Source organism: Phragmites australis, chromosome 6, assembly GCF_958298935.1.
Source record: "Phragmites australis chromosome 6, lpPhrAust1.1, whole genome shotgun sequence".
In the NCBI taxonomy this organism is placed as follows: Eukaryota; Viridiplantae; Streptophyta; class Magnoliopsida; order Poales; family Poaceae; genus Phragmites; species Phragmites australis.
Genome location: NC_084926.1, coordinates 10,185,074 through 10,329,252, shown reverse-complemented (window position 1 = coordinate 10,329,252; position 144,179 = coordinate 10,185,074). Strand labels below are relative to the sequence as shown.

The following is a 144,179-nucleotide window of genomic DNA, read 5'->3' as shown; positions in this document are numbered from 1 at the left end:
CTCCGGCCCCGCGCTGCAGGCGCCCTTCTCGATCCGCCTCACCTCCGGCTCCGGCAAGACGCTCGTCGCCAGCAACGTCATCCCCGCCGGATGGACGCCCGGCGGCACGTACCGCTCGGTCGTGAACTACTGATGTTTACTCTAAAATGAATATGCGTAGATGCGCGCGCGCGCCTGCCAGTATGAAGGCGCGGCTATAGCTCTGTTTAAGTTTCAAGCTATGCGTGCCGTGATGTGCATGCGTGTGAATCCGCGCAGTCGTAGAGCCGCCGGAATGATGTGCTTGTGTCAGTTTGGGTATGAATAAATGTTTCGAAGGCAGAAGATAGAGGAGTCGCATGCATCGATTACTCCTCACCGTGCGCCTTCTTATTGCAGTTGCTTGTTCAAAATTACGACTCCATTTCCTGTCCATGCATCATGTGACATTTCCACCCGACCATACTCGATAAGTACTACGAGCTCCGTTCGAAACGATCCGAGTTTGCTTGGTATAGGTGCTCTCGCTTTCAGGCGTGCGCAAGAAGTGCGGCAAGAACGTGGAGTTGTCAACACGCCCTACACTACATGCATCTTTCGAGGAAGAGTCCACATGATTCAGAGATCATCCCATTGTCCGAGCCCGTTTCAATGCCAACCGACCGCCCACCACCCTTAGCAGAAGCGGCGGAGAGTAGTACAGTTCGCGTCACTCGTGTATGCGGCGGATCGCGACGACCCTTCCCAGCAAGGCAGCGGCAGTACGTGGCGCGGTGGCAACAGAAGTTCCCCATGCCGAGCACCACGTGCACACCCAAAGGCCGCCGCTTGCGCGCCTCGCCCGCGAGCACCAGCCGTGGCGCGTCGCCGAGGCCATCCTTGCGCTGGGCCGTCACGACAAAACGGCTTACCGCGGTAGGCTCAATTTGCTCATGATCAGTCGATCAGACTGCTTATTTATCCGTCATTGGCTTCTGGGACGTCTTACGAAGTTTGGTGCGCCTTGGCAGGTTGCGCTACGTGCGCCATGATCGAAGATGGGTAACTTCACACAACAGAGCCAGCGCCCAACGATCACCCGGTTCCTGACCTCTGCGTTGGAGATGGGCCTGGATGGCGCGCGCCGATTATTCTAGGCCCATATATTTGTTGTTGAAAACGACCACGAGTGAAAGCATCCACACGACTTAGACTTGGAACCGAACACGTCACGGCATCGCACGAACATACGCGGGGACGGTTGGCCCTTGACAGGTCTCACATCCGATAGCCAAGTAACACACATGATTTATGCTGGTTGAGAGCCATGAGGCAACTTATGTCCGGTTGGTAAGCCTCTCGAGCCTCTAAAGTCGAAATACTCCCTAGAAGTTGTCTTTGTGAATGTGTAATATATTATGGCCATACATTGAGTATTTATAGGCCAGGAGTGTGGCCATTTATAGATGACGGTCATGCCTCTCAAATCAACGAGCACTATTAAAAAAACAGTCATATATATCGATCCATCACTATCGGTATTTAATAGACCGACAGTGATAAGACATCACTACCGTTTCAAAAGCCACGCGAGAAGAATCAACCAATATAGCTTATAAACTGGTAGTGATGAAGGGTATCACTGCCGGCTGAAGGCTTAAGCCGACAGTAATATTGCACTACTGGGTGAGGACACAAACCACCAGTAATACTGAAACATTAATGTCGGTTCTAGCAATGAATTATTAGTGATAGTTCGTTAAGTATTACTACTGGTTCGTGTTATGAACCGACAGTGATAATGGGTATCACTAACAGCTTGTATGACGAGTCAACAATGATAATGGATGATAGCACACTTTAAAAAACTTATAACTTTTTTTATACGAAGTCGGATGGAGAAAACTTTATATGAAAATTATAGTCCTCGATGAAGGAAGTTTTAGAGTCGACAGTGTTAAGAGTTTCTACGGTAATAGATATAGAATGAGGGAAATATCTTCTATTGTACTATTTACGATTATCCCTAACATCTACAATCTTGGCTTCACCAGGTATTGCTAGATGTGGGCCCATGTCCTTTCAGACCCACCTTCAAGTCTTTAAAGCCCCCTCCCGTTGCACTTCACGATTTTAGACGTTAAAAATCTTGTCACGTAATTTTTCTATAAGCTAGACAAATTTTGACTTAATTTTCTAAGCAAAAACCAAACAACCCCAGGCCGTGCCTTGATTCCTCAACAAGCCCGTAGGGAGCAAGTCCTGGGACCCTCGGTTGGGGCAGGTCGCCGGGGATCCCTTCGAGTTCGGGGCAAGAGTTTCGAGTTTTTTTTTATATATTTTTTTATTAAAAAATTAAATAAATAGATTTTTGATAAAAATAATTATAAAACTAGACATCTACCGCTCTTTCAGAGGATGATAAGAACCTTACCGCCCCTAATAGGATGGTAAGCAGTACTCTTACGGTAAGCACAGTATATAAACAGTAATAGGCGATGAACAGTATTTTGAAGTTCAATTTTCATTTCTGCCTTCTCTATTCAAAACAGTAATGTTCTGTTGCTCCAAAAATTCTAAAACTTTTCGTACGTGTTCCATAATTCACGTGCAACCCATTTTAATTGAATTCACCAAAAAATCTTGTGTGGAATTTAAACTAAAATTCTCCAAAAAAAACTACTTTTATAACTTCTAGAAATTGTTAGTGCCTCAAATAAATTTCTAAAAAACTGGTAAAATTCACTAATATTCTTCTTATGTGATGAGATAATTTCTAAAATTATTTTTAGCAATAGGTTTATATATGTTTGAATTCAAATTAAGTTAAAAGAAGAATATCACATGAAATTATAAAAATACATATAAATGGTGCATTATAAAGGAATCCACTTTTTTACCATATAATATAGGGCTGAAAATAATTTTAGAAATTATCACATCATATAAGAAGGATATTAGTGAATTGTACCAGATTTTTAAAAATTTATTTGAGCCCTAACAATTGCTAGAAGTTATAAAAGTAGTTTTTTTGAGAATTTTAGTTTAAATTATATACAAGATTTTTTGGTGAATTCAATTAAAATGGGTTGCACAAGATTTTTTAGCCTATGTGACTGCTTACCGCCCTCTCAGGAAGCGGTGGCACCGCTTCCTGAGAGGGCGGTAGACGTCTAGTTTTGCAATTGTTTTCGTCAGAAATCTATTTATTTAATTTTTTAATCAAAAAAATATAAAATAAAAAAACTCGATCCTGGCTTGAATCCATGTAGGAGATACCACCAACAATATTTTTTTCCTATTTTTATTGGGTTCGACGGTTCTCGTTCTAAGCCTGCTAGCGGCGCGTTCGGCCTGGTAACAAGCCCGCTAAACTTTGTTCACCTGGCTAGGATTTGGGCCGTTGGTTTGGAGTCAGGCTTTGTTGTTCTGGGTCATTACGTGAGGGATGCTGGGCTCCACCCAATATGAATTGATCTCTCTTGAACGACACATTTGAGCCCTTCTACTACTTTGATACAAACGGTTGTTGTGGTGATGGTACTTGGTACAACCGATTGTTGTACATAGAACTTACGCATATCCAGGGGAATATAACAGAAAGTGATATTTTTTCGAAAGAACCGGTAGAGTATGGGCATGTTATATTAATTAGAAGAGATTATGGTAAGAAAAGAGGAGAAAAAAAATGTCCAACACGGCAAATGCCTGCTCTCTCTAATAAAGTGCCCTAGGTGCCACGTCCCAACTGAGCACCAGAAGTCAGCCTCTTCTTTAATACAATGTGCGATTTGGAGCGACAAGGGTTCCTCCTTTTCAAAATCAATGCATTGCGCTCATTCCAAATCTTCCAACAGGCTAATACAGTGAGGGATTTCAAACCCTTCCTTGGAACAGTTCTGCTGTTCACTCGGGCTGTCCACTCGTAAAGTAATTTTATAATAATATATTTTGCTATCTTTTATAAATATATTTTATTAAAAAATAGTAGTTAAAGATGTGTTTTGAGAGCAGTACCGATATCCTAATTATTTATTTTTGAGGGGAGAGAGTAAATTGTAGAATCAAAAGACCTATAACCTAGGGAGGAGGAAATCTGCTACTGAACCCTGATTTGCAAATGCAACACCTCTTTCGTATATGATGAACTGATCATACTATGCATCAACTGTGTGGCTACTGGGTAATGGCGGCGTAGTACTACTGTAGTATCTAGTTCCAAACAAGCACATGCTCTTTTTTCCCTAAGAAATTTAAATGCCCTGATCATTAAAATAAACTTAAATACATTGTGTCTGGAATTGATTCGTCAATGCCCCGATGCCTTTCACACTTTCTATCTCACTTCTAATCTCCATACTATCTCTGTTTCACAATATTTATTAATGTCTACCATTACGTACAAATTAAAAAATACTAAAATCGAGTGAAAAAATACAGTGAGATGACCATGCTACCTCTAATCAATGCAAAGATAAGAGCAAGTAATTCATCAGCGTTGGAGTAAATACATACATGCACTCAAAGACATAACAGGAAAATAGACTATAAAACATCATTGATTACCGTAATAGACAAATAATTTAAGACAAATACTTCTGAAGTCATGAATAAATATTACGAAATGAAGAAGGTAATTAATTAACTCTCAACAATTCAGACCACCAATTAAGAAAAGCGGTAAGTCTGCCACGAATCGGAATTCAGAAGCATATCAACTTGCACGTTGCACGTGTCGACGCTCAACAATATTTCAGGACAGAATTTCGACAAACAAAGCCATCGGCAGGGAACCATATGATGCACGTACAGCTCGCCAATCTTGCAGTTCGTTGGTTGTACTCGTTCATTATTGCGAAAAACTGCGGGGAACATGCACCCACCGGCAGGAAGTCGGACGGATGTGAGGTTTTTGTCCGCAGCGGAGAACGCTAGCTCCAGCCTCCCAGGCAAGATGACGATGCGAGAAAAACTTGAAGGACGGGTGCTGCTGGTGAGTACGGCGGCGACCGGCAAGGCGTGAAGCCACGACGGGGGGAAACTTTCGGCCCGGATTTCGGCTGCCGCGCGCGGACGAACGGGCGAGTCTGCAGTCAAAGAGCCGTCTGACGCTGTCGGTGTGGAGTTACAAGTGCTTCCTGAATCCTGTCCCGGCACCGGTGCCGAGATCGATGGGACGTGGGAGCCCTGATTCCTCGATTCACGGCTTGGACACGGCGACCACAGGACGCCGGAGGTCGGAGGATGGATGCATCGTTCGCACCGGTTTTAACTTTCAACTACTTACTACTCCACATGTGCTCCACGAAGCTATCAATCCAGGGAAACTGGATCGCTGATGGCTTCGCCTAATTTGGTCGTCTGACAAGACTTGTTAGCGCTTATATATTTGCTGCGGCGGTAATGTCTGGTCATGCTAGAATTCATGGGGGAAATAATCTATCAATGTCCAGATGATGGTGAGTTCGAGGGCAAGATATGTACCGATACATCAGAATCGCCGTTTTAGGATTTGCGAAAGGTAGCTGAAAACTGAAACGAGTCAATCAAATACGAAATGTGCTATCTTAATCCATGTTGATCAAATGCGCACTAACTGTCTGGAATGCTGCCTACAGCATTACAATCCATGTGCCACCAGTACTAGTGGAGTATACTGCTGGCCGTTGTTTCGCCCTCGCCGATTATGGCGTCGGGTCCTGTCTGCTGGCCGCCAGCGCTGCTGTCTGATATTTGCGGCCGTTGGGAGGCGCGGTACTCGGTGTTCAGTCGAGAGGATTCTGCAGAGACAATGGCTAACCAGAGTTTGAGCCAGGAGGGATCAATGCAGTCGACCTTGGCAGTTGGAAGGGTGGACGTTGTTGGTACTAATCTGTATATGCCGGTTTGTGACAAGGAAGAAAAGGCTTCAGAGTTGCTGCCGCCTATCAAGCTCTCTGAAGATGCAGTGTTGACGGCTAAGAAGCTGCTGCTTCGAGCATCTTCTTTGATGGTGACGGATGAGGCTTCTTTAGCACTGGATGTAAAGCTGCTATGCAAGGTAGGAGCTCCTGGGAACTCTCAATGTTCAGAGCCTCTCTCTTCTCAAGGCAGCAAGGACTAATTGAGGTTGATGTGATCAGTCCAACTGGGCGAATATCTCAAGTGTTTTTCATGGCCTTACCAGACATATATTACAAAACCTCTCCAAACATAATGATATATGTGCCAATATATCTAATATGACAATTTCTCAAATATTCCTCTTTTATTTATAAATATTGACCACATATAATATTAATTCTATTTTTAACGGTACACATACAATTGTATTCGAGAAAAGATGTCTTCTTTTCTGATAGTGTAATTTCAATTTTGCACATGACCCCTATATACTGCGGTACGGTCCTGTGTGTATGTGCTAGAAAAGGCAAAGATATTGGCAGCAAAGAGGAACCTAGATAATGGTATGTCTAATAACTCATTTGTTTCTATGCTTTTAGACAATATTAGATCTAATATATCAAACCTAGTTGTATCTATAGGTAGAAATAATAGTGATACCATGAATCTGTTATTTTTATTAAAAATATAGAGGTAGATCGGCTTATAGTTGCTGAAAAAAAAATCTAATTCTATAGGTAATAACCATTATGCTAAGTTTCACACTTGCTATGTTGATGTTGAGGATGACGATGAGATGGATGGTCTAGATGCGCACCTCAGTCACATGCTATGTTGGATCAAATATGCTATGATCTAAATGCAATTCTAAGGAAGGAAGAGATTAATTCTTCAAAAAATAAGGTAAGATAAACCGCAATTCCAAAAACCCAAACACCCAATCAAAATTAGTTCTTTCATGAAAAGAATCTTATGTTCCCTTATTTTTCATAAACAGCGACCCTTGTGAATCCAATCCGTTGCAATTGGTACAGTTTCTACTCTCAGGGGCTTTCAAACTATCAGTGTTCAGTGATTGTCTCCAGAAAGATTCTAGAGTCATTTGTCGTACCCTCCCAACCAACCATCACATATGTGAAAGAATAACAGAGGTCTTGGTGACTTGGCTAAACACAGCTTCCTTTCGAATACCGTTAAAGAATAACACAAAGACTTCCTTGCTATTATGGAGATAGGTAGAAGTGATTTTCATGCTTCAACCCTCAGACACCTATATGGTGGTCTTGAGTACTTGTGGCATATAATGCCCTTAAGAGGTAGATCTGGTGGTATGCTAGTTGGAGTCAGCGCAATAATATTTGACACTGGCTCCATTGTAGAAGGTGATTTTTATACTAAGTTTCTTCTAAAGAACAAAGAGGACGGTTTTACATGGGCTTTATTAGTGGTTTATGGACTGGCCCAAGATAACCTTAAGTCTGTCTTTCTAACAGAAATGGCTCATGTTTGTAGTGCTAAAACTCACCCAATATTAATTGTGTGTGTGTGGGGGGGGGGGGTTCAATATTATGTGGAAACTGGGGGATAAGAATAATGATCATTACGGTCTACGCTGGTCTGGTTTATTCAATGCTATAATTTAAACAATTGATCTAAGAGAGATTGTAATGATAAGATGACAATATACATAGACAAATGATCTTGATCCTCCAACATATGAAAAACTTGATAGGATACTAATGAGCATGGAATGGGATGGTTAATTTGTGATGGTTTCTATGAGATGGTTGCTAACATTCGGCTAAGTGAGCATCGGGGAACTAATGTCATTGAAAAATGGCAAAATAAAATCCAATCCCTTAGACAATATTTGAGGGGTTGAGCCAAGCATACCGTTGAAATTTTAAAAAAAGAAAAGAAACAGTTGACCAATAAAATAGATAAGGTCGATAAAAAAGGCGGAAATCAATCCATTAACACATAATGAGGTGGCCTTTAAACATTACCTCAATGAGAGGCTCGCACATTTACTACGAGAAGAAGAGCTTAAATGGTACCAACGTGCCAAGGTAAAAGAGCTACTAGAGGATGCTAATAATACTAAATACTTCCAACTAGTAGCCAACGGTAAGCACCGAAAGCAACGGGTATACAAACTAGAAGACGAGAATGACAACTTTATTAGGGAAGCTGATCTCAAAAAGTATATCACAAAATATTACAAGGGGTTATTTGGCAAGCTGAAGCATAATAATTTTGTGATGGACGAGTCATGCATAAATGATATACTCCAAGTAAGTGAAGAAGAAAATGACATCCTTACAACACCTTTTGATGAAGAAGAGGTGAGGTATGCGATATCTCAGATGGAGACAATAAAGCCCTAGGCCCGGATGGCTTCCCTGCTGAACTTTATTAGGTATTTTGGGAAGTAATCAAACGTGACCTTATGGCATTGTTCTCTGATTTTCACTAGGGATAACTGGCCATATATAGTCTTAATTTTAGGGTTATAACACTTGTCCCAAAAATAAATGAGACTTTGAAGATTCAAAAGTACCATCCTATATGTTGGCTAAATGTCTACTTTAATATATTCACCAAAGTGGGTACTAACAGGATTGGTGTCGTGGTGGAGAAGATAATAAAACCTACACAAACCGTCTTCATGGTAGGATGAAACATTCTGGAGGGTGTAATACTTTTACATGAAATCATCCATGAATTATATAGGAAGAAACAAAATAGTGTGATATTGAAACTTGATTTTGAGAAGGCTTATGATAAAGTGAAATAGTCATTTCTTCAACAAACTTTGTGAATGAAAGGATTTTCCACACAATGGTGTGAGTGGATTCAAAGCTTTGTGTTGGGAGGACATGTAGGAGTTAGGATCAATGATGAAGTTGACCCCTATTTTCAAACGCACAAAGGATTAAGGTAGAGTGACCTTCTATCACCCGTTCTTTTTAATATTGTAGCAGATATGCTTGTAATATTAATATTAAGAGCTAAAAGGGATGGACAAATAACAGCTTTAGTTCCATATTTGGTAGATGATGGTCTATCTATTTTGCAATATGCGGATGGTACCATCATTTTCATGGACCATAGTTTAGAACAAGCTAAGAATACGAAACTCATCCTTAGTGTGTTTGAGTAGCTCTCGTGGTTGAAAATAAACTTCCACAAAAACGAGTTGTTCTGCTATGGTGAGGCAAAGCAGTGTGAAGATCAATATACACATTTATTTGGGTGTAATACTAACACATACCCTTTTAAATACCTTGGCATTCTAATGCATCATCAAAAATTAAGAAATAGTGATTGCAAAGGGGTTGAAAATAGATTCGAATGAAAATTGAGCAGTTGGAAAGGGAAAATAATGTCTGTTGAAGGCTAATTAGTGCTTCTTAATTCGGTACTTAGTAGTCTTCCTTTTTTTATGTATTTCTTTGAGATCCCACAGGAAGTCCTTAATAGGTTGGATTATCTACGATCTAGGTTCTTCTGTCAAGAAGAAAATCACAGGAAAAAAATATAGACTAGCACGTTGGGATATTCTTTGCCTACCTAAGGACTCAGGGGGTTTGGGAATTACCAATCTTTTGGTCAAAAATATATGCCTCCTAAGCAAATGACTTTTTAAGCTGCTTAATGAGGATGAGGTTTGGCAACAACTGCCCATTCTATCCAAAGAGCTCACACAAGTCCAATGACAGCCAAGAGATTCATACTTCTGGACTGGTCTTATGAAAATTAAAAATGAAGTCCTCAAATGGGGGTCTTTTTAAGTACATAATGAAAAGCAAACTCGCTTCTGAAATGATATTTGGCTGGGTAAATGCCCACTAAGCCAACTTTTTCCCTTGCTGTACCAAGTGATGAGACATAAACAAGCCACGATAGCGGAAGTAATGAGAAGCATACATCTTAATTTATCCTTCCGTCGACCGATCACTGAGAACAAATTAATTGAATAGCAACAATTGACGTTGCAACTTGTTCATATCCAGCTCTATAATGACAGAGGCATTTACAAATAGGAACTGAATGGGAAAGGACAATTTACTGTCTAATCGATGTACAAACAAATGCTAAACAAACCTATCAACATCCTAAACAAGTGGCTTTGACAACTCAAGCTCCCGTTAAAAATAAAAGTTTTCTTATGGTATATAGGATGTTAGGTGATTTTGACAAAGATAACTTGGCTAAAAGAAATTAGAAGGACAACCTCAAGTGCTCTTTTTATAATCATAATAAAACTATCTAACATATTTTCTTTGAATGTTCATTAACTAAGACTATCTGGTATATAATCAGAATAGTCTTAGAAATTAAGAGACCCATATGATAGATACTTGGTTACGAAAGATTGAAGCTAAGAAAAAGAGAAGAATCTTAGTTAGGATATCGGCAATATTTTGGGCTATTTAGCTCTGTCGTAATGATATAGTGTTTTATAAAAAATAATAATTATATCTTTCATGCATGCATTTTTTAAGGTACTTACTGACTAAGGTTCTAAAGACTACTACACAGAGATGATCAAAAGGAAGAGTTTCCGACGGTTTGTCATATGTTAGATGTGGTGGTAATATAGCTTTTTGCCAAGCACACATGATTATGTAATTATAGATTGCAAGCTTTATGATACTTTATCTTTTTATATTTTTTCCTCTATATATGATGTTAACTACTTATGTCATAATATTATAATAATCAACTATTAGCTGCATGCATCTTATAGAATAAAAAAGACAGATGCTTATACCTTTTCTAAAAATACTTGGGAACAAATGCCCCTACTTATTGGTGTCTTGGATCGAGCACCAGCTGACAACCCCGGATCCCACACAAACAGCAGGATTTGCCCTCGAGTCGAGCCTACGCGTGGGACCGATCCCAACGACCAACTAACGGCCGATTCGCCGGTCTTTACTATACGGCCAGTCGGCCACCACTTTTGCTCTTCCTTTTCGAACTAAAGGTCGCATGTTCAACTTGTAGTGTTAGACAAACAGAGGCTAGTTCAGGTATGTTGCACTGTTGGATAAACATAGAGTAAGTTTGGATTATGGGTTAACATAATGCTAACCTTGCTTACCAACGATAGCTGCTTCATTGTAGAAAAAGGTAGCCCTCAAATTGAAGCCTTTGTACGTACGGATTCTGGAAGTAATATCAAAGCGAGAGTTGCTCAGCATTACCAGCCACTAATCAAAAGTAGAAGCTTGATGTGCAGTGCAGGGCTCGAGATACTTTCCGTTCTGAACTGTACAACTCTACATCTTCATGCATGCAGGCATGCTCTCTGAACACCACGGTAGCTCTCTGTAACTACAGATTATGCATGATATGATAAGCTTAGTTGCAGTTCCTTTTGCCTCGACAAAGGGGTTCTTCGCATCGACCGATCACATGGCGCAGGACCAAATTATTCAGCTCCGATTAGTTATAAAACGTCAGAGGAGAGCAGAGTTGCAGACGCAGAAAGCTACAAACATTCTCGATCCTTGCTGTCGCAAGAATGGTCGGTACATTTTGGCTGGCGCATCTCTCGTGCATGACAGGAAATCTTCGGTGGTACCGATAGCTCGATCGAATGATCAGTGTAGCTTTAGAACTGATAAAAGGATGAGAGAATGATCAACTAGCCAACTGCGCATTTGAGGAAGGAACGGATTTCAAATTTGGATGCCCAGAAATTCTTAACTAATCTGTGCTTCCCTAACTAACTGGTGACAAAGTGTACCTCGTGTGATTTTATTTGCTTATCCAAATATTGGGCGTCAGACAACATGATCACCTCCATCGTCCAAGGGTTGGTCCCCCTTCAACTTCGTGTCAGTTAGCGACAATCAAGCGATCATCTTCGTCAAAATCGTCCTCAAATCACGCTGTGACCAACTGCTAGTTCATTGCTTTATTTTGATTTAACATTTGACCTGCCATTTCTATGGTATCAGCAATCTTTGTACATAGATAGTCTCACAATTTCTTCAGTTAACACTTTGTAAGTTGCTTACACACTGATTCCGCTGTTTGGAGAGGATAAATGATACAGTTTCGTACTCTCATTACTTGAGGATACACCAACATGAAAGTATTTGAATGGCCCTAAATTAGTTGCACTAGTTGTAGGACCGAGAACAACGATATCTTTCGGTGCTCACACTGAAACGTCGAACTATTCGGTGTTTGCTTCAATTTCTGCTTCGGCACTGAAAATGCTCTGGTGCTCACTTCACTTTACCATCGGACTATTTGGTGTGATTAAGAACCCACACACTGGATGTTTCAGCGATGCATTTTTTCTAGACTCTGAAACAGTATGCTACAATTCAGGCTTTGGTTAGTCATAAACAAGATTACGCACAAACAAGCTCACGCCAACCAAAATCATCTCAAATCCAACGTTGTCAATAACTCATCATATACAAACCAATACATATTTCAACTTGGTATCCCAATCTCCCCCTTGATGAGTGCATTGACAACACTCAAAACACAAAGATTTTAGTTTGAAGATATGAAGCACATCCAACTGATCAAAAACTCAATAAAGAGCAAAACGCATCACTTGGCATAAGAAGGATTGCAAAAAGCTGAAGAGAGGCAAAGACAAGCCAAAACCTCAAAAGAGCAAGAAAAATTCAAAAATACAAAAACAAAAGCTCTCCCTTGATGAATGCACATTTTTCATTTTTCTTTAAGGTTTGTTGCAAATGTTCTCATTTCTCCCCCTTTGAAGCATATTTATGTATATTCTCATCTTTGTGCATATGCTCCTCCTTTGGTAATGCAAACATCATGGATAAAATATTATGCAATACATGAACATACAAATCTAATGAGCTTTCACAAGTATATCACAAAATATTTGTAAAAGCTAGAAACGTCAAAGAGCTATGGGAAGTAGAATGTGGAGCTCACAAGCACACAAAGGCTCAAAAAATACAATCTCACAAGAACATGAAGCTATACAAGCTAAATTGAAGAATTATTAGTGCATTTAAGTTCACATAGCCGAATCATGTTAAAAGTGACTACCACATAAGCATCTACTCGTGTCGAGACAATACAAGCATTAAGAACAAGCTAACTTCAATCTCAAACTAGGCAAACAAGTATTCAAGACATAAGTCTTTGCAAACGCTCACATATGAAACCAAGACTTAGATTGATCAAATAATTAAAAAGAATTAACATTTAGGCACATTTATATCATTTTCATCTTATCCTCAAGTTGCCTCTTATCTAAGCAAAGTGCCACGCGACTAGGTACGACAAACACTTTGAGGCTTCAAGACAACCTTATTGGATTTTATTTTAGCATAGAAGACTTGATTTCTTAAAAGAATTCAATTTGCACAAGTTATCAAGTTTTTCACAAGATCAAGTTAAGTAGTGCCTTTGCGACACAAGGAACACATATTCCCCCAAGGTTTTATCATGAGCTAAACATTTGACCAGGACATAAAATATAGTGCAATATTCCCCAATCCACTATTTTGAACCAAGAAATTCTACAACAAAATATTCATCAAACTAGCCTTAACACTAGTATTGACTAAGCCAAAGCAATTACGAACATGGTGATTAATAGTGTAGCATTTCATAACCTACATGATTCATAAAATTGTCAAATTTTATCTTAAAGGAAAATTAGCTTGCTTGAAATATTTCATATCAAAGCATAAAAAAGAATCTAAGATTAAGAGATTGCTCCGCACAACTACTCAATTTAGTCCAAATTCATGTCTAGCAAGTGAAAATGTTAAAGACATATAAGTCAAAGCTCAACTACCATGATTATCTTACATAATAAGATGAAATGCAAATGCAACAAAAGTAGGATCGAATATGTACAAAAGAATCTCCTCCTCACACAATATCATAGGGATAGCACACACCAAGCTCTCCCCTCAAATAGGCAAATCTGGTATCATCTAGAGGTTTGGTGAAAATATCGGTTAACTAGTGTTGGGTACCAATGCATGTCAAGTTTATGACTCTCTTCTCATTGCAGTCTCTCAAAAAGTAGAATCTTACATCCATGTGTTTGGTTCTAGAGTGTTGAACTGGATTGTTGGCTAAGTTGAAAGCACTGGTGTTGTCTCACAAAAGTGGCACACTCCTAAAATCTAACCCAAAATCTCTCAAGGTAGCAACCATCCATAAAATCTATGAGAAATAGATAGCGGTAGCTACATATTCAGCTTCAGTAGTAGACTACGTAATGCTAGACTGTTTGCGAGAAGACTAACAAATAAGAGAGGTACCCAAACAATGACAAGTACCAGAGGTACTCTTCTTGTCAATTTTACAGTCAGCAAAATCTGCATCCGAAAAGCCACGAAGAGAAAATGAAGAGTAAGCAGAAAACCAAAGTCCATACTCGAGAGTGTGCTTGAGGTACCTCAGAATGCGTTTCACCGGTTGGCGGTGAGACGTCCTTGGTGAAGCTTGGATGTGCGCGCAGAGGCAGTCGACGAATTGGATGTCCGGTCTTGTATCCATCAAGTACAAGAGGGAGTCAATCATGTTCCTGAACTCCCATTGGTGCATCATTTCACCATATTCATCCGGATCAAGCACAGTCGAGGTAGCCATTGGTGTCGCCAAGGGCTTTACGTTGCTCATGTCGAACTTCTTTAGTATCTCCGTGGTGTATTTTATCTGGTGGACGAATGTACCATGCTTGCATTACTTGATTTAAAGTCCAAGGAAGAAGTTGAGTTCTCCCATCATCGACATCTCGAATTCATTGCTCATAGTTTCTGCAAACTTGGTCACAAGTGTATGAGAAGAGCCACAAAAAATGATATCATCCACTTAAATCTAAATAAGTAGGAAATCTTGGCCATGTCTGAGAGTGAATAAAGCTTTATCAACCGACCCCATAACATACCCATACTCTAGCAAGAAGAACTTAAGTCTATCATACAAAGTTGTAGGAGCCTGCTTGAGCCCATACAAAGCTTTCTAAAGCTTGTAAACTCTATGAGGGTATTTGGGGTGCTCAAAGCCTATAGATTGCTTGACATAGACATCTTCCTCTATGAAACTATTTAGGAAAATACTCTTAATATTTATTTGATACAGCTTGAAACCATGGAATGCCGCAAAAGCTAGGAGGATCCTAATAGCTTCTAGCCTAGCTACCGGTGCAAAGGTTTCACTAAAGTTTATCCCTTCAATTTGAGTGGAACCTTAGGCTACAAGTCTACCTTTGTTACTTACTACAGACCCATCCTCCTCCTATTTATTTTTGAAAATCTATTTTGTGCCTATGGTGTGAATATTAGGGGTGGCTCTACAAGGATCCAAACTTGGTTTCTCTTAAAATTTTCAAGCTCTTCAAGCATAGCATTGACCCAATTTGAATCTGATAAAGCATGTCCAACATCATAGGGCTCAAAGGAAGCAACGAATGTAGAATCGGTAAAATGGATATGGTGAGTGGACTTGGAGGGTGTTGCTGCTCATCGAGATCACCGATCATCATGTGTGGAGAGTGTTTGTTGAGGAGCCTCATGCCTTGAGAGAACCTCCCCCTCAAACATGGCTGGTACAGGCTCGAGAGCAGCTAAAGTTGAAGTAGAGGTTGTAGGACCCTCTGCTGGAGTAGAAGAAGCAGGAGCTAGCTTTAGAGCAGGTGGGATCGAGGGAAGTAGTGGATCATTCTCGTCATCACCAAGAGCTAGAAGATTCTCTATCTACAAAAAGGCTCTCGCTCATCTCTTGATCACCAACACACTCAAAGACATAACTAGCACAGGGGTTGATTCATCAAAAGTCACATCAGAGGATTTCATGATGGTGTTAGTGTCAAGATTGTAAACCCTGTAAGCATGACTATGAAGAGAATACCCCAAGAAAATACCATCAAAAGAGTGTGACTCGAACTTATCAAGATTGCCACGCTTTAGGATGAAGCAACGACAACCAAAGACTCACAAATGCAAAACCTTCGACTTCCTCCCAAAGCACAACTCATAAGAAGCCAAATTCAAGATCAAGCGTAAGAAAATCCGATTGGAGATGTAGCACGCTGTGCTTATGGCCTCTACCCAAAACTTCCTAGAAGTCCTATGCTCATCGAGCATCGTCCTAGCCATCTTCACCAAAGTGTGATTCTTTCTCTCAACCACGTCATTCTGCTGAGAAACGCGTGGAGTAGAAAATTGTGAATTGCTTTCAATGCATCAGGAAGGTCTTTGAACAATATCAAAGCCAAAATCTGAAAGTGTGAGAATATTTCATCCTTGCCCACAAGAAAGAATACCCAAGAGTAGAGAGAGTAATCATCAACAATAACAAATACATACCACTTTCTACCCGTCGAACAAACCTGTCGGTGAATCAGGAACCGGGGGTCCCCGAATCCCGAGGCCAGGCTAGCAATCCGCCATGTGGCGCCATCCCGCGGGGTCGCCTCCGCAAGGCAAAAAAGATTAAGTCCCGGGAGAGGGCGCTCGGGGCCACAGTCAGTGGTCCCCGAGTACCCAGGTTCCCCGATGATCTGCGAAGTCTAAGTGCCGGGAAGAAAGTGCTCGGGGAGGTATACGGTGACCCCCGAGCACCCGAGTCCCCCGACGACCAGGAAAGCTAAGTACCGAGAGAAGTGTGCCCGGGGCCGCGAGCGGTGGCCTCCCGGGCACCCAAGTATCCCGAGGACCCACTGAAGGAAGTTCCGGGAGAGAGTGCTCGGGGCTGCGTGCAGCGGCCCCCGAGCACTCGGTCCCCCCGAGGATCCGTAGAAGCATGCCCGGGAGAGAGTGCTCGGGGAGGTGAACAGTAGCCCCCGAGCACTCGGTTCCTCGAGGACCGAGGAAGGGCGTTCTCGGGAGAGAGTGCTCGGGGAGGTGAACGGTGACCCCCGAGCACTCGGTTCCCCGATGACCTAGGAAGCCCCTCTGTCAGTGGCCCCTGTCAGTGGCCCCCACAGGGGCCACTGATGAGGTGTCAGCCAGTCAAAGGCCCGAGGCCGCATTTAAGAGCGCGCGTGGCCTGTCACCTCCAACTGCTCCCGCCACGCTCGGTGTCAGTTCCTGCCACATTCTGGCAGAAGGGCGTGGGGACATTAAATGCACGGGTCCCATCCCGTGCCATCCGGCACATCTTGGGATAACATCGTGAGGGCCGAGGTGTTCTGTCTGCCGCGCTGCTGTGGCAGGAGAACAAGACAGAGCGTGCATGCCTGGCTGCTCTGCGGCTGCCCGGTGGGCCCTCTCCACGGCGCCTGTTGCCAGTGCATTTATGGTGATGGATGACCAGGCGTGGGGCGCATTTTCCACTCCCGGTCACTTCGCACAGAGGCTATGATGACGCCCTTTCTATTTATGATGCCTTGGAACTCGTGCCCTCCCATTCGGGGCACGCTACTGCCGACGGGTATTTAATGCAGCTGGCAACACGGACAAAGACAGGTGGTTCTGGCTCAGGAAATGCTGAAGCAGTTAAGGAAGTAGAGAAGATCGAGAAGCCCAAGAGCACCCAAAGCCAACAGATACACACAGACCGAAAAACAAGGAGCCTCAGGCTCTAGGATAGACAAATATTCTTGTAACCAGCAACATCCTTGAGGGACATTCTCAGGGCATTTATAGTATCCATACAGGAGTAGGGTGTTACACCTCCGTGCGACCCGAACCTATCTAAACCCCAGTGCATTTACTTCGTTCCGCACTAGATCATTCCACCTCGTCAGCCATCGCATTTATACCCATTTATTTCTTCGGCAAACATATTCAGGATCATCCCCCCGGCCGAATCTCTAAAAAGGGGTCCCTCAGGATCCCTGCGACAGGAGTTAACCCTCCGACAGAACCCAAGAAGGACTAACAATGTCCATATGGAGAAGTTCTCTTGATTATTTAGTCATCACCAGATTAATTGGTGGGTGAGGAGTAGCAACCATCTTACAATCACGACAAGGAACACAAACATCGGGCAATCCTCAGATCAACCCTAGGGCACTCAAACAAGTAAGCAAATCAAAGCTTATGTGCCATAGTCTCCTATGCCACATCCAAAGCTCAGAAAAAAGTTAGGCAAGTAAATACTGAGAAGAACGAGAAAACTTAAAAAAATTAGCTCCAAAACTCTTCTAACTCAAGAAATCTTGCAAATTAAAATGCCAGAAGAATCGAGAACTCAAGAAGTATTGCGTTTGAAACGCACTTCCAAGTCCTCATCTAACAACTGAAATACAGAGAGAAGGTTTTATCCCAGATGCTCCACCAAAACCACATCCTTGAGAGTGAAACTCTCATTCACCCTTACCATACCTTTGGCTTTTACACTTTCTTTTTTATCATCCCCGAATGTGATGTACTCATGTCGTTTCATGGGAGTGAGGCTGGAGAACCACGATGAATCTCTGGTCATGTGGCACGAACAACCGGAGTCAATAAGACACTTATTCTCTAGGCCTCCGCTTATCACCTATATTTGAGAAGAATAATAGGCGGATGACTCAGTACTACGGTTAGTCATAAACCTCTTGGGAATCTAGTACTAGGTCATCTGCCCTAAAGTGGTAAAAATAGGTGCAGATAAAACAGGTCTCGTACGCTGAGGGCGAGTCTCAAGATGAGGAAAACGTGGTCCACCAAAGCGTTGGGACTCAAAGCCTCTTACACGTGGGCCAAAACCATATGAGTCATGGCAAAATCTATGTCGAGTATCGCCTCTAGGAAGAGATTGAAAATCGTTAGACTCGTGAGTAGGAGCGAGAAAAAGACTCATGTACATCAACAAAGGGCAAGTACGTGTTCTGGGTACTCCACTCTCACTCACGTCTCTCATCTCTTCTACGACGAAAGCAAAACCCAATAAGGTGACCGTTTCTTTGGCAGTAGGTGCAGTGATAGCTTCTCTCGGGAACTCGACTGCTAGTCACTCTAGGCTCTCTCACATGTGCCCTCATCTTAGGCTATGGAGCTCTCTTGGGTGTGAGTTTCTTCTTTGTAGGTTGACGTGTAGGCTTATTCTTTTTTTGCATGGATTATGAAGCATTGATCTTGTCTTTCTCCTACTCTAGGGTAGTTGGTGGGGTGAATACAGTCTTGCCAGAACTTGTGTAAGCAACTCTCTCAAAGCTCAAACCCAAGAGAAAGAAGGTACAATCTTATCAGCACACATCTTGGTCTTAGCCAAGATCAAATCCATTTTCCCCTTACGTTCTGAGCACTTCTCCATAACAGAAAGAAGGTACTCATTTTCAGCCATGAACTTTTCAACTTTTCCTCTAACTCAGCTGAGCTTGTCCTTAAGGATTATGCAGGTGGGACACTTAGGTTGCACATCCGTAGAATTCTCAACACTCTCCAATCTAGACTCTAGCTCATTTACACACTTGTCTTTCACTTCAGCATCCTTTGAAAGCAAAGGGCAATTCTTACAAGCGCCTAAGAGAGTAAGTCTAGACTCCTCCTCAAGGAGCTTCTTCTCGGTAGTCTCAAGTCGACTGGCAACTTGAGCATGGACAGTTTGAAGCTTGGCAAGCTCACTCATGATAACCAAACAACTCTCACAATCCTCATCCTCAACCTTGACCCTAGACCTAAGCAACTCAAGCTTAGAAGAAACCGACTCATACTTATGCCTAAGCTCCTTCAACTCACGCACAACTTTCTTAAGTAACATATCCTGGCTAACGAGAGCATGATTCAAGGTAGCAACTTGGATGAAAAGCTGATCGTAGGAGGGTAATACCTCGGAGGGATCAAGCTTGGGATCGCTGTCGTTGTTGTTGTCCGCCATGAAGCAGAGGCTGGTGAACTCTTTGGCCTTTTTCTTATTCTTTACTTGCGGTTCCTCCTCCTCCGAGCTCTCCTCCTTGCTTGATGAAGTGTCAAAGTCGCTGAGAGCTGCCACGAACACCCTAGAAGCTGTCTTAGCCGCTTTCTTGGCCATCTTGTTGCGGTTCTTCTTGAAGAAGGGCTTCTTGTTCTTCTTATGCTTGTCGTAGTCATGGTCACGGTCTTCCCCCTTCTTGAGATTAGGGCAGTCCACTTTGAAGTGGGTGGTGTCACCACACTCAAAGCAGACACGGGAACCGTCCCTCCTCCAGTCTCGGCGGTTATTATAGAAGCGGGTGAACTTCTTCATGTTCAGTGCAAGATCTTCATCATCGAGCACATCTACCTGCTCCTCTGTGATAAAGACCAAAGAGGACAACGTAAAACCACCAGATAAAGTGTTAGCACATAGAACACCAGCTCCAGTTTGATTGTCACCACTAGATCCGGAAACTAACGCCATGTTCTGAGACAAGGGGTTTTCGAGAACTATTTGAGCCACATTGGCTATCTCAGTGGATTTGAATTTGCTGAAGAGTTTATCAAAAGTCAATGTATCGTAACTTGATGACTCTTCAATGTTCAGGATCTTCACTTCCTATATGCTACGTTCAAGAGTATAGAGAAGCATGATCGCTCTTTCGTGGACAGAATAAGGCAGAACACTAGTTGATCGAAGATTACTAACAATTCTATTAAAGCGAGCAAACATGACATACAAAGACTCTCCAGGATCTTGCACAAACATTTGATATTCTTAATTGTATGTGTTTTGGCGTCTGACCTTAATCTGATTAGTGCTTTCATGAAAGATACTCATAATAGTCCAGATCTCCTGGGCAGTACGGAGGTGCTGGACCCTATCAAACTCATTCCAACTCAGGCTTGTGAACAAAATATTTCTAGCCTTATTGTTGGTCTCATACTGTTCAATTTGAACCTGAGTCGTACGAGCAGCAGGGATCTCATAGTTGAAATCAACTACCTCTCAAATTGCACTTCTTTAGCTTAAGAGATAAGTCTCCATGCACATCTTCCAATACAAAAAATCAAGTCCATCAAACAAAGGAATCTTCCCACTTCTCTCCAATTACCTACGTTTCACAAAGCCAATTAAAATCAACAAGTGATCAAACTAGCTCTGATATCGATTGTAGGACCGAGAGTGACGACTAGAGGGGGGTGAATAGGCGCCTTACAAATATCTTGCGAAATAGATGACCCACTCCTTATTCACCTAACGGTCATCAAAACAGCACAAACAAAAGCATAAACTTTAAAGAGAAAAAGGAGAAAGAAAGTTCCAAGAAAACATAACTTCACAGATAAAATATGAATCATAGATTTTATTTAAGACTATTTTATGTGTCTTTGAGCATAAAAGAACTAATGCTCCGTGCAAGTATTAACAAGCTTGATACTACGTGCAAGTACCATAGGCTCTAATCATAGACTAGAACTAATGCTAGTATTAACAAGCTTGATACTACTAGAGCAACGTGCGCTTACAAGCCCATGCTTCCGGATTATATTTCCCAATTGTACTTGAAAAATCCATTTTTACATTTTTTTAGCTCGTAGAATCATTTTGTAGGCACTGCAGAAGTGCAGATCAGTAATGGTTGGTCTGGCCTTTTCTGCTAACAACAACCCGTCACGTTCCCCACAATAATTTAGCGGGCAGAATCCCCAAATTTCTTGCCACGGACGTCTGCATCCCCACCAAAGTGGCTATAAATAGCCCCTCGTGGTCACTCTGGAAACTCACCAAGGTTCACTCGAGCTAAGCTCATCTAGTAGTTCCTAGTGTTAGCTTAGAAGAAGAAGAACCAACAACTAAGCTGCTGCGGCAATGGCGAAGTCTTACAAACTGCTGTTCGGCGCACTGGTCGTGCTCGCACTTCTGGTGAGCCCCATTGCTTCCTCCCGCAAGCTCGCCAAGCCCAACAAGCACAAGCCGGCAGCCAGGTCCCACAGCAACTACACTGCGACCCCCTCGGCGTCCGACGCCTACGGCTCCGGCGGCTGGTTGTCTGCCGGCGCGACGTACTACGGCGCTCCCAACGGTGACGGAAGCGACGGTTAGTGCGGTCCCTACCTTACTCCACTGTCTGTAGGTTCGTTATCATGTACTGTGCATTGCACGGCGTGCTGACATGGAACGGGTACAAACTTGTGTGCAGGAGGCGCGTGCGGCTACCAGACGGCCGTCGGGCAGCGACCGTTCTCGTCGATGATCGCCGCCGGGAGCCCGGCGCTGTTCAAGGGAGGCAAGGGCTGCGGCGCGTGTTACGAGGTCAGCATAACGCATTGCCACAGAGTTTGTGTGGTCACACACTCACGGTCTCACGCTGCACGGCCTACCGACTGTAGCAGTGTAGCTCCATTAATGGTGCAAAGTGGTCGGTGCTGGTGCTAACTAACTGCGCTCATGTGGCGCGCGTAACGCAGGTTAAATGCACGAGCAACCCGGCCTGCTCCGGCCAGCCGGCGACCGTGGTAATTACCGACGAGTGCCCCGGCGGGGTCTGCCTCGCCGAGGCGGCCCACTTCGACATGAGCGGCACCTCCATGGGCTCCATGGCGAAGCCCGGCATGGCCGACAGGCTTCGCGCCGCCGGTATCCTCAAGATTCAATACAAGAGGTATGTGACTGCTCTTTATTCTCTACTGATGAGAAGTTCAGAGTTTCCGCTCAGCATGTGAAGTTCATAATTTCCGTTCGTGTCAGGGTGCCTTGCAAGTACAGCGGCGTCAATATCGCCTTCAGGGTGGACCAGGGCTCTAACCCGTTCTACTTCGAGGTTCTCGTCGAGTTCGAGGACGATGACGGCGACCTCAGCTCTGTCGAGCTCATGGAGGCCGGCTGCGGCACCTGGACCCCGATGGTGCAGAACTGGGGAGCGCTGTGGCGCTTCAACTCCAACACCGGCAAGGCACTGAAGGCGCCCTTCTCGCTCCGGCTCACCTCCGACTCTGGCAAGGTCCTCGTCGCCACCAACGTCATCCCCGCTGGCTGGAAGGCCGGGGCGACGTACCGCTCCTTGGTGAACTACTCCTAAATTAACCTCGAGATTACGTTGTGCCTGGGGAAATGTGCGAGAGGCGGTGTCAGAAGAGGAGGTGGTGGCTAAAGAAGCGTGCTCTTCCCTCCCTCCACGGTCGCTGCGGTCCCCAAGTGATATGTGTCGTCGTGTCGATTTCACTGTAATTCCATTTCTTCTTCTCTTGTGTTTTTGAGGAGAGAAGCTTGAGCTGCGAGCCTGCGACTTATGCTGCACTCCGATGTACTAGTAGTCTAGTATCAACTTGTGTGTGTTTTTCGTACCACGCAATCCTTTCAGAGAAATGAATTACTGCTTCCTCATGAGTACTGAAATCAGCATTCAGCAACACAATGTCAAGTTCAATACTCGCTTTACTAAGCAGACCGTAGTCTGTCTGTCCGTCTGTGAACTATGAAGTGTGTACAACTTGCAACCGGAAATCCCCTGGATTATGCTATACTTTGCATTAGAGACAGCATAATGTATAAGGAGACATGGACTGCAATGCTTTGGATAATCTGATACACTAGGGGAAAGAGCTCTGTCCCTCGTGAAGGCCAATTCTCAAGGAAATCACTGAAGGTGGCAGTGCAAATTACCTGCACTCTGTTTTTACTCAAAGGTTACTTAAAATTACAGTATTTAATTTCACTACCTAAACTAATTTTCCTCCCCTGTTATGCTGCCTTCCGGCCGACGATGACACATGCTGCTCTTAAAAAAGCAGGCCAAAGTACACATGCTCTAATGTCACAAAAACTGATTGTCTGATTGAACTCAATTATTCATAGAACTGTTTCCGAAAGGAATTAAGGATATTAAGGAAAAATTGGTTGTATAGCATCCAAAAATCCAGTTCTAGGAAAATAGCACTCAAACGCTACGGTGCACTTTAATAGTACTGAAAGAACGAAACGTTAACTATTTTAACACTCTGTCAACTTTTTCATCCATTCTCACCATTTTTCTTTTTCTCCCCTGAATCCTCAATTAGAAATATCACAAATGCCCCACCCCTATTTGCTCACAATGGGCCTTGTTTCTCTACTCTTTCGTTCTATCTTCTTCACATTGCTTAGCCGTTTGGCCTTGTCAAAGCAGGGTAGAACAAGGGTGAGGTAGCCTAGACAGAGGGAGATTAGCTTGGCCTTGTCAAAGCAGGGCAGGTCGACGTCGCCCCCGGTGCCTCCGGCCTTGTTGAAGCAGAGGGAGATCTGCTCGGCCTCCTGCTTTGCCACACTGTGGAAGGAGAGCTTCGCCACCATGGCCGCATCGCCTATGTCGGCGTTGGCGGCGTCGACATGCAACAGGTGAAGCTCGTAGCATCGACATGCAGCAGGCAGAGCAAGCGTAGTCTTCCATAGGGTCCCGGCGACCACAGCTGGTGCTCGTCCCACAGCAAGTCACGATGCCCACAAGAGCTCATCCCGACGCTTGCACCTCGTCTCATAACTCCGGACAGCACAGGTAATCAATCCCCTTCATTGACCCCTCACAATTTTGTTGGATTTAGTGGGATTTGAAGATGAACCCTAAAATTTGGTGAAAATCAGAGAGCCTGTAACTCTAAAATTGGTCGCCATTCTTATTACAGTTGGACATTGGAGTAGGAATTAGAACTAAATCATGGACCCTGCTGAGATTCCCCACGAGTAAGAAAATGAAGCTATCGTCTCTTGCAAACCTAATTCCTTTTGCTTCATTACTTTGATGTGGTTTGAAAATTACACCTCAGACCAAAATATGATGGCTATTAGGATGTGGAAGATGGCAGATAGTGATGAGTTTAACTCTCCTAGTGCTATTTTTAGGGTCAATGCAAAGACAACATGTAGATTTGTAGTGACATTGAGTTCATATGTGCATGTCCATGATGGTGTAAGGGGATACTGCAAGGGGAATACTATAGATTGCTTGTAGGACTCGGAGGAGTACACAACCATTCATATGGAGAAAGAAATTGCTAAGCATTATAGTTGGGACAACGACCACGAGGCCAACTTCTGGTATGATGGTAAGGATGGGCACTCCGTAAGGCTAGCCACATATGCTGAATTTCTTGGCTTGATGAGGGCTTCAAGAAAGGTGAAGTTTATCATGACCGTAGATATATGTAAGCATGTGCTTGACACATAGATTAAAGATGTAAGTCAAGATTAGCAAACCGAAGTGATCAAGAGCCACATTGCCATTGCAAATGAAGAGGATATAAGAGCAGTCAAAAACACTGTACTACGAGAACTTGATTGGGCTGAGGAACCCCAGTATGGCGACACTGTTGTAGGTCTAGCCATACCATAAGAGTTAGAAAAGCAACATTATATGCTGTGCACATGGTCTTTGGTGACACAGCAGAACACAGAGAGTGTTTTCAACACTTGATGGCAAATTTCAGGAAGAAATTCCAAGGGGATGTGTTGAAGTACATGTGACCATATGCTTGGGCTTGTACACCGATGAGGCATCAAATGATATTGGAGAACATTGCTGCAACATGTCAGGTGCAATCACTTACCTACAAACCTACCACAATCACATTTGGTCTAGAGCTGAATTTTTAAGGGCACGCAAGGTGAACTACATAAACAATAATATATCAGAATGCTTCAACAAATGGATAAATAATTTTAAGGAGCTACCACTAGTTGATTTTTGGACAAGATCAGGGAGAAGATCATGGAGAAAATAGCTATGAGGCAACTAATAGCCAGTAGACTTCAAGGAGAAATTCTGCAAAGTGTGATCCATGAGTTGCATATTAAGAATAGAGGGCTGCACTACACTATCACTAAAAGTGTGGGAGGACATGGGGAAGGAAAGCAGAGGTCTCTGGAACAACAAGGGAAGGTAAAACTTAGAGGAATGCAGCGGACTTTGAAAAGCGCACTTGTAGTTGTGGACAATGGGAGGTCTCTGGCAAATCGTGCATATACATTCTATAGCTTTGATTGGATCAATGAGAGGAGCCAAAGTGGAGTCATATGTGCATGACTACTATTCAATGCAGGAGTTCATATTGACATACCCTTTGAGGTTATCCTATGGGTGATAAAACTCAATGGCCAAGAGTGGACCCTGGTGTAGACATGAGACCTCCAAAGCTTGAAAGATCCGTATGTAGACCTCCAAAACTCGTAAAGAAGGCTAGTGGTGAGCTAGGGAAAAGGGGCTCATACTAGTGCAAAAATTGCTTTATGTTCGAGCACATTGAGAAGTAATGTCCCAACCTACCTACTGAATTAGAAGAGGAACTTCCTCCTACAGTCCCAAAACTCACAAGAGGTGCATTATACTTCACTTTAGCTTCTTTCACAAAAGAATTTTGAAATCTTAAACTTATCTAGCTTACTCTCAGAAAAAGGACACCAAATAATGGTTCTTCAAGCCTTTCCAATGTTGTTGTACCAGCAAACCAAAAATGATGATGGCAATACATTAGCACATATGGCAAAAATATTTCTTTTAGTATTCTTTCTCTAAAGAGTTTAACGTTTCAGGAGGAAAAACATGGCATCTACCTCTACGTCTCAAGTCAATCAAGTTAGCCTGATCCCTAGAACTTCAGGAAGCCCAAGACCTACCACTAGGAGCATGACAACTACACATGCTTTACTAGGTGGAAGCTCAAGACCTACAACTAGGAGCATGGCTGATGCACAAATATCACAAGGGGGAATCAACAGGAGGTTAATAATCACTAATTAGCATAACACATTTGAGACTTGTTTGAATCTATTTTCTATGCACTGTCCCTTTTGGTATGGATGTTTAACTTACTGATATGTGCTACATGTTGTTAGTTACATTACTTTTGCTATGGATATGTACTATTTGTTATGCATATGTAGTTGCTTGAGGGTAGTTTGGTCATATATAATTGCATTGGATGGGGAATGGATGGAAAAGTTGACAGAGTGCTAAAAATCTTAACATTCCATTTTGTCGGTGCTATTAAAGTGTATCAGAATCTTTTGGTGCTATTTTTTTTAAAACGGGGATCTTTGGATGCTATAGAAACAATTTGTCCAATTATTAATGGCCTTCGTCTGTACTACTACTCTACATACAAGAGCTTCCTGAATCGGATATCGGTTAAGCTCAGTCGGAACATGCAAGGACAATATGTCCCGGAGATTATACCAAAATAAACCCATGCTGCACGAGCTCATTTGTATCTGATTTTCCTTCATGTATCTAGTTATAAAAAATATATTCGTATCATTCGTAATTCATATTAGTTAGTGTTTGGTTCCCTATACATTGTGTATATGTATGGGATGATGCAAGATATGATGTCATGCTCATATTTGGTTGAATGAAGGGTACTAACTTGTTTAGTATAGGGTGATATATATTCTAAGATCAAGTATGGTTGAGGTAGCGATCGGTGTCACTAAGGGCTTCACATCACTCATGTGAAACTTCTTTAGCAAGTCCTTGTTGTATTTCGTTTGGTAGACGAATATACCTTACTTGCATTGCTTGATTTGCAGCCCAAAGAAGAAGTTGAGCTTACCCATCATCGACATCTCGAATTTCCTACTCATAGTTTCTACAAACTTGGCCACAAGTAATGAGAAGAGCCACTAAAAATGATATCATCCACATATATCTAAACAAGTAAGAAATCATTGTCATGCGTGAGAGTGAACAAATTTTTATCGGCTGACCCCATCACATACCAATGCTCTAGCAAGAAAGAACTAAGCCTATTATACTAAGCTCTAGGTGTCTACTTAAGCCCATACAAAATCTTTCTAAGCTTGTAAACTCTATGTGGATATTTGAGGTACTCAAAGCTTGGGGTTACCTAACATAGACCTCTTCCTGAATAAAACCATTTAAAAAAGCACTCTTAACATCCATTTGATATAACTTAAAACCTTTGGGTGCCACGAATGCAAGAAGGATCCTAATGGCTTCTAACATAGCTACGGGTGCAAAGGTCTCTCCAAAATCTATCCCCTCAACCTGAGTGAAACCTTGAGCCACTAGTCTAACCTTGTTTCTTATTACAGATCTATTCTCCCCTTGTTTGTTTTTGAAAACCCATTTGGTTCTTATGGTGTGAACATTAGGGGGTGGCTCTACAAGGATCTAAAATTGGTTTCTTTCAAAGTTTTCAAGCTCTTCATGCATGGTATTGACCCAACTCGAATCAGATAAAGCACGTCTAACATCATAGGGCTCAAAAGAAGCAACGAATGCAGAATCAGTAAAATGAGCATGAGAAGCATATTTGGACCTCCTTACCCTCTCATTGATGTCACTGATCATCGTCTGTGGATGGTGTTGTCGCTGAATGTGTTGAGGGGCCTCACGCTGTGAGTGTACCTCCCCTCAAACACTGCTGGTGTAGACTCAAAACAGCTGAAGTGGAAGTAGTGGCTGCAGGATCCTCTGCTGGAGTAGAAGAAGCATGAGCCAACTCTGGAGCAGGTGTGATCGAGGGAAGTAGTGGATCATCCTCGTCATCACCAAGAGCTGGAAGGTCACCATCTACAAAGATGCTCTCGCTCATCTCCTGATCACCTGCACACTCAAGGACAGAATTAGCATAAGGGGTTGACTTATTAAAAGTCATATCACAGCATTTCATGATGGTGTTAGTGTCAAGATTGTAAACCCTGTAAGCATGACTGTTAAGAGAATACCCTAAGAAAACGCTATCGGAAGAATGCTACTCGAATTTGTCAAGATTATCACACTTTAGGATGAAGCACCGACACCCAAAAACTCTCAAATACGAAACCTTCGGTTTCCTCCCAAAACGTAACTCATAAGAAGTCAAATTCAAGATCGAGCGCAAGGAAATCCGATTTGAGATGTAGCATGTTGTGCTAATGGCTTCAGCCCAAAACTTTCTAGTAGTCCTATGCTCATCGAGCATCATCCTAGCCATCTCAACCAAAGTCATGTTCTTTCTCTCAACTACACCATTCTGCTGAGGAACGCATGGGGCAGAAAATTGATGCTCAATGTCATGCTCAAGACAAAAAGCATCAAAGAGATAGTTCTTGAACTCGGTGTCATTATCACTGCAGAATGCTTTCAATGCACCAGAGAGTTCCCAATTTCAAAGCTAATCTCCGAAAGTGTAGGAATATTTCATCCTTGCTCACAAGAAAAAAGACCCAAGAGTAGTGGGAGAAATTATCAACAATCATAAGAACATACCACTTTTCACTAGCCGAATGAACTCGAGAAGGACCAACAGTGTCCATATGGAGAAGTTTTCTCGGTCGTTCAGTCATCACCAGATTGACTGGTGGGTGAGAGGCAACAACCATCTTACCATACCGACAAGGAGCACAAACAAGATTCTTCTTAAACTTAAGCTTAGGCAATCTTCGGATCAAGCCTAGAGCACTTAAACGAGTAAGCAAATCAAAGCTCATATGCCCTAGTCTCCTATGTCACATTCAAAGCTCAGAAGAAATTTGAGCAATCAAACAACAAGAAGAACTAGGAGACTCAGAAAAAATAGCTCTAAAAACTCTCATAACTCAAGAGATCTTACAAATCAAAGTGCTAGAAGAATCAAGAACTTGAGAAGTATCGCGTTTGAAACACCGTAACATCGGACTATCCGATGTGGTTAAAAACTCACACACCGGATATTCCGGTGTGACATAATTTTTAGACTCTGAGACAATTTGTTCTAATTCAAACTTGGTTAATCATAAACAAGATAAAAAAAACTCATGCTAATCAAAATCATTTAAAATTTAATATTGTCAATAACTCATCACATGTAAAATAAGACATATTCAAACTTACTTTCTCATATGATACACTATTGGGATCCCGATCAACCATGTGCTACGGACACGAGTACGAGCTAATCATTCTAAAATGACACCATGCGAAAAACCTAGTCACTGAGCACATGTTCGAGAGGTGACTTCTGAGCGTCCGGTTGGTCTGTACATGTCACTAAGCAGCAGCTAGTGCGCAGCCACTAACCGAGCAGCCGGCGTGAGCAGCATGGCGCTTGCTGCGTCAGTCGTCCATTCTCGCCGCGCATGTGAGGGCAGATTCCGGCGGATGCGAGGCCAAAAGCGATTCCGCACATGCACAGTGGTCACGCGCATGCGGCCCCGCCTCTGGTTAACTATTCGAACGGTCAAAGTGCTTAACATGTCACTTTGGCTGCATCTAATCTATCCACTTGCCTATCGAGTAGAGTCACAAATCCTGACCTTTCCGGCGGCTAGAAAATTGGCCTGTGAGAGTTCTTTTCGATCGTCTTCTCAACAGCGGTGGCATGTCGGAGTGATTCGCGTCGTCCAATCCGCGTAACCTGACAAGCTTGGCAGTAGATATGGCACTAACAAATCCCAGAGCTTCCAAACCTCACATGCCGGTGTGATTCCCATGCAGTCACACTTGTGCATTTGACTGGCCTGCGAGTGTCGGCATCGGCGTGTCTGTACATACACGTCAATGGCGCACGACCAAATCGATTACTTTACTCGCGGATACTGCGTGGATTCTGGTCGATCTCTCCAATATCCCGGTGCAGTCAGCAGTGCCCGTGGGCCTCCGTGGACGATTACAACTGTGTGCAGGAGTGGTGAGTGAGCGAATTGGCTTCGTGATGGGACCATCCATAACTGTAACGACACTCGAAGCTACCAGACAGCTCCTTTCGGCTTTGTCCTTTGGCTCCTGGTCCTACCATGGCGGTGACCCCATGTGAGGCGAGTAAACTAGCGGACAAGTGGAGAGATTTGGGCCGCAGCAGCGACGTCAGGACGCCAGCGTTAGTTTGCAACCGAAGGGCCGCTCTCTCGACGACTCGACACCTCCCCCCGGGAGCGAGAGGTGTGGAACAGTAGCACCGGTAGATCTGTTGCTCTACACTGTACTCTGTACTGCAAGCTTCTTCTACAAGATGCGGGGGTTTAACATTTTGGAAGTTTTTTTAAACGAAGATCTGTATATTATATAAAAAAAGTTAAACTGAGTAATACACTATCCCGAAGAGAATGACAATAACAGAATACCAAAATAATAAGCATGACAACAACCACCATCATGAGCTAAAACAACATCAGAACTACCACGGCCAATTGGAGAGAGCATAACACTACCAACGACAACACCACCTACCAAAGCACCCCTGCATGTAGAGCATCGGTTAGGCCACTCCCACACAAAACGGCCATTGCCATACGAGACCAACCGCGTAGAGAGGAATTTGACCACCAACGCGTTGCGTCAACCACTACCTCTGAGACCGTCTCGTCGCCTTAGAGAACCAAGCTACCCCCATGCTGAACTTGTCGCCGCTAAGCCGGACCGGCCGCTGTAGGATCGAGCTAGGCTGCCGCCCGCTTCCATGTCACCACAATGTCTATGGCCGCCGCACCGAGCTAACCACTGTCATGCAGGGCTAGCCGCCTCATCACACCACCTGCCTCTTGCCACCGTCTTGGCCCCACGCTGAACTAGCCGCTACAAACCATGACATGTCGTCTTGCTGCCAGGCCGTCTTTGGCCTTCACACCGAACTAGCCACTGCCATGCAGGGTTAGCCGCCGTCCGCTGCCACCAACACAACTTTTGTGGGCCACCTCCCCTACATCGCCATCGTACGCTACCGCCATCGCAACTTGTGGGTCAATGCCCAAACATCACGCACACAAGTTGTATAAGTTTGGATGGCACACTAATCGATGAAGAGCATCACCATCGCGCCCCATAGGGCCACCACCACCGCATCGAGGTCGAGGTCGAGCACGGCTATCCAAAGCTGAAACGAGCCGCCATCGAGTCGTCACTCCCTGTAGGCCACTACCAGCGGACGAGGAATGCTCTCTCCTCCACAAAGCTGAGCACGACCACCCTTCGCCGAAATCGGCTGCCACCATGCAGGATCAGTTGCCGTTGAGCCATCGCCACTAAGCCACCAACCCAGCCTCTCGCAGCACCCTACCAGCACCACGGCGCCACCGCACACGCCGCATTGTCACTATGATCCACACCACCACCGGTGTCATCCACACCTCACCACCAGCGTCACCCACACACCACCACTGGCCACCGCGCGTAACTGAACCTCTGCACCACATACCTTGACCACGCCCATCGCCTCGAGCCTCCGCACGTGAGCCTGCATTACCACCGGCCGTCGCACCCATAGCCACTATGATCCGCACCGCCTTATGTCTGATACGGCCACCACCACGACATTTCGGAAGTTACCGCAAGGATTCATGTGAACTACCAGTAGTTTTTTTAATGTAACTCCGTATGCTTTTACGTACGCATGGTCTATATCGGCCATCCATTCCTCCTACCTGATGATTCCCTCATCTACCTTATGATTTTTTTCACATATCCTCTAATTTGAATCTCAACACAAATAAATCATTCTAATAAATTCTATTACGTATGTCTTAGTGGAATTTTTGTGTTCGTAGTTTTTTTAGAGCGTTCCTTTTCGAAAGGGAGGGAGTAAGGCAGAGCGAAGAACGTATATGCATGCGCTCTGTACAGTGTCATTTAGAATGATTGGCTTTTACTCGTTCGTGTTCGTCGTCTTTGTAGCACATGGCGGATCAGGACCCCGACAGTGACTAGGTAGCATACGTCTTTCGATGTCAATCGCCATGCCGGTGCAGAGTGTCACGCTTCAGGGAGGAAGATGGTCTCTTTTGGATCACCGACGGCACGTCGCATGCATATGCGTGGGAGCTCCATGGAAGGTGAAAGGAACGTCCACGGAGCATGCGTGCTCGGCGAGGCGAAGGCCCACCTCCCGGAGCTCGTCGTGGGCGCCAGTGCCGGTGATGCGGTGCCATGTGCGGGTGCGCCGGGAATAATCTTCGTGAGTGCAGCAACAGTGGCGGATCCAGATAAGCAAAGCAGGCAGGGCGAACGTTAAGATAAGATTAAAAAATACCTTAATTAAGATAATAATTAAGCAAAACAAAAGGTCCCCAACATAAACCGATAAAACCATATAAACCTGCAAAATGGAAACGAACCGAAGGTAAACATATATGCAATTATGCAAATATACAATTAAGCAAAGTAACCAAATGTAACCAAAAACAATAGAAGTAATTAAGTATAGAAACTTACGGAACCACAACCACTAATTATGCCAACTAGAAGGCTTAGGCAAATTCATCTTCCTTGTTTTCATGTTTTGAAACCGGTTCTTAATAGCATTAGAATCTAGTCATCTGAATAAATCCCGCTCAATATAACATAACATCAAGTCATTGAGCCAATCATCGCATATCTTGATGATGTTCATGGTCGAGAAGACTCTTTCAACAGATGCTGTTGCAACCGGCAGTACCAATGCTAACTCAATAAGGTGGTACACCAATGGAAACATAATATGTCTTTGGGTTTCTACCATCTTTATTGCTAGACTTGCAAGATCGTGACAACTAATAAAATCTTCAACTCTTCGAACATGAAGAATGAATGTTTTAAGTTGATCTTTTATAACGGCACAATCACTGATAGAGAAATCTATGTCATATATTTCCGTAAGTCTAGCAATCTTGTGCACATCAAACTTAGAGAATCTGTCTCTTGGATCAAGACAAGAAAAACATATAAGCAACTCTGAAGACAGCTCACTGAAATGATGAGTCGTCTCTGTGTTTATAGCATCAAGAGCTGCATCCCATATGGATTCAATACGGATGAAAGTTTTGTAATGAGAATCCCATCTAGTATCTCTAGGTCTGGCCAAGTTAGTTTCTTGATGTTCCCCTCTTCCAAAAAAATATCACCGCTATCTAACTTGGCCAATAAGTTCTCACAGTGCTTGCTAGACAATAAATCCTTCCTCCTGCAAGATGCACTAGTGGTGGTCACAATCATATTAAAATATTCAAAGAACTCATGAATAGATGTGCAACTACCTACGACAGAAACGACTGCCAATTGCAATTGATGTGCACAACAATGGACATAGAAAGCATATGGGTTCTCATCTATAATGAGTTTCTGAAGACCATTGAATTCACCTCTCATATTTGAAGCTCCATCATATCCCTGCCCTCGAACTCTAGCAATGTCCAAACCGTGTATAGAAAGCAACTCAAATAAAGCTCCTTTCAATGCATTTGATGTTGTTTCTGTGACATGCTTAAGACCCAAAAATCTTTCCATAACCTTTCCTTCCTTATTCACGAACCTGCGCAACACCACAAACAATTACTACAACATCAGTACATCACACACCTCACAATATCATAATTTAACAAATAAATAAGATCACTAACCTCACAATCACGGCCATCTACTCCTTGATTGATATATCGCGAGATTTATCGATAAGAATAGAGAAAGAATCATCACCAATCTCTTTCTTTATCTCTTTGGTTATCTCCTGTGCACAACTCTTTGCCAGGTCCTTTTGAACTGATGGTGCAAGCATACGAATATTTTTTAGGACACTACTCCTCAAATGCAATCCTCACTTCCTCGTTTCTTTTTTTTTACTAATCAATCATCTCTAGAAAATTGCCCTTGTTCGATAAAGAAGAAGATTCATCGTGTCCACGGAATGCATGACCTTACATTAGGAGATAGCTTGTACAATCTAAAGATGCAGTCAAACGGATTTCATATTTGGCTTCTGATTCCTTGCTATGAGTTGTCACCTTATATGACACACTAGCCTTTTGATTTTTGAAATCTTCGCATGCTGTTCTTGCTTTATTGTGGGCACTATTAGGCCCACCAATATGTTCAGGTAATGATTTATATGCATTCTTCCAATTTCTAAATCCTACTTTTGAAAATACATCATATCCAAAATGAGACTCTGAGGTATCATTTCTAAAAAGATAGCAATAAAAACAATAAGTTGCATCCTTCTCCACAGTATATTCTAGCCAATCATATTTAGTAAACCATGCTGCACAAAAAATCCTTAAATCTTTACCAAACTGTTTTTTTGGAAAAGTATGTCCAATTGGTTGAGTCAAACCAATCAACACATAAGCTCTTCTAACTTCATCTCTAATATCATGATCAAATTCATCTATTGGAATACGAAGTCCCAGATTGACAATAATAAACTCTTGCCTAAATTCCTTAATACCTTTGTATTCTATCCGAGTAGTTTCAGGAGCAGGAGAGAGAACTACTATTTCATTTTCTGATCACAGCCTTCACCAACTCTACGCTCCCTCGTACTTTGGGTATTCAAAGATGTTGGTTTGAAAAATCTCCTCATTATTAATGTCTTGATGATCTAATAATTGATATTCTGCGAAAGAAATGCTGATGTTATTGGAGGTTTTCTTGATGTTTGCAAGATGCGGAACAAAATGAAATTCACCTCAATGTCTCAATCTCAAAATCTCAATTCACCTCAATGGCTCTGTGTTGCCGCCTGCCGCCTAGTCCTGGTGAGCCGTGAGTGGTGACGCAAGGCAGTTCGGCATCCGCCGACGCAACCACACGCGAATATGCCCACACAGTGACGCAAAGAGCCGGACACGCTGACGGATCCTCGACCACTGGTCAGAATTTGCTTGGATTAGGAGAGAAGTACTAATTATTGCTTATTCCACCTGACTTATCTTTTTTATTGCAGATTCCAGACTTCCACCAAGAGGCCCTCATCAACAACACAATGAAAATCATCGATGGTAATTCCAAATACTAAGAAAAGATCAAAAATGACACGAAGACAGCGAGAGCTAAACAAAAGGCCATGGCTACCGAACAAGATGTTGTTGTTACTGAGCGAAATGCTGATGCTGCCAAGCGAGAAGCTGCGATCTCAGCACTCCAGACGCTGAAGAAGCATACCCTCGACCATATGAACCAAGTGACCTCCATAAGCATTGAAACAATACTTGGTATCCTCAAGAGCTACAGCCCTGCACTCAATACATCAATAGTGACAGAGGGATTTGGCTGCACCATAGAGGAAGCAACAGAATTTATTCTCAGCATCAAGCTTGTAGTTCCTACCTTTGTTGAGTGTTCAGGGCTCAGCCTACCTTTGTTGATGATAACAGTGAGGGAAGTTCCTCAAGCTGATGGTTCGTTTCACTCGAAACATTCAAAACTAGTTTCATGGTCTGGGAATGTTTGTAACAATATTGATATTTTACCTATCTATTATGTTATTACCTGCTATTCCTTTGTTGACGATCATAAACTGCAATTTCAATAATTTCAATCATAAACAACATTTTTTAAGCCTCAACACAATATAAGATGTAGTATTTGAACATACGCCCAAACGCACACCACACCCTACACACCTATACTCATACACAGCCTAAAACGCACACTAGACCTATAACTCATACACACACGCTACTAAAGAGATTCACAAAATCTTAACTCCACAGGCAATAAGCATGTTGCGCTTCCTTTATGATCCACAGACGTTCGAGACTTACAGGAGCAAGCCTCGGTGAGACACGACCATCAAGCCTGGGGCTCAAACGCTCGTGGGTAGGAACCAATCAATCGTTATTCTTGCATGAAACTGTATTATTCTTGCTCTCCAAACTGGATCAATGTCTGGATTTCAATAAGTTTGATAAATGTCTCATAATTGTTGCTAGTTAACACAAAGTTGACGGAGGCGGACCCTTGGATAATGGAGGTGATCAAGTTCTCCAACGCCCAGGATATGGATAAAGAAAAGAAATCTCACGAGGAAGCTACCATCAGTTAGTTAGGATAGCTCAGGTTAGTTTATTAAGAATTTCTGGCCATTTTAATCTGGTCCACTCCGTTCTTAAACGCGTGGTTGGCTAGTTCATCGTTCTCTCAGCCTGTAATCGGTTCCAAAGCTGCAGTGATCATACCATCCATCGAGCTATCTTTACCACCACACATTACCTGTCATGCACGAGCGATGCGTCGGCTGAAATGCACCGACCATTCTTGCGCCAGCAAGGAGAATGTTCGTAGCTTGCTGCGTCTGCAACTCTGCTCTCTGTTCATCCCGTTCTATAACTTTCTGAAAGTTGCTGACGTTTTAATAATCATGCATAAATCAAGTCTGAGTAATAATTTGATCCTGTACTATGTGAGCGATCGATGCGATGGACCTCTCTTTGTCGAGGCAAATTAAAGGAAACGCAAAGAGCATAATCATACCGTGCTTTACAATCACAGAGCTTGCGGTGTTCAGGGCGGAATGCAGGACCGTGTTGTGTCTCGAGCCCTGCGCTGCACATCGAACATCCGCTTTTGAGTAGTGGCTGGTAGCGCTTCGCATGCAACTCTTGCAATGTTATATCCTCTTTAATTTTTAGAACTATCCGATGTAATATACTAATATCCAGTATATTAGTATTTTAGTTTTGGTTCGTGTGATATAAGTGTTTTAATGTGATAAAATTAGTTATAGCTTAGTAGTTTAGGTAGGTTAGAGTTAGTTTATAAGTATTTACACTCTAAATTTAAGATCTCCAAGTTAACCATTTTATACGAAACGAAAGCGAAACAGTAAGAGATGTTATGCATACACGGGCTCGCTCTACACGGGTGTTATGTCATAAACAAATTTTAGGTGTAAGATGTTATTTCCGAATTATGATCAAATACTCTAATCATGAATGGTATCTTTTCGAATTCTTAGTGGTTGTAGTGGGCCCGCAGCCACATGCATGTATGCGTGGACACGCCTTGTATCCGTCTTTGGATCAGATTCGATGGCTCGCATGTGAGTACAGCAGTTCGTATGTTCTTTGTGCTGTTTGAGATCGACATAGTGAATTTGAAATTAACGGGTTAGCCTTTTGCTGCTATGAAGCAGCTTTTCTTGTTAAGCAAGGTTAGAATGATGCTTACCCAGACTGAACTAACCCTTTTCTTTATCAGCAGTAACCTTTGTTTAAATGGAGGAATAATGGTTACCCAGGGCCTTAATTACCTTCTTTTTTTTATCTCACTCACACAGTCACACTACTAGTAGATGGGACATGAGACCTTTGTGCAGGCTCAAAAGTAGTGGCGGTTTACGAAACACCGAACCGGCAGTTAGTTGGTCGTTGGGATGGGGCCCATGTGTAGGCTCGCCTCGGGGCAAATCCTGCGCCTCGTGGGGACCCCGGAAGGGGGGATCCGGGCCGAAAGTTCTCTCCCACGTGGGTTCACACCGCAGCTGTTGGCGAGGGAAATTTCACAATGTTAACTGTTTATTTGTATAGATGAAAAAATTATAAATAAATAAATATCAGATAAGAAGCATGAATAACCGAAATACATCATACGTGTGTAACATATTGTGAAGTTACATTTTCCCACTTGCCTTGGAGGTTAGAGCTTAGCTTCCTTGTCGCGGATAAAAATCTCACGTCTCATCTGGCTTCTTTGTTCCTACTGTAAATCTCATGTCATGTCTGCTTCTGATATTTTTTAAAAATCTAAAAACACTCCCCCAAGTCACCCTCATTTACAAAAACACACTCAAAAATCTATATATTTCAATTAACCACCCAAAAATTCACTCTTTTTTTATTCCCCTAACTCCACCTAGTTTTCTCCCATTTCCTTTTCCTTTCCCTTTTTGATTGTTTCCTCACCTCCACCCCCATGAGGCACTCAATATTTGGTCATTAGTCAAATTACATATTTTGCAACTAATGTAAAACATTAATATTTGGTTATTAGTCAAAATCACCATCAATACACCACTAATAGTCAAAAGCTGCTAGGTGGAGGCGGGGAAACTTGATCGAACAGGCGCCAAATCTCTACTAGTTAAAATGTTTGTTAAATCCTTCTGTCGTGTGTGGTCTGTCGCTTTGCCTCCCATCCCGCGCCTCCCGTATGGGCCCTGCAGCCTCTCGTGCGCTCTGCCACGTCCCTACGTCCGTGCATCCCGCGTCTGTGGGTCCCGCGCGCTGCCATCCAAAGCAAGTGCACATGCCTAGTGAAAATGAAAAAGGAAAAGAGGGAAAGATGTGTGGAGGTGGGAAAATAAAAGAAGAGTGGAGTTCTGGGTGGGTAATTGAAATATATGGACTTATGGGTGTGTTTTTGAAAATATGATTTACTTGTGGGAGTGTTTTTGGATTTTTCCCTTTTTTTGCCAATAGAGAACGGGAGAAACGAACTGCAAACTGGTGAACCGAGTAGTACGTGTATGTAAGTATTGTCAGTATGGTGCCCTGCCGGCCTTTTTGCTTGTCGAAATTATGTCCTCAAATTATGGAGCTTTGACCGTGTAAGTTGATATGCTTCTTGATTCCGATTCGTGGTTGGTGCTCACTCTGATTGTTGAGACTTAATTATGGAGATTGGAATTGGGATGGAACGTGCGAAAGGCGTTGAGGGTATTGAGAGTCACTTCCTGACACGATGTGGCGTTTTTAATTTCTTCTCAGAAGAGCGAAAACATAAATAGATTTTGAATCGATAGATTTTTTAAATAAAGGAATATATATTATCTCGGTCTCTTCATCGTATGATGCACAGAACCCTTCATTATTACGAAGTTAAAAGAGGGACCTGACATACCGGGTTTGAAGATAAAACTCAAACGCTTCAACATGGATAACATAATTCAATCACCAATTATATTACTGAACTGTCACTTATGTCTGGCAAAGACCTCTATTACAGTGGTTTTCAATCGGCAATATCTCACCTTTATACCATGACGTTCCTCCTTCTTTTGTAGCAAGAATTAGAAACAAATCCAATGTGTACCTATGAATAGACATGCATAGAAGAATGAACTTGTGCGTTATCAAAAACATCAATATGGCTTGACCATATTGTCCAACAAAGTGCACTTGCCCCAACCAATATATGATAGTTAAGTTTTTGGTTAACCATGTGAAGCCAACTTCCAAACATATTAGAAACACTTGTTGGAGGGTTAATACCAAAGTTAACATGCCATATAAACTTAGCAAAAGGGCAATCGAAAAATAGATGTTATATATTTTTTTGAAATTACAAAAATAACATTTACTACTACATTTATATTATTGTCTTGCTAAGTTATCTTTGCTTAGAGTAACTCCTTTATGTAGGAACCAAAGGAAAACCTTGATCTTTAGGGAAATTTTAAGTTTACAAATGTAACGGTTTGAATAAGTAACATAATTATTAATTAATGTTTTATACATTGACTTTACCAAAAACTGATCACGCTGATGTATAGATCACCGGAATGTGTCTTGTTGATCATTGAGTTGTATGCGGGCTACTTTAGCAACCAATTATGAAGTAATTTATTGTCTGCTAACGCTCTCCTGAAGGAGATGTTAAGCAGTCCAATACTTAATACATCCGCTATAGTTGCATTCTTTCTAAAAACAATATTATACAAAACAGGTATTGCTCGCATAGGGTTGTCCAACCTAACCACATATCTTCCCAAAACCTTATCAGGTAACCGTTTTACAAGATAAACAAACTAAACTCATAAATTTAGGTTTTACCTTCATAAGGCCAAATCAGAACTGAGAGCCACTAGGTTTATGTTCCACTTGAGAAATTATTTTATTTCTCAAATATTTGTTTTGCAAAAGTTTTGCCAAACTATGCTCATTTATTAATTTAAATAATCATTTGCGTAGTAAGCACTTATTTTGCATCTTTAAGTTAATAATGCTCGTGAGAATGCTCCATTCTGAAAGTCTATATTTCTTCACATGCATCAAAGTTTGTACAACCATTTAACCATCCGCTGCACCATCTGAATTAAATTGCCATCATCCTTTGTCGTTGAACCATTCTCAGCCCTTGTAACATCTCTATTTATCTTCTCCTCGTCTCCTCCCAACCATCATAATCCGTATGGACCGTATCCATGTGCCCAAGGTACCATCAGTACTATCTTGTTCAACTTGAATTTTCAGCTCAAAGTAACCATCACCAATAACTAAGTCCTTTTTTATTCGGGATCAATTTGATTTTAATCTGACAGATAAGTCTAGTTCTATACTTTTATGCAAATAGAGGTAAATATTGAGTGCATGCCTTATTCAAAGGCCGGAATAAAGACATTTCTTTTTCTAGAAAATGCAAATAGAGACATACCTTCACGTTCTTAATTTCTTGGGATGGGTTCAGCGCCTGGGAAAAAAAATTTAAGAGGCAGTTATAGAGATTAGGGAACAGAGATCACCAGTCCTCTTCAGGTTGGAGGAGCCATTTTTCATCTCGATGGGAAAGATAAACCGGCACTCCTCAATATTCTAGGGGGGGAAGTTAGAAAGCGTACCATAAGCATATCGTTTCCTGATCAAGTAACAGTGCGTACAAAGACGAAAAAATGAAAGGCAGACCACAGCCCAAATGACCAATAACGGGAGACATGGGCCTTGGTTTGCATCTGCAACTACCGGACCGGACGGTGAAGGCAGGTAGCCACACTGCGGGCCGTGACATGGAGGCGGTCTTAGTCGGCCTCGAGCCTGGCAGCTTCGGCGGTGGGAGACTAGGGGCAGTGTGCGGCGAAAAGTCGGGCCGAGCTGTTCGCTGAGGGGTGGCCTGCGTGATGGACTCAGGCATGGCCTGCGAAAGTTGGACTGAACACTGAAGGAGAGCATGTGACATGTAAAAACGACTCTTCCGTGGCCTGGTGATGCGAGAATGGCGTGAATACTGACCCTCTCCGTTTGTGGGTGAAGCTGGTGGAGGCTGCTTTTCGCTTATTAGGAGAACGATGTGTATTCTTGAGAAGCGCGACCCACGGAAGCGCCGGAGAAGCTGGCTGTTCGGTAGCAGAGGCGTGTTTTTTTATGGGAGAAACTTGCCTAGAAGCTGTGCCAAATAGGACCTGAATAGGAACTAGCGGTCGGGAGCTGAGCACGGCGGAGCTGAATTCGCTGGAGATGGATTTCCTCTACCTGCCGCAGTTCGAGCTGAACGAGCCTGACCGCGTCCATATGCTCTGCTCGGGAGAGCTCAGCCGAAGGGAGGAAGAGTAAAGGGAAAACGCATCGGAATAGCAACCGGAAAGAATTGTTAAGGGCGACTAAGCTGCACCTCTATCAAGTTCACGCGCAATACAACGATTTTTCTCCATCACTGCTCATTTTACAAGTGGGAGTAGCCAAGTTGTGCAGCCCGGAACAAGTGTTGGGCGAGGAAGAGCTTCAAGATTGTTGATGCAAATGAGAATACTGGCTCCATTTTTCAATTGCCACAAGTCAAATAGCACGCCATCGCACGATCACACAGCAGGCTGAAAAATCCCTTCGTATGGCAAATATATTGCCTGAAAAATTATTCTGACACAAATTTTGTTGACTCTTCAACGCGAGAACATGCTATAAATAAAAACAACATCAAAGATTACTGTACATAACTGAAGCTGATAGTGAACAATTTGCCTCAGGATCTAACATCACTACATGTATAAACTATGGACAGAAACGAACTACAGCTCGTCATAAATGGGAGCAGCAGCGTGAGCATTCGCTGGGACTGGCTCATGCTGGACTTTGGCTACAATGTCTTCAGCTGATATTGAACCTGATCTGATGGCATCGGCCAACCTCCTTTGCAGGGTCAACAAACCAATACGTTTTGAGACGACATAAAGAACCACCAAGGGGAAAATGATGAAGCCAATAGTGAGGATGATCCTGGAAGACAGATCTAGTTAGCAATCACTAGTCCATGGAAAAGAAATTACACGAGTAGAAAACTTGTCTTGCAGATAAGGAATCAACTGTATGGAGATGACATAATGGCAGTTCACAGCTTTGACATATATCAGTTCTGTTAGCGTACATAAGTGAACAGGCCTATGTGCCTTGGTCTCCTGTACATGGCGCCCTCCTGGCGACGTGCGCCATCACAGGAACGGCCTCTCACGATTCCAGCAGCCAGGATCGGATACGGCAATAGCCTAAGATTATTGCCATGCTTAGCCTTTCTCTGTTTAGCTTGCATGCATGCATGCGTATCACGCATTGCCTTGCCATGCTTAGCCTTTCTCTGTTTAGCTTGCATGTATGCATGCGTATCACGCATATCTCTCCTAGTCTGTTGCCTTCTCCCTCTCATGTAATCTATATATGTAACAGATCCTTAGCTAATGCAAATTCATCGTGTGAGCTATTCTATTTCTGCACGCTCTCATGGTATCACGAGAGGGTTCGCTTCTGTGGCCTCTCCGCTTCCGCAACCCCTAGCCGATTCGCCGAGCAGCACGGCTGCCGTCGCCGGCCTCTCCTTGCCACACTGCCTGTACTCGCCGGTTTTCACCCACGCCATGGCTCCTGAAGATGACGCAAGGCTCCAGCGCGAGGAGGAAGAACGCGCTGCACGCGCAGCCGCCGAGACCGAGCGTGCCCGACTGGACGCGCAGCGCGCCGCGGACATGCGTGCTCTCGCCGTCGCCAATGCGCACAGTGGCCTCCATGCTCAGGCCGTTGCCGTGCAATCTATCAAGACCTTGGTGCCCGTCGTCCTCGACGTCGACTCCGCCAACTACAGCAAGTGGTCGAACCTCCTCCTCAACACGCTCGGCAAGTACGCCCTCGACGACCACGTCCTCTCCGACGACGGCGTTCCCGACGACGACATGTGGTCCCAACTTGACTGTACGGTGAAGTCGTGGCTCTACGGCACGATTTCATCGGACCTCCAAGAGCTCGTCATGCACCGCGAAGCCACGGCGCGCTCCGTCTGGCTCGGCCTCGAACAACAATTCCTTGGCAACAAGGAAACTCGTGCACTCTACCTCGACGCCAAGTTCCGGAACTTCGTCCAAGACGCTCTGTCCATCACGGACTATTGTCGCCAACTGAAGGGCATGGCAGACGCCCTCGGCGATCTTGGTGAGCCCGTGCCTGACCGGACCCTCTTCCTCAACGTCCTTCGCGGCCTCAACGAGAAATTCTCCAAGCGGCAGCATACAGTTTCTCGCTCCAGTGCTGAGGCTGAGTATCGGGCCGTCGCTAATGCTGTGGCTGAGACCTCTTGGCTGCGACAGTTACTCACTGAGCTCCACTGCCCGCCCCAGCGCGCTACCGTTGTCTATTGCGACAATATCAGTGCAGTCTATCTCTCCACCAATCCAGTGCAGCATCAGCGCACAAAACACATTGAGATCGACTTGCATTTTGTTCGGGACCGAGTAGCTGCCGGTGCCGTCTGTGTTCTACATGTGCCTACCTCCTCCCAGTACGCAGATATATTCACTAAGGGTCTGCCATCTTCTCTGTTCACGGAGTTTAGGTCCAGTCTGAACATCCGCTCCGCTCCCGCTCTGACTGCGGGGGCGTGTTAGCGTACATACGTGAACAGGCCTATGTGCCTTGGTCTCCTGTACATGGCGCCCTCCTGGCGACGTGCGCCATCACAGGAACGGCCTCCCACGATTCCAGCAGCCAGGATCGGATACGGCAACAGCCTAAGATTATTGCCATGCTTAGCCCTGCCATGCTTAGCCTTTCTCTGTTTAGCTTGCATGCATGCCCCACGATTCCAGCAGCCAGGATCGGATACGGCAACAGCCTAAGATTATTGCCATGCTTAGCCCTGCCATGCTTAGCCTTTCTCTGTTTAGCTTGCATGCATGCATGCGTATCACGCATTGCCTTGCCATGCTTAGCCTTTCTCTGTTTAGCTTGCATGTATGCATGCGTATCACGCATATCTCTCCTAGTCTGTTGCCTTCTCCCTCTCATGTAATCTATATATGTAACAGATCCTTAGCTAATGCAAATTCATCGTGTGAGCTATTCTATTTCTGCACGCTCTCAAGTTCGAAATTTTGTTTCTTGAATCTTGATGTTTCCCAATGACATTAGAACCAGTGAGAATGTAGGAAATGCAATAGGCATAATGATAGCAAACAATAAAAGTTGAGTATTAGCAAGCAGTTCAGACAAACTATCGACTGAAATGCCTTCTCATGTTCAAGTAATTTTTATATTTCTTTTCTTTGAACTTTGAAGTAACTAAATATCATATATGAAGATACAACCTCACGTATACACATAAAACGTGAATGGCTGTTGGTATATATACCATATATCAACAAGTAAGATGCGTGCCTTTCTTTACAGAAAACCAGAATGAATAATATACAACCGCATCATATACTAGCTGGCAACAAAGCCAGTTCAGAGCTCCACAAAAGGTTGATGGTCCCTACCTATCAAGAACATCTTGCTGTTGCATCGTGGAGAGAAGACCACGAGTACGCATCAACAAAGAACGGTGTCTCTTTGATATTCACCTTCAGCATTCAGGAGAACACTTGTTGATTCATCTGCATATTTTCAAAAGAATGCATTGTAGATCAGAAAATGCATTGTAGTAGCCCAAAAGAATATTACTACCTACTGTTTCATAAAAAAATATACAACGAGAAGCATAAGACCTTGTTATACTTTCTTGCCAATCCAACCTAGGAAAAACATAAAATTAATCTTTCTGGAAACGGATAGAAATTACAAGAGGGGCGCCTCTATGCGGGATTAATTTGGAGAACATACCAAAAATTGCCAAGGTATTTGCACATCTTTCCACTTCCTGCAATCATGTATAATAATTAGTTTCGAATTTAAGGACATTAAATCCTTACTATTATTGTTAGGGTAAACATCCACCAGAAGGATAGCCGTGTTGCGTTAGTTATTAGTAGAGGGATTAGATCATATATTAGGGAGACATAGAATAGACAAGTGAGAAGCATACACGTAGAAAGCTAGGATAGTTTTGGTTGGTCAGTTGTTGTATATGTACTCGTATAGAAGGTCTACGAGTCCGCAGAATACACGGCAACATATCAAGTCCAAGTCGTATGCTTGCATGTGTTCAGGTCGTAGAGTTTGAGTCGGAGTCTGTATGCTTGTATGGCAAAGTACACGTGCAAGTGCACAGAGTCCAGATCGTATACAAATCGGAGATGATGGCTTGTATGTCTGGTCGGTCATGTACTCAGAGCATATATAAGTAAAGGCATGTAATAGGAGTTTAGTGGCATCGGCGAGAAAAGCTCAAAGTACTTGGTTAGGTACTCGGAGAGCTCGGATTTCCTCGGAGCGTCGAATCGTGGAAAGCTCAAAGTACTTGGTTAGGTACTTGGAGAGCTTGGATCTACGATCGGGTTGAGGAAAGCTCGAAGTACTTGGTTAAGTACTTAGTGAGTTCAAATCTCAAATCTAGACTTCGGAAGAAATAGAAGAAAAGAAAAAGCTAAGCTATCGCGACCTCGAAAATTTTGTGTGTTCTTGTGTTCTCTCGTCGAGTTCAGATTGACGGATCGTCTGTCTTGTTTCTTGCCAGGTTGTTCGTGTGATCGGGCGCTCACTTGGTCGGACAGCGTGATCGTGCACGTGCTGATCGCTCGCGTAGTCAAGCGTGGACTGGTCAGACATGTGCTTGCTGGTCATGCGACTGCTGCTTGTGGGAGCTGATCGTGAGACTACTGCTCGGAGCAGCTGGTCGTGAGTGATCTTGGTGGTCGGGAAAACCCAATAGTCGCCTCGACGCGATGCCGAAGATGTTGGCGAGGAGGGGGATGACCTTGCGCTGGCCGCCGGGTGGTCCAAGGGCAAACGCACGCGCCGCGCCAAGGTGATGGTCGTCGGGAACGGTTCGATGACCGAAGTGCAGCTGTCCCCCCCCCCCCCCCCCCCCTAGCGAGGAGGAGGACCTCGCCAACTGTCTCGTCATGCTTTCCTTGTCGCGCATCGCGCAGCCACTAGTCGTCGTCGACGCCGACCAGGAGTCGTGCGCGTCGGTGAGCAAGAATGTGGAGAGGAATCGGCTCCTCGTGCCGCAGCCGATCTCCATGGTGCCCCCTTTGGTGCCACAGCTGAAGCTACTGGCGCCGCCGCAGGTGGTGCCGCAGCTTGTCTCCACCGTGCCGCGCGGCCTGTTCGAGTGCAAGGCGTGCAAGGTGTTCACCTCGCACCAGGCTCTCGGCGGGCACCGTGACAGCCACAAGAAGGTCAAGGGGTGCTTCGCCGCCAAGCTCGAGAGCAACCGCAGCGAACCCCCGCAACCCGTCACAGCGACTTCTAGTGACAATACCAAGTTCGTTGCCGACGCCATCGCAAACATCAGCACCAGTGCACCACTACCCAAATACAGCCATTGTCGATGGCAATTGCGGACGGCAACACGATGAACGCTTGCACCGCCGTGGTTGTCAACTTGTCATGGCCACCGCAGCTCCAGAAATGGCCGTCATGCAGGTCGAAGAGGCGCCGGCGCCGTCTGCTGTTTCACCGTTCAAGAAGAAGGGCAAGGTGCACGAGTGCTCCATCTGCCACCGCGTGTTCATGTCAGGACAAGCGCTCGGCGGCCACAAGCGATGCCACTGGCTCCGGGGACCCTACCGGCGCGATCGCCAAGCTCCAGCCCTTCGTTGCCCAAGACCACGCATTGTTCGACGCTTCGGACCCAATCCTCGACCTCAACCGCTCAACGTGCCAACTAATCCATCGCCAGAGCCGACCGCCATGAGACAAGCTGCAGAGCTCAACGACGGTGCGCTGTGCCTCAACGCGCCGGCGTCGCTTTACATGCAGTCCTGGACAGCGCACAGCAACGCGAGCAACGTGAACAGGACCGCGACGAGCATCCGCAACGACGCGGCGGGCGCCACGGCCACGGAGGACGAAGCAGACAGCACGAACGCCAAGAGAGCCAAGATCAGTGACCTCAAGGACTTGAACGTGGCCGGGGAGACCTCGCCGTGACTGCAAGTCGGCATTGGCCTCCCGTCCGAGAGCAAAGAGAAGAGTGCTCAAGAATAGCCAAGAACCACCAGAAGAATTATTGCACAGCCGAGTTCGTATTAATCAATCCATCGATCTACTAACAAGTCATTAGTGTTAATTTGTCGAGTATATATTGTATGTACATATGTTAATTGCGTATATGATCATTATATATGCATATGTAATGTAGTGGTAAGTTAGGTAATCGATTTCATTTCCCTGTACGGCATTCCAATTTTCAGGGAACGTATTGCTAGGGGGACTGTAAATAGGCTAGAAAGCTTGTTTCCAAAAGGTTTCCTTACTGTACGATTCTTTGAGGAGCCTTGTAATTATCCACACTTCGGTCACCAAAATTTTATTTTAGTTATGCAAACTATAGCTAGGGAAGTTGTAATATTATGGAAGTACTTTAATTCCAGGACAAATCTAGGTATACCATTTTTAAAAATTTAATTGAAACATTGAAGAAAATATATTTATAATCAAAGTTTAAACGTGTTGACACATGAAAAAAAACATACTTTTGCGACTGAAGGGGATAAAATATTGTTGGATATATCTGTTGTAATTTTATGCCAATTCCTCTCCTTTTCCTAATCCCCAACACATCATCAAACATGCAGCTTTCTCCTCCACAAATGAGTCACCTCCCGATCCGCCCATTGAGCGCCGCTTCCCCTTCATAATGTCTCGTGGTGCATCACCCTCCTGTTTTCTCAACACGATGCTCCCTTTTGAATGTGGAGAAGACATTGTCATCCAAAATGGAGGAGAAAGTGGTGACAACAAAGATGGGTTTGTATGGACGATAACATGACAGAACAAAGATGCCTTGCACTGGTGTTCTTGGCCTAAGTCTGTCGGAAGCGGGCCAAAAGGAAAATGGAGGAGAATGTGACGAGGACAAAGATGCCATGCGCTAGTGTCGCTGGTGATCTGACCGACAACAAAGGTGGCATGCAGTGGTGTGGCTGTCACGGGTCTGTGGGAGGCATGCCAAACTGAAAAATGGAGGAGAACGAACACAACGACAACAAGGATGGCATGCGCTGGTACGGCTGACCTGGATGTGTAGGAGGCACGTCTAAATGAAACGGGGATGAGGAACGTGACGACGACAAAGTTGGCATGGTGTCGCTGCGTATGGGTTTATGTGAGGCAGGCAAAGAAGAAAATGTTGGAGAGAGCGTAGTGTAGCTAGGCTCCAGCGCGAACCAAATTAGGGGTTCTATTGTGCTACGCGAACGTTCAACTAGTATCAAAATTATTAATCATACATAGGTATTGTAGGTCGTAGTTAAGTGATTAAGGTATAATGTAAAGATGTATCCATCAGTTTGAGATGAACAGGAGGTACCGAGATAGGCAAAGTTTCCATCAATCTATACATGTTTTCTGATCGGATAACAGTGCAGTTGATGAGACTTCACGGTACAATTGCATATTGGCATCTTCAGTAGCACAGGAACCATGCATGATGTTTTTGTTAGCTGTGTACCCGCCATTGACATTGAACATTGTGAGTTAGATTCGAGAGAAGTCTCCAATGATTCGTTGATAACCAAAACTATGCCTCTGTGCGGAACGGTAATTCAGAAGGATCTTTCGCAGTAAAAAGGGAAAAGCCGCCTATGCTGATGTTCAGCACATGGCTACATGCTGCAAGGAGAGAAGCAAAAAAATAAAAATAAAATAACATAAAAAATAAAAAATAAAAAATCCGTTGCCTGGACACAGACCCGTGTCTCTCAGGTGAGAGCAGAGTATACTGACCAGCTAGACTCAACGGAAGTTGTCACAGCTGGTACTGCTTGAGTTTATGGAACTTTTTTAAAGACTTCGCTCAAGCCATATTCCCTCAGCGTGTTAGGCTTACATTTCGAAACTAAGCATTGAAATGAGTAGCAACAAACGAAACGCTCACCTTTTTTCACGGGGCCAACCGATGGACTGCACGGCAGACATGTATTGACATGAGAACATCGGTGACCGGAGAAGAGAGCGGGGAAGTGAGACGCGAGACGCTACCTAGCTTGCACGCAGGCGCCTTCGCGTCGGGATCCAAAGCACGAGAAGGCAGACACGCACGCTCACCACTCACCATCTTGACCCGATCCATGCATGCACATTCCGCAATCCTCATCCGTTCGCTAAAGCCAATGAGCTTCCGTATATTAAAGGCATGAAGAATTTCCGAGTGAAGGTAGGCTAGCTAGTGGCGGTAGTAACTCACTTCGGTCTTCAGTCGCCAGGTACCGAAACCTGGGTGAAAGATAAGCGTTGGTGGTTTGTTCACCTTGGACTGGAGTCTTCGTCTTTGACCATGATCATGCATGCATGCATGCGCATTCCGTGCGTGATGCTACTAGCAGCTAGCATCTCAGTGCCACTAATGATCGAGTATGGAACGCCAGTGCCATTCTCTGCACAAGTTTGTGATAGTGAAGGGACAAAGCGCCATCACCAGTCCCGGGTTATACTCCCTCCGATTATAAATATAAGTCGTTTTAGACTTATACATACGGATTAAGAAAGTAGATTGAATGTTCTTATTGTCTCTTATTTATTCTGTATTGGAAAAGATAACTCATTTATTTATGAGAGTGATAGTATTTATTAAACAAGAACAAGAAAGGAATAAAAGAGAAAAAAGTGTATAGGAGTTTGAGAATGACTTATATTTAAAGAATAGTTGAGGAAGCTAAAACGACCTATATTTGCAATTAGATGGAGTATATAGTGAGAAATTACCTATGGGCCTTCGCTGTCATTAGGAGTGAATTTTTTTTAACAGAGATTACTTGGTTTTTATTGAAAGCCAATCATTAGGTTTACAGAATAGAACCAGGAAGAAGAAAAAAAAGAACAAAAGGTAGCTAAGATACAACCAGCAAACCAGTGATCACAAACACAATATAACGATAGAACGTCCTGAACAAAGCTAGCCTATTAGGAGTGAATCTTTAGCTGCTTAGCATGGGTAATGGAGATCGATGACCATGCTGAAGAATTAATATTAGATAATGTATTCACCTGGCTTATGCTCCACTCGGTATTGTGCTGCACCCTAGTAAATCTTCAGCTTAGTGCAGACACTTACAGCAGTACATACAGCACTAAAACCTTGCTGATCTGACAAATTAAATACCTCCCGGAACTGCCTCACCCGACACCATGCCACAGCCTTACCTATCGTAGCAGTAATTAATTTCCAAAAATTGAAGCCAAATTCAGGTGCTAGCTATTGTTTCGCTCATCAGGCTTGGGTTTGGACGAGTCCGGTCCAGGTCCAGCCGTCCAGTCCACACGCACGACGTAAGCTAGGCTGGAAAACGGCGAACGCAACCCACGCATTCGACAGTCTCAACATGCAGCCAGTAGCGCCCCGCGCGTCAGGAGAGTCAGTTTGGGTCCTTTCCATTGAACAGCGATTTTCACCTAACTGCAGAGCCGATCGAGCACCAATCTGTACTTAACATGGCTTGCTTCGACAGTTCAACTGCTACCGATCGATGGTAATTGCGGTGTGCCACTGCCGTAGTGCCATTCTGTGAAATGAAGTACTGCTACCACTACCAGCATGGTGGTTCTAGGACTCTCTGTGCGCTGGTAGTACTGGACTGAAGAAAAAGAGGACCAAATTGTTCCGCAGCTGGAAAAATTAAAGACAGAAACGGGCTGCTGCGAGAAATATCAGAAGACCAGGGCATGATGAGGAAAGGCGAAGAAAAATGAAGGAAGAGTAGATAAAAAGATGAAGAAGCAAACGGAACCCTTCTCCTTTTTTTCTTTTTGTTTTCTGAAGAAAACGCAACCTTTCGATCTCAGTCGCCACGTCTGCGCAGCAGAAAACCACGAGCCGAGCCGAGCCGCCGCCGCTTGACTTGAGCAAAGCAAACCAAAATGGACTTCCGAGTACCACCACTCTAGTGCCCCAGCCAAATTAATTCCCGGACAGGCGGACGCGGGCAGTACACGAGCCAGCACGGAGCAACGGAGCACAGTGACAGTAGTAGCAGGGGCGCTAGACAATAATAGCATGCACGCAGCGGCGGCGGCAGCGCCTCCGCATCGCAGCCTTGCCGGCACCATGCAAGTATGCAAGTCACCGAACGCATGGCCTGCCGATGCACGGCACTGACAGCAGCCTCCCCTACAGCAGGTGGTGGTGGTAGTTACTCACACTCACTAGCCAGTTCGTACTTAGTGGGGTAATCATGTGGATTTGTCGGCTCGATCAGGCTCATCAGCGCGGGGGTCATTTGTGACCCACGACCAGAAAAAAAAAAAGAATGTGTCTAAACATGGCGGAAAAGCTTCGGATCGAACGCACCAGAAGTGTTGTAGGTGTAGCTGGTCCAAGTTTCTTATCTGGTAACAGATGAGATTACGACAAAATTGAGAGCAGGGATGTGTTAAAACTCTAAACCTGCAACAATATTATTTTTATATGCCATTTAATTTTATTTGTTTTTAGTCATCTTTAGTTATTCGTTTTTTAGCCATTTCTCTCTGCCGATTTCTCTTAGCAGCTGTTAATGTAAAACTATAACGGTTTTGGAGAAAAATGTACGCAGCCGCTGCTAAGTAAATGCTCGGTGCTAGCTTGCCTAGCCAGCTTCTGTGTACACTACCCTTTGCAAACTTGGAAGCAAATTAACCGTCGGTTTTTACTTTAATTAACCGCACTGGTGGATGAGATCAGGAGAAAGGGGGTTGTATTAGTACTAGGAAAAGTAATTATGGAGAGATTTAATCTTCCATAGTAGCAGTAAGTTAATGCTAAATTAAGGCTGAATGCACTAGTAACGTGCGGGTATTAATTTGCCACAAAAATGTTGACATTTTGGACGAACTATTTGCCACATTTTTCTAGTCTACAATATGCATGCTCTTGCTTAGTCCTCCGCTTCAGTTTCGGTCCTGTCATTCTCCTTGCACATTCTTGTCAGTGGTTTTCGTTACTGTCGATAAAACGACCAGATCATTTTGCTAGAAATTATTAAACAAGAAATTTCAAATTTTCATATATTCTATGGTTGTATGCATGACAATTGCTTTCTGACTAAAAGGCAAAATAAGGCCATGATTCACATGTATGTTGATATTCTTGTAATTTTCAATAATACTATTTTATTGAAAAATTACAAAAAATAATAGTTAAATTTACAAAATTGTAAGAATATGTACATATCGGTACGTAGAGTGCCGACTAGAGACTTGTCGGCACCCCGCATACTGACATCCTACGTGGCAGTAGGCTAGGAGGCCTATCGGCACGCATGTGGTGCCGAAAAATCCTATCGACACTTGACGTGCCGATAGACCCCTGAACAGACACCAATATGGGTGTCGGGATAGGTGATAACTAACCAGCTTGTCGACACTTGGAATGCTGACAGGCTTGTCAGCAAACGGTGTGGCGACAGGTGACCTTTCTTTATTTTTTATTTTTATTAATATTTTTAATTTAGGAAGAATCATGTATTTAATGAGGCACAACCAGAGCAAAATTCAGTGTACATCCATATGTATGTCGGCACTAAACAATACCGTCTATAATATTTAAATATTATACTGCGCGAAGCACCACATGCCATACACGGACTCTAACAACGATAATGGCATGTTCGATACATTTTTCATTCCATCATTGGCATGTAATGACGACAAAACTAACATGCCTTAGAGAATTTAATGAAGCTACATACAAAAAGTAATGACGACATTGGTATGTACGATACAAATTTGAAAGTAATCTAAACATATAAAAAAAGTAACATACCTTAGGGAATTGAAACAAGTCGATTACTACTAAAACTCTATTGAGTGCAGTGCGAGTACTTTCCCTCACTCAGCACCTCAGGTCCAGCTTCACGAGCCCGACATGCCCTCTCATGCTTTCGCTCCCTATCTGCCTCACGTGCCTCCTCTTTGAGGCAGTTCTGCTCCTCTCTCATCCTCTGCTCTTCCTCATGCAGGTGTTTGTGGGTCGCCCCTCTTCTCTCGTCGGTTTTCATTTCATGGAATCGTCTCCATGGCGCCCGGTGTTGCGTGTGAGGGAGGAAGACATCTACTTCACTCTGCTCATTACAGATCCACTGCATGAAGTCGCATAATGGTGGCGGAGACTAGCAAAGAAGGAAAAATCATAAGTGGTAAATGACATATAGTTCTGTTTTAGTTTTGCAATATGTGCGTACCTGGTTGCGGTAGCCACCATAGATGCTGCCCTCTGGTGGGTCGTACTTGTAGTTGGAGCATACAAAGAACTTCCTATCGTAGGTGTCCAAGAAGTCATTGGACCTCGTAACCCTACATAGGTCTCCACACTTGCACATTGGAACTTCGATCCCAGCAGGCAAAAGATCTGGCATTGACTTCTTCGGGTGAGGATCAAAGGCCGTTTTAGTAAAAGGAGAAGGGTTTGGTTTGTTTGGACAAGGTACCTCTTGGTTTGCTATTTATATAGAAAACCAGTGTTGGTTCATGGACTGATTTCGCTTGAAAGCCTAAGTCTGAAAAGGCTACATCTAAAAAGGTTACATCTAAAAAGTCTACTTTTGAAAAGGCTACTTCTAAAAAGGCTACGTCCTAAAAAGGCTACTTCTGAAAAGGCTACGTCTAAAAAAGGCTACTTCTGAAAAGGTTGCGTCTGAAAATGTTACTTTTGAAAAGTCTATCTCTGAAAAGCCTAGATCTGAAAAGGCTATATCTCAAATTGATGGATTAGGGTTAAACATTACGATAAGCGTCGTACGTAAGTCTTAATTAGTGGTAGTGCATCTATAAAAGGGTTCGCATAGTTGCAACCGTAGGCACAACGAAAGAATGGTTGCTAAAGGTGTGAGAGGGAGAACTAGAGGTCTACTTGCGCGGGGAGGGCACCGATGATATGGTTGGGTTCTTTTGGTCCTAGTACGTATGAGGAGCCACTCGAGAACTTCCCTTTGAAGTGGAAGAGTGCTTTTCGACTACCCCATCATCTCCCATGGATATGACTGTGTTGTGCAGATGTATGATGGTAGCATTAACGGAGGCCGTCGATTTTTCCGATGTCCTCTTGGAAGGGTGAGAGTTCCAACATGTTCAATAACGTATTTTAGAACATTGTATTCTATAATTTCTTTTTTTTTGTAGGATTCAGATGACGACGATAGCTGTCACTACTTGAGATGGGTCGATCCTTCTGTTGAACAGAATATCTAGGAGTACATCCATCACCAACAAGACTGTATCTTCGACCTCCAGCGTGAGGTTAATGCTATTCCAATCCCTCTGGAGGAGGACAAGCTGACCATCCACATTGACTATCCCACCGTATGCCTCGATCCATAGTGCCACTACCCGTTTCACCAAAAGTTCCCTCCCCCTCCTCCTTCTCCACCACCACCAGCACACTATGGTCAAGAGGGATGTTGGGAGTTAGGAGAGTCTTCGCGATTCATTCTAAGTCAATATGACTAGAAGAAATGTATCCCGATGTGTTGCATTAGCCTTATGTTATATTTCCTTGTACTGCATTATTTGTAATTGAATAGATTGTACCTGTCATGTAACGTTGTATTATGGTTGCACGTGTAATAGTAGTAGGGTTTGTAATGCGAATGGTTTTTATTTGAAAAGTTGCAAGTGAACGATTTATTGCCTGATAGGACGACATGTTGATACGGCTCGAAAGCGGATATGATTGCACAATGCTACACTTTAGGATGGAACGAGAACACATGTAATAAAAACATGGCTGATAACATAGTAGCACTATAAACCTCTTACATGGTATGACAACCACAAAATAGAAATATCATAAACATGTCCAAGTACTTTCTAATGGCATAGTCAAGGGGTGTCGCCATGGTCATGGGCGCACTTGTTGGGCATGCCCATAGGCCTACGCTGGCCAACTGCTTTGTGATGCACATGGTTGGTGGAGTACATTAGGGTCTCGTGCGTAGGGTGACGAGGATGTGCAACTTCTGCAGGGGCAGTAGGGTCGGGCTGCAATGACTGTGTCGGTAGAGGTGCCCTTGCTATCTGTGACCGGCCTTCTCGTTGGGCGTGACGACGAACCAGTCATCCGACAGGGAGTGCGTCGAGTCAGACACAACATTGAAGGGGCCTAGAACTATTGCATGATACAACCATGTCAAATGGCATGCATCACATTATAATTAAATTGTAAGGTGCAATCCTGAGTAATAAAATCGATACTGATGGACCATGAACTGTAACACCCGAGCAAAAACTAGGAGTCAGCATGTACCACACCAGTGGTGGCTAATATGACGGTGCTAGTTTCGTGTAGAAGCATGGAAACGTAGCCTAAGAGCGTGCCAAAGACCTCATCTGTGTGGTAGGCTCGACGACGTCTGGTAACCTTTGGCCCATATCGTGTCAAAACCCATCAAGACAACAATGTGCGAGTTGATGTAGACGCTATCAGCTCGCCTGGGTCAACTCGAGGTGGGATCGACTCTCAGGGGTCCACTGAAAGTGCATCTAGGCCCTCTAAGTGGGTTTTGGCTTATTAATGATAAAACGATTAAGGATCTAATATGTTTATCTAAGTCATGAACAGGTCTAAGTCTAAATTGAGAAGACATATGGCGTTTGACGCCCTTTGAAAAGAAAGGAGAAGCAACCAGGAGTACTCAATAGGATTTAAATTCTTTTATTTTTGAAATTGAGTCTAGGATAGCCGCTCTATTAAGAGGGTTGCATTTGATTTCTTGATTAGTGTCTCAATGCTCAAGATATCCTTTAGAACCAATAAGTTGAGAGACACACTCACCCACGGACACCGGGTTTGTTTTGCAAAGTTCACTGAGTCCGGAGTCTCCGATGTTCACCGGATACTCCGGTACTTAGTATTTAGTCCGGAGTCTCCGAGGTAGACTCCGGCAGAGGGTGCTCGGTTCCAATTTATTTTTGTTGAAAAAGACCAGAGTCTCCGGTGTTCACCCGATATTCCGGTAGTTGGTGAGTTTTAAGGCCGGAGTCTCCGAGGAAGACTCCGCCAGAGGTCAATCGGTTAGGTCTTTTATTTTTATTAAAAAAGACCGGAGTCTCCGGTGTTCACCGGATACTCCGGTAGGAGAAAATGTTTTTAAGACTCCGGCAGGGGTGTCTCAGTTAACATTTATTCTTTTTGATAAAAGGACCAGAGTCTCCGGTGTTCACCGGATACTCCGGTACCTGGAGAGGCCAGAGGGTCCGGCTAGTCTCCGGACTTAGTATATTCGATAGCCCTGTCAGGACCGGAGACTCCAGTGTTCACCGGAGACTCCGGTAACTTAACAGAATTTGTAACGGCTAGTTCTGACACGTTTTGTGACCGTTCTGACGCCGTTTTTGGATTTGGGACCGGATACTCCGGTGTTCACTGGATACTCCGGTCAGGTCTGACAGAACAATAACGGCTAGTTTTTGAGAGAGGGCTATATATACTCCCACACCCCTTGGCATTAAATGATTGCTGTTGCTGGTGAACTCTAGACTCCTTGAGCATTCTAAGAGCATTCAAAGTCCCTCCAACCACCTCTAGTGCTAAGTTTTGTAAAATTTAGTGAGTTTGGGTTTGGAGTGAGATTAAGCCACTTGAGCATTGAGTTCTTCCTCGAGCATTCGCTGTGATCTTTACTCTTGAAGCTTTGTGCTTCTAGACGGCAAGGCGTCGCCCATAGAGCTCGCAATCTTTGTGGAGTGCCACGGAAGTTTGTAATCGACTTTAAATTGAGTAAGGAAATTCTAGCTTGATCTTTGTGGTCGCTAGAAGAGGATAGGGTTGGAAAAGACCCGGCTTTTTGTGAGCTCCTCAATGGAGACATAGGCACTTCTTTGTGAGGTGGCCGAACTTCGGGATAATCTCTCTCGTTCTTATTTGTGCAATTTACTTAATCGTGTGAATTTGTGAATTTACATATAAGTTGCCTTTGTGATCATCTTGCTAGTATTAACTGTTGTTTTAGCTCTGTGATAACTAGTAGATATAGCTACACCTTTAGATTCTAGCTGCTCGCTTTAATTCATAGTTGTTCTTGATTTCCTGTATAGAGCGGAGACTCCGGACTAGATCGGATACTCCGGATCAGACCGGAGTATCCGACCTTCACCGGAGTATTTGGTAGTTTTAATCCGCTGTTTTAGTTTTAATTTTCAGAAAAAGCCTATTCACCCCCCCCTCTAGACACTTTCATCCACGAAGTCTAGTAGCTCTGTGCCAATATTCCTGCACATGTTTGACTGCAATGCATGGGAGAACACATGTAATATAAGAATGCAAGCCAGTAGAATATAACAAGCATCATGTACCATGGCGAGGTACACCACCGCCGGCTCCATAGAGAAAGTGTCGGTGATCTCCGGCTTGTGCTACAGTGCCTCCATAGGCAATGGGATGCACCTAACCCACGCCGCTGTGTGGAATAGTGCAAGTACGCGACCTCCATCGTAGGGTCGTGAGGGTCCCTGGGGACATGGATGTCTGCAGCTACGTCCGCCCACTGCTCCACCCACGACTGCATATTAACCGTCCAAGTTGCATCGTATGCGATGCCCTGACCCTTCCTCATCATCCTGCAAAACCAAATTACAACTACGGTACTGAAAACATGATTAGTAAAGCACCTGTAACAAGGAATTTTTACAAGTGAGTGTTCTCCGTCGGTGAGTGCTACAGGGGAAGCACTGGTAATACCCAAACTGCCTGTAGACTATGTCCGGGTAGTAGGGCTCGACTGTGATGCTGAAGACCAGCCATCGCCTTGTAAGCCAGAGAGTTTGGTCCTTGTGGCATATGTCGGAGAGGCAAACTATCCAGGTAGCAGGCCTCACACAACACTTGATACATCTGAGCTACGATCGCGGAGCCCCAACTGTACTCAGGAACCTGCTCCAGGGGGTCGTTCGTAATCTGACGTGAAGAAAGCGAACCGCTTGTCCTGGTGCATAGTGGTGAAGAGGACCCACCTGAACAACCACAACAGGTATGCCTCTAGGTGTCGTCGCACTCTCCAATCGTTTGACTCAGGTGTGAGGCGGTCCACTTGGAACTGCTCGACCCAGACCTTTGATGGACCGTGCTTCAAGTTGAAGTCCACCTGCTCAGTCTGCTGACCCTCAAGGATGACTCCATTGAACCTAGCAAGGAGCTCATCCCTTCACCAAGCATGCATGTGAGGTCATACATTGCAGTCCTTGCTACGGGCAAACTCAGTAGCATGGAGACGTCCTGCAACATGACAGTCATCTCACCTACGGGCAGGTGAAAAGTGTGCATCTTTGGCCTCCAGCGGTCGATAAGTGCAGTCAGCAGTGCCCGATCATTGGGAATCCAAGGGGCCCGGTCCCTAGTCGGTTTGAGGAGACATGCCACCAAAAGGAGACCCGATGCCCTCGACCTACAAAAAAGAAAGAAGGAGAATAAAATATTGGGTGATTTACAACAACAAACATATAATGAACAAACTTATTACCTCGAGATCCAACGTTGGTCAAGCCTCCAGAAGTGGTCCGGCGTATGTAAATACAAGGTGGGGTATAGCTTGGTGCCCCCCAAGTGAGTTTGATGCGTCGCATCTATCATCGGGTCAATGAGCTTCATACCTAGAAGCAAAAAAAGACTATACTGCATAACATAATGAATATGACAAGCACATAGTAATGCAACTCAAAATATGCAAAATACAAATTGAACTAGAATGAAATATAACTTAAATAATAATGCATAAATGAAACACAATCTTACAAGAAACACAACATCTTGTTCGAAAAAACATATACTACAACAAATTATCTATAACAAATTATGAATAATTGCAACAATTCCTAGTATTACAACAAGCAATCAAATAGTCCAAATATTACATAACACAAATGGTCCAAATATTACAATATGGTGTGAATATTACATAATACAATAATGTGTCAATATTACAAGAGTTGAACACATAGTCTGATGAATATTACAAACTTAAGGGAACCATCCAATTAGTAATACAATGTCGTGCTTCAAATACGAGTCTCGTTCAAAGAGTTTTTCTTCTTCTTTGGTTTGCGGACTGGAACACACCTAACCTGCTCACCTGATGCCAGAGTGTCCACCGGATACTGATTGCACAACCCCCTCGAATGTGGACCTCTGCATACCAGGCACTCCTTGCAGGCTCATGCACCCTCAGCATCGTCCATATCGTTCTTGATACGCCAAGTCTTGTGTCGTCCCTTTGTGTCGACTTTGCTGTTTGGATCTGGAATCCAAGACGAACCATTTTCAAGTGGATTCGTAAAGTCCTTTACCACCCACCACCTAAGCAACTTGTCGGCCCAAGTCCTGTCTACGGCTTCCTTGTGGTAATATAATGACACAAAATACTCTGAGTCTGTGTTGCCCTTCGCACAACAAGCTAGCACATGAGAGCAAGGCAAATGCATCAGTGATGGCTTGTTGCATGTGCACTTGCACTTATTGTACGCTAGCTACAACCTGCATTCTAGTGTAATGTCTTGCCTTCTGATACCCATTCCACCCTTGTCATGCAACATCACCTCAAACACGTACTGACGGTTACCAACAACATGAATTCCATGGGACTGGCACTTTCCGCTCTTATCTTCCATGTAAGATGTTATCTTCTCCGTGTACACCATTTGCTGGTTGCCCATATGTAGTGCGGCCTTGCCATAACGCTCTTGGAGATGCCGTTGCATTCCAAAAATGACTCTCTCCACAAATGCGACCAACGGCAGTGACTTATTCCCCTTCATTACCCAATTGTAAACCTCAGCGAGGTTAGTTGTCATAATTCCATAACGTGAACCATCCCTGTCTGCAATAAGTAACTATTTCTCCAATGATTCCTGATTGACTCAGTTAGAGAAACACTTAACCCATCTTCCACCCTACATCCTCCTGGTCACACTATGCAACTCAAGTGGTAAAGGCTCTAAGCCCTTGGGCTCGTACTCCCTTGATACAACTGGCTTCTTCAAAACTTCATCCATGCACCCATTAGTTAGTCTATCTAGCTCTTCCCACATAGCATCAAACTTCATCCTTTATTTTGTTTGCATAACTTCTTAAAAATATCCATCAATCTCTTACTCCTATATTGTTTGTAGAAGTTTGCTTAAAGATAGCATGCACTAACGGCTATGCAAATCTGGCCACGGCAAGACCTCGCTTGCACCACTCTACAGTGTGTTGATAGCGTTCAACAAAACTGCATGCCATCGTGGAGGACACAAACGTTTGGCCTATTACCAACAACACCTCTCTTAACCCACTACAGGAACTACAACCAACTATACATAGACTCGTGTTTGACGAATGCAAAAGACAAATGTACAACCTAGTTCTCACCATCTACCCCGATAGCTGTGAGTATCTACCCCTTGTATTTGCCTGTGAGGAATGTCTTGTCCATGCACATCATTGGCCTGAAATGTCAGAATGCCTCAATCATAGAGTCAAACGATCAGAACACCCATTGAGCGACTCAATCTACATCCTGATTGACAAAATCATGATTATGAATGTAGGTTCCTTCGTTGAATAGCCTCTAGCAATGAAGATAGTGTGGTAGGAGTCTTTATATGTGCAAAACCTTTTCTCTAACACCTTATGTTTTGCTCTTCATGCCAGTCATACAAATTGTCATACACAAATCTATTATCGATAGTATGCATGATTCTAAACAAGGACATACTACTCTTCTCTACAATCTCTGGGTACATTTACTTTGCACTAAAATTAGCGGTCATGTTCTTTTGTGTGCACAGAGGTCGGCTCAAGTTGCAAGTATGCGGCTCAACAATGGACGTTACCCATAGAGTCTCACACCTCAACAAGAAGCCATGGACTCGCCACGTGCAACCTTCAGCTGAACATTTCACATCGTATATCCGAGGATTGGAAATAACCACTTTGAACTCTCTCTTCTTCGAGAAATATCATCCCTTTGCTGCATGCTACAGATGAACCTTGTCATGAAAGATCTGACCTTTGGTCACCACGATAGAATCATACTGCCATGACGACTCGTGTCTATTGTTCACCATCAACTTCTCCAATGTAAAATTCGACCATTCCTACAGAATTTCAGTAACTGAGTACACAAAGGTGCGGAACTCGTCATCATCTGCCTCCATCTAGTCCACAAGTGCCTCGTCCCACTCCTCCTAATCAGCAAGCATCATGGCCTAATTATCTTCCCCATCGTTACGTTCTTCTCTTGCTGTTTGTACTTCAATCGGTGCACTAGTTCGTAGGGGAACCTCCGAAACCACACTCTCCTATACCTCCTCATCGAAAACATTTTCACCAACAGCTTCAATGGTGCTAGGCTCAGCTTCTGTCGAACCAAGATCGCTCGCTTCTACAAGGATGTAGTGGGAAAAACTCTGTCTCAACCCCAGTGACACAAATTGCTTGCATTGATTCGAACATGTAAGCTCCCAAATCTCCTATTGCCACCTAGTTTTGCAACGTCTAGGAATCAGAATCTTCACCGTTAGTCGCTGATGTGCCAGACTAAGTTGTAGCAGATTATACATCTAACATATCAATTGGGTCTGCCGCATCTCTCCCGGATTATTCAATTCTGTGTCCATATACTGGAAGTTACTCAAATCCACCAACTGTCACAATGCATGATATATCCAGGGCTGTAAACCCTGAAACCCACTACAGTCGACATCCCTGATTGAACATATAATACCAATATTTCGTTAGCTAAATTTATTCTAATTACCTTACAAATTATACTAGAATCACTATAAAACACTAAAAAATCTTGTGTCTGGTCATCTAAATATTGCAACTGACAAAACCAATTTTAAATATACCGCATGTTCCTATATAGTATCCGCTATACCTAGAATTTTCACAACATCTAATACCTATTGCAAACATTCTCCTCCAATTTTCTAAATTCCCATAAATATTGTAATCCTAGATCTCTACTAAATCAAAATGAAGTATTATTACATAATACATTCTAAGTAATATATTTCCTTTATATTCTACTGTATCATATCAAAATTATTCCTACTCTACAAATTATCCACTAATTTCAAATTTTTTAACATACTCCATTGCAACTTTTCTACTTTACATATTCCATATTTTCTCTACTATAAGTCTATGTCTCTAATCCTAAATTTTGTATATACATTTCCTAATCTAACCAAACCTATGAATTAATAATATATCGATGAACATTGACGTCACATTCTAGAATCAATGCTGCATAAAATTACCAAATCTAACCAAACCTATAAATTAATAATAAGCTAAACCTAATCAATAATATGCCTAAAAATGTTTTATCAAACACTACCAAATTTCTACCAACTCTTTAAATAAATAAACCTAATTTTCATTGTACCAAATCTTGCCTATCTTAAATGTATCAAATATTTCTACTCAAAATATACCTCAAGTCATCAAAATTCATATTCGCATATACCAAAATTTCATAAATATTAGGCCTACACTAGTTCCTATTCTACATATACCGCAAAATTCTAAATAGTCTACTACAAAATTCCTACATATTCTACATACAAATTCTAGTCTAAATATTCTTAACATTCGACTCTAAACTTTCTAAACATTCTATCAATATCATGGAAATTCTACTCTAAATTTTCTATCTATACCGTAGAAATCCTAGTCTAAAATTTCTAAACACTCTAAATATCATATTCTAAATATACTGCACAAATCCTACACTAAAATTTCTAAACACTCTAAATATCCAATTCTAAATATACCACGCAAATCTTACTCTAAATTTTCTATCTATTATTCTATACAACTATGTCTCTAACCTTATTTTATTTTACCCGGATTTATCTCTACTCTACCTACTACTATTTATATTCTAATATAATATAAAAAACAAAAAAATACCAGTGAACGTAGCCGTACAACGTTGCTGCTCTCTCTCCTCCCCGCACCACCACTTTCTCTCTCGCAAACGCTGAATGCTCAGGGAAGAAGACGAACCGATAGGTGACCGTATAGAAATTATAGGCCTGAAACTCCGTGTATCGATAGGTCTGAGCTGGCAGCTGTCAGCACTCGTTGTGCCGACAAGCTATGACGTGACATCTATCGGCACTCGAAGTGCAGATAGGTCTTCTCGGTCCACCAAAAGCCTATGTGGCACCCCCGTTCATCAGGCCCATGACCTGTCGATACTCCGGTTGCTGATAAGTCCTCCGTCTCACTACCATGTAAGATGTCGGTACGTGGAGTGCCGATAGGTCCCTAGTCGGTACTTCACGTGCCGACTGGTACCAATTTTTTAATTTTGTAAATTTAACTATTATTTTTACAAATTCCCAATAAAATAATATTATTAAAAACATATTCTTGAAGGGTGACTATGATCCAACAAAAAAAGAATAGTGAATTCCCTTTTAGTCTAAACTATGTTGAATGCCTTGAAAACAAAAAAAAAATACTTGCAAGTGTCCAGCTGATTACGTGTGCGTGTGTGCACGAATCCAACATGTTCCTCGAGACTCGGACTCCCTACCATTGCCCACCGAATTTTAGAGTACATATATATACGCGTGCCCTCCATGATGCCATGGTGACTAAGGTAACAACAGCGTGTGCACTGGATTCGCACGTGTGTGTGGCTTATGAGCGAGGCATGCGTTGGGCGTCGGACAATTACGGTCCTAGACCGAGTTATGAGGATTTTTTTTAATATTTTCTTAATATTTGTAAAATTACATGCATGTTTAAAATTTTTATAACACTAGGTTATTGTCGCTTGTTCTATAAGTAAGAATAATGAGTTGTCCGTTGAATAGAGGACAACTTGTGAGCACTATAGTTGGACTAGCTCAAATTTAATAAGGATGGTGATCTAGCGGCCCAAGTTATTATGTTGTCTATTCATTGGATAAGATCTTGCTCTCACATAGTGAACGTGCAAGATCTTCCTCGTAACGTGTCTCGACGGCTCCACCTAAAAGGTATCGTCCCCTATTCGTGCAAGACCTTACAGCTATATAATGTAGTCGCCCCCTGCACCCGGTCGACATTAGCAGCTCATTTGCGCCAACGCCTAGATGAGAGAGTGAGAGAGAGCGAGGAGAGGAGTGGAGAGGGGAGGGAGGAAAAATAGGAGGTGAACCCTGTCGGAGAAGAAAAGTATATATTTTACTCCGTTTTTTTACAAACATGATAGGATAGTCATTAGTGCTAGATTTTGGTATAGGTTAGAAGTTAGATATAGAGTTTAAATGTAAGTTAGAATGTAGATCTAGGTTTAGAAGTAGGGTTAGACATAGTTTAGCAATTAGATCTAGTTTGTATGCATATTTTAGTAATTAGATGTAATATTTAGACATATGTTAGGTATTAAATGTATGATTTAGACAGTTTAGATAGAACTTATGTAATAGATGTAGGATTTAGAGGTTTTACACGTAGCGACCTAGGGATTTTTTTATTTGCAATGTAGATTAACTGTTGGAGTATGTTTTAATCAATGTTGCAATATTGTAGATGTCAGTTTACATATGTTTTTTTTTTATTTTGTCGGAATAATAGTAGGGTTTTATGTTGATGGTTGGCAGGAATGTCAGATTAGTGGCAGCTTAGGATTTTGTATAGGGGCAATAAAATATTTTATAGTTCAAAATAGGTAGTAATGTCGACAAGCTTGCAAATAGCATATAGCGATACTTAACGGTAGGGGCCCCACTTAGCGTTTAGCGTTATAGCGTGATATATCAGCCGATAAATATTAAAACATATTATGAATATTTACCTATTTTACCATAATTTTCTATAGTCAGATTTAATAATCATCACACAAAAGCACATTAATAAAGTATGAGATATATAGTAGCAAAAGAAATATTATCAATAAAAGTAGACAAATATGGTCTATTAGTCTTTTAAGTTCAACTTCACCAAGATAACAAGCATCAACTCAAAGTCTCACAAACAAGGTAGATATCAAACACTAAATAATTAAGTATATAAGTTACAATTCATGTCCCACAAATATCAAATATTTGATTCACCACCTCCTGATTCAGGGGATGAGCTCCTTGACAACTCCATCTCAATATCTTCATTTCTATCCTTGGAACTCGGCAGAAGATGAGGATGATGATTGCAATTCTAACTGTTTCTTTCTTCTCTTTGCTTGGCTGAAACTGGAAGATACAATATTACATGTTCCCCCTACCCTTCTTTTCCTTGTTGGACGTGTAGTAGGTGCCACATGTGCTAGTTCAGCCCCTTGATCAGGTTCTTGTTGTTGTGTTCCTCTTCCTTGTTGCTTGTAAACCCATTTATTGTTTATATCCTTGATAATTTCCACATATTGATCTCAACGGGGTCTCTATTTTTGTCTTCTTTGTTTTCAAGGCTCTATTTTTGTCTTCTTTGTTTTCAAGTAGCCTTGAATTGAACCTGATCCAAACACAACTTCACATATATCGGTCTTGGCACCAAGATGATATATCTTTACAATCGGCGATAAATCGGCAAAAAGCATGAATTGCAATATTTTTGCATTCTTTTGGCGCCAGCCATTATTTTGACGCTATAGCCTCATATCACCGCTAAATCGTCGCTATTTGCAAGCTTTATTGTCAGTCTTTGAGTCAATGGACTAGGGTATTTCCAAACCTATGCAGAAGAGTGCCAGATATTTGTACGATTGGTTGATGCAGGGGTTGAACTAGACTCCGAGATTCAACTGATGAATATTGGCATAATGGGTAGTCGTAGGAGAGATGGTGTGTACTGGGAGGTGTACCTACTCAAGAAAATCAATTATGGCGGATGTACCTCTAGGATGTAGTGGAAAGAGATTGGCCACCTATATTGTTTGTGCAATGGAAGAATAAGAGAGAGTTAAGGAAATACAAGATCGGGGGTATGCAGAGGAGGAGGAGGGTTATGAGGAAGAGTGTGATAAGGAGGAGGGTAATGAGGATGGGGAACTGGATGCTGCAAAGTCATCAGATGATCCGATTAAACCCACCGGTGAGGCAAACGAGGGGGAACGAATCTCTTCTCTAATTGAACAGATGGAGAGGGATGATCTTGAGGCTGACGAAGAACCTCATGAACATGTTCAAGATACCTGGTGCATAGGGACTAGTCACGTTCGTTTGTGGTACATAGCATTGTACGCAACTAGTCATTTGCTACAATTCTAGATACAAAAAAAATTGGCCAATCAAAATAAACTTTTGTTGGTAGATGGACATAGTATACCTGGTTGGGGTCGAGGCACGGACAATCTGGGAGTAGTTGGACAGTGACCTTGACATTCCTAGGGGCGAGTTGAGCGCGGTGTTTGACTGAATCTATAGGCAGGTGCATAAGGTGATCAGGTCATTGAGATGTAGGTCATTCTCGAATGTTTTGGTGGGACCATGATTGCTGACTCCTCTCCCACCATGCCCTTCGCCATGTTCACCGCCCCACCGCAACCACCGTTTGCTGACCCCTGCTACGGTGGCCCACTCTTTCTCTGGCACTTGTGACCACTTCTACACCAGCATCGGGTCGACTTGAGTTCTTCGTATTCTTACATCACTACCTCAGGTACAACACTAGCTTCATGAATAACCAATAGTTATGTATCTCACGCTTTATCGGTGCCAACATGTTTTCTTCGTTCTTCCATGTGTAGAGATCGATGATCTCAGAGATGTAGAGGAGCAGGGTAGCTACATGGAGATCCTCATCAGGGACAATACTCAGATCCCTGAGCACGCCTACATTTTTGGTCAGTGGGATGAGCTCGGTGCGTCGTAGCAACCTGGAGCACCATTTACGGGGACACAAGTCACCCAGGACGACTACACCACTCCATCGTCCGTTGTACGACCTGCGCAGATGATTGTTCCACCGCACCCGTTGATGTACTCAGCACATCACGTGAGAGCGTAGAGGTGCATGGTCCTGAAGGTGGGTGATACTAGGGATGTTGTCCCCGATAGGGGATGTAACTTTTAGGCTACTATGTTATTGTTAGTGTCATGGTACTATGTTATTGTTGGAGTCATGGTACTATGTTATTGTCATTGTAATGGTACTATGTTTATGCTACTATGTTATTGCTAGTGTCATAATATCTTGCATGTATCGTGTTTTTGTTTTGTGATGCTCTTTGGACCATGGAGTCATACCATGAGTATTCCATAACAATTATGATAAACAAGTTGACCTAAGGCACAATGGCGTTTATGATACACCTAGTCGTGTACCGGAATTTCACCTAATATAAGGATCGGTAACGTCCTAAGAGGGGGGTGAATTATGACACTTAGAACTAAACTGGCTCAAAAAATAACACAAGATAAACCTATATCAATTTCTATCTAAATGTGCTCTAGGTTTATCTAGCGTGTCTACTTTACCGATTAAGGAAACTTGCAACCTATCTAGTAAGGTAAATTGCAAGAATGTAAATGCGGAAGTGTAAAGAGGGTAGAGAGAACAAACTCGGCACAAGGATTTTTATCCCGTGGTTTCGATGGCATGAAAGCCACCCCTAGTCCACGTTGGAGCTCCAGAAAGGATATGCTCCCGGTCGGCACCCGATCACGGCCTTTGAGCCACCAAGTCACAAAGACAAGGCATCTACCCGGATGAGCCACCAAACCACCAAGGCAAGGTCTCACCACTAGCCTCTCTTCCGGTTCCTCGCCGCCGTGATCACTTCGGAGCTTGAGCCACAAAGGCAAGGGTCTCCGCGTCCCCGCACAAATACCTTGCCGCCTCTCCACACCAAGTCGGAGGGTCAACAAGCTTACCGGCGAGTCACCAAGACTCCAAGGTGCCGGCGTACCACTTGGTACAAGTTAGGATCACTCCTTGATCCACTCTCTATGCAGCTATCAACTAGCTACACTCTCTCTAGGCCTACAAGCACTAATCACTCTCTAATGGTGTGCTTAATCGCCTTGGATTTGATCACTTAAGCACTTTGGTGGCTTGGATGTCTTCTCAAGTGTACATAAACTTCTCTGGACTCCAGCCCCTTCAAATGACTGAGTGGAAGAGTATTTATAGCCTCAAACCCACCAACTAGCCGTTGCCCCAACGGCTCAGAAAATTGTGAGCACCGGATAATCCTGTGATGATAGTAGTACAAGCACCGGATTATCCTGTGAGTACATCAGAGAAACTAGCCGTTGGAACCCACTCAAACTCAACTGTGAGCACCGGATTATCCTGTGATGAGTTAGTTAACACCGGACAAAAGCACCGGATTATCCTATGCCCATAAGTTTATTTTGGAGCTCTCTGCAAAAATTAGTCCGGTGAGTTCATTTTGTGAGCACCGGATTATCCTGTGAGGCACCGGACTTATGTTGATTTGAGCATCGGAGTTATGTTGATTTGAGCACCGGATATTCCTCTGAAGCACCGGAGTTATGTTGATTTTGAGCACCGGATTATCCTGTGAGGCAAATTTCAGCACAACTGTATTTTGGGCATAACTTTTCGCTCCGAACTCCGATTTTGATGATCTTGGGCTCTATTGAAAGCTTGTGAATAGATCTACAAGATTATACAAAAATCCATCCCATTTGATCACATCAAAATTCATTGTGAGCACCGGATAATCCGGTGAGGCAAATTTCCGCACAACTGCGTTTTGTATTTTGGGCATAACTTTTCGCTCCGAACTCTGATTTTGATGATCTTGAGCTCTATTGAAAGCTTGTGAAGAACTCTAAAAAATTATACAGAAATACAACCCATTTTATCACATAAAAATTCATGGAACAAGTCCAATTCATTCCTTTCTTTGTTCCGGCTTCGGTGACTTCTCTTTTGTTGCATCCATGAGACCTACTAAAGCATATACTTGACAAACATATTAGTCTTATTGACTATGTTGTCATTAATCACCAAAATCACATACATGCCCTTATGTAATTTAGGCAATCAACCTAAGGGCATGTTTCCTACACCTAACAACATCGTCATGACAGTGGTTCTATTCGTATTGACTTAGAGTAAAATGCGATGAGGCTCCTAAGTCCCAATATGCTCCACACCATATTACGCTGACGAAAGAGGAGGATGAGGTGGAGGAGGAGCGTCCCTATTATGGCATGGGCAGGGGCACTATGGATTGCTGGATACAATAGGATCCTCGAGTTGTATTACATGAGAACTTGGCATATTCTCCACCTCCCTATGCAAGTCGAAGATTTAGTCTCACAGATGGTGGATTTGGGTCCTTTCATGTTAGTCACAAGAACTTTTGACACCAACATATTCTTTTTCACAACATGGTCCTTTATGCGAGCACCAACACATATAGCAACCACTTTACCAAGATGGTTCCTCTTCAAAACATAAGAGGCATAAAATGTAGCTTATGGTGCATGGCCTATGGGTTTCTTGGCTTGTATAGTGGAATCAACTTTCTTGACTCTTTTGATGAATTTGAGGCACTCATTGCTATTTACCACCACACGCTCATTTGGCTTGCTTGTATACATATCAAATCCAAGTTATCTCTTTTACTTGTGCTTTACCTCCATGGTCTTGCATAGGGCATCCTTGGATTTGTATGTCTTCATACACACATACTTGACTAAGATATTTAGCCTCTTTTTTTCCTTTTGTAATGCTTGCAAAGATTGAGCATTAGTGGCATAAGCATTGATATCAACAATATAGCAACAAGAGCAACTTTGACCAGTGGAAGGATTAGAGAGCAATGTTGCATCATTAGAGGAGGAAGTAATATTCCTAAGGGCATCAAATTACACTTCAAGAGCTTTATGAGTTTTATCTAAAATTTACATTCTCTTGAAATGTGGAATTACTACCCTCTAGACTAGCAATATATTCATTGGTCAATCTTAATTGCTTGGTCAACTCCTTAACATTCCCCTTCTCTTTAGCAAGGAGCTTCGCGAGTTCAAAGTTTCTCTACTTTTCAAGGATGAGCAAGCCATCTTACTTCTTGAAAATCTCCTCTTGAATCTCTATTGTTTCCATTAGTTCTTTTATTTTAGTCATGGTATTTTTACTTAGACCTTTTAGCAAGAATTCACAACAACTATTACTACCTCTATCGTTATCTAGAAGCTTGGGTTGTGATCGTCTAAGGTCTAAAACTTAGGAAGAAAAATTTACCTTATGCCCTTTTGCTACAAGACACTTGGGAGTGTCGTCGTTGTCACTCATGTCACTAAAAAATGAGCTTGTCGGTGGAGTGGAGCGGATGGTGATGGTGGTGACCCCTTCATCATCAGAATCAGAGTCAGAGTTGGAGTCCCACTCCTCTCCGATATGAGCCTTACCCGAATAGACCATCTTGTAGGTCTTGTCCTTGTCCTTGTAAGGCTTACCCTTCTTCTCTTTCTTGTCCTTATTCTTTTTCTTGTTAGTACACTCGGCGATGAAGTAGGCAACCTCGCCACACTCATAGCAAACCCTCTTGGATTGTTATATAGCTTTTCTGCACTAACCTGAAAATTCCAAGTTAGCTCGAGACTTAGTAACCGAGGACCCCTGCTCGGAAAGAATCTGGAGGTTTTGGCACCCGAAACTCCCGGGTTAAGCACTAAGAGCCTAAGCGAGCACCCCAGCCTAGACTCAATCCGGAGGTTTTGACTACCCAGAACTTCCAGATTGCACTTGGAACTTTCGGTTACATAAAGAAATTTTGAAAATCCGATGTCCGTGGGGTAATTTGTGTCTCTCATCTTTTGGATAAAAGGATACTTTAAGCACTGAGACATCCTCAAGACAATCTAAACATATCCCTTTTGATAGAGTGACATACCTATACTCAAATTCAAAAATAAAATCAATTAAAACTATTGAGTACCCTCATGCCATTTTTTTTCTTTCGAGGGACGCCAACATCGTTTAACATCTTTAACAGGACTAAAATATGTTCATAATCTCATTAAACTCATTAGTCTCTTAATCATTTATCATAAATTATTCAAAACGCATGTAGGGAGCCTAGATGTACTTTCAGATGTACAGTGAAGATCTTACAGATCTACCATAGCTCATCCATTTTATAGGAGTATAGATAGTCACAAGGCAGTAGAAACATACGCTCTGCTATTTCATATCACTAGCAACTACACACTTGTTTCACACACATGGAATCAATCCAGGATATAGCAATTCGAAGAAGTAAAAGAATATATTATAACAAAAGAGATATTTGCATATACGAAATTCAAAATATGATCATGTAATTTCAGCAGAGAGAAGAATTGTAAGTACCTGGACAGGAGGGTGAAGGGGACCGTATCGTCCAGAGTTGGTCATTCGTAGCAAAGTTATGAGGAGGATCAAGATAGTGACCAATTTGTGGAGGATAAAAATAATTCTCGAATAGTACTTTGGTGTAAAGATAACGTAATGGAGGTGACCTTCATAGTAGACGGCGGTGGAGGCGACATGTGGGCGGTGATGTACCCTCTCTAGAAAATCAGTGTTGTAGGCGAAGTGTGGAAGACAAATCTGATTGGCAAAGTGCGAGAGATAATGCACCCTCTAGAAAAACCCGATGGTAAACATATGAAAGATAAATATTGGACATCTCGGTATAGAAGGCAAATAATAGTAGATTAAATATATTTTTAGAACATTTGGAAGACAAACAGTAGGATATTTAATGTATTTTTGGAAATATGAACGGGGTCCAACTTTATATAGTAGCCGTTTGATCAATTCGGGTAGACGTTAGAGATGGATCAGATTTACCCCAACTCATACATTTTATTTTATTGAAATATAGATTCAAAGCTAACATCCGTACGACTATTGATATTAGTGATATAAAACCTCATATTGGTGGATTTTTATCCGAATATATTTTTAGAATAACAAAATTTTAATAATTAATTCTAACATAATGTTACAAAAAGCAAGGGTCCAAATCATATCTTCACTACTTTGAGAAGTCAATAACATAATAGAAAAACACAAGGAATAAATGTCTACTTAATTTGACTATGCATCCAAACGGTTAATTAAAAATAGAAAAAATCACTATTTGGCATACATTTAATATGGAATCAACCAGCGCAAGCAAAACCACAATTAGCATTGATGATTATTTGATAGAGGATCAAACATATATGGCCTGGCATCTTTGGTGCAAATATAGGACATTAGTTGTGAATTGTGATAATTCCATATCAACAGGAGTAGATACATCCTAGAAAACAGGAAGCAATTTAAGCAGTCAAAAGGCTGCAAAATATCTCAGATTCGATTTGCATGAACCAAGCGTCAACAAAGCCCTCAGCGCGATTGAAGGTGTCAAACATGAAAAGGAAAAATGAATCTGAAGAAAGGAAAAAAATCTAAAAGAAAAAAATAAATAGGAGAGAGAAGTTTGCTGTTCCGCTATATTCTAACTCCCCCCGCAGCTCTCTCGTTCGCTCTTGCTCTCTCCTCACCATTTTTGCTCCTGCCGAGAGCTCTCCCCGAGCTTCCCGAGCTCTCTCGCCATGCCGAAGAACACATGCAAGCGCTGCTCCCGCCGCTTCGCGAGCCCCCGCGCCCTCGCCGGGCACATGCGCTCCCACTCCGTCGCTGCCGCCGCCGCCGCCGCAGCGGCGGCCACGAAGCAACAGATCTCCTCGGCGTCCTCCGCGTCAACCTCCTTCACCGCCGCTGACGAGGACGTCAGGTTCAAAAAGCCTGCTTCCATCTACGCGCTCCGGGAGAACCCCAAGCGCAGCCTGCGCGTCGCGGATGCCGGCTTTTCGGATCGCGAGAGCGAGGCCGAGTCCACCCCGCCGCGCGCCAAGCGCGCGAGCGCCGCTGCCGCCTGGGGCGAGGCCGAGCCGGTGAGCTCGCTGTCGGACGCCGCCACCCCGGAGGAGGACGTGGCGCTGTCCCTCATGATGCTCTCCCGGGACTCCTGGCCGTCGGCCGCGCGCACCGAGGGTGACTACTACGACTGGAGCGACGACGGTTACGCGCTCCCTGCTCCTCCCGCGCCGGCGCCGGCGGAGAAGCGGACGCAGTTCCAGTGCAGCGCGTGCAAGAAGGTGTTCCGCTCCTACCAGGCGCTCGGCGGCCACCGCGCCAGCAACGTGCGCGGCGGTAGGGGCGGGTGCTGCGCGCCTCCCGTGGCTCCTCCTCCCCCGCAGCCCCTGCCGCCGTCGCCATTGCCGATGCATGACGGGGACGAGTACATGGACGCGAAGCAGCAGCCGCGCGAGTGCCCCTACTGCTACCGCGTGTTCTCCTCGGGGCAAGCTCTGGGCGGCCACAAGAGGTCCCACGTCTGCGGCGCCGCAGCCGCAGCCGCGCATGCCGCCACCGCCTCCACCTCCGCCGCTCCTCCGTCCCCGATCAAGAACCCTGGCATGATCGATCTGAACGTCGCGCCGCCGTTCGAGGAAGTGGAGCTCTCTGCCGTGTCAGATCCCCACTTCAATCCAGGTTCTTGAAGCAGCCGAGCAGGCAGATTAGTGCATCATTTTGGTTAATTCCAATGCCGGAGGTGATTCGAGGTAAGCATCAGGGAGATAAATCCAAGGAACCAAAAGGTAAAAGAAAAAAAAGGAAAAACATATAATACGAAAAAGAACAATCTTTTGTAGTTTATTATGTTAGCTTGCTTCTACCTTTTCATTTCATTGATTTGTGATTAGAATGCTCTGTTGCTGTTTATTTCGTTTTCCGTTTCAAGCTCTGGACTATGGATATATATATAGATAGATTAATCTGTTGATCCAAATCTAGCAGCACAAGGAAACGATGGGGAAAGAGATAGCTTAACCATAGCTTGCTGTTGCATTCTCCGTCTGCCCAGCGGAATGCAGAGTCCATCCATGCTTAACCGAATCTGCAAGGCATACGCATTGAACGCGACCACCAAAACCAAAAGCACAGTGGAGTGTGGCAAGGTAGAGGAGGAGCAAGCAGGCAAGCAGCTTCCTTTTTCATTGCATAGTGTTGAAAGCCACCCCAGCAATGCCTTGTCACACTCCTGCTTCGTTTTGTTTTGCTCCTCCCTCTTCACTCTTTTGCCTCTGCCTCCGCAGCAGCTCCTGCTACACCACCTGCATGCACCGCTCCTTCTACTGCTGGTATGAACAGAGCCTACTTGGCACTCCTGCTCGCTTCCTGTTCCGTCCCTCCTCTCCCTGCCGGTGGGCCCGCCTTACCATTGCCTGCGCTAGCCCTGTACGAATCGATTTTGTACGAATACGGCGCGCCAGTATTGTATTCGTGTACGGCTGACATCATACGGAGCGATGTTTGGCAGCCAGTGTTTACAGGGAAACGGCACACGGTTTTGTAGGAGTCGCCCTCCACATTTGAAGGCAGATAGTTGGAGCCTCGCCCCACCAATGGCGTCCACGTGGCAATCTCGTAGGGCCCACCCCCCGTTCTGGGTCCTTCCGTCATTCGTCTGGCTGCGCTGAGCAAGTACTCTTTGGGTCAGGCGGTGGTTGGAATATGGCTGGACTGTCATTAGCTCCTGTAATCCGGGTGTTTATACTGGAATTATTCCTAACATTGGGGGATTAGCGCACGGTCATTAGCATTTCTGACGCCTCCTCCGTGGCCCTGCCTGCCGTATCTGGGGTTCTGGGGAAGCAGGAGGGGCGCGCAGCCCGAGGCGGATCACGCGGGCGAAACGGTTGGTGCACGCGCGGTTGGGCGCGTCCGTGGGGGAGACCGGATGACGCGCGGGCCCGGGTCACGCCGGGTGGCCACGGCGTAGGGGCAGGCAGCACGGGACGTGGTGGTGGGGGCGGCAGGGCCGGGATAAAGCAGGGTTGGGTGTGGAGTGGGGGTGACGCGGCTACTCCGCGGTGGCCGTCGGATCCTGATTGGACGGGCAGTGATGGTGACCCGGGTCTTGGGCTTTTGGGCCACGTCAGAGCCAACTGTCAATCAGGATCCCCGATCGTTCGTCACCGTCCAGTCGCCCGGCCGTCGTGTCGCCTATTTCTCTTCCCATACTGACGCGGTTACGTGTCACCTATAAAATAGGTTTAACTCTCCTAAGAAAGATACGTCAGTAATAGTAATGAGATAATAATAATAAGATTATTGTTTGGTGTACTGAACTCGCAGACAATTTTTATAAATTTATTTATTTTTATCGTACAAACATAGACAATGTAAAAAAACTCATATGTGATATTGTTATAAACGATTTCTTACAAGATCCGTTTTTATCTGTACGATAGATACAAATGAATTTTTTTTTAAATCGGTGTGTAGTTAAAGACTAAGGTAATATTTTAAATTTGATCACTAGTCTATTCTCTCTTTAGTTTTTCACACACAATTCATTCGTCTCTCCTAGCTTTTTTCTTTCCACACGTAACCGCTAGTCTCTCCTCCCTAACTGAATATAAAGCAGCGATGAGTTTATACTCCTCGCACTTCTTAGAGCCTATTATGCCATGTATGTAATAACTCATATAATTAATATTATAAATATTTTTATAGAGACAATACTAATAATCATATGTGATAGTATTTAAAATCCGTCTAAACTCGTTTTACGCAAGAGCATTTTTCCGTTCCCGCGAGGTTGAGTTCAACAAATTTCTGGTAATATTGATGTTTTTCGTAGGTGATCTGAATGACTGACTTTAGCGAGTGGGATATGCGGTATTCGTAGCCAATGCCTAAACCGTGCGTCGTGCACGCTATAGTTGCTGTCCGATTCCTGCTTCCTGGTCGAGAAATCACAGCGGGGACTGGAAACTCTCGCTTTGCAGTTGGACCATAACGGTGACATCGAAGGTGAGCACTGTTTGGGCTAGTAGAGGCTTGGAGCTAACACCTAGCAACCTATCACCAAGACACCAACCGCTGTTCTTACTTTCGTCCGGCGGGCGTAGGTGCTGGGCAAGTTCCATACATACATGGTTTGCTTTGTCAAGTTGCTCACACAAGTCGCATGTGTGAGCTCGGCCAGCTGATAATAATAGTATGATTACGCAAATAAACGGGCAGGCTATCTCAATTCTGACGAGCATCTATCTAGTGTAAGTAGAAGTAATTTGAATGAAGTGTACTGCTATGTACTGTAGAGTGTAGACTACGGTCTGTAGGCTGAGCCAGAAGTACAATGGTCCTGAGCTATGCGTGCACGCATTGCTCGCAGCCGCGCGCATCTCTCTCTCTCTCTCTCTCTCTCTCTCATGAGCGAACGTGATGTGCCCATTAATTCGTTTGATGGAGCAGGGAGGGCACGGAGTAGCTGCTGCGGCCTCCTGCTCTTTTGCTCGGTCACATGGTTGGTGGCCTCGGCCACGAACAGGCAAGCCGCGAAGGGGGCGCATTGCCGTACCTTGTCACGCTTTCGCTGTCTCACTCTAAACACTGGAACGGCGGCAGGCAGGCAGGCAGGCACGCTAGCGACCCTACCCATACATTGGACCACCGTCCACACTCGGCAACGTACGCCAGTTGAGCTCCCTCTTCCAATTTTATGCTCATCAAATGATACGCTCCCGGGCTCTGCTGTACGAAAAACCAGCTGGAGGGAGAGGAAAAGTTCAGGGGAACGGTCCCAGAATGCAGAGGGAATCGTGCGTTCGTATCACGCTTCTCGGGCATGCATATCCGCTAGCTCTCCCGCCCGTCGTCGTCGCGATCGGTTATTACAGGACGTACGCTCGCATCAAAGGCAGCCGTGAGTACGAGAGACGGAGAGAGTAGAGGAGAGCCGAGGACAGGGAGTGTCAGCAACTCAATTTCACAGGAGAGAGATTTGCAGTTACTGATAACGTGATCATGACGACGACGGCGTGCCGCCCGTCGTCGTCGCGATCGGTTATTACAGGACGTACGCTCGCATCGAAGACAGCCGTGAATACGAGAGAGTAGAGGAGAGCAGAGGACAGGGAGTGTCAGCTACTCCAATTTCACAGGAGAGAGATCTGCAGTTACTGAGAACATGATCATGACGACGACGGCGTGAGATGTGTGCTCCGAAAAGCGCACTCCCGTGGAGGCTCGGAAAGAAACTGACTTGGCTTGTAAGACATCGTCCCCTGTCACATCCGCCAGTCCATGCATGAACTGAACTAGCATATTGCAGGGTTTTGTCAGTTCATGCATTGTGTTGCACATTCGCATTCCTTGCGTTCCGGCAGGCGGCAGCATCTCGATGAAGTGCTCGACGAGAATCTGCACGCCCTTATTTGGGCAACCCTCACCATAATAAGTTAACAACGATCTTGGCGCCGCGCGGGAGAATATATATGCATATGCAACATAAAGTGCGGTGGCTAAAATCCGAAATTAAATAACATACGCGACCGTATTTGTTAAAATAGATAATATATTATTGTATTTATAATTTTAGTATCCGTATTCGATACCTTATTTACCAAAAACTGATTTTCGGAACACCGTATGGTGAAAAAAACACAGGCAAAGTCATATTCGACACACAAGGTGTCGAATATGACACTGTAACCCATATTTGATACCTCATATATCGAAAATTAGATGTATTTGATACACAAGGTGTTGAATATGGCACTGTAACTCATATTTGACATCTCATATGTTAAAAAACAGATATATCTGTCACTTGAGGTGCTGAAGGCACCTCGTATGCTAAATATGGCCTGTAACGACACATGAGTTTCTCGACATAAAATGACAACATTAAAGTGCCCGCAGCCAGTACAAGCCATATTCGGTACCTTGTGTGTCGAATATGGCTAGATCTGTGTTTTTTTATTTACGGTGTACCGAAAGTCAGTTTTTAGTAAATAAGATGTTAAATACGGACGCTAAAATTATAAATATGATAATATATTTTTTATTTTGATAAATACGATCTTATATGTTGTCTAATTTTGAATTTTAAGCAAAGTGCGGTAAATAATCAACCTAAGCTGACAACGGCAGATTTCATGAGCTGATCGACGCGAAATGTGTCGGTACCATCGCTGACCAATGCATTACTGAAAAGCAAATCTCGTCGGAACAAACAAATGGCAAATTGATTAAGCCAATCAAGTAGATCGGCATCTGACATGCGTACCTTAAGAGGCGCGAAGTACTTGAGGTTCAGCTCGGAGAGTGCCATAGCTTTGCCTGTTCGTGCGATCGAGCCTGTTCTGATGCCAAGGCTTGCAACCATCTCTTCTCGAGCTGATCGATTAATATCGATCAAGGTACGAAAAAGGAAAAAACAGTAATTCGAGCTCGTAAAAATGTATATATAGTCTATGTTTAACTCAGATATTCATCTGTGTACTGATAATGGCCGACCTTTCTCGATGTAACCAGCATACATGGCATTGTTGACAACCCCGTACCGGTCAAGCTCGCAGTCACGGACCGTCATCTCCGCTTCGAATAATATGTCCGCCCTACAGACCACAGATACACATATGTGCATGTCATATGGTCATGTTCGGACACAAGATTTGGATCCACATCCGTCGGATTTAGTTCGAACTTGAAGTGAACCTCAAAATCGAAGTTTTTAATGCAATCACTACTCCCTTTTCTATTCCAAGAAAAATATACATGGAGCTGCTAACTACGAATGTCCTGGGAGAACCTCAGTTTTGTGCCCTGGCCTGATGTCCTTGGTGCAGGCGGCCTCAAGGGGACGTGAGTTGGGGGCAGCGACCTGCAGAGCCCTCGCGCGGCGGGGACGTGGCTGGCCAAGAAGAACGGCGAGGTGGCTGGAGCGAGGCCATGCTCCAGCACTGCTCGCTGAAGGTGGTCGTGGTGGTTGTCTCATGTTTGGCGTTTGGAGGCAGCTGACGAAAGAGATGCCGCACCCAGAACTGGCTTGCTGCCATGCGAATCATGCGCGCGCGTCGTGCAGATGCGCGCACACGCCGCCATGTCGTGTATGTCCTTTTGCTTTGCGTTACTGTTACAACGCTCGTGCTTCTACATGGTATTTTGCACAACAATCGAGAACAAATCAAACTATTCCTCTTAGGATACCACCTCCTCCGGTCAAAGAAGACGAACACTGAGACAGCAGCATGGAAAATACTGCTTTGATAATTAATATCTGTTGTAATATGAATACCAACATTATAATATTATGAAATTACTGTTCTAAATAACTATTTAAATCACCTCCGGTCATTAAATCTTAGAATCTTAAAAAAAATGACCAAAGTTCAAATAGTTGACTTCACACGACCCAAACTAATACTTTGTCGAACAGAAATGCATCACTAAAGATTATTTAAGAACAGATTTGAAAGATGGCATGTATATAGGGCCGCAAGGGTATTACAGTACATCAACTGGAAAGAATATAGCTTCCATTCAAGAATCAGAAAGAACATTGAACTCATTATATATCTTTGAGGCTTTACAAATTATCCAAACGAAACTTATCTTCAAACTACAAAATCCAAGAGGGGAAAGGTACAGGTAAGGTAAACTCCATGGAATTTGCATCCACAATGAAATATTTCGCTCATCACATTACGCAACAATTTGGTGCTGATTCAAGCATCTCGGGAGACCTGTAACATAGAAGAAATTGTAAATAGTCAGATATGGGACGTAAATCCGATGTATATACCACATATCTTATGCTAGTATGAACATTGAGATAGCATTAGGTAAATAATCTACTCTATGAATACTACGCAGATCCTGTTTGGTAGGGCTCCAACTCCCAGTTTCACCTCAGATCTGGTGTTTATAAGTTAATATAAAATGGTTTAAGTATCTATTTTCAGTCTAGAATGAAAACAAGATGACTCACTTAAAACACCTCTAGTGTACCCTCTGCTCCATAAACTTCTGGAGCTAGAAATACCCTGCTCTAAGAATTCGTGGAGCTGGAAATCTACCAAACAGGCCCGCAATAGCGCAAACTCTAGTCACACTACACACAAATGAAATACGGAAATTCAAGTAAAGCTAAAACAAGTTATAAAAAACAACACTGGAATTTGAATTTGAGAATGGCTACTTAATCTACTTCTACAAGGCAGCTTCTCTACTTTTTAAACATTACAGTGGAAACATACAAGATAGTTTATTTCTTTCAAACATTAAAGTGCAATTGATGTTCAACTATAATATTATCTGAACTAACCATATTCAACTTGCCATGTGCTACATAACTTGTTCATATTGCCAGTCACCACCAAAGAATGTACTAATAGAAGGTGTGCCAATAGTTGTACAATTAAAAATTGACTAGTAAAATGATATTTCATATTTGAAAAAGCAGATGACCAAGAATTATCACTTATTTACTAACGGCATGAAATTTTAAAGTGGATTTAAATTATATCATAGTGAATGGTCAGAGGAACACAGAGTTCTTAATTAGCTAGGCCAGGATAAGATTTTTTTTACCACAGTTCGTCCTTATGTTTCAAACTATTTGTTTTTCCAATGATCTTCAGTAATAACAACAAAATTACAATCCCTTAAAAGCATATCTAGAGAGAAGTCTAGCAATGATATTTTTGTGACCAGATCAATATGTCGTTGGAACAATTGTTGGACAAACATTTTAAGATTTTGTCAAGAAAATGCATGCTAGGCTTTCAAACAGAGAGAATAGCCCACAAGCCTTTTGATTATAGACTTCGGTTGGCATGAACATGCATAAAAATCATAAATGGCAGTATGGTTTACTGGAAACATATGCAAGACTCACAGTTGTCCCAACTTGCTCAGATCCAGATCAGGAATAATATCTTGGACAAGATCACTAGGGGGCTGACCACATTCTTGCATGTTTTGCATGATGTCAAAAATCTTAGTCATGTTCTCAGGATCATTTTCGTAGACCTCAATAAGCTTCACCATGAGTTCAAGCTGATTGTTGTAACGCTTGCATTCTTCTTTGCTTATTTTATCTTTGTTATCCTCCAGCCATTTTGGATATTTTTCCACAATGTCCTTCATGGGCTCATGAAGAATCTCCTTGGATAAAAGTTGCTGCATCATTGTTTCAACAATAGAGTCCATATCCTGTGGATGATAAAAGAAAAGTATTAGCTCTTAAATGTATAGGCGCAAAGTAAAAAGTAGAGTAAATCACAAAACCACTGGTTCCATGGTCGTAGTAAAATAAAACCCTAGTTTCATTTAGCCAGTGTCAATTAACACCATGTTTAATGGTGATAAGGTTTCAAAAAATCCAAGATTCCTATACCATGGCACTTGACAGCATATTTAATGGTCAAAAGATTTCACAAAATCACATCCTGTTGGATGGAGTGGATAGAAAAGCAGAGCGTATGGAAGTGCCAATGAGCTGTGATTATGTTGGGGCGGGGTTTTGAGAAACATTATGGCCATAAAACCTGGGGTCAGTTGCAACTAGTAAAAAAACATGTGGTTTTCAGAAAACATGACTATAAAATACGTAGTCTTGTGAAATTTACTCTATAAATTAACTATGCTTTAACATCAAACAGTAACATGACAACAACTTAAGATGAAATGTCAAAAGAAATGAAATATCCAATGGTTCAGTCAAATCAAATGCACTTCTCTTAGTACAACAAGCAATAGACTATAGAATTTTCTTCTAATGAAACAACTATTCTGCTAAGTTACTTATGGTGGCTCCATAATCAGCTAGGAAGCTGATGTACCAAGAGAGCTTTTAGATCCAATGACTGGAACAGTACATTCAGCAGGAAAGCTATTATGCATATAAAGTTACATACTCTTCTAAACTGTGCTGTCTTAAAGTGTCATAGTGACAATAATGCATGGTAAATGTAAGTATGTAACAATATCATTGCACGTTTGAATACATAGCATATAGGATCAGGGTTAACTTCTGGAACAATCAAGTTTGCTTAAATCAAGTATCCACTCCAATGCCAAATTGCCAAGCTGCAGCTAACAATTGCAGTCCCCAATTTATCAAATCTCTGATTGAGTGATTGTCTAGTTCCCTATTTATAAACAGTCAAATCACTACAGCTGCTGCTCAGAAAGAAAACCTCTTCCCTTCCATAGGCAACTGCATTTGCGTTCTCAAGTAAAGAATCTTATAAGAAACCAAACAGCATCTCTATACACGAGTAAGCAGTAATGCCCTAACTTCCATGCCTCCCAAGTGTTGATTCATCCATTGGACTTCAACATAGCAAATATTTTACCAGGATACAGGCAAAATGAGCAGCCTGCGCTCTAACATCTTCTAAATTTTCCATATACTGGTAACTTTACTCTGTAAATTACATATGCTCTAACATCAAGCAGTAGCCTGACAGCACCTTTGGACGAAATGTCAAAAGAAATGAATTACCCAATGGTTCATTTCAGTCATATAAAATGCACTTCGATTATTAAATTAAGTAACAAACTATCAGATATTATCCTGAACGAAACAATCATCCAGCAATTGTACCTGCAATTGTGCAATAAGTAACAAACTCTTACTATTTTCCGTTGAACAGGCAGGCTAAAGCAATCGTACCTGCGCCCCTGCGAACTCCTCGAACTGCTTGACGAACTCCTCCATCATCGCGTCGTCGTCCAGCCCCGCGACACCCCCGGTGGCCGTCTCGAGGCCGCGCACCGCCTCCCGGGTCTCGCGTGTCAGCTTCTCGAGCGCCTCCGACGCGTACGCGCCCCTAGGCGGCGGCGGGGTCTGCTTCGCCGCGCGCCGCCTCGGCGCCTTGGGGTCCGGCAGCCCCAACCCCAGCCCCTTCACCGGCCCTTTGGCCCCCGACCCCGACGCCGAAGCCGACCCGGAGGCCTCGCCGCCGCTGCAGAGAGAGACACGACAGTCAGCGATTCGCTCAAAAATCTTAGCGGAAGCTTTTGACTCCGTGGGGGAGCAGAGGTGGACCTATTGGGAGCGGCGGAGGCCGAGAGATCGAGGCTGGTGAAGTCGTCGAGGGCGCTGTCGAGAAGCTGGTCGAGGTCGTCGGCCCCGGCGGCGGCGGAGTCGGAGTTGGAGGAGGCCATGGAAGGGCTGCGCTGCGCCTCGGAAGCCGCGACGGCGTCGGCGGGTTTCCCTTCCGGATTTGGGGCGGCGGGGGCCGGCAGCGTGTGGGAATTGAGATGATGCGCTTTTTTGTTTGTTTTTTATTTATTTTTGGGGGTTTGGGCGTGAATAAACACGCGGGGAGAAAGAGAAGAGAAGAAGAGAACGGCCGGCAGCCGATTCCTTTTCTGGTCGACAAGTAAGGATGGTGGCGTTTGCAGCCGTCGGATCGTGATCTTTAGAGTAAATATCAATCAATCCAACGGCAGCTGCAGATCCTCTTTTTTTATCGGAGTTCATTTCAGTATCTACGGCTTTCAGCATCCGAGGATAGAACGCATATAGTAGCAAATACCCTAGACCGAGCCAGTGCTATCTCGATGAGTATCAGAATCTCATTTAGATTCGAATGTCTAATTTAGTAAAGAAAATTTAAATACTTGAAATACAATTCAATAATTTAGAATCTGACTCGAATTTAAGATGTCTAATTTGATAAAAAAAATTGCACATTAATGTCCAACTAACATTAAACTAAGGGTCCCAGTTTTATTTACTCGTCTGAACAGACAAGAGCCCTCTTGCTTACAACTCACACTTGCAAGACGCCGAGACAACCACTGATCACTTATCAGTGGCAATGAACATGAATCTGTACAAAAGGAACACTGATAGACATGAAAGAATGAGCCACCCACTGCGTCAGCTCAGCCCTACAAAATTGTCGCATATCTAAGCAGGCCCCTGGACCCATTTTTTTTCCGGTTTCGTCATAGTGAATGCTTCTTCCATCTCACCAGGGAATTGAGGAACTCCATCACCTACAAGAGAGGGAAACGTTTGGGAATCAGTAGTTTGAACGAAACCAATAGGGCAGTGAAGGATAAAAGTTTCACGAGATTTACTTCAGATGGGTCTCTCAGCGAGTAGAAGGCTTCGGTTTGCTTGGGCACCTGCGATACTAGTATTCCGTAACCGCATTTTCGCTCTCGAAGTACCTGAGGCAGGAGATAAAACTGGGATTATTAGACAGTCCTTAACATGTGAGCGAGATGCGCAAGTTCCTTGAGAAGATGTAAGAACCTTGAATGCATCTTCATCAGTTCTGTCGTCTCCGATGTAAATAGGGATCACATTTTCAGAGTCATTTAACCCGAGTGACTGAAGCAGAAACTCGACAGCCTTTCCCTTGTCCCAGTCGATCACCGGACGAACCTCTAAAACCTGAAGAATTGCAACAAAAAAAATTGCATTGAACCTTTCAAGAAATGGAAGATTGGATGCCATCCAAGTACAATAGTCTTAGGCTCCTACCATTCGCCCATTGGTTACTTTGAGACGAGGAAAGGCCTCCAAGACTTCGTTTACAAGTCGCGCAACCTCTTTCCAGTTCTGAAAACAAGCACACAAAACTATCAGGTGAATTTACTAGTACTTAGAAGCAGCAAAGAGGCAAGTGCAGTGAAAGTTTGAGGTGCAGAATTCCACCTTCTCTGCTACGTTGCGGTAATGTACAGATACACAGAACTTGTTGTTCTCAACACTTGCGCCTTCAATTCCACCTGTGACCTCCAAGAGTGACTTGGAAACCTGTTGCGAAAATGTGGGTCAGCAGTAGTACAACAAAATGACAGATCAGCCATCAAGAACAATGACTGAATTTCGCGTGAATCAAAAAGAGATGTTGCAGTCATTCTTGATGGCTTAGTTTCCTCTGTCCAGTTGACTTGAGCAATGCATTTTGATAGCTGCAGTAGTTGCAAAAGAAACACACCTCATCAATCATAGGCAGAAACTCGCAAGCAGGTTGGAAGAGATTGGCTTCTTTGCACTACAAGTAGAATTCAAGGGATCGTAAGTACTGTGCACAGAACTATATGCATAATAACAGAAAAGGGAATAGGTAGTGTTAGTGAAACCATAAACTATGAGCAAGCATCCCTCACCTTTTCAATATTATGTTCAGAATTTGCTACAGATGTCATTATGTCCATCCCATGACTTCCAGCATAGCAGAGTTCCTTCAGTTTTACAAATTCAAACACCTGCATATAGAAGTGAGAAGGCAAAACATATGTCAGACAAAAAATTACTTGCACATGACAAGGATTTCGACACTAGTACAAAAACACATGAGAGCATTCGTTTCAGAAAAAAAAAAAGAAATACATGAGAACAGATTATCCATACCTTCTTGCGGGACCTTCCGCTGACAATTGCAGTGGGGAAATATTTTGCGGTGTTCCTCACAGCAGCTCTCATCTGAGGAAAAGGTTTTTCGGACCAAGTATAAGCAGTTGTTTCATTGATCAAGTAATGCTACTTAAGTAACAGGCTGTTCGGATTTACCACGGGGGACATGAATGCTTTGTCGGGATCGTCCACGATAGGCGACAGAGTACCATCGTAATCCAAAAACACAGCAATCTTCCTGCCTTGTGCATTGGCTACTATCTGCTTGAAGGAGCAGGTCAAAGCAGAAGGGCATTTTGACTGCAACATAAGACACCCATGAGCACATCATGCAGTCATGTCTAGAGGGAGTAGGCCACTGAAAACTGCATAACACGACGTACCATCCATGCACTGTAAGCAGGATCGTCGTCAGGTGAATTTCCCTGGCCGAAGGCTAGATTGTGCTTCTTACGCGGCGATGAGGATTTCATTGCATCCAGTAGCCCATTGACAAGAACCTCCTCGATCTTACGCCGGCTGACGCTTACGCTCATGCCAGGACTGGAGTAACCTCCGGACATGACTGAAAATGGCATCAGGTTTGATGTCAAACCTCCTAACATTGGCGGGCTTATCGCCGCCACCGGATCGGTGATGACAGGCGAGCAGCTGCTATTATCCATTGGGATGAATCAAGAAAATAACTGTGGTCTGGTGTTGTTTCTTTCTCTGAACTGAATTTAGCCTACTGTCTTGTCGATGAAAAACCACTTCTTCAGCGTTTTCTTGTCACTGCAGGTGTGGAGGCACTTAATCAACAACAGAATACCTGAGAACTGATCAGAGAAGGAAACATAGTGTTAGAGAAAGTGGCTTTGTTCCATGAGAAGAAAGAAGGTAATGTCGGATAGGATCAACCTTCTCATGTTCAGAACGAGGAAACATCTATATAAGAAATCCTGATTGTTTCATAGGGATGGCCGTAAAAATCCAGCTCTGTTGAACTTCGATATTCAGAAAGTTTTACTGCAAGAATATCAAGTGCATATATCAGTTCAAAAAAAAAACAAAGTGCATATTTTCATTCACTCATAAAAGTACAAATAGTAGACCTGTTACATGCATGACATCAACGAACACACATGGATCTAACTGGTCAAGCAAAAGGACAGCCTCTCCTAATGAACTCTTTAAGTGCACCCCCTCCATTCTCTTTTACTTGTTTTAGACATTGGCAGGGTTTGCAATACATTTTTGTATGGCCAATATACAAAAACAATTTTTTATGTAACAGATGTAAATACATTTCGCACACTAGTGGTCCAAAATTTAAAAGATCGACTGCACAAATTTTGGGACAAGTATAAGAGAATGGAGGTAGCATGATGATACGCTCGTCTAATCACTGAGGCCATGTGTGCTTGGGCCCATCGCTTAATGTCTTAATGAGTGTTCTGACCTTGAGAAATGGCAGGTAAACCTAACACCACTATGTTCAGTATGCAATTAGCCAACAGTGCCAACCTCAAAAGAGCAATTAATTGTATCGCTGTAAACCGTGATACAAAACACAGACGACCTTCAGCTTAAGTGTTCCAACAAAATGTTACATATTTTTATTGTGAAAATATCAAGTAGGAAATTCTCTAGAGGAAAAAATGATGAATAGTTTACAAATTAAATCTAAAGTGGAAACGTTGACATTGATTTCTTTTGAGAGAAAACGGGTGCACAGAAAAAGAAACACCATCTCGTTTGAAAAGGGCACAATCAATTATATACATAACGAAAAATCGTACTACACACATCCATGCTACGTCATGTGAAATACGACTTCATCATGAAAATTGTAAGAGGTCAAGAAAATAATTGACTTCAGGAAAAAAAAAGAAAGGGGACCAATCAAGAAAAAAGAGAATGACCCAGTACATGCATATGAATGCAGATGCAGAAAGTTTAGCAACTCCGACTGGGGGAGCGATAGATTCAGCAAGAAACGGATGCCAAGTAATCCAATTGCTGTCCTGGCCCTCTATATTTTTAACGCAATTATCAGATTTGGTATATTTTTGTGGCATTTCAAATATTCTTTTTTGCGGACCTTCATGAGCACCACCAATCAATTGAGCCAAAGTTACTATCCATAGTTCCATACACAAAACATCTCTTCTTTTGAAAGAAGGGGCACTGAAGTTTAGTCGTTACACTTTTTGTGACCATATTTTGCAGAAGCAAAACATGAAGGAACTCCAAATATGTTCAAAGAACATATATTGCATACCAAAAGGAAATAACAAAAGTGACCAAAAGAATGGCTAGGAGAAGGAGGTGCACACCGTAACGAAGAGCTTGAATTGAACACGAGATGTGTCAGCCAAACCACCGAGAGAGGAATAGGAGAAAGGAGAGAGGGGAATGGCGTCGATGCAAGGGCTATATATAGAGAAGAGGGAAGGAAAGGGCAGAATAAATCTTGAAGACTTCAATGGCGCCTGCTTATTTTGTTACGGGATACTATTTGTTAGGAACCCTCGCTAGAGTCCACACGATTTTATGTATGCCTGGTGCAAATCTATTCTTTTTCATTGGGTGGTTTTAGATGGACCTTCTCGCGGTTTGATCATGTAATGTCTTGATCAGTATATCTTGTTGTCGTAATTAAGTGTATTTTTACTATATAAAAGTAGTATCACTTGTGGTTAAAAATAATTGTGTTATTATAGTATCATATACTATTTGAGAGTGTCATCTATAGTAGTTGTTGTAATAGTATCACAAAGTTAGATTATATTACTCTTCCTAAAAAACGTTACACAATTTTCGTCATCTATGAAATTTCCGAAATTCGTAAATTTTCACCAAAATTTCACTAAAATTTCGATGAGATTTTAATCTGGACAGCCGTAGCCATTCTTCCAACAAAAAGATTTCAGAATTACCAATGCAATGCTATCTAAGGAAATCTCCTTTGTGCACCCAGCATTTCTCCAGAACTAGACGCTAGCAACCGCCCACCACCACCCACCGCAGCCCCGCCCACCACTGACAGGAAGAGGACCACGCAAGCCACGTCACCCTCAAGCGCAGCCGCGTCCTTCTCAGCAGGGAGCTGGAGTCGCATCAGCGTCGACGCGACGGGCTCCCACCCCGTGGTGGCGTGGCGTCCTCACACCCGCCGCAGCCACCTCGGCAGGGGGCGCGGCTCGTGCGCGCGTGGACGTGGTCCAGCACTCCACCGAAGCAACCACCTCGCCGCGGACCCTGGCCGTCGTCCGCGCGCGGTTACTGACCTCCCCCGCGCGGAAGGGACGTGCTCCGCGCAGTTTCGCGCGTACGTTTCGGACGGTATCCGCGCGTCGTACCGGTAAGATTCAGAGGGTGCGGGACCGCGGGTGCCTTCGCTTTAGCGCTTTACTGCTCCTACCGCGACAGCTTCGCTGACGCTGAGAGCTGCAAAAGTGTTGGGTGCCCAAGTACGAGCCGCGTCGCGAACAACCCATATAAAGCACATCTATCCAATACAAATATTCTTTTTATATGTGTTAATCTGGTGTTTGGTGTATTTATTGATGATAATTATACGTACAAACACCTATCAAACATTGATGCTTGACGAAACACACTGCTCATCATATGTGGCAAGCCTCTCCCGAAACAATTCTCCACTGCAGATGGCCTGAGCGTTCGAGTCCTAGTGCCCATCGCCGTCGTGACCGCCGGGAAAAGCGCGCGCGGTCGCCGGGTGGGGTAGCCATCGGGCCATAAAAATACAGGCTTTCACTGAAGCTGTCTGCATGTGCTCGTCTCGAGCTTGACGGCAACTCGTAGTAGCCTTCCTTTCATAGACATGCAACTTGTAGCAGTGGATATTATAGATGCTACTGTCAGTTCAGCCAACACCGGTGAGCTCGATGGGAAAGGGACGGCGTGTCTTCCTTGTATCTTGTGTGCAACAGTGCATGCCAGTTTGGCTCTTCGGCGACGAGAAGGCCGCGGCAAGAAGCCTAGAACTCTATTTATTTCGGGTGAAAGATACTTACAGAGAAGAGGCGGCCCAACTGCGCCTCACGGACACCACAGCGGCTGGTCTGTGCCATGTTTGGTGGCTCGAAAACCAGAAGATGAGATAAACAAATGGTGATGGCAATCTTGTGCAAATAAACAAGGCATTGAACAGTATAACCGATGGGCATGATGTTCCCTCATATAATAGTGCATCTTCCAGGAGGCAAAACTGATCTGTTCTCCGTATCTTCAAGGTGAACTGGAGCCAGTAAGTAAAGGAATTCAAATGCACTATAAATTCTCCAGGACCAATTAGAAGTCACAGTGGTACACACAGTCTCTCACAGGGCCCATGCAACAAGATTTGATAATGTTCTGATCGAAACAGACCTTCATTTCTCTGTCACGAAACTTCTGCTCCATAACTGAATGCTCAAAATACAATAGAGTACAACGATGTTAGTGGTCGGTGGCTAGACAACGTCATGCAGATGTAACACAAGTCCTTAAAACAAACATGCGGTATCTTTCGTCCACCACCTTTTGTTTTTCATTGCCCAACTAAAATATTTGGTATCATGTCAATTTACAGAGGTGTTTACACTGAAACGTCACTGCTGGTGACATGGTTCCTCGGGGTAATTGGAGTCCGAGTCGGATCCACGAGGGTGCAGCTGCGCACTGGACGCTGCTAACGTTTTCGAGTCGTGTGTGACCACCTAACGCCAACTGGCCACTGCCAAGCACAAGTGAAGAAGAACATGAACAATTGGAAGCCATTGTATCTGTGCCTGATTATGTCTAATTAGGAAAAGAGTAGCACACAATATACTTTGCCTTATTGGTTTGGCCCTCGCTGCCCCAGCACTTGCTAGCCCTTCTAGTGCTTCCCACATATGCCTGCATAATTAATGGACACACGTAGTCAGCAAGTAGTCAAGAGGACCCTGAAATCAGATTTAAACAGCACCCCAGATGAATTAATTCTATAGTAACTTGCAGCATCGATAGATCTGACGAGCAACTGAACATTAGTTGATATGTCCATCAAAAACTTGAAGTAAGACTAATAAGCATATGATTGACCAGGAAAGAATATCAGTAACTGGTACATTAGTTGAGAAGAAGAACATGTATACACCTGTTTGTTGCATAGGAATTTGGATAAGTATGGAGCTTGGAAAATTAAAGAAGTCGAAGCCAGCAAAGATTCTTGGTCTTAGCGTTTTAGTTTACCTTATCACGATTACAAACCCCACATGCCGTGTAATAAAACATAGATGTGATGCAGGATTCAGGTGCTACCTCTTGTCACGTTGCAAACACCAACATGAGAAGCAGCAACAGCTGCACACTATACCAGCATGCGGGGTGAAGGATTTACTAGGGACGCTCATAACTAGAAGTCAAGGCTAGGCTGTACGACAAAAGAGTCCAACTTGGCAGACCGGAAAATAACTCAATATGCAGTTCATCCCTCGCCCTGACATCAAAATGAGCATTACGAAGGATATTCTTTTTTGATGCGCTTATATACTGCAAGATTACATAAGCTTCTACGATCTTTAAAATCTTGAAGTAGTTGATATTAAAACTTGGTATCTTTGCTGCATGATTCATGAAAACTTGCAGAAATGTCAGGGCAACAAGGGAAGATACCATGAACACCGTGCAGCTATGAGCGAAAAGAAAGAAGAAGAAAAGAACCAACTTGTCGGTGTATAGAATAGAGGTCCCCTGTTCTGAGTGTCCACGCCAGCCAATATCAGTTGGCAGAAGATTTTTTCCCGGACAACGGTCCCACCGCGCGATTAGTCTGAGCCTTCGCGACCAAGATCCTTACCACATAAGGAAATCCCGCGACCAGCCTTCACAGGTCGCGGGACAGGTACTCCTCCCGGTGGAAAGGTCATAGCCGGCGTAGAGTTGTTGTGTCCCGTCCCGTAGCATTAAAAGCTACGAGACGGGCTCGCAGGCGTGTTAGGCTGCTTCACAGATACGCGTGCGAGACCGGTGATAGGATAGGACAGACCGACTGACCGAGGTGAGGTAAGCGTGGAAGAGTCTAACGGATGGGATGGGTTCGACAGGGTCAACAGGGCAAGAGGGGTACCTGTACTGTCTGTTATAATAGCATGAGGGTGGAAGGTTTAACTAGCCATGGAGCTACTGCTTTTGGACCTATTTGTAAGTTCTCCTTCTCTCTAGTCTAATATATAACGAGAGAGAAACTCATCTGTAACCGATTTCAGAAAACACTCATAACAAAATACACATGACGTATGATTGTTATCCGTCAGGAGGCCTGAACCTGGATAACCCCTGGTGTTCTTGAGTTCTAGCAGATACACACCCGTTCAAGACGTTGATCACGTGTTTGTCGTCTGGTATACCTTGGAATTATTTTCTAGGATTAACCCTCGACACAACTAGATAAAATGTTAGGAAGTTCCGCAATTTATAAGGCTGCCATGACAATTTAAGAAAAAATTGATATGAATGGAATATACTTCCACTTGATTGCCTGCTAGTGAAAACAAACACCAAGAATTGTCACATACATTTATCTGAACTAAACAAGGGAATAAATTTCTGTCCATGAGGGGCCTAAAAAAATTATGTCCTTGAGACTCAAGCAGAGGAAAGCAACAAGAACTCATGAACACTACTTCTGCGAGATCTGTTACAGTCACCTGTATGCGCTACTGCCAGACTGGAAATGACATGAACCCCAGAGGGCATCATTCCTCAGTAGGGCCATTCAACTAGTTGATCTACTATGTGAACATTTGGATCTACGGGTGCACTTTTGGAGACCATCACCTAACCCAATAGGCCAATAGTGCTCTTCTCACATGGAAGCCCTGTAGATATACTGTTCTTTACGACCATGACAAGTTCCTGATTCTAACCAAGTTACTTAGCATAAGACTGTACATCAGACATTGAGCTTGCATTGGACCACCACTATACAAACTGTTTCGATGTTTCCTTCATTGCTATGAATTCTTGCTGGTTGGACCACATAGGCTGATAGGCATATATGTCTGTGCTGACTAGTCTATGTGAGGTCAGTTCTACATGCTACAGCCGGTCCAGTTTCTTAAGAAACATCTCTCCAGGATAACGCACATTAATTTGGCCCCAACAGCAAGCATAAAAGTAAGGAATGTCAAAAACAGAAGTAAAGTAGAACTGTGGTCAGCGAAGCATTGAAGAACCTATGAGTATGCATCTGTTAGGGTTTGTGCAAAACTGCAAATTGTGTCCAGTCAGACATTTCATGGTTGTAAACTTACTTGTATTACTCATTGAAGCGTCAAGTGCACTTTGTAATGCTACTTTGTGAGGTGCTCTATTTTATGGCCAATAGTTTTCTCAGCAGAAAATACACCGCACGAACACAACATATGAATCATTATTTGTGTTTTTGTGGCACTTTCCTTTACATAACATTTGATTTAAGTCAAGCATTTAAATTCTTAAAAAATCTAGATATCAGCTTGCCAAAAGCTAAATTCCCTATGCTTTCTCTGCGTGGTCACCAAATCTGGATGAAAACAAAGAATAGCCCAATCAATAATTGCATTTGATCGTGATGTAACCTATGGATGTTGGACTTAAGGCTATCAAAGCTTCGTGTATGAAAGGAAACAGCAGTCAATTACGTTGTAAAATTATTAAGCAAATCGGGAGACCATTTGATGCACAAGCTGTCTAACTAGTTATTTCAAAATTGGCACATGTTTTCTAAGCTTAACAGCTTGATTGAGCTCTTTATGAATGGAACAGTGTTGTAATGAATGAAGGATTCAACATTCAAGTGAACTTGCTCCTCCTATAAAGTTAATTTTCTCAACTTCACAAATGTTAATGTAAAACTATATGCTTAGTCAAGAAGCGAGACTTGGCTGGAGTAAGTTCTAGCTGCTTACAGTTAGAATTTATTCATTGCAGAAGCACTAGAACTTATTCCCTAAACCAACTTCACCAAGTAATGGTCCAAATTGGCAGGGGCGATTGCCTGATGATTGGCTATTTTTAACCCATGTCTTAACAGTAAGCAACCGAACAACTAGAATCCCACTTAAGGCCTCTGCCATGAGACACATAAATATTTGTTTCAGAATCCCAAAAACACACTAGAGACACCGTGATGTATGTTGGGTGCAACGTGATGGAGCTGGGACCAAAGAAGCACTTAAACAACACAATCTAATAGCTAGGACACCATTGAAGTGTTGCTTTTGTTAATTAACGCATAGGAACGCTATTTGGAAATTGATTTATCACTGGTATGTTGGATTACACTTGAGAAAAGTTTGACCAAGATTTGGTAAGCAGTCATCTTATTCATGAAGGAGGCAGCAAGCATGTCCAAATTACTTTCATGTACTCTAAGTTTATATAACCAGGTAAAAATGCATAAAATGGAGTAGATCCCTGTGGTGACACTTATTCTCAGTAAATTTACTTTGGTTAAAGCTAATTTACACCAAGGAGGCAAGAACTAAATGAACAGAACATTGGCACAAGAAAGAAACCATCGTGCATCAGATCTCCATTTCAGACGTAGAAGATGCTACTATGAGGGCAAGCTACAATTCAGGCAAAAAATGCACAAGAATAACTATCTGACATATCGGTTACTTTCAGCAAACTTTAAATTTATTGGACCAAGTAGCATAAGACACTTTTCTTCTCACAGAACAAAGATCCACACAATCGATCCTTACAGTAACACAGAGATCTATGCGCACAATGAGAATAACACAATTACTCAATTAGTGTCAGCATAGCTAAGCTGCTAAGGTATCAAGAAACATTAAATAATCATAAAGAATCAAATACCAAAACACAGACCAGATGAGCATCGAACAGTGATGCAATCAGCAAAATAACTACTATCTTCATCGCTCACAGATTTTCATAAATGAAACTGACCCTGATAAGATTGCCTCAATACAATTCATCCATGATTTCAGGAATCGATTAGCACAAATAAGCTGGTAGAGATATTGCCACTGAACAATACAGAGAAGAGAACAACTTCTCTAGTGTCATTGCACAGACTTTGTGCAGAGATTTCCTCGATATCTTACCTGGACCTACATTGTGCTTACTAAAGTTATCTTGAAAAATATTTTACATGGGCATCCTCTATTCCTCCAAGAAACCAAGATTTGCAAAACATAACGAATTCAAGAAACAGAAAAGGAAACACCACGAACCTTGGGGGTCAAGAAGAGGGACTAGCTACCGGGCGAGGGACGGCACTGATCGAAGCGGCGGAGCACCTCGGGATCGTGCATGGATAGCACGAAGCGCGAGAGGGCCTCGAGGAAGAGCGCCGCCTGGTACCCCCCGGCGGCAGCGACGAGCTCCGAAAGAACGCCTCGACGGAGCCGGTTGGCCTCGAGGGCGACGCCCTTGAGCTCCTCCAAGAACGCCTCCACGTCGACCGTGCCGGCCACCTCGCCGGACACAAAGGCCTCCTGGGCCCGGCGGAGGCGGTCGGAGACGGCGGGGACGTTGGCGCGGATCCGGCGGTCGACGCGATCGGCGGCGGCGAGGAGCCGCGGTGAGGGCGAGAGCGTCCGGAGGAGGGAGGTGAGGAGGGAGGGGTGGACGTCGCCGAGCCACAGGAAGGGAAGCTCGAGGGGGGAGCGCCAGTCCCCCGCGGCGACGACCTGGGACGGGTCCAGCCGCGCAGCGGCGTCGAGCGCAGACCAGTGCGCCTGGAAGTGGGCCTCTACGGCCGCCGCGGCGGAGGAGAGCGGGTCGTCCCAGGAGCCGGAGGAGGAGGAGAGCGCGCGGCGGAGCAGCGGGAGGAGCGGCGAGCGGAGGGTGGCGAGCCAGGCGGCGAAGAAATCCCGCATCGGCCGCCTGGCTCCAGGGACCCCGCGGCCCGGCGGAGGCGGCCGCGGCATGCCTGCGGTTGCGGAGGGGACGCGGCGGCGGCGGCGGGTGTTTGGTGGGGCCCGGTGGGGTTCGCGCTTGGAGTTGCAGCCTTGGAGGGAAGGCGAACAGAGAGTCACGGAGAGCTAGAGCGGAGGTGGGCTGCGAGCGATCCACGTCGTGGAAGAGATCCTTGGCCCGGTCCAGTTTATTTGCAGTTCTTGTGTCTTCCTCGTCTTTCTGCTCAATTTTCGCTAGATGACGCAGGACGGGGGTTCTGAGCAGAAATAGGGCACGTTGGTTTTAGCATCGGACGGTAAGAAATTTTGTAGTACTGTATAGATTATGGACGGTAAGAATCAACTTTGATTGTGTAGTTTGTTTTTGCTTTTAGGCTAGAGTAAGATTAACACGCTATATCTGTGAGCTAATTTAGAAAGTAACGCCAACTATATATTTTTGGCGAGATGTACCTAATTATAGCGCGGAAGCACCCGATCGATTCGCCAGCAGAACGTCTTCTAACCATTATGAATTCCGTACCCTCGTTATCAAATCGTCATCGTAAAACCAAACTTTGAAAATTGAATTTGAAGCAGCGTATCTTAAAAAGAATCAAGAGTTCAACCAGCTCCAAGTAATTTACCTGCGCTGCGCCCGGCTTATCTTGAAATGAGTGTGTATTCTACGCTGCGCCCGGCCGCGGCCTGCCGGTTCTCGCGCAACGCGCGCGTCAGCCCCTGCTCGCTCTCCCCTAGATGCTTCACCTGCGCCAACCGATGTGAACCATCCGAATCAGACCGTGCGCCTACGTACGTGGCAGTGTGACGTACACCGGATACGATACATACGAGAGCATCGGATCGGATCCTGTCGATCAGACGCACGGTGAGGACGTCGTGGGCGGGGTCGTGGGAGAGGCAGTGGCGGCAGAGCGCGGCGGCGCAGTCGACGCAGAAGTGGTTCTTGTAGTTCTTGCGCTCCCCCGGGTGCGCGGCGCACGCGTCGAAGAACGCCTCCGACAGCAGGCCGCCGCGCACGGCCGCCGACTGCATGGCCGTACGAACCGGCGCACCGGCGGGGGGTGGTGCTGGACGACGTTCGTGTGCGCGGGGGCGAGGGAATGAACGGGCTTCCGGCCGCTCGCGGGTTCGGTTGGATTAGGGGGAGCACGGGGCTAATTGAGCCTTGATAGGCTCGATTCAAAGACCGAAAAGCGCGGGGGTTCGGCGCCGTCTCGGGGCGCTGATCATCTGCGCTGCATGTTCGACTTGCCGAGGCGCAGTACCGCAGCGAGCAGGCACACAACACTTGGGTGAAGACTGAAGAGCTATCAACTTCGATTGCTCATGCATCTTACGACTTAGGGAGCGTTTGGATGATGAATTGCTCTAAGAAATTACGGATTACAAATTCGAATCCAAATTACCCTGTTCAAACTAGCCTTTTACTGGCCCCTTTCTGATAGAGTGATATAGTTCTGCTCTGCCGTTTTGTTCCCCTGATTCGGTAACCATCCCTATGCCAGAAAAATGCTCTCATCGACGTACAGTACTGGACCGAATGGGCCCGAGCACATCCTGTGCTACACAGAATGGAAATAAAATTACGCGAATATATATATATATATATATATATATATATATATATATATATATATATATATATATTAAAATTTTCAAGATTACATATCCGTTTCAAAAATAATAAAGTCTACCCTACCGTCGTCTATCCAATATGCGAGAACAAGATCTCACCCGTTTATTTTTTCAAAATTTTTCAAAATTACATGTCCGTTTAAAAAATAATGAAGTCTACCCTATCGTCGACCGTTCAATGGGTGAGAACAAAGTCTCATCCGTTGAACGGGCGATACCTTGTGGGCTCCGACTAGCAGCGTATTTAATAATCGGAGAGAGGAATATCTCGCTCATTCAGCGGGCAAGATTTTGTTCTCACCCGCTGAATGGGCGAGACCTTCCTCTCGCATATTCAACGGACGAGACCTTCATTCGATTTAATTCAACTACATAACTGTATGTATAATTAGTTTTCTAATAGAATTTGTATTCGGTAAATTGAAAAATATTGCACATTAATTTTCATAATTTTTTTTAGTTGGTGTAAAAGTGTGTGATTTTTTTTACGAAGTGACATTGTGAGAATACAAATCTAATTTGTCGAACAATAGTAGTTATGAAGCACAAATATCATATAACCCGGCACGAAGTTTACATACGCTAATAAACATTACATGGGACATAGGGTTTTTTTCATCGTTGCGCGAATGGACCATAACCATACAGAGATGACAACAAATGTAGGGGTTTTTCATCATTGCGCGAATGGACCATAACCGTACAGAGATGACAACAAATGTAGGCATGTACGGTACGTCTAAAGATTAACCTAATAGCGTGTCGCTGCTAAACCTAACATGTCTTAGAAAATGGAAATAGATTGGAGTACAATAGATGCTCTCTACTGAGTGCAACTAGGATATTTGTCCTTTCTGAGGGCATCGAACCCCCCGTCTTAGCGTGACGGGTCCTCTCCTGCTTCCTTTCCCTCTTTGCTTCGTGTGCTTGAGCCACGGTGCGCTCCTTCGCGGCATTTCTAATGCGCTCCTCCTCCTGCCGCTTCATCCGTAGTTCCTTCTAATGTCGCTCATACTCGCAGCATTGGTAAGCTTTTATCCTTCACCGCATTTTTATGTCCACCCACCGCTTCTGGTCCTCATTTTGCTTCATGTCGAACCATTGCATGAAGTTGCAGATAAGTGGAGGAGACTGGACAAAAGAAACACGAGGGGAGATTAGTAAGAGAGTGCATGAAATCGTGTGAAAAGTACCACATGAGTGATCTATGTTGCTATACCGGTGGGTACTCATACGGTCCTTGTCGAGGCTTATCGTACTGGTAGTTGGCATACATGAAGAAACGTAGGTCATATGTGTAGGATATGTCCAAGCTATAGGATACGATACGTAAAGCTCTGTCGTATAATATATGACTAAAGGTCAGGCGTATGACCTCGATGAAGGACTTCAATGGTGCCACCATCCATTCCTCTGAATATTTTGACTATTATGGTCACTCACATGAGTGGCAGACTTGGTACCTAGAAGTATTAGAGTGGTCACTAACATCAAGTGCAAACAATTCGTAGAGCAAATATGTCTCATAATTGTCAGAATTGTGACTAACATCTAACCCGAGGCATTCTTGATGGAATACGATGTGATAGGTTAAAGTTGAGTTATTTGGTATGTTCATGTGTAAAGCATTAGTCAGGACATAGGTGTTTTCATTTCATGGTAAAAACTGAGTTGTGTGTTCACTTCGTGTCTAAAGCCTGAAGCACGACATATGTGTTGTCATTTCAAGCTTAAAGCTCTGTCTTGTGGTCACTTCATATATAAAGTGTGAGTCACGACAAGGATACTGTGCTGCATCAAGGTGTTGCCATTTCTTGCTAAAAGCTGAAGCGTGTGGTCACTCAGTGTTGCCTCATCTGTCCTCTACCACTGGGATGTCTTGTCTACAAACACAATCCAATCGAGTCTCTACTAGTAGTTGGCACACATGAAGAAGCGTCTGCTATAGGTGTAGGAGATGTTACTAGTTATAATGTTATTACATGTTCAGATTGACGTAACCTATCACTACCACCTTTTAAGAGTGATGTGTCCATATGCTGCCGACTACTTAGAGTCGCTACAAGAAGGCATCCAATGCATGCACTATCTCCAAATTACATACCTATACTTGGTCCATACACCATCGAGACTTGTTATATATAAACAAAACTCAATCGATTCTCAACTCACACATCTTCTGACCTCGAATTGAATCGAGACAACAGTGTTTCCTCATCCTCTAGATGGATCCATCGATCCACCACCTTCATACCCCCATTTAGACGTCCATGGCAGAGATTTCTACGGAAACCACAATGCTCTTCCTTGTTCGTTTTGGCCACCATATCGACATGGTGATGATGTTGTAGTCTAGGTTTATGAGCATTTCAGTGACGCAAGCCTTCACTTCTTTTGTTGTCCGCATTTCAGAGTACGAACAAATAGTACCTACTTCACAGTAGAACAAATAGTACATTTCAGGTATCGCCCGTTGAACGGGCGAGACCTTCCTCTCCTCGATTATTAAATGTGTTGCCAGCTGGGGCCCATAAGGTGCCGCCCGTTCAACGGGCGAGACATTGTTTTCGCCCGTTGAACAGGCGACGGTAGGGTAGACTTCATTATTTTTTAAATGGGCATGTAATCTTGAAAATTTTGGAATATATATACTTCTAAAACTACATGCGCAAGTTTTGGGCCTGGGCCCTGATGAGTTATGAAACTAGAATTTTATTTGTAAAAATACACTCATTTCAAAAAATTGCAGAAGTAGAATACCATCACCCGCTGGATGGACGAGAGCAAGGTGTTACCCATCCAACGGGTGACACCTTGTAGGACCCACAGTCAAATGAGAGAGAATTAAATACCCCACTAACTTGGCTGCCACGTCAATGTGTCGCCCGTCCAACGGACGACAATAGCGTCAGTGCGCACCACTCTGGGCCCACTGGAAAAGGTGTTGCCCGTTGTTCCTATATAAAAGCTTAGCGCGGTGCCCCGGATTCCCCACTCCTTCACTTGCTCGGTGTGCATCCGAGAGAGGGGGGGGGGGAAGAGGGGAGGAGAGGAGGGAGGAGGAAGAAGAGGCGAAGCCTTGCAAAAATAAAAGGTAATTTTTTACTTTGTTTTTTTACAAACCAGGTAGGATAGTCACTAGTGCTAGGTGAAGCATCTAAACCCCTAATGTATGTTTTGGTAATTAATGATAACTTTTACTTATGGACTAACTTGGTTGTTTGAGATGTAAAAAGGTTAGTCCCTGTTAAAATGTATGAGCTAGATGAAGCACATGTAATGCATTGGATGATGGCTAGCTCAAGGCAAATGTATAAAATATGACATTTTTCTTTTGGCACTCATAAAGTGATTAGAGAAGAAAATGACTAGACTTGATAAGATTAGATGTCATACTATTAAGAAGTATTGATGTTCATTCACTTGAATCATCTATAGTTGTCATTCTGCTCAAACTTGCATTTCATGTTATAATGATGAATTTATTTTGAGAGAAATGGAAAAACTCAGCCTTATGTGACTTATGTATGTCTGGCGATCTGACCACCACCTGCGTAAGGGTAAGATTACTTTGGCTGATTATTCGAAGGGGTCATCGGACAATATGAACATTTTTTTCACCAAGTGATATTGTATGGTGGTTTGACCGCTAGGACTACCGGTCTAACCACCAGAGCGAACAGAGAGTTCAAACTATCTGTTTTGGCTTGCGATCTGATCACAGCCAATGGTGATCTAACTGTCAATTCAAAGGAAGATCATAATTAGAGCATTTAATGCTCTGGCATAGCCATTGAGCTAGTGGTGATCTGGTCATCAGGTGTACTACGGTCTGACCGTTAGGGACTCAGATGTGTCAAACTTTGTGCTATATTTCGACATGTAGCCTATATATAGTCCCCTTGCTGGTTCAAAGAGACTCTCTTGCTCATTTGGATTGCATACTCTTGAGCCTCGAGTCCCCTTTCCTCTCTTTTACTATTTTGTGAATCTTTGTGAAGAGTGGGAGTATTCTAGTGCATTGAGTTAAGTGTTTGAGATTTGTGGCACTAGTAATTCTTCAAGCAAGCATCATCGATTTGTTACTCCTGGAGTTTGCTGACTCCTGGACAACTTGGAGGTGGTGAAATCAGCGAGTTCTTCAAAGAAGATTGTGAAGAAGTCTCGATGGTGATTGCGAAGTGTATTGTGCACACCTTGCCGAAGAGGTAAAGTGCGACTCTAGTAAAAAGAGTATTAAGTAGTTCATTAGACTAATCCGGCTCAAAATCAAGTCCATCTCGGTGTGAGAATCAATGACTTGATAGAGGAGCGATTAGTAACTTGAACTCACCTCAATGTAGATTAGGGGTGACCGACAAGTCATCGATACGACGAGATAAAAATCCTTATCTCTCTTCTGCCATCCTTTAAAGGCATTTACTTTCTTAGAAATTGAATTGTTCCATGTCAACCTAGAATCGCAAACATTCTCTTTATTCGACATAGTTATGGTTGTTTTATCTTGCTCTAGTGATCTCTAGTTAATTTCTGCATGTTTATTGATTGCTTGTCAATTAGTTTTTAAACCACCTATGTACCCCCTTCTAGTCGGTATCCTAGATTCTACACTAGGTTTGAACATAGGTTAGAGCTTAGATCTAGGTTTAGATATAGGTTAGAATGTAGATCTAGGTTTGGACATAGTGTAGAATATAGATCAAGCTTTAGACACAGTTTAGCAATTAGATCTAATATGTAGGCATATGCTAATAATTAGATGTAATATTTAGACATAAGTACAAAATTAGATCTAGGATTTAGACATAGTTTAGCAATAGGATATAGGTTTAGAAATAACTGCAAATAGGTGTAGGATTTAGTGATATTAGATGTAGTGTTATTAGGTCCTTTTTTTTTTGCAATGTTGAGTAAATGTTGGACCATAATTTAAAGCAATTTTGCACTGTTAGATTAGGTTTGTAGAGTAGGTTTACATAGGTTTTTTATGTTTGTAGGTGTAAATATTTCGAATATAGTTGTCGGTACTCATAATAATGGTAGAGTTTTTTTTGCCGATCATTGACAGGTATGTCGAATAAGTGACAGTTTATGATTTTTTTTATGGGGACAATGAATTTTTTATGGTTTGAAAAGGGTAGTGCTGTCAGTGTTGGAGTCAGTGGACAAGGGTATATCCGGACCTATACAGAAGAGTGTCAAGTATTTGTACGACTAGTTGATGCAGGGTTTCAAAATAGACCCTAAGGTTCAAGATATGTTCATTAGCATTGTGGGAAACCATAGGACTGAGGGTGTGTACTGGGAAATGTACCCACTTAGGAAAACCATGTTTGGAGGAGGTACCTGCAGGATGTAGTGCAAAGAGGTTGGCTACCTATGTTGCTTGTGCAATTGAGGAATAAGGAGGGAGTTAGGGAGATGCAGGGTGGGGTATGTGGAGGAGGAGGATGGTGATTAGGTTGGGGAATCGGATGCTGGGCAGTCATCGACTATTTCGATTGAACCTGTCGGTGAGGCAGACAAGGGGAAATGCATCTTTGGTTTAATTGAATAGATGAAGCGGGGTGATCTTGAGGCTGACGACGCTCTTGAGTATGAAATATCAGATAATGAGGATGTTGCTCTTGTCCCTGCAAATTGAAACAATCCAAACTTCAAGAATCTAGTGGTGAATGAAGGGAATCAAGTGGCAGTGTGGGAATATACTCAGAATGAGGTGATCGAAGGGGCTAGGTACCCTACCAGTCAGGCCATGAAGGACGTTATGATTCAATGGGCGATATCACTTCGACGACAGTTTGTTATTGTGAAGTCAAGCAAGAAGGAGTACGATATGAAGTGCATGGAGGAGGGTTTCTCATGGTGGGTTCATGGCTTCAAGGGGAAGTGGGTTGACTATTAGGAAGTGTCGATTGTGGTGGACCCCAATTGCACGTTGGACGAACTTGAATTAAGGCATATGAACCTAACATCAGCCTTTTGTAACACCTCAGGGACCACCACAAGCTCGAAATGTCACTCAAACCAACCTACAGGGCTGCCAAAGATTAAAGGAAATTTTGATAGCATGTCCCCTAAAACTAGAGGTATAACTGGTAACAAACACACAGAAATAGATAATAGATTATAGATCATCACACTACCAACATATGCATCCTAGCAATGGAGGAACAAGCCTCGTTCATACATCAAAGCCACCACGAGTCCAAAATATACATCACATGGCAAAGCATCACCATCTAACAGCATAACAATGTTTAAACAAAAGAGAAAGGTGAAAGTGCAAGCAATGTGTAGCTACCCATCCCATGTACACGCCATCACCTAAAAAAGTACTTGGAAAGAAAGAAATGATGAGATCAAAACATCTCAGTAAGTGAATTTGCTTTAACAAGCTATTTAGCGACAAATTATTAAGCAACTATTTTTTTAATAGAAACACGAAAATAGAACAGACTAACATATAAAGAATATGACGAAACCAGACCAATAACACCACCACAAATTCTAACATCCTCAAGCTTAATCCTTCACAATTGCATCACATATAAGCAAGAAATGGAGACTTACTTTCGGCATAATACAATGATGCAATAAAAAATATGAAACATCATATGAATGTGTATGCATGCACATGCAATGCTCATTCCCACCCTTGCCCCTCCACGGGAAACGTAAGGATGTGCATCGTACTCCTCCACGGGCAACATACGATGTTGTACCGGTACAGTAATGCAGGAAAGGCATATGCATGGCATGCTTCATGCATAGCCAACGACATAACTTCCAATATATGCTTCATACTTCAAGAATTGCACCATATAGTAAAGATCAATTGCAAGCGACGTATCACACATACTGCACTTCATAAAACAATGACTGGGTAAACTTCTGAAAGATAAGCAACAAAATAACAAACTCATATTTAAATTTATCAGGTTAGATATATGCATTTAAATCAAAAGAATGGAGGCAACCAAATAGCAGGTTAAAGCGCAGCCATCTGCTACCTTCAATTGCCTTCACCGATGATGAAGGTGACACTAGCTATGACCTGAAGCAACACCACCTAAACAAACACATAATTAGCATCAAGATGCCACAACGACAAAGTAAAAGAAGACGCACACTTCTATGCCCAAAACCCTACGATCCCGACAACCGAAGGCTTCAGAAAGACAAGAACCTCCTCTAGCTCGGTCCGAGACCGAAGAACATGACACAACACATGGGCTGAACCACGTTGGACACCAACACTAATTAGCCAAAAATGCCTAAACCGCTTACCCAACAAGAACAATGCCAGCACCATCGGAAAGCCTATGACACAAACTACAACTTCCATTATAACCATACACTCGCATCCAACACTAGTTATGACTCAAATGAAATAACCCACTACTAGCTAACCAGACCAAAAAACACTAAACGGATGATCGATTTCAACCTCCTACAAGCATATAAGGACTATGAAAGAGTCACCTTTAGAGCGGAACCGCAAACCAGGGAACTTGTGGATGGCCTCCTTCTCCCTTCTTCTTCTTCTTCTTCTTCTTCTTCTTCTTCTTCTTCTTCTTCCTCCTCCTCCTCCTCCTCCTCCTCCTCCTCCTCCTCTTTCATCCTCTTCTTTCTTCCTTCCTTCTTCTTCTTCTTTCTTTCTCTTCTTTCTTATTCTTCTTTCCTTCTCTTCTTCTTTCTTCCTTTTCCTTCATTACTAGTTGATCAACTCTTCCCGATAGCCCCACACACCCCTTGCACCCCACCTGCTCCCATCGGTCACGCGGCGTGGCAGGAGGTCGAGCGGCATTGCAGATGCAGCATGGGCAGTGGGAGGCGACGACAACAGCTGCCGAAGCGGCGGGATGCTGCGGTAGGAGGTGGCAGCAAGTGACGGTGACAATTGAGAACTAGAGTTAGGGAGTCGGGTGTCAGCTTAGATGATCCGATGTGAGCGGAGTGAAGGTGGGATCATGTGGGAGCCGATCCCACCGAGTCTTATCATTTTTTTCCTTTTTTTTATCCAACGGTCTAAACTCATTGGGCTCGCCACGTATTCACCGAGTACCCAAATACGACGTTAGATAGCAAAATGGAATCGTCTCAATGAGATATACACATCTGTGGTTTCGATCGTCCATCCGAGTAATGGTTCAAAACATTAAAATTTGACTCCTCATGGGTCCCACATTTACAACTGAAATGCACATCTTTTAGGTATTACACCTTTGTTGCCAATGCCATATATGCTCAGATTGTGAACAACCTGAACTGCGAACCATGGTCCATAATCAGGGTAATTGAGAAGCAATATAAGTGCACTTTCAACTACAATAAAGCTTGGAGGGCGAAGAAGAAAAGCAACTGAGATGAGGATCATGATGGAGGTAGCACACTTGTAGTAGGAGGTACGACACGAGTGCCAACAAGAACGTCAATGCTGAGAACAAGAACGCAAGCGATAGGACGAGGAACTTCAGAGGCGTGATGAGGAGCATTATCTCCGACATGACATTCTAAGGAGGCATGCAGCCGAGCCTTTAAGGCATGAGGAACAACTACAAAGGCGTGAAGCACTCCTGCATTGGAAAGAAAGGGGAAACATCCCCGATCCACCCAGTAGAAGCCTTTTTCAATCCGCGGCACTGCAATATTAGCATCAACTTTGTGTTACTCTAGACATCAAATAGTGCTAATAAAATTGCCGGGTTGTACTAGACTCGTCCGATTAATACACTTGTACTCGTTTGAAACATAGCCTTTTTAGACATACCTTTTGTAGATGGCCTTTTCAGAAGTAGTATTTTCACACCTAGCCTTTTTAGACCTAGTTTGAAATAGACCTAGCTTTTTTCAGAAGTAGGCTTTTTAGAAGTAGCCTTTTCAGTTGAAATTACCACTCCATACGGTGGAATCGATTGCTTTCCTAGGTTCAATTTCCATGAACTTAGTCCATGAACTAGCACGAAACTCCAATATAAATAGAGGATCACCTAGCCACATTTAAAACCAAACCATTAGCCTCATCCTCCACAACTCCTACTACAACAGCATATGATCCTCTCCCTAAGAAATATTTACCGGATACTATGCCTGCTAGGGTCAAAGTGCCCATGTGCTGGTGTGAAGACCTTTGTAGAGTGATGAAGTCCTATGAATTCTCCAACACCTACGAAGGAGGTCCTTCATGTGCCCGAACTACAAGTATGATCCACTACAAGGTAGCATCCTTGTTCGCTACCACCGCCAAGTAAACACTTCTAGCCAAACTACTCCAAATACAACTAAGATTTACCACTTAACATTTTGGTCTCCATTGCAGTCTCAACCACCGCTATGTGACTTTTGTATAGTGATTGGATATTGATAAGTCACAAGCATATGTGTTCCTCCTATACACTCAACACCAGGTTGCTTGGAGACGATTCCATGAAATGGAAGATGACGAGAGGAGGAAGGCTACGTGCAAACGCATTCATGAGGAGTAGTAGAAGATGAGGGAGGAGCATAACCATGTGAAGAAGGAGGCCCATGAAGCAAAGAGTGAGAGGGCACGTAAGGCAAGACTAGAAGCTATCAGGAAGGGAAAGTACCCATGTTGCACTTAGTAGAATTGATGTTGTAATCATATTGTTTACATTCCCTAAGACATGTTAGGTCTAGATGTGGTACATAGATAGGTTAGAATGATTGTGTATTGTACGTGTCACAGTGTATATTGCAGCTCCGATTAAAATCATCGTGTTCAACCTTCATTTTTTGACAATTCCGCATATCAAAAATATCTCAAAAACATCGAATGTTGATGGACTTCAAAATACTTCAACAATAATGAATGGCGACACTTACTCTACCACAAACCAAAACGACAATGGGTCAAAACCCTAAATCAAGTTTCAACAACCCTACCTTGATATCGTTTGTTGGTTGGGCGACACCTTGCTACCTCCCATTGGATGGGCGACATTTTCTACGTCATGTCAGAGGGCCGTCACACTGGCCTGTCATGTCAAGGTGTCGCCCGTTGGCGACGATAGTCTACTTCTACAATTTTTTGAAACAGATGTGTATTTACACACACACACACACACACACAGCGAGGCTATTTTGCGTCTAGGCACAATTACAATCACCTTTGCGCCACCCCCAAGGTACGATCATAGGTAGTTGAGTTACGATCACAAGACAAAAGGTATATAAGTATGACTAGATTAGGTACCGAGTTATGACCATATATGTTTGTAGTAACTGATCTATCTTGTGGATTGTAACTATACTGCTTTTGGGGTCGTAACTAGGTGTGTGTACGGAGGTGAACAAGGTACGATCACATGACAAAAAATACATAATTACAACTAGAGAAGGTATCGAGTTACGACCATATATATTTGTAGCAAATATATTGCTTTTAGGATCGTAACTGGAGGTGTGCACAGAGATAAACTACGTTGCGCCTAGGCACATAATATATATATATATATGTGTGTGTGTGTGTGTGTGTGTGTGTGTGTGTGTGTGTGTGTGTGTGTGTGTGTGTGTGTGGTGTGCGTGTACGCGCGCGCTATTTTACACCTTATGCTATAGTATAGTTATCTACACCTAGGCCCAATCTAGTCGGTCCAACTCCTAGGCCCTACGCACCCCTGCCCCATGAGCATCCCCACCCATGTGCCCACGCGTGCCCCTACCCCATACGCCCCCTGACCCCATGCGCCCTCACCCACACGCCTGCACAACACACACCTACCCCTAGCAATCGCGCCTATGTGCGCCCACGCCATGCCCATGAGTTGCTTTTTGCCATGCCTACGCGTACGAAGTTCGGAATGCCATTTTTAAAACATGTAGTTGGTTCCCTTGTCCAAGATTCAAAAAAAGCAAAGGCACATGCATCTAATGTACTTGGAGATCATGCTGCCTCTACTGAAAATGATGCAGTTGTTGCTTCTTCTATTGAACAAGATGTTCATGTTACTCCCGTGGAAGCAAAATAGGATTGAATAGAATAGTTGATGTGAAGATGATGTACTTGAAGATCATCTTTAGTAGTTTTCAATGAAATATGCTTCATTATCAAAATATTTTTTGTTGATACGTTCCAACAGTGAACTACTCCTTCTGCCATTAAGTAGAATTATGGTTCAGTACTTGTAGCTTAATAGATATTCAATAGTTTTGAAGTTTTATTAGTTTAATAGTTCTTAGTAGTAGAATTAGTTCACCATCAAACTATTGACTACTGACAAACTAGAACTATTGAAAACTACTGAATATCCAAGGAATGCTGACTAACCTAGAACTACTGAAACTACTAAAATACCTGACTACTAAAACTATTGAATACCTAAAGACTATTGACTAACCTAAAACTACTGAATATCTGAGGATTATTGACTAACCTAGAACTCCTGAATATCTAAGGACTACTAACTAACCTATAGCTACTACAACTATTGAATACATGAGGATTACTGACTAATCTAAAACTACTGAATACCTGAGAATTACTGACCAACCTAGAACTACTGAAATTATTGAATACTAACTATTGATTAAACCAAGAACTACTGAAACTGCTGAAACCGTAAGAAAGTATTCGGTAAAATCACACAAAACTAGCTCCTTCAACGTCTCTGCCACAATGAATTAGGTGAAGAAATAGAGGTAGAGATACCGTAGATCTGTAATAAGGGAAAGGGAGAGAAGAGCTAATGAGTAGGGCCAAACATTCATGCTATTTTCAAGCCAATGGCCATTTGTCATGGGATTAAACAAAGAGAGGCTATCATGATTTTTAGACTTGACTGCCACAGTGCCACGGATCGGTGGATGCCATTTTCAAGTCAATGACAATTTGCCTTGGGGTTAAACAAAGAGGGGTGATTATGATTTTTGGACTTGACCGCCACGTGATCGGTGGATGGCGGGGTACGTGTGGGTGGCGCGCATGATGAGCGGGCATGGCGCGCGTGGTGCATGGGCGCACATGTCGAGTAGATGCAGGGGTGCACGCGGGTGAGGTCGAAGGGGGCAGGAGCGGGGGCACGTGGCGCGCATAGCGAGTGAGCGCAGAGGCACACGCGAGCAAGGCCACGTGGGGTAGGGGTCTGCAGGCAGGGGCAAAGCATTGTTGTGGTCAGGGTGGACCATGGTCCTCTGGTCTAACGAAATTTCTGTATTTTATAGTGTATTTTGAGTGCAGTCTCTCATATTTTATTAATTCGGCCATCCTATAATCCAATTAGAGCCCATTTAACTTCACCGGCCTCCTCTGAATTTCGGCTCAAGCTCCGCCACCACTGCAAGACACATGATGGGTGCGAAGGGGTGGGGTTAGGATGGGGTAGAATAGCATCCCGTTATGTATAGTACTCTATGTACTATGAAAGTGCCTCTGTTGTCGATCGTAAGGGCATGCTGCTACTTCTTTATCCCGTTCAATCATGGTCTCTTGCAGATCAACAAGTAGAGAGAACAAAACGACACGAACTGACGATTCAGAAAGGCATCTGGGTCATCTGAAAATGTCAGAATCGCAAGGTCTTTGACCCCGTCTGTCAATCTCCTATCCAGCCACCTCCAGCTATGGGTACACTATGCGCCACGGAAGCTTAGGGCCTATTTGGTTCTGCCTCGATAGGCCGAGTCAAATTTTGGTCATATGTAAAATTATATCAATGATAAAATTTAGTAGAAAAGATGTTTGGTTTGTGATCAAACTAAAGTTAGGGCAATGGCAAAACTAAAGTTAGAAGATGGTGTTTCGATGATAGATATGCCAAATTTTAGCTAAATTGTAAGCATCACGTGTGGGCCCCACACATTAGTAAATTTTTTAGCATCAAAATATAGCCAATATGGAGGCATCAAAATATAGCCAATATGGATCTTGAGTTGTAGATTTAATTGTTAAAAACACAATGGTTCAAATAGATTACAAATCTAATCTACGGTTTGAGATTATAACTGTTTGAAGCTTGCTACATCCAAAAAGTGAGCATGCAAATAAACTAATCATGTGTTGCCACCTCAGCAAGCAACAAGAGCAGTGGCCAAGCCAAATCAGGGCCACCGTTTCGGTGATATAGGTACCAGGGGTCCCCGAGTCCCGAGGCCAGGACAGCAGAATACCACATGGCATTTTCCCTCGGGGACTATCTCCCCGAGGTTCGAGAAGACTCAGTTCCGGGAGGGGTGCTCAGGGCTATGAACAGTGGTCCCTGAGTACTCGAGTTCCTTGAGGACCCGAGAATGCAGTTCCGGGAGAAGGCGCTTGGGGCCACGAACAGTGGTCCCCGAGCACCCGAGTTCCCCGAGGACCCGAGAGGTCATAGTTCCGGGAGAGGGCGCTCGGGGCCATGAACAGTGGTCACCGAGCACCCGAGTTCCTTGAGGACCTGAGAAGCCCCTTGCCGGTGGACCCCACAAGGGCTCAGCGGTGAGGTGTCAACTGGTGAGAGGCTCGATGCTGCATTTAAGAGTGAGCGTGGCCTGTCACTTCCAACCACTCCCCCCACGCCTGCTGTCAGTCCCTGCCACTGCCTGGCAGGGGGGTGTGGGGACATTTAATATGGCGGGTCCCATCGCGCGTTATCCGGCGCACCTTGGAGATATCGTCGCTGGGCTCGAGGCATATCGCCTGCCGCCCTGCTGTGTCAGGCTTGCTCTGACCGAGCGGGCACGCGGGGTTGCTCGGTGGCTGCCCGGTGGCCCCCCTAGTACACCCACTGAAAAGTGGTATGATGACGTCAGGACCGGTCGGGGACGCATTTTCAACCCCTGTAACATCAAACTGCAGCCGCATGATGGTTTCTTTACATTTATAGCTCATGGGGACTCGTGCCCTCCTTTCTGGGCACGTCAAGCCACCTCGACGGGATATAAAAAGGGGAGCGCACCCCGGAGAAGGAGAGGACCCCGGGACGACAAATAAGCTAACGAAGTCAGAACACACGAAGCTCGAAGCAAGACCGAAGCTCTAAACTTGGACAAAAATCCTTGTAACGCAAGAGATCTAGACAAAGGCATTCCAGAGTATTTATAGTATACACATAGGAGTAAGGTATTACACTCCGTGCGGCCTGAACCTGTCTAAAATCCCTCGAGCATTTACTCCACTAGCATCCAATCATCCATCCCGTCTGCATCCCACATACTCGTATTAATTTTACATACGAGGTAAATTCAGAATCATCCTCGGCCGAATCTCAAAAGGGTCCATCCCAATCCCCGCTTGAGGAGTTCATCTTTTATTACAGACAGAATAGCCATTTTCGTCCTTCAAATTTTGCCCAAAGCTCAAATCCCTCCCTCCACCTTGCCAACAATAATGTACAAAATCTGAAACTTTGATACCCCAGGTCGGTCCATGCCTACTTATTAGAATTTGTTTGTTCCATTAGAGTTAGTGAATCCACATGCGACATGACACAAAAACCCACAGAACTTCACTGAAACTCAAGTTTTCAGTCCCCACATTGTATGTTCTGTCAGAAAGATGCTATTCTTGTTCCGTATCTCTGTTCTGCTATGTTCAATTAAGTTCTCCAGCCTGTGTCTTCTCAGAGGCATACATCAAATGCTGACATCTACCGCTGAAAACATTAAACATTCCTTCCTCTACATTCTGCAGCCACATTTACATGGGTGCAAACAAGGGTATGGAATTTGGATGCGAAGCAGCTGCATTCAGCAGTCAACCTGATAACGCAGCGTATCTGCATTCCTGCTTTGCCAGTGGTAACACATGCCATATTCATATCCACAGAGATTTTCTCAGTTCTGATGTGGCTACCTGATCTATGTCACGAGATGACAATACAGGAATTCAAATGAGGAAGCTGAAATTCGCTTGTGGATGTATTACTAGTTTTGCCGGCGATAGAACTTTGATGTGTGTGGGCATTACTTCTGAAGCCGGCATGCTGCTTGTTCCATTTGTGCTTCCGCTCCGTGCTCCATCGGTTCCCTTTGCAAAATACTCTGCAATCCAATGCCAAGCGGAGCCTGCATCGGTCTCAACTTTCCGCCTCCTGAAACCCAATGAATTCTGAAATCACAAAGGCATTTTCAGTGACCTATCTTGCTTTCATGATGGTGAACTCTCTATCAATTGGTAGGACCGAGAAAGGTGACTAAAGAGAGATGAATAAAAGACTCATCAAATTCTTGGATAATCTATCCAACCATTTCACCCAACATACCTCAAATCAACAAAACCGAGAGAAATAAAACACAACAAAAATTTCTGAAAAAAATATGACTCATAGATGAATATGAACTTTAAGTTCCATAGAAATCAATTCCAAAAGTTATAGCAACAAAAAGCTTGCAATTTGATTCACTTAGATTCGAAGAAATAGATACCCGGTGAAGAGAATCTCTAAATTGATTTATAGAGGTAAGTGATATTTTAAGATTAACTCATAGATGATTCTTATCCCTCTAGCAACAAGAAGAATAACTCCAACACGATGAAAAAATTCAACTCTTCAACAAAAATGAAGATCACAATCGAAAACCGAAAGACTTGCAAACTTGCAAGGAAAGCTAATAAAGAAAAACTAGAAGGAGATAAACACAATCACAAGAAGAAACATAAATATCATTTCTTACAAAGAAACACCATATTTTGATAGATTATAAAATATTTTTGCTTAAAAAAACTCTCACATAACACAAATGCTAAGCTCTTTTCTTCATCTCCTCTAAAATTATAGCACAGAATCTCAAATAGCTGACTCAAAAGAGCTCAACCAACCCTCCCATCCTATTTATAGTCTAGTTTTCTTGACCCTAACTTTTCTAGATTATTTTCAAAATTCTATTCTCTTTCAATACACTCCTACCTACCACTAAGGGTATTTTTGTCCATTTTTTTCTCATCCATTGAACAATCGTGGCCTCTTCATGACTTAGTTTCATCTCGATGCAAGCTTCACGATAATGCCATGTGCACTTCACACTTTCTCACGGTTTTGAGGCCAAACCGTGAAACCGCCTCGCACGCTTCTCAAACTATGACTCACCGTCACTTGCTTACACATTAAGCAAGCCACCCGATGTTGACGAGTGTACTCTGTCTTGTGATCTTGACTGCCGGCAAGTTTCTCCCGCTCCCGATTCCTCATACCGTATTGTCATTTGCATCGGCATCCCTTTCGCTTGCCTTTGTTAACTCGCCATCTTCATCCACCATCTCATGCCTTGCTTGCCCTCCGTGTACAGTTAGGATCACCTTTGATTCCACCCGGCCTCCTTAATCATCTGGCACCAAGCATCCCGCTTAGCCCCGATCATCCTGCCGTAGACTGTCAAATTGCATCCATCACCCATAAATGACAAGACAAACACACACGTTTCTCTAATTCCATCTCTAATTAGTCATAATAAAAAATTCCTATAGAAATACTCATCTTAGAAAAATAGTGAACACCGGATGATCCGGTGTACACTCCTTTTGAGCATCGGACCATTCGGTATGTGTAATTCCATCTTCCATTGCACGAATGCAAAAAACTATGAAAAACACTCCAGTGAAGCCTCCAGTGTATACGCCGGACCATCCGGCGTGTACAAAAGCTCTTTCTCCACTAAGCCGAGGGAAAACTTATGGCAAATGCCCTGGTGAAGCATCTGGTGTGCATACCTGCTCATCACCGAACCATCTGGCATTCAACTTCATTCTGGCAGCAAGAAACATATCACCTGGAAAATAGTCGGGTGGTCACACCTCCTTAACACCAGACAATCAGGTGAGGTCATCAATTTTCTCTTCTGAGTCAAAATCCTCTGGCATGATTTTCTTCTGAACACCGAATCATCCTTTGTGTATAATTTCTCCAACACTTGATCATCCGGTGTGTATATTTTTCCTGGCTCATAAACAGAAAATGCAAACTCTCATTTCTCTCTAAAACCGGTCAGTAATAATCATAATCGTGCATTGTAATACATGGACATGCTCTTGAAAACCAAACTAAACTCAACATAAACATTGTCAATGACTCGTCACAAGTAAACCAAGATACATTTCCACTTAATTTTTCAATCTCCCCCTTAATGGGTCCATTGATAACATACATGAAAACCAAAGAAAGAGTTGAAACACAAAAGCCAATTAATATATCTAAGTGATCAAAAGCCAAAGACATGCAAGAACAAAATCACTTAGCATAAGAAAGATTTGCAAAAGCCCGAAGCCAAAGCCAAACTAACCGAAGCCAAATAAAGAAAATTATCACTCTTCTCTCCCCCTTGGTGGCAATGGAGTCATCAACCATTCAAAATACAAATTTTGTTATATACATATATATATATATATATATATATATATATATATATATATATATATATATATTGATAACGAGCATCATAAATCATCCACATATGAAGAAACAAGCTGACCAAGCCATGCTATCAAAACTAATTGCACCATCCCGTCTACACATGTAAGAATGTAGGGTGTGTAGGACTCATCAAATGTACTTAATAATTTATTTGCAAGGCATGGTATTCCAAACTCAACTATTTCAATATTAGAAAATATGGAGACTTGAACATTTCATTGTGATTCATTGCTTGAAAGCATTCAAGAAATAGTTCATTTGCCAGAAATTATATACATCATTAGCCTTACTTTTCAACCATACTAAGCCTATGTCACACGACAATCTAAAGAAGGTCAATGGTTTTGGTCATACACAACTTCTTCAATTTCATATCAAAGTGTAATGATAAGCAGTATTGTAAAGAAGAAGTGCGACAATACATATTTCCTTGATCTTTTGCCTATCAACTATTTTTCACCATTTAGCACATGACTTTGATAAATCACTTTCAACTCATTTTAGAAAAGATCAAAGCAATCAAGTAAGTTTGACCATGACTAGATTTAATTCAAGTTTTCATTCCAATTAAGGAATTATGACTCAAACTACACAACTACATATCTAGATATGAAAGTGCAACAATCTTGTAGCATAATCATGGCTTTAAATGACATACATATATAAAGAACAATGCTAATTATAGTTTCATTTTTTATTATTAGAAAACAAGAACCCCCCCCCCCCCCCTCACACAATGTTATATGGATGCCACACTCCAAGCTCTCCCCTCAGAAAAGCAAACCTAGTTGCATCTAGAGGTTTGGTGAAGATATCGGCAAGCTGTTGTTGGGTATCTATGTATCTCAAGTCAATTCCCCTCTTCTCATTATGGTCTCGCAAGAAATGAAATTTCACATCTATGTGTTTTGTTCTGAAGTGCTAGACTAGGTTATTGATTAAACTTATGACACTGGTGCTGTCATACAAAAGTGGCACACTCTTAAAATCTAATCCAAAGTCTATCAAGGTGGCAACCAACCATTGAAGGAATTTTTGTCCATCTTTTTCCTCGTCTATCGAACGGACGTGGCACCTTTATAACTTAGCTTTGTCTCGATGCAAGCTACATGATAATGCCACACACACTTTATACTTTCCCACGGTTTTAAGGCCAAACCGCGAAACCACCTTGTACGTTTCTCAAAGTATGACTCACCGCCACTTGCTTATTCCTTAAGCAAGCCATCCGATGTTGGCGCGTGTACTCCATATTGCAATCTTGACTGCCGATAAGTTTCTCCAGTTCCTGATCTCTCAGGCTACCTTATCACTTGCACCGGCATTCATTTCACTTGACTTTGTCAACATGTCGTCTTCATCCATCATCTCATGCCTTGCTTACTCTTCACGTGTATAGTTAGGATCACCATTGATTCTGTCTAGCCTCCTTGATCATCCGGTATCAAGCACCCCGTTTAGCCCCGATTATCTCGCCATCGACCGTCAAGTTGCATCCATCATCTACACATGACAAGAAAAGAACACACATTTCTCCAATTTTATCTCTAATTAGTCATAATAAAAAAAATCCTATAGAAATACTCATCTTAGAAAAATCGTGAATACTGGATGATCCGGTGTACACTCCTTGTAAGAGTTGGACCATCCAGTGTGTAATCCCATCTTCCATTGCAAGAATTCAAAAACTCTAAAAAAACACTCCGATGAAGCCTTCGGTGTATACATCGGACCATCCAGCATGCAAAAAACTCTTTCTCCACTGAGCCAAGGGAAAACTTTTGGAAAATGCTCTGATGAAGTATTCGGTGTGCACAGTTGCTCATCATCGGACCATCTGACGTTCAACTTCATTCTGGCACCAAGAAACATATCTCTTGGAAAATGGCTCATGTTCACACCTTCTTAACACCGGATCATCTCGTGAGGCCATCGATTTTGTCTTCTGAGTCAAAATCCTCTAGCGTGATTTTCTTCTGAACACCGGATCATTCGGTGTGTATAATTTCTCTAACACTGGATCATCTGATATGTATATTTTTCTGATTCAGAAACAGAAAACGTCAACTCCTATTTCCCTCGAAAACCAGTTAGTGATAATCATAATCATACATTGTAATACGTAGACATACTTATGAAAATCAAACTCAACTCAATATAAACATTATCAATGACTCATCACAGGCACATTTCCTCTTTAGATTCTCACAATTTCTTCCTTGATTTCTGTTCTCATTAGTGCTTGTTCAGCTAGCCATTTTACGATTAACCGGTTCTTCTTGTGTTGCTGACAAGAGCATGACAGGTGGATCCTGATGCATTTTGCATCGGCAGACCCTGACTGTGGTCTAATGGAGTGCGTTGATGTGATGAATAGAGACGTAGGAACTATTGTTTGCGGCCATTTTGTTTCTAACTTCGATATGAGATAAAAGGATATTAAGGCTATGTTTGGATGCTAAGTTTCTACGGAGGTTTAGAAAAATACTATGGTTTTATAAAATATTTTGGTTTAAGAAAACTTAGAGGTGTTTGGATATAATAGATTTTGTAGTTTCAAAAATCATAGTATTATCAAAAGCACGGTCTTTTTGTGTTCGTGTTTGTTTCGCGTGTGTCTGTGTGTGAGATCGAAGCAGATGATAGGCAAGCGATCCTCACAAATCTTTGATCACGGACTCACGCTACATGTGCCCACACCAATGCTCGTCAGGATGTCTCGGACTCTCAGTGAATAAGTTGATTTCAACTCTTCACGCTTTCGAAGCGAGTGAAAGAAACAGCACAGCCGCTGTGCCATTAACCAGGGAGTACAAAGCAGTTGAGTCATAAAAATTTCGGACAGGATCTGCACCTCTGTGTGGCTGTACTCCGAAACAAGATGCCATCAATCATGGTGCTCAAAACCCTTGGTCCATCCAGGATTCCAGGGGACGATGGAGCTTGTTGTGGCAGTACACAGAGACATTCCCTTCATCCTTTGGTATCTAGTGGGAGCAGTGTCTGATAAGGACAGTGGCCGCCCAACTCAAGCCATCATGCTTGCTCCAGTCTTGAAGGAGGGCTCTTGCTCTGCTTTGCAAGCCTTGATCTCTTTCTGTTCCTCCACTGCCAAGCAAGAGTTCATGGCTTGACTTGCACTTTTGTGTTTGGATAACAAACTAAACAAGGGTTTTTTTTTTAACTAGTTCAATGCCTGTACGTTGTAACGGTTCCGAAATTGAATTATTTTATTACATAGAGTTGCAAGTAAAGATATCAAATCCAATACACTTTTTTCTCTAACAAATTGTTTATTCATAACGGGTATACTTGCCCTTCTCACAAAGTTAGATGAGCTCAGCATTGCATTCTCCAGGAAACCCCTGGAAGAGCATCTGCATGGTTTTGCAATTGCAAACATTAACATCGTTTCTTCTGATGATAAAAATTAAGTCACTATTTAGACATACTCATACAAATTTCCCAAAAAAAAAAAGCAAAAGAACAGAAAGTTGGCATATTCCAAAAAAGCGGTGCTATGCATACGACCTCACTCACTGACCAATGATCTTACACGCTGTTTTGACCTTTTCTTCACACTGGCCCAGGCAAGGCGAAACATCCGGTGCTAATCCAAAGTAGCACGTGGATCGTATAGTAAACATTGTACGCATAGCAGTTTCAATTTTAAAAATGTCCAAATTTCCATATGAGATGAGAAATAAAATATTTAAGTGATCCCGACCATAAGTTGATCAGCAAGCTCCGAAGATGTTCAGAAAAGAAGACCGCTTTGGTTTACTTATAGAAGCTCCTCAATGATACAAACAGAATAGAAAGTTATGCTTAAGTGAACTATCCAAAGCAAAATATTGAAAATCAGCAAGCTCCGACCATAAGTTCATCAGCAAGCTCCGAAGATGTTCAGAAAAGAACGTTTTGGTTTACTTATACAAGCTCCTCAATGCTGCAAACAGAATAGAAAGTTATGCTTAACTGAACTATCCAAAGCAAAATATTGAAAATCAAACATCTAAGAAACTGGGTTACTAGAAGAATGAGGCAGCACAAACTGGTGATCGACATCCAAACATATCAACCACAAACAAACATTCAGGTTAAAATTCAGCTAATAAAATTTGTCATCCTTTAATGAAAACAGATACTTAAGAGTAACCTTCATAGGTAGGTCCATCCTAGTGCTGTTCAAATGGGCCTACCGGGCTGACCCAACACGAACCCGGTTAGGCACGGCCCGACAAGCCCGATAAGGTTAACAAGCCGTGTTGTGCTGTTCCACATGCCGAAGTCGCGGGCAACGGCACGGTCCGTCAGCCACCGTGTCGTGCCAAGCCGGCCCGAGCACTGTTGTGGCACGGTCGGCCTGGTGGCCCGGCAGGCACAGCATGACGGCGGGGCGATGGCGTGGGGGCGAGGAGGCACAACGGTAGGGCGGGGCAGCGGCGCGGGGGCGGGGCAGCGGCGCGGCGGCGGGGTGACGGTAAGAGAGCAGGGCGGCATGGTGTGGCAGGACGGGGCAGGTCGTGCCCATGCTGGACCTCGGCCCGTCTAAGCCGGGTCGTGCCGTGCCGAGGCGTCTGCCTAGACACGGCCTGGCTAGCCTTGCCGTGCTAGTCCGACCCACCTACCCCTCTGATCTAAGCCATGCCTATTGTGTCGTCCCGTGCCTGAGCCATGCCTATTATGTTGTACCTCAGACTGACCCAGTAGGCACGACCCATTTAGATAGCACTAGTCCAACCCGATGAAGATGTATACAATGACACACTTAGATCAGCTTACCCTGCAATATTCGAAGGATTAGCATTTTTATACTAAAGTGTGAAATAGCTTGGCAACCAATTGGTTTACCAAGCAATAGAGGGTATTCCTATTGTTACACGAAAAAATTTCTTGGTTTTACTGATACACGAAGAATTTTCTTGATTTGTGTAAACTAATTAAAATAAACAGAGAACAAGCCGTTCTTATCAGGAGACGGCTCGATGGCATCTTGTTTACCTTCCCACCCACAAAGCTCCAAATGCCCTCGTCACCCTCTTTGATTCCATCAGAGCATGAATAGTCAATTGATAACTTAAATGATGTGTTCTGCAATTCAATGAGAATATCACAAAGTCTGCACATTCGCACGAAAAAAGGCCATGCTATTAGCTAAGATGAATCACCTTTGCACATTTTTCTTGTACTGTTCCTAGTACAGATTGATGACACATCGATATTATAGACATAGCCTTCAAGCTCGCCATCTCTTCCAACTAAGTTAATCTGGTTTGCATCATCTTGATTGTCTGGCTCATCAGACAGTGAACAAAGATTAGCCTTAGCAATTAGGTCACCGTCAATGTGAAGACGCGTAACATTTCAGTAACCTGACACAGGTACAAACCAATTTTAAATAAACTATCGTTCTCAACATAAACGGAGGAAGGACTAACATTTGGAGCCAGAAAAAAAAATCAAAGCTCTTGACACATGTTGCGTATAATATTTTTAACTAAAAATACATGTGCACAAAAAGTATCAAACACATACTTCTGCATATTTTCATTTTGGGACAACCAATGCAAGGGTATTCAACAGGGGGTAAAATCCTACGGTACTATTCATGATCGGAGCATACCTCACATCCAATGTGGACCCATTTCTCAAGAGGGCATTTGCTTATAGCTGAAAGATAGATTAGTTGTGTCAGTCCATGGATAATCAGGAGCGTGAGATTCGCTATTCAGCCTTAGCAATTGGAAGAGGAGCAGTTTTTTCCTTCGCCTAAAGCAAGAAACATCAACTTATTGTCATCTCCCGTGGTCATCTGCAACAAGAAATCCAATGAATTTAGCACCGATTCTGATGCTGAAAGTTCACAAAGAAATGTGGGAAGTACCCTTCCTTTTGTCCAACGAAAAGTTTTCTGGAAGCAGCATCAATGAACACGAAATTTCCTCACACTGACACATTTTGGAATACGATACTGGTTCCTAATGTTGTTTCTCCTGATCAAGATTTTCGCAATGATCAGTGTGCTACGAATAGGACATCCTAGCATGCCCATCAATCGAATAATCTGTAGGATATATCCGCACTTAACGCCTAAGAATTGTAGCACCCAACACATCAATACAAAAAATACAAGCAGCACCCATCCAAAGAAAAAAGTTCCTACAGCAAGCAAGCACCTAGCAATCACCTAAAAAGTGAAAGAGAAGAATCCAACCTGGTGGAGGATCACAAAGAACGTCCTCGCGGAGCTGGAGAGGTGGAGCCAGAAGTAGACTGTAAATCCTCCTTTGCCCTAGACTCCTCCCCCGTCGCCTCGAGCCATTTCTGAATTCAGATCGATGCGTACGTCACGGTAGTCATCGCTCTTGGCGCATTCCGGTGACACAATTGTTGACGGGCGCTGCTGGGGTCAGAGGGCGAGGGCGAACTCGTCAACAAGGGCAGCGTACACGGGGTTTGAGTCGACTTATCCAACCTCGTTGGTGATGAAGGGGATAATTGCTCAATTGTCACTCTAAGAAAGTGGCAATTGCTACTGAGGATGATATATGGACCGTTCTGAGTCTATGCATGTGGGATAAGGTGACAGATGAGCAATTGTCACTTCCTCAGAGTGCCAAAAAATTGAATGCTCCTTGGGGAAGAGGGGTTGGAGGCTTTGAGGTGGTTGGACTCGCGACCGATGATGCCAAGCCAATTGAGGATGTGGTCAGTACTACGGTTCTCCGTCACCACCACCATCACCGTCTTGATCGGTGAGTGGATCTCATGTTTTTGGTGCCGCCACTTTAGCCCGCGGTGGTGAACGTCCAGGCGGTGGCCGGAGATGGCCAGAGCACCAGCAGGAGGAGTGCCACGAGGAGGTGCGTGTTGCGGAGGCGGCCCACGTTGGCAGTGGCCATCGCGCCAGATATAGGTCTTTATCGACGGGTATCTCGTGGGCGAAACTGGTGACACGCGCTCTGACGTGCAAAGGCTGAGGTAGATCCCGTGGAACTCAACGGAGGTGAGTCTGGAGACTGGTATGGGTGGGCCAGGTGGCGGTGCAAGAGGGAGCAGGATGGGTGCCGTGTCATCCTAGCCCACCGCGGGAGGAGGTGAGAAGCAAATTCTATATAACTCGGTTCTATAAAAGATCATTTCTCTTATGATGATATGTCCCTTTCTCTTGTAATGATATGTGTTAACTCATTCTCTTTCCTTTTCAGCTTAACCATTAGATCACGAGATGAATGATATGGATGAGGTCTCATGCGGATCTTTTTGAACAGGGTCCTATAGAATTTGCTTTCTCGGAGGTCATAGCATCAAGGAAGGGTGTGGGGGCAGTCACGGGGACGCGGGCAAAGAGGAATGATTGGAGGGCGGCTTGGGAGGGGGATGGATGGGTAAATTGGTGGTATTTACGGGTAAATAATATTTAACTGTAGGGCAGAACATGAGGAGGGTAAGATATAAAGATATGATATAAAGAGTATAAGAACCACTATGTATTTTTTAAGTATTAGAGATTCACTTAAAGAACTCAAAATTTAGCAGTCTTCAGTTTAACTTTTACAAGTTCATACCAAATTTAGCAGCTTCACAATGTGGCACTAGAGTTTTTCAATGCAGTGTTCATCAGATTTAGCAGTTGTTTGTTCTAAATGTTTCATACTATATTTCATCGGTTTTGTTCTACCATTTCCTTGTCAGTAGACAACTGAGTAGATCACCATTATAGCTGCCAATAAATGAGCTCGCTGCAGTTTTTTTGGGAAGGCTCATGATAAGGAGGGACCAGGGTGGAACCAGCCTGATAACAGCCCGGGTTTGACTCAAATTTCGTTAAATTTTGTTGTATAAATGATAGATTTTTAGACTTAGCTCAAACTTGAATGAGCCGGTCTGAGGTTTGACCTATGGTTGATTCCGCCCCTAGGAGGGACTATTCAATTTCGGAAATCATTTTCCTGTCAGTAGCGAGCTACTAGTAATCAGTTCAACCTGCCATGCAGGGTAAAGAAGTTGACATCAAGAGGAGTTACTATAATCATGTGATGGAACGATGAACTTATGGCTCATCACGTGCTTAATTTTTCTAGGTCAGAAATGCTAGGAGACGAGGCCAGGTGAAGAACAGCAAGTTGCTGTAGCTTGGACTCGAAGGCCAGCAATTCATGTGCTCAACTGTTGATGTGTCCTGTACTCTCTGTTATCTTCAGGATTAAACAAATCACAGCTTCTTCCACTGCAGTTATGTTGCCTCGTCAGTTTAGTCAGCCTATGATTCTGTGTCTTCTCTGCTTATTATAAAGCAAGAAGATACTACCTCTATTCTTTTTTAAGATGTTGTTTTAGCCTTCGATATATAGAATAAGGCTGTAATAAATTCTTTCATATATTATATGTTTAGCTCTCTCAATTTCTTCAACATTCAATCAATGACATATAAATCACCAGTTCACCACGTTCATTAAATTAAAACTCCACTTTACAATAGTCTTTAATATAGGTACTCTAGTAAAACACCACCTTAAAAACCTAAAACATCTATTTAAGATCTATTTTAAAACATAACATCTATTGCAAGTAAAATATTGCTGATGCAAATTCCAGCCAACATCGGTGTATGAGTGCACTTGTGGTGAAGGGACCATAGGAGTAGGACACCCCCTACCCTCCTATGTACATCTACTACCACTGTACAGGTACGTGTACCTACCTATACCTATTCCCATATACGTTTAAACAAGAATTGACATTTCAAATGCATCGTCCATTCTAGGGTCCTCAAATCAAGAAAGAAAGTGTGACTCCCAGCACTGTTGAAATTGGGAATGAGATGAACTGATTCAAACTCGAGTCATGGCACCTTGAGTTTGCTACTCATTTGGGTTGCCTGCCTTTTGAGGCCTTTAGAAGTTTGAGCTTTCCAAGTGCTTTGTGCAGTTGCGCTTTATACGTGGATTCCCCTTTACTTCGGCAGATTAAGTTGGACTACAAAGCGAGCACAAGCTACCTGAAAGAGATTTGTTTGAGGACCGGAGATCGACTGGAAGAATGGATTCAAACTTTAGACTGACCTGAAAAGGCCGTGTTCAGTTTGGATGCTTGATGCTGTCCTTACAAGTTAACATCTGAATAAGTTTTTATATACTGGAGATTCATTTGTCGCAGGAATTGGTCTATTTTCTGTGAAAATCGTGTGTTCCAAACATGGAGCAATGCGCTCGCAACTCATGAGCAGTTAGGCTTAAGAGATTAAAAAAAAGCAAGGTGAGTCTGAGGCCTGAGCGAATCGGCTGCTACCTAAACTCATTTCTGTCTACAAACCTTGTACTCCAGTCAAGCTATAGAACATTTTCGGGGACGTAAAAAGCGTTTGATCATCATCGCAAGGCCACAGAAAGAAAGCTATGCCGGTGATGATGCGTGGTGATGGTACAGCAGAACGTAATCAGTATGAAGCCACAACCACGACTAGAAGTACTGCTATATTTGTAATTTTTCTCATTCATGGAAAAACGAGAAGCTACTGGAGTACCTCTTGTTAGTTGGTACTACATACTACCTTTGAAGGAAAGGCGGCAAACATTGCGCAATAAGCATGCGGAGTATACACTACTCATTATTCAATCGGCCCAGCACTACAACGTGAGAAAATATTTTAAAACCCGGCAGAGACGATCTGTTCCTGAAAGACTACCTGACTGTAGAGTATACGAATCTGACAAGGCGTATCTATTTCATCTCTGAAGCATATGACAGTATTCTGATACTATTAATTCATCTCTGAAAGTAGTAGACGAACATGAGCAATATCTGTAGTAGCAGACACATATTAATTCATCTCTGAAAGTACTGCCTACACACGGCGCAAATTTCGCTTCCGGTTGCCTCTCCACCCCAGTATACCGCCTCGTTTGTAATGCGGAAATTTTCCCTGCCTTGTCTATAATGCGGGATTTTTTCCTGATTTATGCGAGAACCTAACGATTTCCAGTTTTCCAAACCTGCCCCGTACATGTAAGTATGTAAGTATATTCTGCTGCGAAGTATGGACCGATGCAAACAAAGCTGTAGTGGCAAGCTGCTCCATGCATATGCATACAGATACAGCAGTGGCTCACATGACGAACAGAAGAGAACAGACGCCTGAATAGAAGGCAAGCAGTGCCAAATCCAAACGCGCCTATCTATTCCTGTTGTCTTCGCTCCGGCGGGGGGGAGGAAAGCCTCCCGCCCCCATCGAACACGACAACCCCAGGGAATAAACAACCAACGCCACCACACTCGCACAGTCCTCACCCACTGCAACTGCACGCACCCGCACAAGAACGCAATCCGAACATGCACAGCCACTGCGCGCGCCTTAAACTCGCGCAGGAACTGCAAGCGCAGTGTTTGCTCAGCTGCGAGCCTGCAACTTTGCAAGTGAGCAATGGCGAAGCTTAACGAATAACGGTCGACAAGGTTAATTGCACAAAGGGTCGGCCCCGAAGGGGGGCAAGCGGGGCGGCCGTCCGGGCCCTTAAAACCCAGAGCCCCTCCCATATATATACACGTATACTACTACTACCGGTGAGTCAACAAAATTCAATATTTTAAATTTTAATCGATTAGCAGCCACGGTTATATAATTGCGCATGAGTTTTGTTTTCGACCGGCCTAAAAGAAATTGATAAAACTAATTACAATGAAGAAATTTTATATGCTAATAAGATTTTAGAAGTTAATTACTTTTTTATTATAGTTGATACGGTAAACACTTCATCAAAAATATATTTAGGTTTTTACTGAGCTCGATAACTTTAAAGTCATTAGATAATATTAAACTAAAAGATTGCTATGCTAAATTTGCAAATATTTTCTCTCTAGATGGTTCATATGATGTTAAGTTAAATAATCTAATATCTGAATTAAATATTATAAAATTGACTTTGCAAGATAGACTAATATCCTCTATGAAGATTTTTTAGCATGTCAGAAAATTATATTGTTATCTAAATGTTTCTATTGCTAATAGAATTTTATTTATTATGCCTATGACTGTAACATTAGTTGAAAGAAGCTTTTCAAAATTAAAATTAATGAAAACTATTTAAGAACCACAATGTGTTAGAAAAGATTAAAGGATTTGATAACTTTATGCATTACGAAGAAATTATTAGATACGATTGGTGTTGATATTATCATCAATGACTACACATTTAGAAATGTTAGAAAAAATTGTTTAAGATGACTCAAGAAAATATTCAAGGTGAGCGTTGTTTTTGTTATACTGTAAGTTTTATCAAATATAATTTTTAATCACTAAATATTATATTTATAATTTATATATTGATTTTTTATGTTTCAATTCAATAGGCTTGTTTTTAGTTTGGTAAATCTCAGGACTGGTCCTGATTGCACATAGCACATAAGTAATTGAGATTACCACACCTATGCAGTTGATAGATTAATCCGTTACCGTAAGTGGCAAAAAAAATAGCAGCAGGGTTAATAATATCAGGTTTCTTTTTACAACTTGTAGACGATGACGAAGCAGGGGAGCACGGCGCGGCGGTCGAACACCACCAGCTCGTCCTTACCGACGCGGACGGAGTCGTGCTCCTTGCCGGGCACTGCTTCGGAGCCTGTCCCGGCCTCCGCCACACGGCCGGCGATGACCCTGCATAGGAACATGGCCCGCTTGCCGGACGCCGGCCCGCGCCCGTTGGCATGCGCGCCGCCGCTGCCATCGAAGGTCCGGATGCGCAGCGCGTCCCCGCCGCCGGTTGCAGCCGAGGACGACGAGCCGTACGGCGCCGCCGGGGAGAAGCGCATCATCTCGTTGCCGTCCGCGGCGCTGCGCGTGGACTCGCCGGCCCGGGCGCGCACCGCAGCGCGGTAGTCCTCGAAGCGCGCCACGGCGCGCGCCGGGTTGTGGACGCGGAACAGCATCTCCACCTCGCCCGCGAACGCGCCGTCGGTGGTGGCGGTGGACGCTCCCGGCGGAGGCTGCGGCTGCGGAAGCAGAATCTGGTTCCACGACGACAGGAAGATGATCTCCACCACCTGCCTCGACGAGTGCCCCGCCGGGAGCTCGGTGAGCGCCGGGAGCGGGCCGAGAGGGCCCGGTGGGGGCGTCGGCGGCACAGCAGCCTGCTTGGTCTTCTTGGCCAGCTTGGGACTCGGCTTCGAGGTCGACTTCTTTTTCGAAACATCTGAGGTCGACGTCGGCTTGGGCTTCGATGAGGCGACGTTCTTGCGGGCGTCGCCGGAGCTCCCGCAGGCAGCAGAACGCGGGAGGAGCGGGTGGAGCTTCTTGGGAACGACCGCGCCTCTGGCGGCCACGTCTTCGGCGGCCGTGGATTTGCAGTGGAGGGAGCGGACCCAGCTCCCTGCCGCCATCGGGCGTCGCCGGAGCGACGGAGGCTTCTCCGGCATAAGTCGCGCGGCCGGAGATGCAGTGGTCGTTGTGGCAGACGGCTGTGCGGTACCGGACTGGGTGGTGTAACAAGTAGCAACTGGCTAGGAGGCTAGGACACGTTCGTATATATGGTGCCGCGTGGTTACTACGCTAATCCTGCCTAACATTAGTTACATTATGCCCGGCAATTTGTTAGTTTTGCTTGCTGCACAACTAAATATAGGGCTGTGGACTGTGGCTGCTGCTTATGCTGGCAGCTGGCCAGGGTAGAGCTGCTCAGTTTGATAGTAGTAAGAGGAAAACTACTATGTAAAATTTAGTATTTACAACCAGTGCTGCATGCTGTAATGCAGTGCCTACATGGCTTGTAGCTAGCCTTGCAGAGGATTGCTATATGTGATGATACAACACGTTGGTGGTGTGCGCCACACCGAGAATGGTGCAATTCAAGCCCGTAACCAAATAATGTGTGTTGGGCTTGCCTTCAGGACCTCGACGCCTGATTTCACCGGTCTATGTCCGTGGGCCACTAGTCTCCGAGCCCCTCCTGAGCCCCTATGCTCCAGAATCGTCTCAGAGGCTAGGTCTGCAGACCCCCGAAGGTCGTTAGCCCCCAAAGCCCTGGGGCTATCAACCATTCAGAAAGATCAGACAGAGAGTGACCCACCGATCACCCTCTATTTGTTACGAAGTGACCAACATTTAATGTCAGTCTAATCGGTGTCCGATTTGACACATGAGAAAGGGCGACGTCTTAACGGACGATGGATTGGGCACTATACCATCAGGGGTCACTTGCCGTAATACTCGCAGCCACCAGCTGTGGCAATGTTTTACATAGCTAGCCCTATATCCTAGTTGTAGAGTGAATACCTGTATCCCTACTAACCCCGTAGGGGTATACTTGTATACTTACACTGTGAATGGCAAAATAAATGTTGACCCATGTCCATCATGCCAGGAGGGAGATCTTTCCACTATCAATTTGAGTATTCTTTTCATCTACACTTCTTCTCCAAGCTTGGGCGATTCCAGTGGGTTGGCTCTCGCCGCACTTTGTTCGTGGAAGATATTTTCTTTCACCAACAGCTGGCATCATCCGTGAGGATCGAGAAGCACTAGGAGATGTATGATGCCACCAAAGAAGAATTCCACCAAGACCGTGACCCAAGTGACTGGCTCTGCGACAACGATGGTGCAAAAGTCCGCACGACAGCCGTGACCAAGCACACGCTACGCTGGCACTAGCGCCCCAGCCAAACAGAACAAGGACCACGTGACCACCATTGATCCGGTCACGACCCCGACTGCGGCTGGCATGGGGGGTCCTATTGGTTCGGAGGCATTTTAGCAAAAGCACGGTGAGAATCCCGTCGCACCCCAAGGGGCTACGACCATGGCTAGCTAGCAGGCAAACATGACGGCCCTTCGAGTCTAGCTGGAGGAGCTGCAGGCAGCCCTACGCACCGTGCAATAACTTGCAGACATAACCATCAACCCTCATGTGATGGTCTATGCCACGCCGACCCGAGCTCCGAGGGCCAGTGACGGCATCGTCTTAGCAGCTCATTGCCCACCAGCACCTGAGTTTAAGGGCCCATTGCCACATGGTTCCACTACTGGACTTTGACTCTCCCATGTGCAAGCTATACCCTTTCCTGACAGGTCTTGGACCCCCAAGCTACCTAAATCTAAGGGCGATTTAGACCTGGATGAATTCATCTGCTCGTACACCCTCGCCATAGAGGCCAACGAAGGCGGACAAGCCACTATGGACAAATGTTTCTCTCTCTCCCTAGAAAATATTGATCATTATTGATCATTATTGGAAGTAATCACCTTAGCAACACAAGTACTATTCTTAGCCTTCTTAAGAAAATATTGATCATTATTGGAAGAGTTAGGCTTAGGAATGTTACCTCTGGGAAATTTTTTACCAATATATCCATTTTTGCAGCATGTGTAGCAAATTTTACCGCAAAGCCTCTTCACTTGAGGCTTCTCACCTTGATGACCTTTTACTTTACCCCTTGTCTTATGTGATCTTGACTTAACTTAGGGTCTCTTCTTTTGGTGTTTGTTATCATGATGAGAGCTTCCTTGATCTCTTGATGATGAAGGAGCTTCTTCCTTATTGTAAGAACATGATCCAATTTTATGTCCATTCTCATTGCAACCATAACACTTCCTTTTGTTGATTTTTAGTTTTCTTCTTGGAAGTGCCGCTTTATTATCAACCTTGCTTGGACAACTTGAGGCAAAGTGTCATGTATTTGTGCACTTGAAGCACTTGATGCGAGCAAGATTCTTCTCATTTTCTTATTTCTTGTTTTTCTTCTTTTCTTCTTTCTTCAAATGGCAATCTCTCACATGGTGACCCTCTTCCTGCACTTGAAGCAAGTGATAGAAGCCTTGATCTTCTTTTGATTTTGCTTATTTACTTTGACATTGTTTGACTTGTTTTTCTTATTTGACTTTATTTCAAATCCATCTTCATTTCTTGAATGCACTTGATCCTTGATATTCTTGTTTTTCCCTTTACTATCAATATCACAAGTAACACTAGGGAAAATATTAGCTTTAGAGCAACAAAGATTAGTCTAGGGACTAGCACAAATCAAATTTATATTAAGCAAAGAAAATGTGCTAATATCCACATGAGGTTCATAGGATTTTACCTTTTTTACTGATGTGACCATCACCTCATAAGCTATTTCTAGCATGGTATGAGAATCTACAAGATCTTCATGAGTAAGCTCACATGCTTGCTAGTAAGCTTTTCAAGTTGAGCCATTATCTCAACATTTTGTTTTTCCGAAGATGTTACTTGAGAAATAGAGTTAGAAACACAAGCATCATCAATAGGAGAAATACTGGATTTGTTCTTAAATAAAACATTGCAATTAGAAAATGGATTTAATAAATCCATAAGAAGCATAGCATCTAATTTATCAATTAAAGAGAGATGCTTAACTTTAAGATCCCCATAAATACTAGATAAAGAACTATGAGATTCTTGAAGTTTTCATATTTCACATTTAAGGTTTTAAGTTCCTCAATTTTCTCAATGAGGAATTCCTTTTGCCTCTCAAAGCTTTCTTCTAGGCCTTATATGGTGGTCATGAGCTTGATTATTTTGGATATATCCTTTTTTCTCAAATGATCAAACTCAAATTCGTCAATGGCATTATCACTATCATCCTCACTTACCGGTTTCTTTTGACGTTTTGCCGCAAGGCATATTTGTGTGTTGGAGTGAGGAGATGAGCATCTTGAAGAGGTGGATTCTTCACTTCCAAGTTGAGTACAATTGATGACGTGAGATCATGTGATGAAAAATTAGTTTGAATAATGAAATTGGCATAGCAAAGTTGAGTATGGTTATGTTAGCATAGATGGTTTGATGCGCTATCAGAAGTTGAGTATGCTTATGTTAGCTTGTTGGTTTTGCTTGAAGTTTGTGTGGTGTTACGTGAACTGATCTTGAGTCAAGTCGGGAAGAACTTGTGCTCGTACTAGTTTATTGTTCGATTCATGTGCAAGTGTTGCTCGAAGGCAAACATGGTCGATGACGGATTGACGAACTAAGTTCAGAGAGGAACTGAAGTTCAATGACTAGGTTCAAGAGGAACTGAGGTCATAGTGATCGAGGATGTCATGCGGGACGTTCGGGCTAGAGAACAGTGTACGTGAAGATAATGTTTCATGTGTATGACTAGGTGCATTGCGGAGAATGGCAGACGTACGTAAGCTTATGGACAACCAGATGATTGTTCAAATGGTGGAGTCGTTCGAGTACATGGCAAGGTTAGGCTACGATCTAATTGGTCGAAGAGTCCAGTCCCATAAGGAATCGAGTGCTAGGCCGAATTGGACTTGAGCACAAATTGAATTTGGTTATGGGTGGATGTGTCTTGATATGTTTTGTGTCCGTATAGGATACGACCAGGTTGTTTCCAAATCAAGAACGGTTTGAAGGGCTATATATTGAGGGTCTTGGTCAGGGTGAGATGCGCCAAGAATGAGATCAGATTTAGACTTTTGTTCTAAAGAGTAGATATGTCTAGGATTTTGGAATTTCATAGAAATCCTTGTTGGATGCTTTGGAGAGGTATCTATGCAATGAAAATCAAGTTTCCTAAGTTGATAAGTTGCTGATTCAAAATTTTCTCTTTGTTCTATATTTTGTGTACTTGGCTTTGGTTTTTGATTAATTTTATGTTTCTATCAAGTTTCATCTTGGTTTAATCCATCCAAAACCTTGCTAGAATATTTAGTGTTTGATCTGTGAAAATTTCAAGTGGATTTGGTTTGATCTCGAGTAGCTTTTCAATCAACTAGACTAGGTTTTGATCCATTCGACTCTGGTTGACACAGTCTACTTAGACTAGGCATAATTCTTGATCCACATATCCGATTGACTAGATTCTTATTTGGTTAGTTTTGTATCTGAGTCTAGTTTCAGCTGTCCAAATTTGAGAGTAATTGGACCACCGGATCTTTTAGTTTACGCAATCATTCACCCCCTAAATGACTTATTAGAGTATAATCGATCCTACAGATGCCTAATACCTCGGTTGTATTGAGGTTCAAAATCCTCTGCCACTTTGAAGGCCTAATACCTCGGTTGCGTCGAGGTTCAAAACCCGGCGCCACTTCAAAGGCCTAATGCCTTGGTCATGTCAAGGTCCGAAACCCTACGCCACTTTGAATTCCTAATGCCTCTGTCGCGTCGAGGTCCAAAAACCCCTACCACTTTGAAGGCATAAAGCCTCGACCGTGTCAAAGTTCAAAACCCTCCGCCACATCGAAGGACTAATGCCCTAGTCATGTAGAGGTAAAAACCCTCCGCCACTTCGAAGGCATAATGTTGTGGTCGTGTCGAGGTCCAAAACCCTCTGTCACTTCGAAGGCCTAATGCCTCGATCTCGTCAAAGTCCAAAACCCTCCCCGACTTCAAAGGCCTAATACCTCAGTCGCGTCGAGGTAAAAACCCTCTGCCACTTTTGAAGGCATAATGCCTCGGTCGCATCGAGATCCATAACCCTCTGCCACTTTGAAGGCCTAATGCCTCGATCATGTTGAGGTAAAAACCTCCACCACTTCGAAGGCCTAATGCCTCGGTCATGTCGAGGTCCAAAACCCTCCACCGCATCGATGGTCTAATGCCCTAGTCGCGTCAAGGTAAAAAACCCTTCACCACTTCAAAGACATGATGCCTCGGTCATGTCAAGGTCCAAAACCCTTCGCCATTTCGAAGGACTAATGCCTTGGTTGTGTCAAAGTCCAAAACCCTTCGGCACTTTGAATGCATAATGTCACAGTCACGTCGAGGTCCAAAATCCTCCGTCACTTCGAAGGCCTAATGCCCGGTCACATCAAGGTAAAAACCCTTTGCCACTTCGAAGGCCTAATGACTCGATCGCTTTGAGGTCCAAAACCCTCCGCCACTTCGAAGGTCTAATGTCCAAGTCATGTTGAGGCAAAAACCCTTCGCCACTTAAAAAGTCTAATGCCTTAGTCGTGTGGAGGTCCAAAACCCTCCACTACTTTGAAGGTCTAATGCCTCAGTCGCGTCGAAACCCTCTGCCACTTCGAAGGCTTAAATCCTCAATTACGTAGAGGTCTAAAACCCTCTGCCACTTCGAAGGCCTAATACCTCGATTGTGTCGAGGTGCAAAACCCTCTGTCGCTTCGATGCCCTAATGCCTTGGTTGCGTCAAGGTAAAAACCCATTGTTGCTTTGAAGGCCTACCTGCCTCGGTCGTGTCAAGGTCCAAAACCCTCCGCCACTTTAAAGGCATAATGCCTTAGTCGTGTCGAGATCTAAAACCCTCCGCCACTTTGAAGGACTAATGCCTCGGTCACATTGAGGTGCAAAACCCACCACCACATGGAAGGTGTAAAGCCTCAATCACGTCAAGGTAAAAACTATCTGCCACTTCAAAGGCATAATGCCTTGATCGTGTCGAGGTCTAAAACCCTCCACTAATTCGAAGGCCTAATGCCTTGGTCACATCGAGGTAAAAACCGTCTGCTACCTCGAAGGCCTAATGCCCTAACCGCGCCGAGGTCCAAACCCTCTGCCACCTCGAGGGAAAACATGCCTTGTCCTGGTCCATCATTGCTCTGGTCGCACCTAACACACCTAAGTGTCCAAAGTGTCCATATAGTCACACGCTCTGGACGCTAACTAACACATCATGAGAGGGGGCTGGGAAAGGGGAAGCTTCTTTAGCGTCCGTGCAAGCAAAATTAAAAGGCGAGATGGGAAGCAAAGGTCGACGTATAACAATCTTGTTTTCACATGATGGGTAGAAATGGTACTCGGCCTTGTGCCTTATAATCAATCCAGTCCTAATAAGCGAGCTAAGCCATCGTGCCTTCCCGAAGTACCATAGGATATGGAGGACCGTCTTTGCTCACCGGAGCCGCCAGCCCTGCGACCATAGCGGTGTATGGAGCGACGGTGTAGGAACCCCTGGCGCAAAGACCTCTTGCCGAGGAGATGAGGGTTCCGCCTGGAAAGGGTAAGAGTCGAAGGTTGTAAAATCCAATTCCTCCTCTGATGACGACTCTTCCCCAGCCTTTACATCCTCCATCTTGGTCCATGCCATGACGTCCTCAAGGATGTCTGAAGACACCGTCCCGTGGGGGTCCCGTGGGAGAACAAAGCGCCGAGAGTCACATGGGCCAGCGGCCTCAAAAACCCTTCACCACTCGTAGATCCCTATGGAACCTGGGCTGGCCCCCGAAGTACAAGTGGAGGGGTCCCCCGGCTCTTCCTTGACCAAAATGTTAGCGACCACCTCTGGATCGGCACGTCCTTGCAAGTTGCGAGGTAAGATGAAGCGCTCCCACCATAGGGGAGGTAGCTCAAGCCCGTGTGATTTAGATGCATCGGCCCCTCCACTAGAAGCAGTAACCCTAGCACTTAGGAAAGTTCTGCTTGCTGTGGGTCGCCAAACCTATATGCACAAATCTTGCTTAAGGGTTAGCTGTGTGGCGCACACATTCCAGCATAGCACATGGATAATTGGATAAAAGCATGAAGGAGACATAGCTCCACAAGATTTAGCGAACAAGTCAAGATACATAGAGCAGGAGAGCCAGAGTTAACACGGTGGGCCTCCGCCCCCTGCGGGAAAGAAAGAGAAACAAAGAAAAAAGAGGGGTAAAAGCCTACTCAGTGCTACACACCAGAGGGCCAATCCAGCGGAGCATTGCCTGCATAGATGCTATTCCCATAGAGAAATGTCCGGAAGAGGAGGTTGCCCCGAGGCGGTGGTGCACCTAAGGAGGCATCTGGGCATGGAGTGTAATCTCCCTTGGAGGGGTCTGGTAGGGAGCCCCTCGGGCGCTCGACTTCACATGATCTGCTATAAAATGTAACGTCACGAGTCATCCATGCTTCACCCATACTCCCTTGAGGAATTCGGGACTGGTTGATCCAACACTTTGAACTAGCAGAATCCAGCACGGTGCAGTAGTGACAACTAAAACATTGAGGCTACAAAGACGCTCGAGTTAGCAAAGGCCTCGGCAACGCTAGCCATCACCACCACTGTGGTCCAGAGCTGGTGTGGCATCAGGCCTAGGACCTCTGTGCTGGAGGGAAGCGGCGGGCCCTCGGCCTTGAGGCCACCCAAAGCCCCCTTAATGTCCTGGGCCGCCTCCGTAGTGCTTCCTTTGCTGCCCGAGCTCCCCCCATTCTTGTAAAGCTACGGCCACCATAGTCCGAAGGTCTCGGGTTCCACCTTCTATTGCAGCACAGCCCATGATGGCATGGTTGATAGACACCTCCACCACACGGTGGGCTTCGGTAGCCTCCCGAGCCGTAGTCTCCGCGCACTCTTGGCGCATTGTCTACTCCTACAGATGACCCTCTGTAACCTCCGCTCACCTCTTGGCCTCCGCCAAAGTGCAACAGAACCCTGTCTTGGGCCGCCGCAAGGGCCCATCATTGTGAACAGCCTAACGCCTTCGCTAGGAGCAATGGCTGCGAAGCACAACAGAGAAAAGGTGATGTTGGCAGCTCGAAGGTGGAAATTAGAAAGGCATCATCCCAGAACATACCTTTCAGGCTGTCACTCTAGACGTGCGTCACATCCTCTATGGGCCTCCGAGCAAGGGATAGTTCAATCTCCTTGCTCCTAAGGAGAGACAAAGCGGAGGCAAAGGCGCTCGATGCCTCCAGGCAGAGTGCGAAGTCATCTGGCATCTGGACCTCGAAGCTCAAAGCCCACTCTAGGATCGTTGAGGCAATCGCCGTGGAGTGTCTGACTCCACCAGCACCAGTCACAAGGCCCAGGTCAAGGTCCAGAGCGACGCCCAGAGGCGGTGAAGCTGTCTCCTCCAGAGTGGCTACCTCAGGAACCTCCAGAGGAGGTGGCATGTCCTATGGAGGAGCTAATACCTACGGAGCTGAGGCCGAAGACGGGTCCATTTCGACAGCCCCTGTAACCAAACGTACCAAGAAGTCATGATCCTTATGTTTCGGCACAGAAGGATAAAAAGAAAAGAGAGAGGGGGGGGGGGGGGGGGCAGCCACTACTTACCCATGTGTCGATACGGTCGGAGGGACCGGATTTATCAAACATCGACCTCTCTGCTTGGCTAAAAATATTTAATCGGATATTCTGATGTGTTGAAAATTCTAGAGCCGAGACACTGTACAAAATGTCAAATTTTGACGTGGCAATATTTTACAGGGCTGACTCTATGTCTTGGTTGTAAAGGAAGACCTGTATCCCTATCAACCCCATAGAGATATGTTTGTACACTTACACTTTGAATAGCAATATAAATGTTGATCCATAGCCATTATACCAGGAGGGAGATCTTTCCATTATCAATCTGAGCATTCTTTTCTTCTCCACTTCTTCTTCAAGTTTGAATGATTCTAGTGAATTATTAGCTCTCGCCACACTATGTTCGTAAAAGCGTCAACAATCTGTATTGTCATTTGGTTTTTGCAAATGATATTGGTACATGCATGCATCTTTTCTTCAGATATGCCACCACTGTCGGATTCTGATGGATATAGCGACGGCAGGCGGTTGGGGCCTTCGCATCCCATGCATGACATCGCCGCGTGCGCGCTCCAGATTCCAGGAACACGGCAGAGAGATGTAGCTAGAAAGATGCTCCCGGGCGATGAGTTGTGACGTAATCTCAGGCTTGATTTTGCTTGCATATCAATAGTCGTCTAACTGTTGCAGCGGTCCATCGCAAGGTTCCGTCCCTAGCTTTCCATGCGTGATGCGCGCGCGCGATGGAACACTTCTTTCAGCTCTAGGCGGCTAGCGTAGGGAGCTTCAATCTTCTGCAGGATTGTAGCGGTTCGGTACGAAAGTTTGGCAGGTTAGGCTGGACTTTTGTTTGGAGACGACGACGTATGATTTCGATCGGAATGTGCGGCCTAATTACGAACCGAAATTAATTGGATGTACATCGGAGTAGCTATAGACAAGCCTAGCTAATTCCAAATGCTAGACTTGTGGCATGCATACCCTAACAAGAAACATGCGACCGGGAGTAAATAACTCCTACTATAATCCAATATACTATATATACTCCTACGATCTAAAATAAATATCGTTTTAGGATGTATACAGTCAACTGTTTTAAACTTTGGCTATAAATTACTACATCTGATTACAAATATATGTCGTTTTAGACTTGTGCACAAGGATTAAGAAAATAAATCAAATGAACTTGTTGCTCTTTATTTATTCTGTATTAGAAAATATAACTCATTCATCTGTGAGAGTTGTAGCATTTATTAAATATGGTAAGAAAGGAACATAAGAGAAAAAAAAAACATAGAAGTTTAAAAATAACTTATATTTAGAGAATAGTTGAGAAGATTAAAACGACATATATTTACAATGAGAGGAGTAGTCTTTATATACTAAGTTTAGATAGTTAAAAATGATATATGTAGATTTATCTCGAAAAATATTTTATAATAATATACTTTTGGTATGTTTTATCAATATATTATAACAAAAGTAGTAGTCAAAATTAAATTTTGATAACCATGTCGATATCTAAAATGATAATTATTTTGGACGGGAGGGAGTAGTATTCTACTAGCACTATGTTCCTCTCAAAGTGCGAACGAATTTACAGCAGGGTTCATGAATTCGTTCGGCCGAAATGCAGTGAATGGTGAATTCTCTGAAATTTGAGAATATCGGTACCAATTTGGTGAAATTCGGTAGAAATCAGATAAATTTTGCCAACTTTTCGAAATTTTAAATTTTGAATTTGAATTGGACCCAAATGCGGTCCCATCCTGAATACGGCGCGAACCGAATTTGTTGAAAACCGTAAATTTCAAGCAGTTTTTGACGAATTTATTAACCCTGATTTACGGTCTCGAAAGGAACAGCCTCAGTTACCACAGAAGTACGCATGGCGTACAAGGAGCTAGCACTAACTTGAATTCGTATTTGAACTAAAGGCCGGCAAGTATGCATTGTGCCAAAAGTAGCGTTTCTTGTCCTCGCAGAGGGACAGCACTACCGCACTTTTTATCACATACGCACGAGTTTTTATCAAAGGTTCATGCGTGCGCTTTCTCGTTTCAATTTGATAAGGGGAACAAATAACTCTACACGCCATTTGAATCGTTCTGGTAATGAAACCAACACAAGGGAATATTCAGCTGCTAAGCAATGTGGTCACAGCCGATTTAAGAGCTTCAAGTTTAAGTACTACGCCTATAGTACTGTGGTACTCTACAGTATCATATACGTTTAAATTTCAAAACGGAGTCAGTCAGCTGAATTAACAACAAGAGATCGGTAACAGAATGCAAAGCCCAACCAAGCATTGGAATCTGAAACTCCCAAGCCGTAAGATACTCAGCCCAAACCAAGTTCGAGGGGGATTTGAACGGAGCGGTGGGAATGCCGAGGAATCGTCGCAGGAGTCAGGGGACAGAAGGTTTTCACGGCCCAGCCTTTGCCTGCTCACGCCTGCGCGCGTTTGTAATGCGCGGTGCCCGGGCGTGCGCGACCGTGCCAAATGCCCATGCAAAGACCGTGTCCCTCAGGAGGCGGCCTGCCGCGCGCCCACTGCCCCATGCGTGACGCTCTGGCTGGGGAGCCTTTGAAGCGAGCTGAGGCCTCGATCCGGCGGCCGATGTCCAGTGGCCGTATGCTGTAGCGGCCTGGATGCCTGGTCCTGGGCTCCTGGCAATTCAAGTGGCCTATGTCGCCTGATGTGCTGCGGAATTGGCTGTTTCTTGAAGACGCAGTGCTAATATCCTCTTCTACCCTGCACGCCTTACCGCCGTTTTGTCCCCGGCCTTTCACTTACTACTTCGTTCATGTAAAAATGACAAGGAAACGGGTGGCAATTGGTAAAGTTTATCACTTTCCTCCCAACTAAAAAGCTCCAGGATTTTGACTTTTTGAGAAAAGATGTCAACCGGCAAATAAATGCAGGAAACACGTACAAATACGTGAAATTTTGCCACCGAGGCCTCGTTCAAAATTCAAAGCACTACGTACTGAAATTCTGAACGGTCGCAAATATCAGATCGACCTCCTGATCGCTCCTCCAGGCGACTCAGGGGGGCTACCACGCGCCGCCAGAGGCTTCCACCTCGGGCGTCCTCCTCTTGCCTCTGTCGTCACCCGCGTAGGGATGAAAACGATAAAAAATGATTAAAAAATGTTCTAAATCACTTTCTGTTTTATATTTATTCTTGGAATCAAAATCGGAAATGAAAATGTCGGATACAATTACGATATCAGAGGTATCGGAAACTTAAAAAATAAAGCAATCGGAATGAAAACATATCGATTACGGTCGAGAACTTATAGTTTAGATCAGAAACACCGTCCAATAAAACATGACTCAAACGATAAGTGTCCATACAACTATTAAGATACATTTAAGTCTTAACTTAACCATACAAAATAATAACTCGTCAATACAATGATACTAGTCTTAACTTGGCCATACAAGATACAATATATTCACACTAGATAAATTATCATCCATTCAATATGTTGATACCTCAATTCAAAACTATTCCATAAGTGCCACAAAATATACTACAACATAAAAATTACAAAGAACCCATCTATTATATAAAAAAATATAAAATAACTAAGGTGCAATTGGACATCTTACTATTTTAAAACCTCTTGTCTGGTATGGAGTCGAGGCCTACCAAAGTTAGAATGGTCTGAGTATGGAAGAATGGAAATTATTCGGAATTTACTCAGAATTTTTCGGTGAAATATGGTATTTTGAAAATATGGTCAGAAATTAGTTTAAATCGTTTTTTATTTGTTTTCATATTTGCCGGTTCAGAATAGATCTGATTTTATATAAGTTCTAGAAAATAAGAAAGATAAAATAAATTAAAATATGATATCGATCAGTTCAAGATTTTACCATTCCACTTTTATCCCTACACCAGCATGGTGACGGCGGTAGGGACTCTAACGCTGTCAATCCATCTAGTTCGGTCCCTTCTCTTTCGCGAGATCCGTTTTCGCTGCTTCCAATCTGGCCATGTGGTTCCGGCTGCATCTACCGTACCGAGTGTCTTTACTCTGGATGTTAGTGTAATAGATACATGTATTCTGAACATCTTAATGTGCTGGTGTAGAGATCGAAAATTATAAACTTCAATTATTAGAAAAACGTACAAGTATTACAATTCCCGTCTAGCTGCGAACATTTTGGGTTTGGGCCCAACATCTGAGCGAATAGAAGGCCCAGAAGACCAAACCAACCGAAGGGAGATCATTCGGATCCTCTCCCGAGTCCTAGGCCAAGCCAATCCCCAATCCCTCGCCACTCGCCACTCGCCGCATGGCTCCCGCATCCACCTCGCCGCCGGCGCCGGCGAAACCCACCCTCCTCAGCGGCGTCGGGGGCCTTGACGCGGCCGTGTCCCTTCGCCTCCACGCGCTCTTCCTCCCGGTGCCCCGCCTCCTCCTCAAGGCGTTCGATGTCGCCGGCGACGGCCGCATCTGGCTCCCCATCCCCATCTCGCTGCTCCTCCTCTCGGCCACCCCTGCCAACTCGTCAGGGGCGGTCTCCCCACTCCTGGTCGGCCTCGTCGTGGGCCTCGTGATCGACCTTATCCTCGTCGGCCTCGTCAAGGTTGTCGTCCGCCGCCCTCGCCCGGCCTACAACGACAAGGACATGTACGTCGCCGTCGCCGCCGACCACTGGTCCTTCCCCAGCGGCCACTCTTCCCGCGCCTTCCTCGTAGCCGCCTTCCTCGCTGGTGGCGGCCTCCACCGCGAGGCGCTCTTCCTCTGGGCGGCCGCGACGTCGGCGTCCAGGGTGCTCCTTGGCCGGCACTACGTCCTCGACGTCGTCACGGGGGCTTGCCTCGGCGTGTTCGAGGCCTGGCTCAGCTCCCTGTTCTTGAGATTCATGTGCGCTCACAGCAGCTTTCTTGTATGCTAGTTCATGTCTATGTACGATCATTTACACTGCGAATCTGTGATAGCATTGTTGTTGCAAAGTTACAATTTTGGTAAGCAATTCGAGTTTGCTGAACAGGCATATCCTTGTTGAATTGGGCACGAGAAAGAGGAATTCTCTCTTAAAGAAAGAGCAATATTTTGTTAGAATGGTCGCTACATTGTTGAAAACCACCAATTGTTACAAACAAGTGGTATCTATCTTGCTGCTGGTGGAGTTATTAGCACAGATTTAGGATATTTTTCAGTGTGCTGGTGGAGACATTGTACCTGTGAGCTTTGATTTTGAAAGTTTCTGAAGAAAGTAACGTGGCCAAATCAAGGATTTTCGTTTGAATGGGATGTCAGGGTAGGATGGACTATATGCATTGCTGCAAGAGGCCTCGATGAGAAAACAAAGATTCCTTGAGGAGGAAATTTGGAGCCTTTGGCTGCAAGATCTTGGATAATGCAACAATAGTGCACCAGCTAGTATCTTGTTCTTGGTGGATCGTGACATATCCTTTTGACAAAGTGGGAGCTGGAACTGCAAAAACTGAAGGAGCTTGTTTCGATCGTTGTTCCTTGATCGGAGCCATGAGTAACACGTGGAATCTATCGGATTCCGATCGTTGTTCCTTGATCGGAGTCATGAGTAACACGCTGCTTCGAATCTACCCTTCCGATTTGAAGATGCCATGCAAGTGCTTCGAGAAATACTCCTAGTTCTTGGTGTTTCTTGAAGCGTGCTTTCGGCTCATTGGACAGATCGAATCCTTGCTGTTTCAACGCTGCTCTGGGCAGTCGAGCTCAGAAAGCAGAATTCTGGGTGTATGGAGCTCGTTAACAAGATCGATCAGCCCGTGGCCATCAAGGTAAGAAATTCGGTAACTTTTTTTTGGGGGGGGGGGGGGGTGAAAGATGTAATCTTGCTCATATGAGTCAGGCTCAAGGGATTGATTTCCTGCGTCCCGCCCAATCTGTAGGTGAAGACGACGAACCCTAAGAAGTACTCGGTGCGGCCTGCCTCCGGCATCGTGCTGCCCAGGGGATCCAGCGTATCACAGGTGCGTCTGCGGTCTGCTGCATGCATCTGCGTTGTAATTCTCAATTAGTGCATGCATCGTCCTCATGTTCTATTTGTTGTTGCTACGGTGAAATCTGTACAGTTACCATGCAAGCGCCGAAGGAGATCCCTCCAGATTACCACTGCAAGGACAAGTTTCTCGTTCAGAGCATTGCAGTGGAGGATGGGACAACTCAGAAGGACATTGTCCCTGACATGGTCAATTCTTGTAGCACCCGAGTTCATGAAGGTTCAATGGCAGTGTGCAATGATGCATTGTTACAATGAAGGTTGTGGTAGTATAAATGTTGTGGCTTGTAGTTCAGTAAAGCGCCGGGCAAGGTAGTGGAGGAGTTCAAACTGAGGGTGGTCTACGTCCCTGCCAATCCTCCCTCACCTGTTCCTGAGGAAGCAGAGGAGGATAATGAATCCCTTGATTCAGATGTGGACCATGAAGTGGAAAAACCATCCACGTCCAGTGCTGCAAGTACAAACGTTACTGTTTGACGCTGTAAGCAAATGATGGCATGTTCGTTCCTAATGATTGCCTTCCATTGCTTTTCAGGCATCAAGGCATGTATCTACTACACATGGAGCACAAGCTTTGCATGATATATTATCCACAGTCTATTATCTATTACATATATTAAAGGACCAAAATTAGAGCAATTTTAGGGTTTAAATTACTGTAGCTACTGTTTATATAGGTCCAACGTATATGTACATGTATATATATGTGTATGTATATATGTATATGTGTATGTATGAGTACATATATATACGCATACATATATATATATATATATCCATATATATATGTACACATATTTTTTCTGAAATTCTAGAAAAATAACAAAAGGAATAATAGTTATATTGATAAATCAGCTAAAATAATCAAAAATGTATAGGAAAATATTTAAAACTCAAAAAAAAATATGAAACAAATTTAGTTATGTTTGTATAACTATTGTCTACATGCTAAAAACCGTCTCTCAGAGCAAGTGTATTGTGCCAAAATGCATCCAAAGAAAATGTGGTTGGCATCTTCAGGGTTATTACACAAGTATCAATACGTGCTCCCTTTCTACCCTATGTTGAGAGAGGTGGACACAAGAAGCTTATTGTAAAGTATTTTTCACAAGAAAATCTTAATTCTCAAAGGGAGTTTACAGGACCAGAAGGTCATTGCCCCCTTGCAAGACACCCCTTCAAAGGTGAGAAACATATACAAAAATTTGATGGTAAATTTCCTCGATTTATCTAAAGCCCAAGCCACTTCATCGTCAGCAGCATTCAACTGAACATGTTGTAGCATGTGTAGCAGCTCCTCCTATAGGAGTAAATTGCTAGTGGTCAGACTCCTTTTGAATTGCACCTCCCATTCGTTATGACTCCAACAATCAGAGATCACAACATCAGGGTCAGCACAGAGGTTAAACAGATCAGGAAACTGAGTTTTTAAGGAAGTGTCAAGCCACACATCTCTCTAGAAGGAAAGTTTATTACCATTATTCACTTTGTACACCGCTCCCCATTGGTATAAGTGTTTAACCTTATGTAAGTACTTCCAAAATTGAGAGGTGCTTCTCTGTCTGGATGAAAAAAATTAGGGAAAATTGCAAAAACCCCCCCAAAAGTCACTTGAATTTTGACTTTCCCCCCCAAAAGTTGTTTTGTTGCAAAAAACCCCCCAAAAGTTTGACTTTGTTGCAAAAAACCCCCTAAAAATTCAAAAGAATAAAAAAATCATAAAAAAAATCTAAAAAAACTAGAGACAATTCTAAGACCTTCTGTGAAATTTGTTTTCAAAAATAATATCCTTTGCATCATATTTAATGGAGAGGAAGTTTGGAAAAAAAAAGAAAAATGTGTAGCTCATTTATTAACTCATGTTATTTTAACTTTGTCATGTCTACCATTATTTTTTCTACACAAATAATTGTTTAAGTAAACTAATAAAAGTGGTTTCACTAATTTTGGGGGTGTTATGGATTAGTTATGAATTAATCTATCTGCAACACATTTACTCAATCCTGCACGTTACAATAACTATTTCAAGATTTCATATATTTTTACAAGATAGAGGATCATCTAAGAAGACTAAAAAATTTTGTTTCATGATTTTTGGATTAGTAAATAATTAACTATGCATTTAACTCGAATTAACAAATGAGTTGCACGTTTTTCTTTTTTTTCAAACTTACTCTCCATGAAATATGATGCAAAGGATATTATTTTTGAAAACAAATTGCACAAAAGGTCTTATAATTGTCTCTAGTTTTTTTAAGAATTTTTTGTGATTTTTTTAAATTTTTTTTGAATTTTTGGGGGTGTTTTTGAACAAAATCAAACATTTGGGGGGTTTTTTGCAACAAAACAACTTTTGGGGGGGAAAGTCAAAATTCAAGTGACTTTTGGGGGGGTTTTTGCATTTATCCCAAAAAATTACTATCTAGCATGTATTTGGCCCTAAGCAACCTACACCAGATGTCTCAGAGCCAGATGAAATCTTCCAAATTCATTTGGCCATCAGACAATCATTCATTATCAGAGTGTTTAAAATACCAAGACCCCCATAGTCCTTAGATCTAGAGATGGCAGCCCATTTAGCCATATGGTATTTGTTCACATCCTCAGCTCCCCTCCAAAAGAATCTAGACCTGATAATGTCTATTTTCCTATGAACCCCTTTAGGAAGGAGGTAAAATCCCATGGTATACATAGGTAAGCTAGTGAGATAGGAATTTATCAGTGTCAATCTGCCTCCATAGGTTAGATTGTTACCATTTCATGGGTCTAACCTTTTGATCATTTTTGGAAGGATCTTAGTTGAGGTAGCAACACATAAATGGTGTTCAGACATAGGAATACCCAAGTAATTCAAGGCAGT

At 43.7% G+C, this 144,179-nt stretch overlaps 9 protein-coding genes and 2 pseudogenes across 9 annotated transcripts in view; 6 read left to right on the top strand and 5 right to left on the bottom strand.

Moving 5' to 3' along the window:
• Positions 1-376, top strand: part of LOC133920440 (putative expansin-B14) — a 1,564-nt gene extending 1,188 nt beyond the window's left edge. Inside the window, exon 4 of the mRNA XM_062365059.1 lies at positions 1-376. This exon is cut by the window's left edge and continues 192 nt beyond it. Coding sequence (XP_062221043.1) covers positions 1-133 — 133 coding nt within the window. The 3' untranslated portion in view covers positions 134-376.
• A 21,062-nt stretch (positions 377-21,438) lies between these two features.
• LOC133920439 (expansin-B11-like) lies at positions 21,439-23,009 on the top strand. The gene is made up of 4 exons (XM_062365058.1): positions 21,439-21,736; positions 21,839-21,951; positions 22,107-22,300; positions 22,387-23,009. Exons 1-4 carry the CDS (start codon positions 21,508-21,510, stop codon positions 22,715-22,717), a joined length of 867 nt encoding a protein of 288 aa, XP_062221042.1. The 5' UTR covers positions 21,439-21,507; the 3' UTR covers positions 22,718-23,009.
• A 19,044-nt stretch (positions 23,010-42,053) lies between these two features.
• Positions 42,054-46,026, bottom strand: LOC133922932 (uncharacterized; annotated as a pseudogene).
• Positions 46,025-47,397, top strand: LOC133922931 (uncharacterized; annotated as a pseudogene).
• Positions 47,398-72,786: 25,389 nt separating this feature from the next.
• LOC133920438 (zinc finger protein ZAT1-like) lies at positions 72,787-74,035 on the top strand. Its single transcript, XM_062365057.1, has one exon. It carries the CDS (start codon positions 72,862-72,864, stop codon positions 73,810-73,812), a length of 951 nt encoding a protein of 316 aa, XP_062221041.1. The 5' UTR covers positions 72,787-72,861; the 3' UTR covers positions 73,813-74,035.
• Positions 74,036-79,561: 5,526 nt separating this feature from the next.
• On the bottom strand, positions 79,562-83,432 carry LOC133921613 (peroxisome biogenesis protein 19-1-like). The gene is made up of 4 exons (XM_062366556.1): positions 83,163-83,432; positions 82,788-83,079; positions 81,006-81,322; positions 79,562-79,851 (listed from the first exon to the last, which is right to left on the bottom strand). Exons 1-4 carry the CDS (start codon positions 83,279-83,281, stop codon positions 79,806-79,808), a joined length of 774 nt encoding a protein of 257 aa, XP_062222540.1. The 5' UTR covers positions 83,282-83,432; the 3' UTR covers positions 79,562-79,805.
• A 336-nt stretch (positions 83,433-83,768) lies between these two features.
• LOC133921612 (probable trehalose-phosphate phosphatase 1) lies at positions 83,769-87,970 on the bottom strand. The gene is made up of 12 exons (XM_062366555.1): positions 87,812-87,970; positions 86,394-86,501; positions 85,877-86,311; positions 85,650-85,793; positions 85,491-85,562; positions 85,247-85,345; positions 85,075-85,131; positions 84,789-84,890; positions 84,615-84,692; positions 84,384-84,524; positions 84,206-84,298; positions 83,769-84,121 (listed from the first exon to the last, which is right to left on the bottom strand). The coding sequence occupies exons 3-12, from the start codon at positions 86,156-86,158 to the stop codon at positions 84,071-84,073; spliced, it is 1,119 nt and encodes a 372-aa protein (XP_062222539.1). The 5' UTR covers positions 86,159-86,311; positions 86,394-86,501; positions 87,812-87,970; the 3' UTR covers positions 83,769-84,070.
• A 2,037-nt stretch (positions 87,971-90,007) lies between these two features.
• Positions 90,008-95,594, bottom strand: LOC133921611 (protein INAPERTURATE POLLEN 1 homolog). The gene is made up of 3 exons (XM_062366554.1): positions 94,712-95,594; positions 90,313-90,380; positions 90,008-90,216 (listed from the first exon to the last, which is right to left on the bottom strand). The coding sequence occupies exon 1, from the start codon at positions 95,408-95,410 to the stop codon at positions 94,733-94,735; it is 678 nt and encodes a 225-aa protein (XP_062222538.1). The 5' UTR covers positions 95,411-95,594; the 3' UTR covers positions 90,008-90,216; positions 90,313-90,380; positions 94,712-94,732.
• A 30,220-nt stretch (positions 95,595-125,814) lies between these two features.
• LOC133920437 (uncharacterized) lies at positions 125,815-126,952 on the bottom strand. The gene has a single exon (XM_062365055.1). It carries the CDS (start codon positions 126,796-126,798, stop codon positions 125,890-125,892), a length of 909 nt encoding a protein of 302 aa, XP_062221039.1. The 5' UTR covers positions 126,799-126,952; the 3' UTR covers positions 125,815-125,889.
• A 12,581-nt stretch (positions 126,953-139,533) lies between these two features.
• LOC133921608 (probable lipid phosphate phosphatase beta) lies at positions 139,534-140,305 on the top strand. Its single transcript, XM_062366552.1, has one exon. It carries the CDS (start codon positions 139,622-139,624, stop codon positions 140,225-140,227), a length of 606 nt encoding a protein of 201 aa, XP_062222536.1. The 5' UTR covers positions 139,534-139,621; the 3' UTR covers positions 140,228-140,305.
• A 661-nt stretch (positions 140,306-140,966) lies between these two features.
• LOC133921609 (vesicle-associated protein 1-3-like) lies at positions 140,967-141,929 on the top strand (the record flags this gene model as incomplete). Its single annotated transcript, XM_062366553.1, has 4 exons — positions 140,967-141,098; positions 141,210-141,294; positions 141,405-141,508; positions 141,611-141,929. Coding segments are annotated over 4 exons (507 nt in total), but the record flags the coding sequence as incomplete, so codon positions are not given.
• Between the last annotated feature and the right edge of the window lie 2,250 nt (positions 141,930-144,179).

Bases quoted from the DNA above. Each gene is read 5' to 3' on its own strand.
- LOC133920439 (XM_062365058.1), top strand. From the start codon at position 21,508: ATGGCGAAGTCTTACAAACTGCTGTTCGGCGCACTGGTCGTGCTCGCA. The intron at 21,737-21,838 runs GTTAGTGCGGTC...ACTTGTGTGCAG, and splicing joins CAACGGTGACGGAAGCGACG to GAGGCGCGTGCGGCTACCAG. The intron at 21,952-22,106 runs GTCAGCATAACG...CGCGTAACGCAG, and splicing joins GCTGCGGCGCGTGTTACGAG to GTTAAATGCACGAGCAACCC.
- LOC133921611 (XM_062366554.1), bottom strand. From the start codon at position 95,410: ATGCCGCGGCCGCCTCCGCCGGGCCGCGGGGTCCCTGGAGCCAGGCGG.
- LOC133921613 (XM_062366556.1), bottom strand. From the start codon at position 83,281: ATGGCCTCCTCCAACTCCGACTCCGCCGCCGCCGGGGCCGACGACCTC. The intron at 83,080-83,162 runs GTCCACCTCTGC...CTCTCTCTGCAG, and splicing joins GCCTCCGCCGCTCCCAATAG to CGGCGGCGAGGCCTCCGGGT. The intron at 81,323-82,787 runs GTACGATTGCTT...TATCATCCACAG, and splicing joins AGGAGTTCGCAGGGGCGCAG to GATATGGACTCTATTGTTGA.
- LOC133921608 (XM_062366552.1), top strand. From the start codon at position 139,622: ATGGCTCCCGCATCCACCTCGCCGCCGGCGCCGGCGAAACCCACCCTC.
- LOC133920438 (XM_062365057.1), top strand. From the start codon at position 72,862: ATGCCGAAGAACACATGCAAGCGCTGCTCCCGCCGCTTCGCGAGCCCC.
- LOC133920437 (XM_062365055.1), bottom strand. From the start codon at position 126,798: ATGCCGGAGAAGCCTCCGTCGCTCCGGCGACGCCCGATGGCGGCAGGG.
- LOC133921612 (XM_062366555.1), bottom strand. From the start codon at position 86,158: ATGGATAATAGCAGCTGCTCGCCTGTCATCACCGATCCGGTGGCGGCG. The intron at 84,891-85,074 runs GTGTGTTTCTTT...TTTTCGCAACAG, and splicing joins TTCTGCCTATGATTGATGAG to GTTTCCAAGTCACTCTTGGA. The intron at 84,299-84,383 runs GTTCTTACATCT...CTCCTGCCTCAG, and splicing joins CTGATGAAGATGCATTCAAG to GTACTTCGAGAGCGAAAATG.